This window comes from Ambystoma mexicanum, chromosome 8 (genome assembly GCF_040938575.1).
Source record: "Ambystoma mexicanum isolate Mex_15411 chromosome 8, UKY_AmexF1_1, whole genome shotgun sequence".
Classification (NCBI taxonomy): Eukaryota; Metazoa; Chordata; class Amphibia; order Caudata; family Ambystomatidae; genus Ambystoma; species Ambystoma mexicanum.
The window spans coordinates 391,875,529-392,019,707 of NC_090929.1; the positions used below are offsets into that span (position 1 = coordinate 391,875,529).

Sequence of the window (144,179 nt, forward strand, 5' to 3'; positions counted from 1 at the left end):
CTTTTAAAAAATACAGCACAAGATCAGAGGACCAAAAGTAAACAGAGCACTTACCACAGTAGGCATGTGGCAAGTGGATACAAAGGTGGCCTACTCAAGGCAGCTAAGCCGGTTTCAGAGGGGGTCCCCTGTGTGTATGGGAGTTGAAGGTACTACCACGATTTCTTTGGCTTTGTCTCAAACAGGTTAGCATTGAACCCTCAGATTTAGGAGGAAAGTAATCAAGGCTCAAGGCCACCATCACCATGTTATGAAGACTAAAGGGAAAGGCAATGTTTCCCATACTAAGTGTGTTTTAAGTACATCCCAAGTTAGCCTACCCAAGAATGTTAAGCAAGTCAGTGGCACCCAGCTTTTAGCAGCAGCCGGGCAGTATAAGCAAGGAGGGGAACGGTTTGCCCCCTCCCCATAAATTTGACACGAAAGGAACCACCTGCTCTTACAATAGTGGGGGGACGCCTTCCTTGCCCTTCTGTGGCCTCAGTGGACTAGTCCCTGGCACATACAGAAGCAGGGATATTGCAAGATACATTTAGACTCCATTTTGTGTACCCCAGACTCCATCTTTGGACTAGGCCGCATTCTGGTATCTGCGAAACCGTCTCTCCCCTCAGAGCGCCGCGCACAGCGAACACTGACAGCTCCCACCTTTTTCCTCCTGCGTCTGTGCCAACCAAGCCCATTTCTCACGGATGCTCTGGTGCGAATTGTTACAAGTAAACAGTGTATTCTTTTCATCCTTCCTCTGAGATCACTGCCCTGCGTGTGACCGGGCCGAATCATGACTTGTGGCCCATCCATCTCTACAAACCCGCTCCTGCACCTCTCACCCCCACTGTTGGAAAATGACTGCCTGTTCAACCCTTTGATGTAGCCAAAGTGTGACCCTTCCTTGCTGACCACCCTAGAGTGACCCCAATATACCTAATCTCCTGTCGTCATATATTCTGCTATAAACCAGCACATATCAATCCGTCCCATCTCGCTCTGAAGTCCAGACCCGACACTGTTAAATGTTACCCCCAGCAAGTCACCTGGAGGGCAAGACGCACACACCCTTCGCCTCACCAATGATCTAAGGCGGGATCATGTAAATAAGTGTGTCATTGTATAGGCCTCTCTTAACACCAAAGGTATATTTTATGGGTTATTATTTAATGCATGTCCTGTGATAGCATGTAGATTAGTTAGACAGTACCAGCCTCCTCACTCAGACTCAACCTAACCTTCACCTCGCACGGACCAGCCCAGCTGAACCACATGATGCCTACCAACCCGCCAAGCTGCCAGCCAATCTCGTGGAGCCTGCCCCTATAGCACTATACTAGGTCCCATTCCCTCACTAATCAAAATGTAACTTGTAGGCTGTATGGAAAATGTCATCTATGACGCTCTAACCTTTTAAAATGCATTGTACCTGTATTGTTTGCCAGAGCGCTCTCGAGGCAGCAGAGTTCTTTGGATGCTGAATTTTACATAAAGACTTTGTTGTCTCTCACAACCAATCTCCTGGTATAATTCACTACTGGGATGTGTCCTTTATTCTGAGTTCTATTTGCAATGTGGGGATTAACCACCTTCAGCAGTGCTCCACTAGTCTCCACCATGTTGAAAACTCACAATCTCATTGCCACTTTTGTGAGTCCCACAAATACATGCACAATGTATGTGCAGGATCGAGGGGGGGTTGGAGCAATATTTATGTCTGCTTGTATATTGTTATCCCTTCCCCTAAGAAGACTTTGACAGGCTTTCGTTGAAATGCAGAGGTGCCAGGACCCAGGTACCCAGCACCTTCATATATCAATAGACGCATGAGAAGTGAGCGCAAGGAGATGGAAGTGGAAATGTTTTGTACTGTGCAGGGTGTTCAAACTCAGGAATAGTTTTTTTTATTTTGTAAGAGGAGGTATTGAGATTGAATCTCTCCAAATTAGGCTGTGTATATGAAGGTACCACTCCCATAGTGCAGTGATACATTGGCATGTGAAGGTTTCACTGGCGTAGCCCAGTGAAACATAGGCACACAAAGTGTCCCAGACATAGGATTGTGCTATTGGGACTTATGGAGATGTTTCTGGCATCAGATGTCAGTACATGGGCAAGTGAAGTTATGTCTGGCATAGGAGAGCAGCACCTAGAAATGTGTGTTTTCATGTCATAAGGTGGGGATTAATTAGTATGTGATGGTATTGCTTGCACAAATTAGGAAAACGAGCATATGAATGTCATCCTGACATACAATGGCAGTGCAGGAGTACCAGAAGGTGTTCCTGGCATACAATGCCAGTGCAGGAGTACCGGAAGGTGGTCCTGGCATACAATGGCAGTGCAGGAGTACCAGAAGGTGATCCTGCCATACAATGGCAGTGCAGGGGTACCAGAAGTTGTTCCTGGCATACCATGTCAAACCATGAGTAAATTAAGGTGTTCAAGGGACACAGTTGCAAAACAAGGGCGTAGGATTATTTTCCTGGTAGGAAATGACAGTACATGGGAATATGAAGGAGCTCCTGGCATGATAGCATTGTATGGAAAAATGATAGACTGCCCCCATGAGTAAAGAGGTGGTTCAGCAATAAATAGCAATAGCTGAGCAAATGTAGGGTGTCCTAGCATATGATGGCAGAACATCAAAATATGAATATATTCCTGTAAGAAAATAATGTTGCATGTTTAAGTGAATGTGTCCCTGGCATAAAAGCGCGAAATATTAACATATTAAGGTATTTCTGGCATAAGACAGCTGTGCATTGCAAAGGAATTGAGCTGGTTCTCGTGGCACAACAGGGAAATGCACGTGCATGTGAGGATTTCCTGCCAAATGGTGGTATTACACAGGCATGTGAATTTGTTTATGGCAACAGATAGGGGTCTTGGGGCATGTGAAACTGTTCTTTGCATAAAAAGGCAAAACAACAGCATATGAAGGTCTTCCTGGCATCTGACATTGGCATAGGAACGTGTTCCTGGCATATGTCTGGATGTGTGTGTTTAAGCATTTACGGCAGAACTCCTCCACATGAAGAAGTTCCTGACATATGGATCAGGAAAGCGGCCTGGCTGTGAGTAGTTCTCAGTAAACTTTAAAAAAGTGATATTTGTGGGTTATTCCATCCAATAATCTTGTGATTCTCATATATAAGTGGATCACTATTTGGAATTGGGTGAAATGAGGAGCCTGGGATTGTTATCATTAGAGAATCATAAGACCCATTATTAGAGAATCATTAGAATCACCATTACCCAATCCTTACTCTTTGCTATGGACTCATTCCATTAGTGCATTCTGTTTAGTTTCAATTAGTATATTGCTGAAGCAGACACCATCCACATATTAGACTGCCACCTTTGTATGCATTTGCAATATGCTTTTAGAATGATACTGTATGCATTTATGCTTGCCATTTAGGAGGGAAACATGCTGCCACTTTGCACTTTTGCCATTTGAAAATAGAATGACACTTGCACATATTTGAAGTGCCATGGTAGTGCTTTAGAGACACAGTATATTTGCACCATGATTTGCTATGCATCTATGTTTGCATTAGAAATAGCGCTCAGGCTGAGAGAAACGAATTAGGCCTGGAATAACACGCACACTGTCATATTTGAAATGACATGAAAAGCCATACAGATTGTTATGCTTTGTAGAGACACACATAGAGACTGTCATGTATGTATATATGTATGTATGTATGTATGTTGAGTCACTTAGAATGAGTTTGCATTATGTAGTTAGCGCTTGCATTGTGAGAGAAATTGTAAACGCTAGGAAGCATTAACATGAGGTCTGAGCCATTTTCTGATGGAGAAAGACAGGAGTTGGGTTTGCACTGGAACCAGCGCGAAAATGTTATGGTACACTGTTCGTAAACATTGGCAGAGAGACACAGATAGAGAGAAGGGAAACCTATCAGCTTGGCTGGTGTGCTTCGTGGAGAGACTGCGAAGGTGGGGGCTGCTCCCTGAGCACGATGGAGAGATGGGATAAGGTGCCTTTTGCATGAGAGGGACGGGGCCTAAAAGAGCATTTCGTGATGCCAACAGAGCCTGCAGTGGAGAGAATGGGGTATGAATGGGGAAATAGATGATGTTTCGCACACAGAATGGCCATGAAAGAAAGATATGATGTTCTAATGTCACGCTGATAGCACACGACAGGGCATGCCGTGCAAGGAACATGCAAACACAGACAGGCAGGCATTGCTATATGCTGACATAGAGAGAGACATTCTTAGTAGAGTAACCATGGAGAGATATGTGCGTCATTGGGGACTATGACCAAGGAGGAGAGGAGAGCCCATTAGAAGTTGTTTGCTGGAGCTAGTTCGAGGGAGTTCGGGAGAGCCAGAGAGTTGCTGGGAGTTCTAGTTGTTGATTGCTGAAGGAGAGTTGCCAGAGAGTTGGAGAGAGCCACAGAGGGAGTTGCTGAGAGGTTGCTGGCTGTTGGCTGGATATGGTGATGAGGCTTTGATGAAATCGAGAGCTTAGCAGTTGGCAATTACCAGATCTGAGGCCTGCCACTGACTGCATAGAGGAGAGGCCGGGCATGGACAGAGCTGGAAACAGAATGGTAAGTATGGTTTTGGCCTAGGCTGACTGATTGATAAGAACAAGACACACACACACACAAAGAGCTTTGGGTGAAGGGGAAACCAGACAGGCTATTGTCTAGAGTGAGGGTGTGAAGATGGTGTGGATTTGTGTGGATTTGCCCATGAAGGTGATGGATGTTGGCGCTTGCATTAGATTGCATTAGAACCACACTTGCAGCACAGGCTTGCATTAGAAATCTAAAAGGCTTATAGTTATTGCATGATTGCTTTGCACCAGAAGTATAAAAGGTGCAAATTAGACATAGCATTAGAACTGCCTGCATTGTTATGCATTATGCTTAGCTGTGTGTACATAAATAAATGTATCCCATTGTTATAATTGAATTGATTCATGTGTTTTCTTGTGTCTTATGTTATTTGTCATTCTGTTGCCAGTAGTAATCTAGGAGTAAACACAGTGCACATAGGGCCTGATACGAATGCAGCCAAGTGGGGGTATAGTGATCCATAACCCCCTAGGAGGTTGTCAAAGATTGTCTGAGACCGGAGCGTGCTTGCCCATGGGGGGGCAACACGATGGTTAGGGGTTTTGTTTTTTCAGACTGACAACTAAGTGCTCCCGAATCCCCCCATGAGCATGTGGTGGAAGATGGGCGCCCACCTTAATTGCCTTAATTGAAATAGTCAAAATACTATTTATAGCGATGCCTGACACTAGAAATAGTATTTTTCTAATTTCTATTTATGACTGGACACACTATAATAGATACAAGAGAATTGCAATGCCAGCATTCCTTGCAATAGAAATAGTAGAAATACTATTTTTGTGTAAGGCCCACCTGGGCTAGAAATAGAAATCACAAATGGCTGTAAACATGTGCATCACACCAGAAACCTCCACACCATTTGGACCCAAAAGCCTCAATACTCTCTTAGAAAAAAAATCCCTAAAATCCTCCTATTGAAATCCCACCACTCCATCCATTCCCCGAGAGCCCCCTCTGAAGATAAGAAGTTCAGAACAGAATACATTCAAGCAGCGACATGGGTGGGTTTGTGGCCTAGGACAGCAGACATCAGAGGGGGAAAACAAGCAAGCAGCATTCCCAGTCTGCGGCCTAATGGCTAGAGCACATCCTGCTCGGTGTTCAAGGGTAGAGGAGGGCTTGACAGAGAATGGAAACTGCCTGCTCACACAAAGGGCCTCATTACGAGTTTGGTGATCATTTTGTGGTAAATCGGCCAAATCACTGGTAAACTTCAATACCGTTACTGCCTCTTGATTCTATGGTTTTACCACCAGATTACAAGGGGTGGTAATTCCCAATTTTTGGAGTCCATAGGACTCCATGGGATTTTTTGGTAGATGTACCGCTGCACAGTAAATCCGCTGATTTTTGCAGGGTAAAGTGGCCGATTCACCTCCGGCTGGTTGCAGGAAGTAAATACTGCACTTCTCCTCCAGAGTTATAATTCAGTGGTGTCGGAGAAATTAAGGTTATTCCCTTACCGCCCCCGAAAAAAGTGGTGTAACAGAATTCCCAAAACCATTTTCCTGCACCGTCAAACTTGTAACGAGTCCCAAAGTATTTAATCCTTCAAAAATCAACGGTTATATTGCTTCCACGGACAGCAGTCAGTAAGGGTGAAAACATCAATCAGAGTCTTTACACTAGAGCCTTGATACAGGCACAATTACTTACTTAAGGTAAAGTGCTCAAAGACAACATTTATTTAAAAAAGGAGCCTGTGTAGGTGAGGTGGGGAGATGTCGCAGGTGATGGGGCAGGTGATGGGATGGGACTTTGGGGAGCATGGTATAGGTGCAACAGTTGTGAATTTTGGGGTTGAGTGTAACAATATGTTTCTTTTGTATCTCTTCATAATTCTTGCTAGATTTGAGGGCCAGACCACTTTTCTCCTCATCAGAACTTACTGATGACAGAATGAAGTATACCCATCAAGCCTGCAAATTAGTATGACAGATAGGTTTCAAAGTCATTCAAGTAATGTATATACTTGAAAGGAATATTAGTCATCTAGCCAAGATTGCATAACCAGTGAAAATGTAAACATGTCAACCAGTTAAGTATATATGCATAGATTGGAGAAAGAAAAGGTCACTGACTGGGTTGGCAGCGTAAAATTAAGATAGCAGTTTGCACTTTGTAACTTGTCTATGTTATTCTTATCAGCAGTAGGACTCATTTGTAAAGTAAAATATAAGCCTCAAGTGGCTTAGTGGTGCTACATGTGGTGTAACTCAGTAGCCTATTGCACCATGCATGAGCGAGACTTTTGCTATAGCACATGCTGATCTGAAACTCTAACGAGTGATCCCAATAAAGGAAAATAAGGCACATAATGGATCTCATTACAAGGTTGCTGGTCCGGTAACAACAGTACCGGTATGCTTGCTAGTACCGATGTTAACCGGACCGGCAAACACTGAGTTGTGCCACGGGTGTCTTTCATTCCGCCAGGTCTGTCCTGGTGGGATGGAAGGCTCCCGCAAGCACACCTTAGCACCGGCACCGTTATGAACGGTGCCGGTGCTACAGGCATCCCCATTCCCATTGAGCCCTATGGGGCTGTAATGGAAAGGGGGATCTACCGGCACCGGCACCCACAAATGGGAAATTACTGGGGTCAGAATACCCCGGTAATTGCCCATTCGCAGGTGCCGGACTTTCGTGCCGGACTTTCATGCCAGTATTGAGGTAGCCTTGCCGCTCTTACCGGCAAGGCTACCTCCAACCTTGTAATGAGGCCCATTGAGTTACAGTCATTTGCCCAAAATGTGGTTAGGTTTTGGAAGCTGGGAATCGAGCCCAGGTTTCTTGATCCCAAAGTTGGCAACTTGGATAGTAAGCAGCAATCATCTCTCGCCCTTCTCAAAGGTCTTGTAAGCACAACAGATAATGGACATATTGAAAGCGGTTAGAAGGCATTCCATGAATCGAAAGTGCATCTGTGCTGTACTATACAGTACTATGTCAATGTAGGGAAAGGGAAAAAAGAATATGGCCTCATTAAGAGTTTGTTGGTATCTGGCCGGTAAAATCAAACTGAATTACAGAGAAAACGCCACTTGGTTAAGTGGGGGTGGCACTGTAAGTCCCCATTTTATTTGAGTCAATTGGACTCAATGGGGCATTTTCGGCAGAATTACTGCAGCAGTAATTCGGTCAAAAATGGGTGGAAAGTCGGCAGATTTACCTCTAGCTCATAGCTGGAGGTCAATCCTGCAACTTTCCACCCATCTCATAGTTGGGCAGTGCAGTAATGCAGCGGTATATGGAAATACTGCTGCATTTGACCTGCACTGCCCAATTTGTAATAGGTGAGCTCCACGTATACACCAAGAGGAACTATTTGAGAAGGTAACAAACTCATTCAACTAGACCATACTTTCACAGATCAGAAAGGCAAAGAATAGTTAAAATAGCAAAACAATGAGACCTCTTATCTCTGCTCTCGTTTTTCATGCTGAAAGTTCAGCTGCACGGAGTCAGTTCTGACTCCTTTCACGATGCTTAATCTGATCTTTCATGTTTACACCTTGGATTGCCCACGAGGATGTCCCCACGGAAGTACACATTTGTTTGAAAGTGGATTATTGTTTACATTTACAATGCAGACAGAGCAAATATTAAAACAGGACAGCTCCAAATGATGACCAAGGAATTGGTCCACTGTGTGGCAAATAAACTGATCATTATTGTCTTAAAATGCATTTATTTAGTTAGGTTTTGCATGGTACAGTGCCCTTCAGTGACAAGCAAAAACACAACACAAATTCAAACCCAGACACCTTTTAGGTAAAGGAAAGAGAGGGGGTAAATTAAATGGGGCACACATATAAAAAGACACTCATACTACAGCAATAGAAGTACCTCTTAATGTTATGGACCAATATAATCACGCATGCATTTTTATTTAACCCATATTTTACCATATTTATGAATCATTAATGTCTACTTAAAAATGAGTGAGGCCAGATTACTTAGCTCAAGTAACTGGTGGTTCCTTTCAAATATTATAAATATCTTTCTTGTTTACACAGTTTGCCCTTATTCCAATGCTACTGTCTTTGCAGTGTTATCTCAAGCAATAGCAATAGGCCAGGGAACAGATTATCTAACATTTTAATTTTGCTACAATATGGAGCAAATGCATTTAGCACCATTTTTGATGCTTGTATTGTATATAATAAAGCACACGTTTCTGTCTCAGTCCATTTTACAGAAATATTGTTTCAATAGAATTAAAAGCTGGGAACATTTTCTTCCAATGCCAATTTGGCTTTCCCCAAATTTTGCGAATACCCCATTAGATAACATTTCGTGCCAAGGCAAAAAAAGGCAAGCACACTAATTGATTTTTCATTTTACCATATTTATGCAATAAGGAACAAACAAATAAGTGTTGCTTGCACAGCAATCTTTAAGAAATATGGATCGGGCAAAACCGCTTTGCTCATTTCTGCATTACACAAGCAGCAGAATTGAGGCCAGATTACAGATACGTTACACTGGTGCAAGTGCACTTTTGCACAGTATTAGCACAAGAGCAAGCCATGCACAAACACCCCCTTTCAATGCATTTGTGAATAAGGACACATTTTTCCCTACTAATAATGCCTTTCCATATAATTACGTCAGGCCACACTAAAATGGGTGTTAAGGAGTCAGGACAAATTAGTGTCCCCTGCACCTGACGGTGTGACTGACCTGCGGGATGCCAACGAGGGAGTCAGTGGTGAGGCTATCGCCATCAGGGGCTTATGCTTACCTCGTTTAGCTGATGCCCCCCCTTATCTAATTTCCAGTTGTTGGATATGTTAAAGGGACGTGCTCTACCAACTTCATTTGAACTTGTTGGGGGGTCTACAGGGGAGTTGGCTGTGGTAAATTTAAACTTGCCGTTTACAGTACCACCAGGTGTTAGTGAAATTCATGTCTGGGAAGAGTACGCAGAGGACCTCTGCATAAGGCACGCTCTGTCAAATAAATCGATCCTAGAAGCCTTGGAGCACTCTATAGGCCGGCTGTATGAGGAGAGATGTGTGGGTGTATTGACATCTACTCCCACTCCCTACCCCTCCGAGCCTCATATGAGGTTGGCGCGACAGGTGTTGAGATTGTCCTCCAGTGTACCAAGCCGCATGGGCGTCGAGTGACAAGCCAGGTATCTCCTATTTTGGTGAAGGAAGTCACAGGCCAGAAAGTCCACCTAGTGGATGGGGAAATAGAGTCTATTTCACCAGATGCGGTCTGGAGCTCTAGTGAGGTTCTGATAAGCTCATCACCAGTTGCACTTCCAGCCGTTACCCTCTGCCCAATCCCAGAGGTTGTCGGGGTGATCTACGACCTACCAGGGAGTGACCCGAGTGACAAGAGGGACATGGCTTTGGAAAATGCAAGAGGATGGTCCATGGCATCTGACCCTAGGGCGGCAATGGTGCCTAATACCTCCGACAGTGATGCAGACTCGCTGCATGGTGAACCAGGTGTTGAGGAGAATTTTTTCTTGGCAAATATTATCGAAAGGCTGGCGAGTCTGGAAAACATGTGCGGGGCACTTAGGGCTTTGATAACATCAGAAAGGACTGAACAAGCTATTTGCTTGGGTGTTATAGACAAATTGGCTTCTTGGATTCCACTTCCACTGGTCCCAGGCCAACTATTGGAGACCCGAAGGTCGGTTGTGGTAAAGGGTTGGGTTCTGAGATTGACCAGGCCCAGGTCGGGGCAGGTAATGTCAAGGGAAGGCTGCTTGAAACTCAGAATGTTGGTAATACAACTTATCAGGTAGCCCAAGGTGGAGAGCGGAAACGGTTTGGAAAAATGTCTGACCCAGTGGCTGGCTTCGACTCGGTTGCTCTACACCATCGGAAATACCCTGATCAAGAAGGGCAGGGTCATGTAGCAGCAACTGGTCAATCCAATGCTGTAGCTAGTGACCGGCCGAGTAGGGTTGTTTCAAGTTTGAGACATATGAGTAAGGAGGCAGCTTGTTCCCTCCAACCCAAGCGATCCCTAGAGCTGACCCTATGAGTTCACAACTAACTCCCTTACGTCAACCAGCTTTGTGTCTGAAGCCTTCTGCCCATCCTGTAATCCTACATTATGAAAATGTACGGCCGTTCACCTAGAGGGCTGGAGGCAGTTGAATTTAATTTGTACTTTCAGAGGCAGGACCCATGGTAATAAAAACTCATACAAGAGACTATTTGTCGGAGCCCTAGGAACTGTCTTGGGTGTGAAAGGTATTTCCTTTAAAACGTTTTCTCATGTCCGTAATTTGTCAGACTGTATGTCCCGTGGTGGATGTAATTTGCGCATAGGATTTAACAATCCATATATTAGAGCTTGTGTGATCCAGTGCAGAGACCTGCTGGCTAACATGGGCATTGAGATTCTTCTAGACTCTCCGGCTAAAATACACCACCGACACGACACTTGGTATGAGGTTATTGTTCCAGGGGTGGACTGGAGTGGAGACAGTGAGGACATGGAAACTGGGAGGAGTATTGTGCCAAATTTGTTGGCAGCACAAGCACCCCAAGCCCTTCAAGTTGATCATGGGCTCCCAATGAATGTAAGATCTGTCATGATGATCTCTGCAAAAGCTAAGGACAGTGTGTGTGGCTGTTCTCCAGCAAATTTCCACCATACAGGGGGTAGGCAGAATTGCCTCTAGGGTTAACAGCACAGGTCGAGAGCAGCAACTTTAAACTGATTTCTTGGAATGTGGCTGGGTTAAATGGCAAAATTATCGACGAGGAGTGGGTCACTTTTATCACTGGATACAATATCATTTTCCTACAAGAAACATGGATTAAGGATGCTCTGACACTCGGAAATTATGTTAGTGTTGCACTGGAGGCAAAATTGTAGGCAAAGGGAGGAGCAGTGGGGGTGTGCTTACTTATATTAGGACATCTCCACTATGGTCAGCTGAAAGGGTGGTGGTCAGAAATGGGTTTGCAGTGGTTGTTTTGCTGAAAACTGCTGAAAACCAGGACAGATATGATGGACTTGCTGATGGTGAATGTGTACTTCCTGCGTATATGCGCCTACCGCGTATGATGTAGGGCCTTTGGGAGATGATCCTGAAGGTACCTAGTGTTGTAGATAAGTTGTTAGAGTTCAGTGACATCCAAGTGGATGGCGTAGTATGTGCTAATTATTATGAACAACTATTAGAGCTTTTAATTGGTGAATGTAAGAAGCTGCTTTCGAGTAGGAATCAGCCTGAAAGGTCAGAACATGGGGGTGCGGTTTGGTTTGAGCAAGAATGTAGGTCCCTAAAATGGAGGCAGTGAAACGTGGAGATATGAACTCCGGCCAATTACATGCTCTTAAATCTGATTACAGAAAGCTGTTGAAAGCTAAGAGGAGAGAATACACAGTGAAACAGTGGGAAAGGTTAGAGCATGTGGTTTTAAACAATAATTATAAGCTCCTTTGGAGCTTAGTTAGTAGAGGGTTTGACACTCCTAACAAGGCTGACCCTTTTATCTCAGTTGATAAGTGGGTGTCCCACTACACTAACATCTTATGGGAAGTAGGAGGGGAGGGTATTCTCTGCAGTGTAACCCGGGTGATGGGGAGGAGCTTATAGTCTTTACACAGAGGGAGATCTTGGAGTGGATCATCGCTCTCCAAATGGGGAAAGTGGCAGGTTCTGACGGCCTTTAGTCAGACCTCTCCAAATGGAGTCCTGTTTGGTGGGCCTCTATTTTAGGAAAACATTTTATTGCAATCTCGATCTCTAAGGTGGTCCCCAGTTCCTGGAAGAAGACTATAATTGTCCCAATTTTTAAGAACTGCACACCTAAAGACCCCCACTATTACCTCAAAATCTCGCTCTTGGATATCCCTAGTCAGATCTTTAATAAATGCCTAAAGAGAGAGTTGAAGATCAGAGTAATACAGTGTTACCTTCCTCTCAAGCAGGGTTTCATAGTGGGTTCTTAAATATGGATCACTGCTTGGTTCTACATATTCTATTTGAGAAGTATTGTTTAATAAGAGGGGGTAGGCTATATGTTGTCTTTTTAGACCTCGAGAAGGCGTTTAATGCAATTAACAGCGGTCTTTATGGCAGAAACTAAGGTACTTGAGTGTACCCCAGAACCTACTGCAGCTATTCAGATACCACTGCTGCTGTAATGGCAACCAATCAAGGTCGGATAACAGAGGAATTTTTTACAAATTGGGGAGTTAAACAGGGTTGCTCCTACTGTTTCTCCTAGTTTTAGTTGACTTTAATCCTGCAGAAGCAAGTTCAAGGACCAATCTTCCCCCTCTGACGGTCATTGGAGGCACTCTTATATGAAGATGATGCAACTTTGTTTGACTTGACCCCTCTCAGGGCTGCAAGCTAGACTTGACTATGCCTCTGATTATTTTAAAGCTAATAAGCTAACTCTGAATTGGGACAAAACAAAGATTGTAGCGTTTAGCAGTGGCAGGAAAAAGGTTGACTGTTTATGGTATCTTAATGGTAAAAAAATCGAGGTTGTGGATTCATTCTGTTATTTGGGGCTTACCTTTGTTAGTAACGGGAAGTGGGCCAAGCATTTGGATTTGGTATGTTTGAAGGCCAGGACCATGTTAAAAGGGTTAATTAGATTCGACCATAAATTTGGCGGGCGCATGTTGGGCAAAGCTATCGAGGTTTACAAGTGCAAGGTGTGGAGTATGCTACTGTATTGTAGTGAAATATATCGGAGTTTTAATTGTGAGAGGTTGGAGGTTCCCAAAAATGGGATTATGAAAAGGCTGATGGGTCTCCCATTGGGAACCCCAAACAGCACTCTGCGTTTGGAGTTGGAGATCACTAGGGTTGCAACACAGGCTAAACTGAGACAAGGTGCCTTTTTCTCAAAGGTTCTGGAGGTACCCCTGAAAAACGATAATATTCAATACTTGTTATCGGAGATGGCAGGCACAGGTTTTTGTTTAAAGTTCAAGGGGTTTCCAGAGGGTTTTAACATACTGTTGACAGTGGGGATTGAGTCTGTGAAGTCAGCAAGAGACCTGAGCCTAACAGATCTAATTTCAAGGGTTAAAAATGGGATACTTAGCAGGGACCTGGCCCAGGAACAGAATGTGATTCAGGTTTTAGGTTCTTTGAACCGGTATGCGGCTATGATAATTAATGGCGAGCCGGGGGGGGGTTAGTGTGTGTAGTATACGCTTGCCTAATTATTGTTGCTCTATTTTACTAGTGTGTTTAAACAAGTTATCACTAAAATTTCTCAAAAAGGTAGCAGGCGCTCCTCTCCAGATAGCACATGGCATGATAACCTGTTCTGAGATGAGAGTTTGCAGCACACGCTTTTTCTCACTGTACCTTTCACAGATGGGAAATATCCATTTGCATATCAGTCTTTGTCCCGCCCACATAGGCAGTCCAGCACCGAAATGCTATGGCAATTCCTCTCTGAACAAGAGTACCAAAAGCAACCCCATACACGTGTTTCAGCCATGTTGGGCCTCATCAGTGAGGTGAAGCTTTGCCTCTCTGAGCACAGTGAGCAGGGAGTCCACGTCTGGTTGCAAAAAGCGTGTGCTGCAAACTCTCATCTCAGACAGGTTATCATGCCATGTTCTTTCTGGAGAGGAGTGCCTGCTACCTTTTTTTAAATATTTGGAAGGAACTTGGGGTTGGTCACCCTGAGTTACCTGGGGGCAACCAGACATGGACTCCCTGCTCACTGTGCTCAGAGAGACAAAGCTTCACCTCACTGATGAGGCCCAACAAATCTGAAACATGTGTATGGGGTTGCTTTTGGTACTCTTGTTCAGGGAGGAATTGCCATAGCATTTCGGTGCTGGACTGCCCATGTGGGTGGGACAAAGACTCATATGCAAATTGATATTTCCCATCTGTGAAAGGTACAGTGAGCAAAAAGCGTGTGCTGCAAACTCTCATCTCAGAACAGGTTATCATGCCATGTTCTTTCTGGAGAGGAGCGCCTGCTACCTTTTTTAAAATATTTGCAAGGAACTTGGGGTTGGTCACCCTGAGTTACCTGTGGCAACCAGACGTGGACTCCCTGCTCACTGTGCTCAGAGAGACAAAGCTTCACCTCACTGATGAGGCCCAACAAGGCTGAAACACGTGTATGGGGTTGCTTTGGGTACTCTTGTTCAGAGAGGAATTGCCATAGCATTTCGGTGCTGGACTGCCCATGTGGGCGGGACAGAGACTGATATACAAAAGGTTATTTCCCATCTGTGAAAGATACAGTGAGCAAAAAGTGTGTGCTGCAGACTCTCATATCAGAACAGGTTATCATGCCATGTTCTTTCTGGAGAGGAGCGCCTGCTACCTTTTTTTAAATGTTATCACTAAAAGCCTGCACCAATCGAGGACTGGGAGACCCGTTGAAAAACTGTATGTGTGGGCTAACAGTTAGGAGGATCTTACGCATTTTCTGTTAATATGTAGGTGGTACCTGGATTTGCGAACAGATCTGCTAAGGCCCTTCTTTGTGGAAGGCAATATAAGGAAGTGCAAAGCGGCATTGTATTTTATTTGGAATTGTCCGGATCTTGATTTTATTTTTAATTTGGATACTTTTTTTAGCAAGGCTCTGATAAGACAATCGAAGAAAGTTTTAGCTTAAAATTGTAGTGGGGTGAATTTTTTAACATTGTATTTTTAATTGATGTTTAAATCTTGTATAATGTTTTTCTATTATGATGTACTTAATGATGTATGTTAGTAGAGAAATGCGATCAATCAATGTATTCATTCATATAACTACTAAGTATAGCGCTGAATCAAAAATGCTTTGAAAGAACATGATAGTTGCACTAATGCAATTTTTGCCATAGTGCTAATACCATGCAAAATTGCATTTGTACTGGTGGAAAGTTTCTGTTATATGGCCCTGCTGTTAAGTGCATTGCTACATTTTTAGCATCGATGCAAATGTTAGATACTTGGCCATTGGTTATTTAGGAAACTGAGATAGCCGGTCAGTTATTTAACTAGTAGGTCATGTATAGCATCAAATCTTGCAATATCAAAATCGAAGAGCAGCACTCATTTTGCACACACCAAATTCCTGTCTCTGACACCCTTGACTTGGCTTTACTACACCCCCCTTTGGCCATCAGCAGGTGGGGATCCAATATGATTCTCTGGCTAATAGCCCCCACAACTTACAGGAACTCCTGAGCACTCCTCAAGGACATCATGAATGCAGCACATAAGTTAAGTAATACCACCACCTCGGTAGTAATTGACTCTGTGAATGTTTTGCCAGTCAATAAGTGAAACCATTTTCCCTTCTTTTTGTTTACGTTTTCTTCTGGTCCAAACACTGAAAACTATACACTCATCCTAACGATCACTATCACTCACACATATGTTTTCATTTCTCTATATGTTATGAGTTAAATCTGTACATTGCCGTCTCCCTGACCTTTTCGTTCTTTTCCCCTTTTCAACCCTCCTTGGCCCCGTTTTCTTTTGATCTCACAAAACACAGTCTGGCTGCAATTTGCTTCTGCACGAATATTGCTTAGTGCTTTTACACCACTACGGTTGTGATGTGTGCAGTATAAAAGAAAAATAGCATAACATAACAGAACACTCTGAGGATTTACATACTGACCGGAGATATATATGTTTGCCATGAAAAGGAAAATAAAGGCAGGAGAAAACGGTAAAAGTTAAGGAAAGGGGTGGATGGCAAAGGGGTTCATGTGATTTGTGTGTTCTTGGGGTGAGAACATACCACACAAAAGAATAAGGAAAAAAAGAGAAAACAGCTGCAGACATCGCAAATTACATTCCTGACATACAACCAATGTGTTTAAAAGGGTCTCTAGGGAACTGAATGGCAGAATAAAATAAAATGTATATTAAAAAATATAAAATAACATAAAGAACATGTCTGACATGAACATTTTTGGTTCAATGTTTTGCAGCAGCATAAGTGCCTTTAGTTGATATGCAATTATGGAAAATAACTTTATGTCCTTTCTTTACCTGTATATTTGAATACCATCCTGCTCCTGCCCTCAGCATGTTGAACTTTCTGGCCTGAGGCTAATTTGACAATTTCATTTAAAGACAATAGAATACACCTTGAAATGAAAAGGTTAGTCTCTGCTGCTCTTTGGAGGCAAATTCTGCATTCAGCTGGGTGGTGGGTATGTGTGTGGAGGAGGAAAGGTTATTATTATTATTTTTATTTTTTTATTTTATTGTTTTTGGTTTGTTTAAACCTTTACAAAATTTAAAAACATCAGAAAAAATACTTAATAAGATGAAACCATATTGGTTTCAACTTACCAACAGAGTTACATTATGACTGTATACATTGGAAATAGCAATTTAAGAATTTGTATTATTATTAAAAATGCATTCACTCATATTTCCAGTGATACAGAGTTACCATGGAGCATTTTGTTCCATAATTGTTCTCTATTGGCAAATGAAATATTGTTTACAAATTGTGAGAATTATTAAATTCTATATGAGGTCAAGTTAAGACATAATAACGGATGTAATAATGACTAAGGGGGTAATTCATAGAATTCGGTGCACAAATGGCGCAAGCGGCTGGCGCACAGAGTGTGCGTGCAGCAGTATGCGCCAGCAGCGTGCGCCAAAACCCATTTCGGCACACAGCGTAATTCATGGATTTATACATCCATAAGCAGCCGTGGAGCAGAGTGGCGCAGCAACCCTGCAGCAGCACCAGTTACGCCCCCAACCCCGCCCTGTGTGCCAAAAACATCGCACAAATCCAGTACATGGCGCAAAGGCCAGTGGACCAGCATACAGCCCCCCCAACCACGAAAACGCATGTAAAACTCCCCGTGCACCCCTAGGAATACACGTACCCGCTCGCGCCAGGCCAATTGCGTGTAAAAATCCCTGCGCACAACACGTACCCCGTTCGTGCCAGGCCAATCGCATGTAAAACTCCCCGCGCACCCCTAGGAATACACGCACCCCGCTCGCGCCAGGCCAATCGTGTGTAAAACTCCACACGCACCCCTCTGAATACGTGTACCCCGCTCGCTTCAGGTAAAATGTGTGAAAAAAGTCCCCCTGTGGTGTGGGCTGCCTGGGGGTCATGGTCATGGTGGATGGGCTGCCTGCGGGCATGGTCATGGTGGATGGGCTGCCTGCGGGGCATGGGGAGGGTGGATGGGCTGCCTGTGGGGCATGGGGAGGGTGAAAGGGCTTCCTGTGCGTATTCCAGGGGTGCGCGTGCAATTCCACACGCGATTGGCCTGGTCCGAGGGGGGTACGTGTATTCCTAGGGGTGCGCGGGGAGGTTTACACGCGATTGGCCTGGCACGAGCGGGATACGTGTATTCCTAGGGGTGCGCAGGGAGTTTTACACAAGATTGGACTGGCGCGAGCGGGGTACGTGTATTCCTGGGGGTGCACGGGTTGTGGGTAATCTGCATGGTTGCGACAGTTTTACAGCACATCTCTGGCATCGCTGTTAATACGAGCATAATTCAGTTTAAATGTCTAGTATTTTTTTTAGTTCGTCGAGAATCTCTTTGTTATCAATAACATTAGGCGAAGAATCTACACAAGGCTCGTTCAATTTGTGATTATTGAGTCTATATACGTCAGAGTGCATGGACGTTGTATCCAGGTGTTGTGAAAGACCCAATAGTGTAATCTCGCCGGTAGCAAAAATCAGCGGTGTGTTTGTAAAGAGATTACTGGAGTTCATATCTTTTATCAGATTAGCTCTTTCAGAATCTGCATTTAAGCTTTTCAGCGGTTCGATATAGCGCTCCTCACCAAACAAAGATTGCGAAGATTGAAAATTCACATCCTGTTTCGATTCAGCATTCGGATTCTCTGTGCTGACGCGAACATTTGAACACTGCTGAGCGCATTCGACCAAGTCAACATCCATATCTGATGATCCTGGAAGCAGTAAGGCAGCAGCTCGCGTTACACTCATACAGCGAGTCCTGGGTGCCAAGAATGCAACTGCGGCATCCTTTTTTACGTTAGGATTTTTGCACTTCATACTTTCTACAGAGCAGAGATAAACTTTAATTAGCACTAAAAATTGCACCGGCAAATGTTTAAAAAAATATTAATAATTAAAAATACAAGTAAATCAAAAGGAAACAATCAAGGGACGTGACATCACTATGTGATTTTCAGAATTACAGGCAAACAGACACTCTCATGCCCAAGTATTAATCAATCTGCTACAGTGTTTATCCGTACCTTTTTTAAAAAAGAATTTTTAAGTGTACCCTCGTCCCATGCTTAACAGGCGTAGCAGGCCTCTTCGAAGGCCACTTCACAAGGGCGCGCACGCGTGCCTCTTTGAAGACATGCTACTGCAGGGCAGGGCTTCTAAACAAAATTGAAAATAACATGTGTAAGTAGTCACTTAAGGAAGTTGCTGAAGTTGCTGTGATGTTAAAAGGACTAAAATACAAACATACAGGTACGCGCCTCTTTGAAGACGTGCTACTGCGGGGGTTGGGGCTTAGGTTGGAATGTAAATCCAATAGCAGGAGACAAGAGACCATCCAGGCGTAACAGGCCACGCTGAAGGCCACTTCACAAGGGCGCATTCACAAGGTTATTTAAAGCTCTCTTCGATTTCCTTCTCCACCAAATGTACACAAGTTTTCATGCTCGCCTTAGCTGCCTCTGGAAATCCCTTGAAGAAAAAAGGTATGTGCAAATGTTTTGCCTGAATAAACCTAAATGTACTTCATTAGATGAGAACATTATGACAGATTGTGCTATGTCATGCCATATTTACACCCACTGAAGGGCACTTAGCCAATCAGGTGGCTGTGAACTTGGGCAAGAACTGTCAGTGTCCCACAAGTGTTCCTCCAGCCATTTGAGTGCCTTCCCTGGATGTTGTCATCTTGTTTGGACCATGGGCGCCTATCCCCTTCCTGTCTCCTCTCATTGCCTCGTACCCCTGAGACCCCTAAAACATACCCATGTCTGTTCCCTTCCCTTCCACTTACCTGCTGACCCTGAGATTTCTGCATCATTTGACGCCCTGCTTTGAGCCGTCTTCAGTGCCATCCATAGAAATAGAAAGGGGACTACACCCCTTTTCTATTTGCTATGGCGGCAGACATCTTTTTTTGGTTTCTATAGCAGATTGGGCTTGCACAATATGCAAAACTCTTCACTCGCCCAACCCTGTCCCCCCACCTGGAGGCATGAGAGGGTGATAGCCATATTATGTCATGTTTTGTTATGCTGTATTTGCAATGTCGCTTTGAATGAAGGCCTCAAACGTTTAATATAGCCTGTTCACATGGGCTTATGCTGGACTGTTGCTCACTTAAAGTGTTGTCCTTATAGCCTGCTGTTCTTTATTTTACAGCCACAACTCTAATTTGATTCTCTTATTTTGCATTCCAGTGACTTACTAGTTCACTATTATGGTTATTTGAGGTTATATTATGTGATGTTTCATGTTGTTTTGCATAATTATGCGAAAGCTCTTGGATGCAATCATATGGTGGAAGGTAGCACTTCCCAACACACATAAATATATTTAAAAAATGTAAAAAGCACAGGAGCACTAGTTTATGAGAATAGAGCTATTAATGCTCAAAGTAGACATGGAAATGTAATCAAGTAAGGAGACTCTACATCCCCGTTTTGACCTATAAGTGACTACAGCTTAAGTTAAGAAGGCAATACAAAGGCTGGCATATGCATATTAACACCCATAAAAGGCTAGTCTTACCCTAAGGGGAGTCTTGCCTCACACACTACTATAACCATCCCCATAAATTACCTATCAGGAATCAATGACCATCAGGTAGCTCAGTCTGGGGCTTTGCTAAAAGAGGGGCTATGGTTCAAAACATACCTCGAAATTTCCTTCCAGCATTCCTGCATATATAACCTATTTGTTTGCGGCCACCCAGGGCCCAGGTGAGCATGGCACATTTGCATTTCTGATATGCAACCCCCATCAACTGTTTTCTGATGTATAAACTGCGCAGATCACTGTTTCTCTTCCCATTTTGGTGCACATTCACTTCTGATGCAAGCCCATTCTCCCTCCAGGGGAAGTGAGGGGCTCTGGAAATTGTAGATCCCTGTGCTTTTCCGCAGTGTTCACTATTGCATCCTGCAGCAGGTGAGTAGTTTCAGAAAAAACGAGGCCTGACGTCTTAATTGAAGTTCAAATTGGGTTGTGCAGGGAAACTGAGCTGAACTGAACTGAATCTGGGCTCATTTTAGAAATTAGAGCTAAGTCTTGCGAAGAGGTTAAATTCCAGGTGCTTTTATTAGCCACTTGTGCCGACATGTGTTTCGACCCAACAGGGGTGTTTTTCAAGGCATATATCAATAGGCGGTGATAGTATTAGTGAGCTCATTGGTCAGGTCTTGGCTGTTTAACCTACTTGGCCAGGGTGGCCACTAGAGCACGATGGGCGGTCACGTGATCTAGTGATCTCTGATGGTCTGCTGATGGGTCCGTCACCCCACAATGCTTCGAGGACATAGCAATTCTGCTACACAAATGTCAAGTAACATAATAATAATAATAATACATTCTGGAGGTTCCTTTGTTGTGCTAATAATCATTTGTACATATGAGTGTTTGGAATACCAATCTTACTAAAGCATCTGAGTACGATTCTGGCCCCATGCTATCTCTGATACACAGCCGATACAACCTTGCAAGGTGCTCTCAACCCTTTTGCCACTTGGTGTCTCCTAGTCATTCAACAGGGGTTGTGGCATCTGCACTTGCATGTTCCAGGCATAACACACATAGGGGCTCCATTCTCAGGCGCATAAACGTTCAAGAGTGCATCAGTCCCATCATGCTGGTGGCCCAGAGGAGAATATGCTTGTCTGGGAATGCCCCAAATGACTGAGGCCAGGCACTGTCGCTTTGATTCTCCCCGTCAGCTTTGATATTATTATTTCTTTCGCGTTCCACAAAAACTCACAGCAAACAGTGTTTCACCATGGTCAGTTGAGTGTTCTTTATCTTTAATTTTTGTTTTTTCATGCAGGCTTATTTTATGATGCACTAGATTCCTGGAATTGTATACAGTATAAACACATGTATCCATTACGTACGTTTAACACATTTGACACGCAAACCACTGAAGCAGTTTTTTTATCTGAGCATGCCCAACACACATGGTTATGCTGCTCTTAGGCTCATAAGCATTCAGGCGCGCATTGTTCCTGATGCCCTGGTGGGCTCAGTGATGGAGCACATACCTATTAACCCCTGAATCCACTTGTGTCATTTCCGCACCAGACTTAACACTGTTATTCTTTTGGGGGTCCTGCATAAGGTCATGGCAAACAGTTTTTTATTCTGAATGCTTTTCCATGCAAACATAAACACAGGCCACCATTCCAGTGAAGTAGTTTACTCGAAGTCTTGAAAACCGGAAGCTTTGAGCTGAGCAGAGTATTAATAGTTGTGGTGAACTTGCTGTAGCCTAAGTCAGCACCTGCTTTAAAGACTATGGGCCTCATTACACGGAAGGCGGTGAGCCATGGCGCTCTTAGCGCCATGGCTCATGCCGGTAAAATACCGGCACCGCCTTGGCGGAAAGGGGATTTACCGCCCTATTCCAAGGTTGGAGGGGCGGTAAATCCCCCTTCCGCCATTGCCCTTCCCCATTCCCATTTCTGCCCCATAGGGCTCTATGGGAATGGGGAAGGCGCTAATTACGGCACCGCAATTTTGCGGTGCCGTAATTAGCTCCGAGGTCCCTTAGCAGGTTGGTTTTTAACGCCTGCAAAAAGCTGGCCGTTAACCATTACCGCCTTACTACGAGGTAATGGTTAACGGCCAGCGTTACCATTAACGGTGGCCGTTAACCATTACCGCCTTCCGTGTAATGAGGCCCTATGCAGAGAAATATAAAACTTAACAATTTTGTGGTGCCGAGTCCCAGGCACTTGCATGTTCTCATTGTCACTGGGCCTAGTAAAATCATTGTTTTTGTTCTCCCCTGTTTCCCCTCCCTTGTCTGGTCCCGCTCTGAAACACTTGTGTACGAGCGCGATATAAATAAAATATCATATCATATCATATCAAATATCATTATTCCTGTCACAGTATATAGCCTTTCTATAAAATCCCGATGTATCTATTTATTTTTGTCAATGGACTGATAATCCTGGTTTGAATATCATTTGAAATATGTTCCCATACAGTGTAATCCCGAGTTCCCAAGAATCCAAGGTGAACATTGACATTACCCCTGGCAGGCTGACTTTCTTGGTGAACACCCCCACTGTATGGCTATCACTGGAAAAGCAATCTGTAACATCGATGGTCGCCTTTAGCTCACCTTTCCCACTCATTCACAGTAGACTGACTGCCAAGAACTATGGTATTTGGATCTTCATGGGAACATTGCTCTGAAATGCAGCCGAAGCATGGTGTGTTGCCTCCAATACGTTTTGAAAATAGATGACCTCCAGGTGACCCACACCCACTGCACGATGGTATTTAATATGGACAAATGTAAGGAATTTGCATGATACACATTTCACTGATGTGGCAATAGTTCTTCTAGCAATCAAAACAAAGGGAGAGATTCCAAGAGCCACCATTAATGAGGCAATAAGCCCCGAGACAGCGGGCCTTTACTGTCCAAGGTAATACCCCCGCGGCCCATAGTTAACAAAAGGCATGGGGGCATTACCGTGGGTGGCAATGGCCCATCATCGAGGGGCTTATTGCCATTCGTATCCCGGCCCGTTAGACCGGGGTACCAAGGTTTTTTCCCGGCTGCGAGAAAAAAGTTACAAAAAATGTAGTCTGTTTTCTGTTTCTGTGGTGGCCATAGTAAACACAAAAAATGGCCACCTTGGAAAAGGGAGAAGGGAATACGCGTACTACCTTCTCCCCTTCCATGGCGGCCATGTTCTTTGTTTTTTAACCCTCTCTCACTTTGTCCTTTACACACTCACGCACACACACAAGGTTCTTTTGTTTTATTGACATAATGGGAGTGCAAAGAGCAATGTTATTGAACGTTGAAAATGGCACTGTTATTCCTGCTAACTACTCAACTACCTTGACCCTGTTCCTTATTCTCTTGTTCTTAAATGTTTCCACATATGATGCCTTTTCCTACTGCACTCCAAAATACTACTCTATCTACTTTTATAATTCCTTGTGATTTCAAACCTGCTGTGTTCCGACAAATTTGGAAAGAAACAGCTCTTGATGCAGCCACTCCTTCCAGATAACATCCTAAATCTCGTCTACCCTACTTCCCAAAAATCATACAATGCATTGTTTACACTCAGGTCTCTACCTATCTCGACTAACGCTGTTCTCTTTTGCCACTTTAGTGGGGCTTCCGACCTCTTTATTCCATGGAAACTGCAATTCTCTCTGTCATGGATTGTATTCTTTTCGCTCATCATGCAAAACACTTTTCTATTCTTATTCTTCTCATTTTATCTGCTGCCTTTGATACTGTTGATCACTCTTCTAGCAACTCTTTAATCTCTGGGATTCCCTGATTCGGTTCACTGGTGTACCAATCCTATCTTTCTGATTGTTCTTTTTCAGTGTCTTGGCCAGTTCCTCTTCTGCACGGTTCTACTTGCATTGTCATTTTATATGCCAATGACACGGGTTAAAAAAACAGTCGCAAGGAACCCATACTTTCCATGGGGTGCTGGTTTGCCAGTGATGGCTTTTCTTCTGGCTCACACTGGGCTCTCAGTCTTGAGGAAACTATCCTAGGCATCTGGCTTATACCGGTTCTGTCCTTCTCCTCTTCTCTTCTGTGTGTCGGCAGGGAGTGGGGCACTCGTTGGTCGCCTGATGTACCGCTCTTCATTCCGCATAGCCCGGTAGTCTTCAGTGTGGTGCTTATTCATTTGTTTGAGGGCAATAGCCAACACATTTTGAAGCAGCATCTCCCCACACCCCAAAAGCAACCCACAGAATCGACATGATTGAATCAAGGAATGGCTCATAGCCCTGTTTCGGCACTACTGGTATCCCACCACCCAATCTGCAGAAACAGTAGGAACCTGACAAGGGTATTTCAGTGGCATGCTTGTTGTCATCATTGGAGTTTGAAGGCTCCTTACTGAGGCACTTTGAGAAGTGATGTGCCTCATTGTTGATGTTCCAGTCATTGTGATGGAGCGCATCGTGGTCATTGTGGTTGTTATTCTTGCAGTGGTGGTGGATGCACTGCTTGTGGTAATCATCATCAGTGGTGCTGCTGGTGCTGGGCCCTCGGAACCTCCGGGGATCTTGTGATGCATTTCCAGGTCTAGGTACATTGCCATTGTGTCAAGCGCAAATGTGCAGGAAACTACTCCCTTTCTTACTTCTTGGTCATAGTGGAGGCAGATAACAGTTGTGGCAGTCTCAAATAAGTCAATTCCAGCGGGAGTGCCAAGTACTGCTTTACTGAGGAATGTTGGTTCGGCGGTTTTGGTGGTGGCTGATGGTCCGACAGTGATGGTTGCTGCCCTTTTCCACTTCTGTGCTGGTGGTGGGACTGGATCGTCCTCTTCCTCCTGCTCACTGTCGGTCATGTAAACTCGCCATACAGGTCACTTGACTAGCAAAGGAAGATGAATTCTTGTCTCCTCATCCTCTAAGATGATGATGGGTGTTTCCTCTATGTCCGATTCAGTGATGGTGTCATCTGCTGGTGCCGTGTTGGTGGTGGAGGTAATGGCTGATGATACAGTGGTGGCTTCCCTCTTCTGCTTCTGTACAGGTGGTGGCTGCTGCAAGTACTCCTAAGTCCCCTTGACTCGCTTCGGAAGTTCCAGGGCTGCAAGGTAGGAGGTTAAAGGAGTGGTGCCTTGGTATGTCGCCTCCTCCCTGTCCTCCTCCTCTTCATCTTGCTGGCCTCCTCAAAGCAAAGTCTGATTCCCACAGTGGTGGTGGGGAACACTGCAGGCAGCGACCCTGGGCTACCAAACACAAACCCCACATTGGACAGTAGGAGGCCAAGTCTGTGATCTTCTGCTGACATCGCTCATCTTCAAAGAAGATCCTGCTCCTCCTGTGGTGGTGTGCTGCTGCCACTGCTTTTTGGGAAAAGTGGGAATCACTTCCTGTAACCATTATGATGAGTGGGTGCCTGACTGCTGACAGTCCTGCTTCCTGCTGGTACTGCTGCTTGTGGTCCTGCTGGTAGTCCTCCTGGATGGCTGGTTGCTGGTGCTGCAAGAAGGTGGGGGTGGTGGCTCTGCTACTCCTCTCCTAAACAGAACAGGTGTGTTGGAGACTTGGTGGTAAGACTGAATTTTTATAGCAGAGCCACAAACAATGTAGCCAATCGTGGTACTGCAGTTTTGCACGCAATAGAAATGGATGTCTCGCAGACCTGATCCAAACTTTCCACAAAGTTGACTCCTAAAGTGTTTGCTGTATGCATCTTGTGTGCACGCAGTCTGGAAACTGGGATGCACCAGGTATTGGTAGTTTATCAATCTACCTCCTGTGTGTGCTGTAACCGAATTGGGATCTTGTATCTGTGGGCCCAACACAAAATGCAAACCGGCCCGTCTGAAACAAAAACAGAATACAAAATGCACGGGGGCAAAACAGCTGAAACAAAGCTTGTGCTACAGTGCATGCTGTAAAGCATAAGGGAAGCTGGCACATGCAACAGCAAAAATGTTGCATTGGATGTATTGGATGGACGAGTGTGAATTTCAGGTGCAGTGGAATTATAATTGTTCTTTTACAATGTGCTTAATACCAGAGAGTGGTTTCTAAGTGCAGGACCGGGATTCAAACTTGTGTTGCACTGGGTTGTCTTGCTTCCAAGGCAAACACGTTGCCCCTGAACTATCCTTCCTCCCCTTGGCGAAGACAGGCAAAGTGGATCGAAATCCATGAAATTTCGTTCTGACGGCTCACAGAGCTGAACCTCACAATTTCACCCAGCACTACACATAACATGTAAACCTACAAGTGCTCTCACATGCATCCAGGACACATGGACCTACGACACGTGCACTAATGACACATGCTCCTATGACAAATGCTCCTATGACACATGCTCCTACCACACATGCTCCTACCACACTCAGTCTTAAAACACACTCTAAATACACACATTCCTGTGCAAGTTCTCCTATAACATGTGCTCCTACCACACACACACACTCCTATAGTACACGTTCTAATGACAAGCACACCTACTACACATGTGCCTACTACACATACCATGTAGATATACGTCATGCTCCAATAACACACACTCATATGGTGCACACTTGCCACACACTCTTATGACACACACTCCTATAACATGTGCTCATTAAACACATGCTCCTATGACACACATTCTTACAACACATACTTTTACCACACAGATGCCTAAAATCATGTACGCAGAGCATATAAGTTTTACAAAATTAAAATCTCCGGATAACTCACATCAAAGGTAAGTCATGCAAACTGTACACAGTGGATGCAAGTTGTACTGTTCGTAAACAATTAACATCTAACAACTCACATCATAGGCAAGTGACAGCTGACTTTGATGTAAATTTTAAAGTGATGGAATAAATGTACACTTTTCAAACTGTGAGTTTTACAGTTTATACATTACATAATTAACATCTAAAAACTCACATCAAAGACAAGTGATAGCTGACTTTGATGTCTGTTTCAAAGTGATGGAATAAATGTACACTTTCAAAACAAAAATGTACACTTTTCATACATAGATGTACACTTTAGGAGGCATAAAATGCATAAGCAGAAATGTCTATTTTAAAGTGATGGAACAAATGTACACTTTCAATACCAAAATGTACACTTTTCATGTGAAAATGTACATTTGTCATAGAAGGCATACAATGCATGAGCAGAATGGAGGTACATTTTATATTAAAACCCTACATATAAATTTGTGATGTTAACATTGTATATATAAACACTAATAATGTGCTCCTATAATACGCTCACCTAAGACACACGTGCTTACTGCACATAACATGTAGATGTATGACTAGTGCTCGTACATGCACCCAGGACACATGGACCTATGGTACATGCACCTACAACACATGCATCTACAAAACATGCTCCAACAACAAATGCTCCTACCACACACACCCATACGACACACGGTTACTGCACACTCTAACTACACACACTCTAATCTCAAAAACTCCTATGGCACATTTTCCTATCACATGCACTGCTATTATATAAGCTCTTGCAACACATACTCCTACAATACATTTTCCGATGACAAGCACACCTACTACTCGCACGCCTCCTAGACATAACATGTGGATGTATGACACGTGCTCTTACTACACATGTTCAAACCACACATACATTTACAATGCATACTTGCCACACATTCTTAGGACACACACTATCCTACAACATGCACTCCTATGAAACATGCTCCTACAACATGCGCTCCTACAACACATGATCCTATGACAAACATTGTTTCACTACATAATCCTACCTCACAGGCACCTAAAACTTGTTCTGCAATTGCATACGCAGAGCGTATACTTTTTACAGTTGGTACATTACAAAATTAACATCTCCTGAAAGCTCACATCAAAGGCAAGTCATACGAACTGTGTACAGAGCGTATGAGTTTTACTGGTCACATGTACACTTTCAATACGAAAATGTACACTTTAGGAGGCATACAGTGCATGAATAGAATGGATTTACATTTCATGTCAAAAACGTACATGTGCATTTGTGATATTAACATTGTATATGTGAACAATAATAATGTGCTCCTACAGCAAGGGCACCTAATACAAACATGCTTAATGCACATGCTCCTATAACACACCACCTATAACACACATTCTTACAATACATGCTCCTACGCTCCTACAACACTCACTCCTAGAACACATGCTCCTTCAACACCTGCTCCTTCAACACATGCACCTACAAAACATGCGACACACAATCTTATGACACACAGTCTTACAACACAGAAAGTTACAACACACATACATACATGTCAAGACCCTCGCCCAAAACCCCCTCTGGCAAACCCATTAGCCAGGTGGAGTCAGGACTCGGGCCTCTAGAGCCTGGCATTCTCTTCAAATTGTAAGCCAACATGGTGGCATCCACATAGCTTGGTTCCTAAGAACCAAGCTATACAGTCTAGTGTTTTGGGTGTGGTAGCCTAGGGACTGCTTTACCTGGACTATTTTGTTGGGGCTATTTAAACCACACCCGAGCAAGACAACACGCTTTGCGTTACTTTGCAGCTTGCAACGTGACGCTCACCGTGTCCAGCTATTCCCTCGCACCTCGGAGAAGCGGAACCTGCAAGGAGACAAAAGGAACATCATTAGCAGCAGCATCTTACCTGCAGTCTTCATCTTTAAACACTCGCAGCTACTGAGAACAGCTTTCTCAAATCTGCACGCCTCCCGGACAGAACAACCTGAAAGAGGAAGATAGAGGCAACATTAAAGAAAGCAGTAGAGACATTTACAATTTACGAACTGCTCAAAAGGCTTACCTGGCTGGTCGCCTCTCGGCTGGCACCACTCCGGACATTCCACTCGCGCTGAAGAACACCGCAACCTACAAGGAAGGAAAACACAGGTTAGCAAAGGCAAGACTTCGCAGCGCTGCGCATAGTGCTTACTTACCACTTCATAGCGCTCTTAATGCGCCATCATTTACCAGCGGGGCTCAACCAAGCCAGTTCGCCGCGCTGAAGCTTCGCATACCTAAGGGAGAAAAAAGAGACATTTTAAACAAAGAAAGGCATGCAGGATAGCAACAAAACTAAAGAACAGCAATAAGACCTACCTGAACAATATCAAACGGGCCGGCGTCAGTGAAGTAACTGGACCGCACTCGCCCATGAAAGACAACGCGCCCCTGCAAAGAAGACAGGACGGAGAGCACGCCTAATTCTACCATAAGATGAGGAGAGGGAAACAGAGGGACTGAAATCATATGGGGGTGTAGGGAGGATACTTACCCCAGTTGGTCAGTCTTGAACACAGTCCTCCTGTATGTTCAGGCAGAACTTTCCCCGCAGACCACATCAGGGCAAAGCTGAGAAGCATACCAGCGAGTAACTCGGCTGGGTGGCGTCCCTGTGGATACCAGGTGAGCGTAACAGAACGCAAAGCCAACCATAACAAATCCACCTGGGTGCCATGGAGACATCAGAAATGGACCAATTGGCCCAATTACTAGGAGAGCTTCGTGCTGAGGTTAATTCTGCCCGACAAGAGACTAATGCCCTGTGGAGAGACCTAATAGTGACAAAGAATGCACTGAAGAGATTAGCAGGCAATACTTGCAATCACAGGCAGGATAGACACCTCTACCTGGAAGCAATCCAACGATGCAAAACCCTGCCATACCACCCACTCCGGTACAGATCATGTTACCTGCAACCGTGCCCCTGGCACCACCAGAAAGGTTCTCAGGCGACCCACGGAAGTGTGCGGCATTCATCAATCAGTGCCGCCTTCATTTTCTTTTTAGGCCTGGAGCATTTCCAAACGACCAAGCTCGGGTAGATTTTCTCTTATTATACCTGAGTGGTAGTGCAGCGGATTGGTCCGTGCCCTTGCTAACCCATGACGATCCTCTATTACATGACTTTGGGGGGTTCCAGAGAGAAATGGAAAAACTTTTTGCTCGGCATACCCAGGAACAAGCAGTAGACAATGAACTCTTGTCCCTCTGATAGGGGAATCAGGACTTGTTAACATACATTGCTACCTTCAACAGACTGGTTGCAGAAGCTAGGTGGCCAGAAAACAAAAGAACCACGTTATTCCATCGAGGCTTACAAGGTGAATTAAAGGACGTCTTAGCCCAGGTGGTTGATCCACCCAGAGACTGTGCAGAATTCATAAATCTGGTCGTGCAGCAAGACCACCGGTTGCAGGACCGAAAGGCAGACCGGTCTAAGACGAACCCTCGGACCGTGTTTGTTCAACAAAGGGAAAACACACCCCGTGTACCTGAAAATGCTGTAGAACTCATGCAGATTGGAGGGATACGGCCTCCATTAACAAAACAAGAGTGGGACAAAAGAAGACAACAACAGCTTTGTTTGTATTGTGGGAAACCAGGACATTTCCTGAAGGACTGTCCAGTAAAACCCCCAAGAAGAACAGTCGGGGCCACAGAGAAAGATGAAGCTAAGGAATTGGAAAACTACCAAGCTCGACAAACGTAGAGGTCATTTTGTCGAGTGAGAAGAAAGAGTTGCTGACCTCGCACTTTGCAATACCAGTGATCTTAATTAACCACCAACAGTCGTCAAGAATGCATGCCGTTGAAGCATACATCGATATCGGAGCAGTTGGAAATGATATTGATCAAGAATTGGCAGTAGAGATAGGGCTTCCTTTGTGTTCTAAGCCAACTATGTACAAGGTAACCACCGTGGATGGGACAGAAATTGCTTCCGGACCAGTAACCCAGTGCACAGCCTGGGTAACCTTGCTGTGCCAGGACGGACATCGGGAGTCTATTTCATTCGAGCTCATCAAGGCACCTCTGTTCAGGCTAATACTAGGGATGCCATACTTGGTTGCTCACAACCCTTTGATAGACTGGCGGTAACGAAAATTAACCTTCCCCGGTGACTGCTCCCCTGCCTGCTATTACCAATAGGAGAAACCAGACGTCTGTATCCCCATGACTCCCGGACCGACAGTATCAACCCTGGGAGCAACTAATACCTTGCCAAGTGAATACCATGATTTCCAGGATGTTTTCTGAAAGGACCAAGCCAATACATTGCCGCCGCACAGGCCCTATGACTTTCAGATCAACCTTGTTCCTGGTGCACAAATCCCTTGCGGCATGATTTACGCTCTCACAGAACCAGAAAACATTCATTTGAAATCCTATTTAGACCAGTACCCTGCAAACGGATTTATCCATCCTTCGAAGTCCCCCGCAGCCAGTCCTTTGTTCTTCGTACCGAAAAAGGAAGGAGACTTGAGAACCTGTACTGACTACCGCACATTGAACCAGATCACTGTGAAGAACCGCTACCCCTTGTCACTTATCCCTGAGATGCTAGACCAAGTTAAAGATGCCCAAATTTATACCAAATTGGACCTTTGAGGAGCGTACCACCTGGTCCAAGTCAGAAAAGGAGATGAATGGAAAACCGCCTTCCGTACTAAGTATGGCTTATTTGAATATCAAGTCATGCCCTTCGGGTTATGCAACGCTCCTGCGGCATTCCAGTATTTCATGAATGACGTCTTAAGGGAGTTAATTGATGTGTGCGCCTTAGTGTACATAGACGACATCTTAGTATACTCAGCCTCGAAACAAGATCATGTCAGGCACGTTCGTTCAGTCCTCACCAAGCTCCGTCAACATCACTTGTTTGCAAAGCTTGAAAAATGCTTTTTTCACGTCACCGAAGTAGAATTTCTTGGTTTTATCCTTACTCCAGGAGGCATCAGAATGGACGTGCACAAGGTAGATGCCATTCTGAAATGGTCTTCACCGACATCTCTGAAAGGGGTTCATCCCAGACTTCTCTCAGGTTGTGCACCCAATCACAGTACTATTACGAAAAAACAATAAAAAGTTTGCTTGGACCGAAGAAGCAGAAGAAGCCTTTCAGGAACTTAAACGAAGGTTTACCTCCGCTCCAATCCTACGACATACTCGTCCAGACCTCCCTTATGTCGTTGAAACTGATGCGTCCAGTCTCGCAATGGGGGCTCTCCTTTCACAGAGAGACCCGGAAACCGGCCAGCTACATCTTGTGGCCTTCTGGTGGAAAATGTTCTCACCTCCAGAGAGTAATTATGCCATGACGGACAAGGAACTCCTGGCTATCAAATCTGCCTTTAAAGCCTGGAGACACTACCTTCTGGGGGCCAGACACACCATTACAGTCATCACAGACCACCGAAACCTGCAATATCTCAAAACAGCCAAGGCCCAGTCCTCGCGCCAATTATGGTGGGCCCTTTTCTTCGCCGAATATGATTATGTAATCACATTTCGACCAAGAGTCAGAAACGGAAAGGCGGATGCCTTATCTCGCATGGGCATAGATGAAATAGTATATACAACTCCAGACCCAGTACCTATTATACCTGAAGACAAACTCTTGGGTATCACAACAGCCTTAACACAAGCAGAACTACGAAAAGAAATCCAATGGACAATGAATCCTGATGCCTACCTCGCATGGCAAACTCAAGGAGAACAATATACCATCAAGGACCATCTACCCTTTTTTAGGGATCGCCTATATTTACCCAAGAAGGAATTACAACAGCATATTATTTCAAACTATCACGATTCACTGATCGAAGGGCATCCTGGGATTGCCAAAACCCTAGCTAAGGTGAAAGAGAACTTTTGGTGGCCTACCTGGCGTAAGGACATCATTCAGTATATTCAGTCCTGCGGCGCCTGCGCACAAAATAAATCACAGAAACAAAAACCATCTGGTCTCCTACAGCCATTGGACATTCATCCAGTTCCATGGCACACTCTTTCCCTTGACTTCATCATGGATGTACCTCCAAGCCAAGGGTTCAACACCATCCTTGTAGTTGTGGACTTATTCTCGAAGATGGCCCATTTTATTCCTCTCAAAGGCCTCCTAGATGCAGCCACTTTAGCAAAAGTGTTCCTGGAGGGTGTGGTTAAGCTACATGGCTTCCCTTCGGTTCTGGTCTCTGATCGAGGCAGCCAGTTTGTTTCAAACTTCTGGAAAAAATGTTGTGCAATGGCGCAGATCGACATTCGGCTATCTACCAGTCATCATCTCCAAACGGACGGCCAAACCGAGAGAACCAATCAGACACTCGAGCAATATGCACGGTGCATGCTGCACCACGAACAAAGGAATTGGAAAGACCTACTATGGATAGCCGAATATGCATACAACAATTATTTGCATTCAAGCACGGGACAAACACCCTTCTATACCCTTTATGGCAGGCATCCACATTCCTCTGAACTAGACCTTCCAGCCAGCTTGGAAATGCCAGCGGTAAAGACTCTACACATAACCATTACTCAGGCTTTCAAAAGGGCAAGGGAACACCTTATTCATGCCAAAGAAAAACAAAAGAGATTCGCCGACCAACACCAGAAAAAGGCCCCTGATTATCAAGTAGGAGACAAAGTTTGCTTAGCGCTAAATTCGTACCCATCAATGGAACCCGGACCTTTCATCCCAGATTCTTAAGACCCTATACCATTAAGGCAATTATCAGCCCAGCAGCCGTGGAACTGTATTTACCACCTAATCTACACATCCACCCGGTATTCCATGTGTCCCTCCTGAAACCAATGCAACCCGGCACACGGATTGGGACACCACCTAAGCCCATACTTGTTGACGGAGAACCAGAATTCGAAGTCAAATATATCTTGGACTCTAAATACTCTAGGACCAAGCTATATTATCTCGTCGATTGGAAAGGATTTGGACCAGAAGATAGATCCTGGGAGACCAGTGAGAATATCCACGCACCACGTCTAAACAGGAAATTCCATCAGAACTTTCCAACCAAACCTGTTGCCAGACAGAAGGAACACCATGGGAGGGGCCTTAGGGGGGAGTGCTATCACAGCCCTCGCCCAAAACCCCCTCTGGCAAACCCATTGGTCAGGTGGAGTCAAGACTTGGGCCTCTAGAGCCTGGCATCCTCTTCAAAAGCCGTGAAGAGGGACACCATGAAAAACAATGTGCTTGGGAACTACTTTATTGTATTGTCAGCCAACATGGAGGCATCCACATAGCTTGGTTCCTAAGAACCAAGCTATGCGGTCTAGTGTTTTGGGTGTGGTAGCCTAGGGACTACTTTACCTGGACTATTTTGTTGGGGCTACTTAAACCACACCCGAGCAAGACGACATGCTTCACGTTACTTTGAAGCTTGCAACGTTACGCTCACCGTGTCAAGCTATTCCCTCGAACCTCAGAGAAGCGGAACCTGCAAGGAGACAAAAGTAACATCATTAGCAGCAGTATCTTACCTGCAGTCTTCATCTTTAAACACTCGCAGCTACTGAGAACAGCTTCCTCAAATCTGCACGCCTCCCGGACAGAACAACCTGAAAGAATAAGATAGAGGCAATATTAAAGAAAGCAGTGGAGACATTTACAAATTACGAACTGCTCAAAAGGCTTAGCTGACTGGTCGCCTCTCGGCTGGCACCACTCCGGACATTCCACTCGCGCTGAAGAACACCACGACCTACAAGGAAGGAAAACACAGGTTAGCAAAGGCAAGACTTTGCAGCGCTGCGCATAACGCTTACTTACTGCTTCATAGCGCTCTTAATGCGCCATCATTTACCAGCGGGGCTCAACCAAGCCAGTTCGCCGCGCTGAAGCTTCGCATACCTAAGGGACTGAAATCATACGGGGGTGGAGGGAGGATACTTACCCCAGTCGGTCAGTCTTGAACACTGTCCTCCTGTATTTTCAGGCAGAAACTTCCCCGCAGACCACATCAGGACAAAGCTGAGAAGCTTACCAGCGAGTAACCCGGCTGGGTGGCGTCCCTGTGGATACCCGGTGAGCGTAACAATACACTTAAACAATGCACTGTTATCCACTAACATACTACATCCTCTTAAAACACACACTAGTATCACCACTAACACCCGAAATTACAAATCTCTTAAACGTAAACAAGTTTGAAATTATTTGACAACAAAATGATACAAATGAGTTAAGGTTAAATCAACAAAAAAATAAAGTCTACACACATCAGAAATAATAATGTTAAGGTAATAACATAATAAACTTTATTAATACAGTTTAAAAAGTATATTAAAGTCAAATATCATGGGATCCTTAACTCACCCTTACACTTAAAAGAATACAATAGTACCATAAAATTAGAACAAATTCACACATAAAAACAAGTAATCATATAAAATGTAAAATCCTTCAAAAGTGCATTAACTGTAGACCTAAATCTTAAAAGAAAGTATAACATGTTTTTGTAATACAAAATTACTACATAGTGCCAAACTTAAAATATAATATATGCAAGTAAAACTCCTCGAACTCAAATTGTAATAAAAAAATACACCGAATATTTTAAACAATAAATCGGCAATAACAAAATATACTTAAGGATTCAAGTATCATACTTTGCATATGCAACAATATCAATTAACAAAGTACATGTAATTGTAAATAAATATAGTTTACTAAACAATAAACTGAATGTTATAAAAAGAAAACATGCATTAAACAACTAAAAAAGTATTACAATTTCATATACAGTAAAAGCTTAGTAACATTTACTTCTACAAATGGCAATGTATATACATGTATAGTCATTACACTAATAAAAAATGCAAACAGGTGAAATATGTTCTAAATTAAATTGAGTAATAATGCAAACTGCAAATATTAACAAAAGCAGCTCAAATGTAATAAACATAAAAAGATCAATAGAAACAGTTTAACATTTTTATTAAAAACAAATATTCACACAACACATTACTTTCACTATGAAGCATTATAGAGCAAAAACTAAATATTGCAATACAAAAACAGGTTTTGTTGAGGTTACCATGATATTTGATTTTAATATATATATATTTAAATATTTTTTAAGAAGGTAGGGTTGTGTCCAAATGTGCCAACTGGTTTGATGTATTTGTATAGCTGTTCCAATAAACGACAGATGTCTTACACTGTTTGTCTGTCAATTTTATTCTTGTCAGGTTAAATCTTGCAAATCAAGTAAATCAGTTATCCAATGTATTCAACTCACTCTATTCAACTCTCTCAACACATGTTTCAGCACTTCTTGCAGTGGCTCATCTGGAGAGATGTCTTTAAAACAAAAATAACAAAATAAAAAAATAAAAAAATAAAGAAAAGTATAAAAGTATTGCATTCACCGTATAATCAAGCATGCTTGAGTTGTGCATTGACATAGTATCATGAGATGTATGTACTACTCACCCTTTAATTCAATTTTCTTTGTATACGTATTGCTTCTAAGTATTTCTCAATATTTTAATTATTTTTCATTTATTATAAGTCTTCAGGCAAGTAGTAAAATGTTCCCAAAAGAAAGTTTGAAAAAAACAGAAAGATAAAATAATATTATAATTATATAGGTATTGTGAGAGGCATTTTGTAATCCTAAGGTTCTTAAATGCTTGGGCGAGTCTTGACAAAGAGAAAAGGGGAAAAGAGGTATTTTGCTTAACATTGTAATTTTGGTAACATGGGCCACGATGTGCCAGTCACGTCCTTATGTCTCTGATACGAGGCATGAGACTGGACTGTCATTGTGCTAATTTCTACTCATATTTGATTTGTATATATATATATATATATATATATATATATATATATATATATATATATATATATTTAAATGTTTTAATAAAGTTTGTTTTTACCTTAACATTTTTATTTCCGATGTTTGTAGACTTTTGGTTTTTGTTGGTTTAATCTTATGCTTTTTGCAAATCTTTTTTTCCAATGATATATCTATATATAAATATATAATTAAATATATACTTAGGTGAATGTTTATAGTTATAGGTATGCATGGTTCATGTTAGTATTTGAAAAGTGGTTTAATTAGTCGAATGAATATAGAGTTAAGTAGATCAGTGGGTAGAAGAGATAAAGAGATTCTGTATTCCCTGGTAGTGGGACAGGTAAATGAAATTACGGTTGGCAAGAGGCTGCCTTTGAGGTGGGATGACCCAACCACTGGCCTCCCTCTACAGTGGGTCTTCCCAGATGTAGATCAGGTGTCTGTTCCATCATTTTCACCCTGTGGATCCCCCTCTGACCCAGATAAGGGCAGATGGGCTGAAGGGGCAGATCCCTTCAGAAGAAGCCCTCACCAGGTGAACTAAGAAGGGGCTTAAGTGATAGGAATGTTTAATAAGAAAGCTTATGTGTTTTTCATAAATGCAGTGGGGTTCCGGTTGGCATCTTGGTGTCTGCGTCTCATAAAGGAGTAGGGTAGGGATTCAGGGCATAACCCATTTCTTGTTGAACAGAGATTATATTTGCAGGTGTAGAGCAACTATCTGTGCAGCTGGCCTAAAGGGGGTGGGGGTGTTTGGTTCCAATGGGGACTGCCCTTGGCCTGGGGACCAGAAATTATCTGTGTACCGGGAATTAGGGGCTACATTTGCATTTCCTCAACCACAGAAGGTGGATCTCTGTCAGCATTATATGCTTTTTGTATGACAGTTCTTTTGGTTTTGATAAGAAGTAGAATGAGGCAAGGTTGTTGAAGAGAATTGTCTTCTGGTTCAGTTTTATATCGGTGTTTAGAGTCGGGTTAGCCTTGTTTTTGATGCCGGCCCAAAGAAAATCTAGATGTTTGCATTTTAGGAACAAATGCAAGAGAGGCGCTTTGTGGGCATTGCATTTTCAACAGCTATCATTTGGTTGGAGAATGAATGCATTCATCTTCACTGGAGATCAGTACATACTGTTGAGTATGCATTGTTGGGAGCTTATTCTGTGGCAATATTACTACTATGCATGTATGTGAGCTGTGACACTGTCTTCTCTGCGACAATGTCTGCGTGTTTGGGTGACGAGTACATCTCGTGCAAGTGTGTGCTTCTCCTGTCTTTCTGCTGTAGGATTTTTTCGACTGACATTATGTTTGGTTTGAGGCGCTACATGCTGTGCATGTGTGTGTGGAGAATGTTACTGTTAAACTCCTAGAACAGGCTATGTAATCCTGCAAAGGCCTGGTTTCTTTAGAGGAATCCATCTTGAAAAATATGAGAGCTTGCTTGGAAGATCGACTTCTGTTCTGGCACGCAGAAACGAGAATATGTTTGTTTGCTTGTTAGCCATTGCGCTAAGCTGTGTTTATGTAACCTTGCTCACACTGCTTAATTTGAAGCCCATCATAGGTTTACTTCACTTCAAGCAGAGTGCTGACAATGGCTGTACTTTCAATTATAATGAATACATACAGCTGCATTAATAACATTTAGATGGGCTAGGCAGTATCCAGTCTAGTGAATTGATCACTTGTATATGGAGACACTATGAAGATAACTGATGAACCGGGGGAACTGCCTTAAATGAAGTCATTCATTCTTTAATTTTTTGCCACCTACATATATGATATGATATGATATTTTATTTATATCGCCCTCATACACAAGTGTTTCAGAGCGCGACCAAGCAAAGGGAGGGGAACAAGGGAGTACAAAATAAACAACGAACTTACTAGGCCCAGTGACATTAAGAACACGCAAGTGCATGGAAAACAGAAAAAGGGGGAATGTGCGTGTAAGGGAAGAAGTGGAGCGTGCGGAACAGAGGAAAGAACAGAATAAATGATAAGTGCAGTAAATAAATAAGACAGTGAAAAGTGGTAGTGCAGCCAGCAAGTGGCAAGTGCAAGATTAGTAAGTTCATGTATATCTGATAAGTGCAGAAGAAGGGTGGGGGACTGTATGGGTGCGGATACAGAAACCCAGTGCAAGGGGTGGCGCTAAGGCAGCGCTGGATGTAGGCAGGGCGAGCAGGTACCTGGGCCCGAAGGACAGAGGCTGTCCAGGTGCACGGTGCCGAGAGAGAAAAACAGGTCAGCAGGGGAAAAGAGGGGCAACGGCGGAAGCGAAGAGGAAGATCTTGAGGTGCTTCCGGACCAGAGATGGTTCTCCTCAAGTTTCAGGGTGGCCGGGAGGCTGTTCCAAAGGGAAGCCCCAGCAGAAGACAGAGATCTGCCCCCAGCTTGTTTCTTCGAAAAACGACTGACCCTGAGGGAGTTAGAAGTAGAGGAGCGAAGGGCTCGAGAAGGGAGGTATTTGCGGAGGGATAGTTGAAGGTATTTTGGACCCAGGACCCAGAAAGCCTTGTGGACAATGCAGAGGGTTTAAAATGTAATCCTTGCATCCACTGGGAGCCAGTGAAAGGATTTCATAGCTGGAGAGATACGATCCCAGGGCTTGAGGTCGATCCCTCAGATGCAAGTCCGGTAGAACACATATAGCAGTAGTGCAGACAGCCTTAGCACATTGAGTCGTTTCAGCACAAACCTCATCAATACAAGCTTCCTGCCATACAATCACAGCTACAACACAACCCATAATGATAATGATGTGTTATTTATATAGCGCCTTAATCTAAAGTGCTTTACAGAGCACATATTTACATACAATATCACCCAACCGAAGTTGGTACTTATTTATCGACCTCGAAGGATGAAAGGCTGAGTTGGCCTTGCCGCGATTGGAACCTGCGACCTCAGATTGCAGCAGCAAGCGCTCAACCCGTTGAGCTATTTTACCGGTCTAGCAACACTATTAGCATCTGCACCATATACAATGCTGGAAGCATCATTATGAGGATCTGCCATAGATGCCCCTACAGGTTGCTCAGATGTGATGTGGTTGAAAATTTGGCTATGGATCCCTGGTAAAAGAAAATCCAAATGGGTGGTGATATGAGAAGGACGTCTTAGGGAGGGACTCCTCTCCTGAGGCAAAGGACATCCAACTGGGGAAAAGCCTTCCTAACACCCAATCCCAAAATACCTTACCCTGGGTGTTTTCTCCCTCCATCCCATTTGACAGGAATATCATAAGTTATGCTAAAACTACTGCTATAAGTGTTGAGAATACTGGGATGAGGAAGAGTGGAAGACATATGTGGGTTAACAATATGCAGACTCAACTAAATACTGAGATGAAGTGGCCTCCGATAGGCATGAAGATTGCCACAGAAACATTGCAACAATGAGTTGATGTTACACAAGGGCGGGGTCAGCTATATGTTAATGTTAAATGATAAAGGTATTTGTACTGCCTACTGTTACCAACGTAGTTGGTCCCCAGACGCTTTGGCGGATCTGAAATCGAGAAGGCGGGATGGGTTAGCAGGGCGAAGGGGGGGTAGGATAGTGAGAGAAGTGGTGTTCTGTTGGCAGCTTCATCTCGGTATACACTGTGCGCTGAGCTTTGGTGCTGGTATCGGAGCAGTGTCAGTCCTGGTGTGCTGTTGGTGCGGCTTATGTGTTGTTGCGGTGTGGTGAAGTGAATGCGACTTGCGCTGGAAGAGTTGGTTGTGTGAGTTTTTGAGTGGGTCAAGTATGCAGTGAGTTTGAGCTTTCTGGTTAGTGGGTTGTATGTTTGTAGCTAATCTTAACAGTGTGGCTGAATGCTTAAATTTGGGAGTCCTGCATAGTGGGGAGTAATACTGGTCCCCACGAAGCCCTGCTTCAGCCTCCAGCAAACAAGTGCGTATGCCACACCTAAGTCTGAGTCCCCCTCAGAGTCGTTAATAGGTCCAGGCCTCCCACTAAACCGCATCTCACCATGCAGCATGCAGAGATTGGGTTAACTCCCAGCTACGAGACTCCTGCGCAGCGGGGGAAGGGTTCAGGTTCCACAGTAGGCGGGCTACTTTGAAGCGAAATTAGAGTGTCTATTCTCCTCCTTACGTGTCGGAGCAGGAGTTGTGGTGTCCTATTTCCCTTCTATTTACTAAGTGAATTTGTCTGCTTGAACTTCGGTGAGGTACAGGCTGGGATGTTATGGATGAGTCGTCTAGGTGCTTCCGTCTTAGTCTGTCTGTGTATTCAGTCTGCAGTGTCCTCCACTTGTTGCTATCTCTCATTATGTCTTATGGTATGTCATGTAGTGCGTTCCTTGGATTCTGTTCGTCTTCAGTTGTTTAGTGGGAAACGGGGTTGGTATCTTTATTCATCGTTGTTTTAGCGGTGTGGGCGTTCTGGTGGATGGTCTTCTAGTTATGCAGTGAGAAAAAGAGGATACTCTGAGTTTTCTTCTGTTGTAGGGTTTTGGTTCCAGGCAGATGTTGTTGTTTGATCTGAGCGTTCTTGTCGGCTGGTGTAGGCGTAATTTATTTCTCAGGAATTCTTCGCCTTGGTTGTGTATTGCTCTGTGCGTGTTGCACATTGATTAGAATTTTATTTCAAATCAATCCATAGTAAAATGGAAAGCAAAGAAGGACTAAGAGAGAGACCACACTAAGCAGCAGAATGCCAGCCAAGCCCTGGAGAGTCAAACCAGAAGTCTTGGAGGCACAGTGAAGCTGCCCATCAGAAGGGAGGACGTGAAGGGCTAGACATTGCTGAAGGATCCGGCGAGACTACAGTAGTCATGGTGGTTGCATGTCCTCAAAAAGATTGTTTGATACAGAAACACTGCACAGATCACCGCCGGAACCTGCAGCAGAGCCGCACAGGAACCGAGAACCACAGAACTGAGTGCCAGTGACCCCGGGAAGAACCAGAGCCATATCCCCAAGCCGAAGCAGGTAATAGGAACCGCAGGAAGACCAGGTGGGGTCCAGAGCAGTTCCCAAGTAGTATCAAGCAAGAGTGCATCAGGAGTAATCTCCTTCATCACAGTGGTGACAAAGAAAGTTATATCAAGCAAGAGTGCATCAGGAGTAATCTTCTTCACAGTGGTGGCAGCGAAAGTTATATCAAGCAAGAGTGCATCAGGAGTAATCTTCTTCACAGTGGTGGCAGCGAAAGTTATATCAAGCAAGAGTGCTTAATATGACTTTCTTTGTCAGGAGTAATCTCCTTCATCACAGTGGTGACAAAGAAAGTCATATCAAGCCAGAGTAAATAAGGAGTAATTTCCTTCCTCACAGTAGTGACAAAGAATGTCAAATCAAGCAACAGTGCACCAGGAGTAATCTCCTTCATCACAGTGCTCACAAAGAAAGTCATATCAAGCAAGAGTGGATCGGGAGTAAACTCCTTCATCACAGTGGTGACAAACAAAGTCATACCTCGCAAGAGTGCATCAAGAGTAATCTTCTTCATCACAGTGATGACATAGAAGGCACCAAGAGTCAAGAAAGACTCAAGAGCCATCGCCCTTGTTACGGTGGTGAAACGCACAGAGAATTGGCTGAAGGTAAATTGCCTAAAGAAGAATTATAGGCTACCATAGAGGGGGATCAAAGCTGGACATGGACATTCAGAGGTTTGTGGAAAGAAATCAAAAGACTTTGTGAGTTTTATGGAATGAACTGTCGAAAGTCAGGTTGAAGTACTTGAAGTTGACCAGGAGAAGGGAATCATTCTCCTGGTCTTAAGACATTGGTAAATCAGACCCTAAATCTAGAGTCCACTCTGGAAACTACTCGAAAGCGCAGTACCTTACCAGGATAAGGGAGTCATTTCCTTGTGCTGTTTGAAGCATTTGACTGAACATTGTTTATGTTGTTTAGTGTCAACGGCAGAGTAGTGCATTTGAGACAGAGGATGGTGTATATTTTAGTTTGGACTGACATCCTGATGTGCACCCACATTTTCCTAGTTTAAGGCAGGGAAACCCCTCCAGAAATAGGGAAAGATAGCTTTGTCTTTTTGTTTAGTAAAGGTCTATTGCCCCAATCATTACACCTCCTAGTCATAGTCCTTACTCCGCCTCGCCACAGTATTCAATATTAGAAACACTGACAGTCATTATTGGTTTTGTGCAGTGCCCTTATGAGCTATGCCAGAAAAGGGAACTCCCCCGGTGGCAGTGAGGTCAGTAAAGCCAAAATGCTTAAGATCCCTCAAGATTTTTACAAAGCTAAGCTAGTGTGGCAGCGGATTCCCAGGTGGCCAGTAGTGATCTGGAGAACCCAACTTAGATACCCATTCCACTGGTTAGGACACTGGTAACAAAGTTGACAAATTTAAGTGACTATTTCATTTGATGTCATGTGAGCATGTCCTGAAAAATTGAGAGGTGGAGTTACAGCAGCGTCTTGTATACAAGGATATCATAGGCACTAGGGAGCTTGCAAAATCTGCTGACAGTTATGTGAGTCATCAAATCCAGAAACAATCTCAGGCAAACACATCCACATCAGAAAATAAGCTTCTGATAAAAAATAAATCAAAGGAGAGAAAGGACTAAGGTTATCAGCCCCCAAAAGCATTATGGGAAATTCCAACCTTATGGCTAATGAGTGTCCACCAAAAAGAGCAGTGAGGGTACCCCTAACACCGGGTCCCCATCCTCAGCACCCAGAGATTGCTTTCAAAGTGGGGATATGACACATATAAAGGGGGATCCGGCCTGCAAGGATAGACACAAACAGGCCATAGTCAGTGCTTGCCTGTGTGGCCAGTGTGGGCATCTTAGCAGATGAATTCCCACTAGGCAAGGAATTGACAAATGTTTTTCTTGTGACTCAGAGTGGGAAAGGTGCTGGGGTCCCATCAGAAGGCCCCTGTCCTGCGAACACACCGAATGAGTGCCTGTGAATGCAATTAACGGCACGTTGTTTCCGGACCACCACAGTTGCAATGTCGGCCAAATGTCTCCTTCGCCCATTTTAACAATAAAGTAGTATGTATTCCATCAGGGGATCAAATACGTTTAGTAGTAAGGTGCTGCTATTCCAGTCTAAAATGTTCTTAGTTTTCACTTTCATACCATTGTTGTAATGTATGCCAGTCATGTACACCACTGTCCCGCATCCTTGTCGAAGGCCTATACATAGTCCAACCTTAGGTCGCCCCTTCAAAGCTCTGGTCACAGGTTGAACAAATATTTGGTAGCCATCCATTGAAAAGGTTGTCGTCAAGCAGGTTTCTTGTAACACAAATATGTCGGTCGTGGCGAGCACAGCATACCCTGTTGCTTGTGTAGTAAATGACCTATAGCTCCTTGTGTTCCAGGATAGGACAAGCCCTAATTCAGAGCAGGCCGACAGTCAGTACCAACGCTCTTCAGCCGTAGAAGCCCATTGCTGTCTGGGCAAAGTGTGCTGTGTCGATTTGATTTGTTGACCTTAGTCCGACCTCTGAGATGCCCACTGCATTAACCTTTGGAATCAGTCTTATTCAGTATCACTATTACACCTCCTTTATCCACATTTCATGTAAGTTTAGAATCATTGTGTGCCAGATGTTTAAGGTTACTCTTATTGATATTGTAAACATGATTAGTCTTTGTGGGACCTACTGATTCAATCTCTTTAAACATGTTCATGTCGTAGGAGAGGGGATCTGGAGTGCAGGCCCGTATAGGGGAGTTACATTTTGAAAGATTGTTTAACCCTTGAGCTTCTCCTACGAGGCCCAGAGAGAGATGTCGCCTGGGTACAGGCTAAAGACTCAGGGAACTGCATGCCAGGCAAAGTCTGGCTGGTGTCCCTTAATCTTGCCTTGCTCTTTCTTTAAGTTGTAACTTAAAATGTTAATTAGTTTAAGTGAGCCTATAATTCTCTGTTATTTAATTTTGTTTAAAAACTTGACTTATCCATGTAATTTATATTCTAGAACTAAAATTGATTTATTTCTATTAAAATTGCAGAAAGAATATCCAAGATATCAATACCTGAAGAAGGGCTTTTAGCCCGAAACGCATAGTATGAGATAGGCGGAGAACCATCAAATGTATGTAAATAGTAATCTCCAGTCTAGATATATAGGACAATATATTTTTATGTAAAACAAAGAGATTGATTACCTGTTCCTTTGTTCAAATAATTATTATTTTGTCAAATTACCTTTTGTTGAAAACCTGTATAATTAATTTGTGATAAATAACTAAAATGCATTTATAGTTTATTTTTTGCCAATTTACAAATTCAATGTACAAAGGTATCATTTAAAATTCTTGTTTATTTGAGAATACCATTATTTTAAATTAACTTTGAGTTACTTTTTGAATAGTCATTTCTCATGAAGGTTTTTGACAACCTTTTGGTTGTGAATGTTGTGCCCCTGTTTGTATCCCGAGGTATCTCGAGGTACCATTCCTTCTCTGTAACTTAAAATGGACCACAGCCCCTCCTAACCACCAGCACAACCTTTCCGCTTTCAGAAAACTGGCAAAGGCAGATTTTGAACTTGCAGAATTCTAGACTTGAGGGAAATGTCAGGAAAATGTATTTCTGTTGACTGTGGACCACACACACTCTTCTCTAACCCACATTAAGTTATGCTTTCATTTCGTTTCTATGAAACATTACACAGTCTTTCACAAAAGCTTACATTTTGGTTACATTTTAATCCAATGTAATACAAATGTTAAAGTTAAACATCGAGTAATAAAGATAATAAAGACACCTCAAAATTACTTCATTTTTTTGGTATTTAAAAGACGGTTCCAAGGCAGAAGTCCATCTAGATTATCCAGCACATCAAAGAAAGCATGTAAGGTTCATTTGGGCCTCCAGCAAAACGATTTCTTCACTGCTTGTGTAATTGTTTCCATTATGCTTTACAAAGCTTCTGGAGTGGCATTGTGTGTCCTACATTTGTTAAACCATATTGTGATATTTCTTGTCAGTGTATCACACTGAACTAGCTTTTTAAAATCACAAAATTGAACAAACTGGCATGTGCGCATGTGTGTAGAAGCAAGATTTCTGTAGAAATGCAGGTTTATACGTGAGCATGTTTGTTCTTAGACCACTGCTAATCCACTCAGCACTTTGTAATCCATCAGATGTGACATGTTTACATGGTTTACAGGAAGAACACAATCATGTCTAATCCAAACAACAAGCATTCCTGGGTGTACAAATGAGACCTGGCTGATTACCATGCACTGCAGAAACTGTGAAGTGAATGCATTGTGAATATCCTTACAGGGCAAGTAAGTCAATAGGTCTGGCTTGGTAAATTTAGTAATGGCTAACATTTGTTTTGTCTAGGCAAGTCTCACTGAAGAAATACCCTGTGTACCATTTTCAAAGCTAGACCTATTAGCTTTGCCAGTGATTGTTTCTCATAGTTCACCAGGAAGTTCATAATTCATTTGTATCAAAATCACAGCTTCTTCTGAGGTGTATCACTGAAATAACACAAAAACAAACAATACATGGAATGCAAAGCTCATTTTAACGAATACATTTATCATAAACAGTTTCATATATGAATATACAATGGAACATAATACCATTTAACATATCATCCTTCCACTTTCAGTACCGCTTACACATTTCCTAAATAGGTGATCACAGTTAGGAAATAAAAGCGGCAAACAAAATCACTTGGTCCAGTATTCAAGAGTTGAGGACCCTTTGATTAGAGCATGTTGTTGCCCAGTTGTACAACATTTCTGTGAGTTTTGAATGCTAACTATAGTGCTGAGAGTGTCGTTCACTCTAATTATTTGCTCTCATTTTTGTGTATTTTGGACACCACACATGACCTGCAGCAGTGAACATTTCGATAAAGTTGCAAAAAAATGGTATTGTAACACAATTCACACTTTCATGCTGGACACATTTTCTGATTCTAAGAAATTGGTAATACCTATGAGGGGCTCTTTGATGGACCTCTTTCTCACTTCTCAACCACTTTTCAAGGAGCTAACTTTGGAATTTTCCCTGTGTTGTGCATGAGAATCTAGCATTCATGCCCTGCCTGGAGGGTGGACACGGCCTTTAACAGCCCGCCAGCCCGAGCTAAGGAAGCTGTGACTGTGGGCCGTTAAAGATGTGTACGCCCAACAGGCAGGGCATGAAAGCCATTTGCACCCCATGTGTGTCGTCCAGGGTGCACAGCCGTTCTCCCAATTTAAAATAAAAATTCTCCAATCCCGCAGGTAAATGGAGGGGTTTGAGAGGGGACACAAGACATTTTGGGGTGGGGGCAACAGGGATAGGCTTCCTGATGCCTCCCTCAATGGGAAAAACAAGAAAAACGCCACTCTGGGAAGGGCCTTGGGTGGCTGGGACAGTGGGCGGTGATTGTGTAATCTCACCCGCTAGTCTAGCCACCTGATTGGCTGAGCGCTCTTTTCCGGGTGCGAATGTGCATACAGGTAGGGGATTACGGCCCTTGTATATAATGCATATCCTGCTGGATAGGGGATTTCAAGCCATGTGCAAAAAGAATAACAGAATAATGAAGCACTATCTTATACGTATGTCCAGAGTATGATACTTAAGGAGAGAATATGAAAGAAGGCCTAAGGAAATTGAAACTAGAGTTTGGCTCTATTTCAGATATATTGAGGTTGATGGGGGTTAAGAACAGAATACAAAGAATCAGACAATACTGGGCTATGTGACCGAGACAGAGGAGTGGAGAAATCTGTAATGGACAGACAAGTAATTGACAGTGGGTGCTAATCGTCAATCTACCTATGGCCGTCGCTCCAAGAAAATTCTAAGAAGGAGAAGCATTGTCTGCAAGATGGAAATTCCACAGATTAGGAAAAGTGACATTTTAGGGATTATTACAAGTGTAGTGTTAAAATGAAAGTAAATTGCGGCATGCAGTTTATATTCTACCAAATCGGTAATCTCAAGAGTCATGGACCGGTCAAGAGATGTGACATCTGGAAATTATCACATGCCTAAATTAATATCTTTCAAGTCATTGCATGTGTTAATTTCTAATATGCATTATTTAATATCCATTTGCAAATACCTCAGATCATGTTAAGTGCCTGCGCGTTAAACTTGGGAACTCTGTGAATGAGAGAGCTGAAGTGCGGAGGGGGCGCTACTACCAAGGAAAATGGGATAACTTTGTCCAAGAACCTTGCTACTTATGTCATAACTAGAGGCTGTGGCCTTTAGCTCATGCATGTCGGCAGGAAAGCTGGGAGGCTGCGGTGGTGTACGATCATGGAGTCAAGGGTGGATCTGGCACAGCAGTGGGTTAGGCAGAGGTTTTCTTCACAGACCACCTGCACGTTCATCGTGGGCTGCATCTTACGATTGTAGAATGCCTGTCTTCTTGCTTATGGTGGCGCCATGGTAAATGTGTCGATATCCAAAGTAACTAAAACCTTAGGGAATGCAGCTATGTTCAAAGGTCTAACAGGGGTAACTGGAGGGACTGCCCTACTCGTGGAAGGACTAAGGCTTAGCAAGATATGAAACAATAGGGCGTCCTGCCACTTATAGGTTTGAACTTACTCAAATTCCTGTACCTTTTTGTTAATGAAAGAATTTTTGGCGTGAAACAATCTGCCCATTTACTCCCTCAACAGAGGTATCATTACATTCGCTGATCCAATCAAAATACAGAAACACCTACAATTTGTGTGAATTCAAACAGCATTTTTAATTATCTGGTATGTTATTCTTCATTCTTTTTTACTTGTTTTTAATATATATACACATAGAGGGGCAGACAAAAATGCAAGTAATCTACATTGCTTTTTCATTGGCAAGTGCATGTGTACAGAGTAATACACATAGGCAATTACATATATACAGATCAGTGTAAGACAATCAAAACAAGGTGCAATGCAAACTCTGCCAATTAAATGCAATGACGGTAGCCACCAAATTGGCATTGGTTCTAGACATATTTGTTAACATATTCTTGACAGTGCTCAGAACTGTGATAAATTAAATGGACTAGATATATGTCCTCTTTTACGACCTAACATAGGTCAAATACCAGACAAACAAGTGACCAATCCATGGGTCTATGTCAGGGTGTTTAGCTCTAGATGTAATGTGGACTGTGGACATAAGTGCTGTGTCTATTAACGTTTTGCATAGTGGGGAGAGCTGACAAAAGCTACTCCGACACCATGTAGGCTGCTATGTGGTGTAATTCTCCTCAAAATAGGAACTAACACCAAGACCCTGACACTACGGGGATTCAATAGAACAGGACTCTTTTTTTTGGACCCGCAAGAGACTTATGGATTACCTTTTTAAAACAGCCCTGAAGATCGCCATGACACATGTGCTGGCTATCTTTATAAATGATGAATTTAAGAATTGATTGTGAGATTCTTTTTAATGTAGAAATTGTTATTGATGTTTGAAATGACTTTTATTATGTATGTGTAAAATGATAATTGAATTTTAATGTTATATGTTTTGATATTGAAAATTTGTAAAGGTTTTTTTAAAACAATATACAATAAAGAAAAAAAAAACTATGATTTATGTTGGACCCACTTTATAACTACTAATTCGCCTCCTGGATGCCTTTTTCACATTAACACAAAACAATGTATTTGTTCCAAGCTGCAACATTGCCATCCATGCCTTTTCCCAGTATGAAGGAGAATGCTTTGCTGTGCCATGAAGTACTGCAACCAAGTGCTGGAATTTGCTAGTGGCACACACATATAGCACAGCTTTCACTTTCCGTCCGGGTAGAATGGCAGCAGCACTAACTATGATTGTAACATCATCGTGATTGAGTATATTTCAAGGCAGTAAATTGAGTCAGACTAGGAGGTGGAGGGTGATGACTTGTACATCAGTAACTGACTATGGAGAAGTCCAAGGTATTTGTGTCCTCAGCCTCCTTCTACTCCCATCCCTAGCTGACACTTGCCTTCTCTGCGTGTTCAGACGAAGCCACTTGGCTCAACGTACTGTGAACTAACTAACAATCCAGCAGATTTTAAACCCTGGTTTTGGTTGTGTTTCTAAATCAGTTTGAATAATTATTATTTTTTAATTACTATATTATTATTATTATTATTATTATTATTATTATTATTATTATTATTATTATTATTATTATTATTATGTTTCTTTGTACTGCACCAGCTCACCACCATACTAGTTTCAAAGTACATGATGAACCTTTTAAAGTGCATAATGTCCTACCCAGGGACAGCTGGACCTCAGTCTGCTTAGGATGAATTGACTGGAAAATTGTCTAATACAAGAAAAGAGTGTGTAGAAGTAAAAAATGGTGCAGAGCATGAGAAGGTGTGTGAGCAGGTGATCGATAGGTGGAGATTGAGGTATAAGAAATGTACATGTAAAGTCTGGGTGTGTGAGTGGCTTGAGATGTGCTCGGCTAACCTGAGTATATTGTGAATGATTGCAGTTATCAGGCATACATAACCACGACCTTCAAGTTGATAGTGAATATAACCTGTTTAAGCACCGGTTCTCTCAGGTTACTTTGGCATTGTCTGTACTTGCAACTGAGTGGTATTTAGTATGAGATTTAAACAACATGCGTTATATTTAGGACATGTTACTTTTCTCAAACAGTATTCAACACCTGTGCTAGATCACTCAAGTGGTAATTTACTCATGCACGTATCTGACGTGCATAGTCAGTGCTTGGAACTGACCATTTCTGCATCGAGTGCAGTAAATGAAATGCTGCATATGTTAAAAAATAACACCTAAGCAATAATGAGGGGCTCGGTGGGAAAAAGAAGTAAAAGTACCTAAGACAGGGATCTTGTACCCTGGGTCATCGATAAACATTAAGGGTACAGGAGAGATAGAGGTACGAAGTGAAAAGATAGTTTTCACTATCCCGAATTCAAAGAAGATAGATTTAGAAATGTTGCTCTGTGACCGCACAGAGCGGTCTTTCTAAATCGAACTGTCAGCCCCTGTGATGCTCACGAGTGTGCACAGGGGCTGGCAGGAACGGGAGAACAGTAAGTGTTGCTGTGTGTGTTTGTGTGTTTTGGGGAATGGGATGTCAGGAGTGAGCAGGAAGTGGCAGCGGGTGAGGAATATGGGTTCCGGGGTGGGGGGGGGTGGACCCCTCAATTTGGAAGTTATCCAGGCAGAGCAGGTGGTGGTGGGGGGCAAGGGCCACCTAAAATCTGCAGGAAAAATCTGTCTTTTTGTTAGGCGACCTGAAAAAACCGAAATTACACAGAGAAAGAGAAGGCTTTCCTAGGCCAGGAAAATAAATCACATTCTTGTGTCCAAGGGTTTACAGCAGTGTCTTTGAAGAGTGGCAGTATAAACCATTGTCAGGAAAATGAAGGGAAGAGCAGTGATCTGTAGAGTAGCTCACGTGATCGGAGGAAGAAAATTGCACAGAAGATAAAAAAGGAATCGTTTAAAGGGACAATTAGGACCAGAAAAACATATGCTTTATGAGTTCCCATTTTACAAAGCATCCACCTGCTAAAAAGCACAAATCACAGTTTGACAAAAGATGGCTGCATATGAACAAGTATGCACCAAAGATGCTGATGTGAGTTCAACATTCTATTTGCCTGTATGGGAGAGGGTGGGGTTTGTGTTGATTCAATGTAATACAGTTATTCCTGACCAAAAGGAAAGAACCAGTGAGCCACGATTGGTAGGTGGACTTCAATTGAGAAAAAAATGTGTCCTCTTCTCTGTGATCGATGTCCTTCAAAGATGATCTCCTCCAGAAGGATTAAGTGGTCTTCTAGCAGGAACTACCATCAGATAACCTGCTGGACCATGAAAGTCACCACATGCTGCAGGAAACCGTACCTAGGGATTAGCTATTAAACATTTGGTTGTTTAGTAAATTGCAGTGAAAGACAGAGCTTTTCTGATTATTTTAAGATGGCCACACACTGCTCACATAAAAACCCATCCAAATACCTACGGTTTGCAGAGATGGTTCCTTCTACAACGCAAGTAGTACTGCTAATTCGGTCATCAGTTTGCTTACAGAATTGTTATACTGTGAAAGTGAAGAACTAGCCTTCTGTCTGAAGACTTCAGAATCCCATATTGGTTTGGCTAACAAATGGTGAGTCAGCCTCTAACATGTCCTGCAAATCAATGGTTTTAAGTTGCCTTAATTATATCAAGGCCGGGCAGACTCATCAACAGGAGAATTCCAGAAGGAGAGGTACACTACTAGGCCGCATAAGCTTTGGAGAGTACTTCATGCATTTGTGGTTGACCTCAAGCAGGTGGAAAGGATCTGAGACAGAGCAAGAAGTGAAGAAATCCTAATGCATCTGTTCAAGTGTTGGCTCGATGGCTTGCTGATGTTGCTGTACATTCACCCTTGGCCATAGCTATAGCTATAGCTGCTGCTCAGTTTCGCTGCGAGAACAATGACGTATATAACATAGCCGATCCATATACAATGCAGAGCGATGCCCAATCCCAGAGATACGTGATTCATTCTCAGAGCTTGCCTGGAGGAGGCTCGAGCCAGAATGGCTTCACCACGTATGTTTGCATCTCTCACCTGCAAAACAGAAAACAGTGAGGATATTAGAGGCCACCGAGGTTTTCATTGTACTTATTGTTCACTGTTGAAAGCCCATTCACTACCAAATGGAAATTCCCCAAACAAAGAATACACGCATCTTTTCTGCTTAAATGTTGAAAGAAAGTCAAGGGGGGTGTAAGTGCATATCTGGCCCAGTGTCAATCACCTTGTTGGCGTACACAAGCCATGAAGTAGAAATTCTTTAAAGTCTAAGGGGGTAATTCATAGAATTCAGCGCACAAGTGGCGCTCGCGGCTGGCGCACAGTGTGCGCGTGCGAATCCCTGCGCCAGCCGCATGTGCCAAAATACATTTCCGCGCACAGCGTATTCATGGATTCCAGCCACCAAAACCAGCCGTGGCGCACAGTGGCGCAGCGACCCTGCAGCAGCGCCAGTTACGCCCCCAAGAACGCCCCTTGTGCAGGGAAAAGCCATCGAAACCCCCAATCCAGCGCAAAGGGCTGCGCTAACCCTGTACCAGCATGGCAAGCGGGGTACATGTATCACTGGGGTGCGCGGGAAGTTCCTCACGTTATTTCAGCTGGGTACATGTATTTCAGGGGTGCGCGGGAAGTTCCACACGCGATTCCATCAGGGTACGTGTACATCAGGGGTGCGTGGGAAGTTTCACACGTGAATTCAGCAGGGTACGTGTACATCAGGGGTGCGCGGGAAGTTTCACACGTGAATTCAGCAAGGTACGTGTATTTCAGGGGTGCGCGGGAAGTTTCACACGCGATTTCAGCTGGGTACGTGTATATCAGGCGTGCGCTGGAAGTTCCACATGCGAATGTCCTGGGTACGTGTATTACGGGGTGCACGGGAAGTTACACAAGTGAATTCAGCAGGGTACGTGTATTTCAGGGGTGCGCGGAAAGTTCTACACGCGATTCCATCAGGGTACGTGTATATCAGGGGTGCGATGGAAGTTCCACACGCGAATGTCCTGGGTACGTGTATTTCGGGGTGCACGGGAAGTTACACACGTGAATTCAGCAGGGTACGTGTATTTCAGGGGTGCGCGGAAAGTTCTACACGCGATTCCATCAGGGTACGTGTATATCAGGGGTGCGCTGGAAGTTCCACACGCGAATGTCCTGGGTACGTGTATTTCGGGGTGCGCGGAAAGTTACACACTTGAATTCAGCAGGGTACATGTATTTCAGGGGTGCGCGGGAAGTTCTACACGCGATTCCATCAGGGTACGTGTATATCAGAGGTGCGCTTGAAGTTCCACACGCGAATGTCCTGGGTACGTGTATTTTGGGGTGCGCGGGAAGTTTCACACGCGATATCAGCAGGGTACGTGTATTTCAGGGGTTCCGTGGAGTAATACACGTGAATTGGCCATGTGGGTCCTCCCAGGTGTTCGCTCCACAACCTCCACGACCCCTGCAGGCAGCCCACACCTCGGGGGACTACCCTGCACCCCCACTCATGTCCCCCTGCACCCCCACCCCTCAGCACTGTGGGGCACCCTCCACCAGGCCCCCACACATGTCCCCCTGCACCCCACCCCCCGGCAGTGCAGGGCACCCTCCACCAGGCCCCCACACATGTTCAACTGATGTCCCCCTGCACCCCCACCCCCCAGCAGTGCAGGGCACTCTCCACCAGGCCCCCAACTCATGTCCCCCTGCACCCCCACCCCCCAGCACTGTGGGGCACCTGCCAGCAGGCCCCCACTCATGTCCAACTCATGTCCCCCTGCACCCCCACCCCCCAGCAGTGCAGGGCACCTTCCACCAGGCCCCCAACTCATGTCCCCCTGCACCCCCACACCCCAGCACTGTGGGGCACCTGCCAGCAGGCCCCCACTCATGTCCAACTCATGTCCCCCTGCACCCCCACCCCCCAGCACTGTGGGGCACCCTCCACCAGGCCCCCACTCATGTCCAACTCATGTCCCCCTGCACCCCCACCCCCCAGCAGTGCAGAGCACCCTCCACCAGACCCCCAACTCATGTCCCCCTGCACCCCCACCCCCCAGCACTGTGGGGAACCCTCCACCAGGCTCCCACACATGTCCCCCTGCGCCCCCACCCCCTAGCAGTGCAGGGCACCCTCCACCAGGCCCCCACACATGTCCCCCTGCACCCCCACCCCCCAGCACTGTGGGGCACCCTCCACCAGGCCCTCACTCATGTCCAACTCATGTCCCCCTGCACTCCCACCCCCCAGTAGTGCAGGGCACCCTCCACCAGGCCCCCAACTCATGTCCCCCTGCACCCCCACCCCCCAGCACAGTGGGGCACCTGCCAGCAGGCCCCCACTCATTTCCAACTCATGTCCCCCTGCACCCCCACCCCCAAGCAGTGCAGGGCACCCTCCACCAGGCCCCCAACTCATGTCCCCCTGCACCCCCACCCCCCAGCACTGTGGGGCACCTGCCAGCAGGCCCCCACTCATGTCCAACTCATGTCCCCCTGCACCCCCACCCCCCAGCAGTGCAGGGCACCCTCCACCAGGCCCCCAACTCATGTCCCCCTGCACCCCCACCCCCAGCACTGTGGGGCACCTGCCAGCAGGCCCCCACTCATGTCCAACTCATGTCCCCCTGCACCCCCACCCCCCAGCACTGTGGGGCACCCTCCACCAGGCCCCCACACATGTCCCCCTGCACCCCCACCCCCCAGCACTGTGGGGCACCCTCCACCAGGCCCCCACACATGTCCCACTGCACCCCCACCCCCCCCGCACTGTGGGGCACCTGCCAGCAGGCCCCCACTCATGTCCAACTCATGTCCCCCTGCACCCCCAGCACTGTGGGGCACCTGCCAGCAGGCCCCCACTCATGTCCAACTCATGTCCCTCTGCACCCCCACCCCCCAGCAGTGCAGGGGACCCTCCACCAGGCCCCCAACTCATGTCCCCCTGTACCCCCACCCCCCAGCACTGTGGGGCACCTGCCAGCAGGCCCCCACTCATGTACAACTCATGTCCCCCTGCACCCCCACCCCCCAGCAGTGCAGGGCACCCTCCACCAGGCCCCCAACTCATGTCCCCCTGCACCCCCACCCCCAGCACTGTGGGGCACCTGCCAGCAGGCCCCCACTCATGTCCAACTCATGTCCCCCTGCACCCCCACCCCCCAGCACTGTGGGGCACCTGCCAGCAGGCCCCCACTCATGTCCAACTCATGTCCCCCTGCGCCCCCACCCCCCAGCACTGTGGGGCACCCTACAACAGGCCCCCACACATGTCCCCCTGCACCTCCACGCCCCAGCACTGTGGGGCACCCTCCACCAGGCCCCCACACATGTCCCCCTGCACCCCCACCCCCCAGCACTGTGGGGCACCTGCCAGCAGGCCCCCACTCATGTCCAACTCATGTCCCCCTGCACCCCCACCCCCCAGCACTGTGGGGCACCTGCCAGCAGGCCCCCACTCATGTCCAACTCATGTCCCCCTGCACCCCCACCCCCCAGCAGTGCAGGGCACCCTTCACCAGGCCCCCAACTCATGTCCCCCTGCACCCCCACCCCCAGCACTGTGGGACACCCTCCACCAGGCCCCCACACATGTCCCCCTGCACCCCCACCCCCCAGCACTGTGGGGCACCTGCCAGCAGGCCCCCACTCATGTCCAACTCATGTCCCCCTGCACCCCCACCCCCCAGCACTGTGGGGCACCCTCCACCAGGCCCCCACTCATGTCCAACTTATGTCCCCCTGCACCCCCACCCCCCAGCAGTGCAGGGCACCCTTCACCAGGCCCCCAACTCATGTCCCCCTGCACCCCACCCCCCAGCACTGTGGGGCACCTGCCAGCAGGCCCCCACTCATGTCCAACTCATGTCCCCCTGCACCCCCACCCCTAGCAGTGCAGGGCACCCTCCACCAGGCCCCCACACATGTCCCCCAGCCAACATGTCATCACAATCTAGATCCCTGGCCCTTATGGTCAGCCTCCAAATGCCAAACACCCACCCGAGTATTGCATCCACCCACTTAGAAATGGCAATAACATGATAGAACCCCAATTGCAAGTTTGGAAATGAACATATGTCCCTCACATACACCCAATGGGTGTCAGTGAATCTCAAAACCCATATCATGATATGCATGAAACCAATGAGATGATACTACACATTGAAGATTGAACAAAAAATATGTATTAAAAGCAACATACATTGAATCAAAAATAAACAAACAAAAATGGGAATAAAAAAAAATAAAAACCAGCATGTCCGTGAAATAATGCAAAACCACAAATCATAATCCAAAGGAAAGGTGTCCAAAGTCACAGTCCACAAAAGTAAATCCAATGGAAAATTAAAATCGAAAACCATTGCTCCATGGGTAAATCATAAAAAAAAATGAAAATCCAACAGTCAACTATATACAGATAAACAATCCAGGGTCCATGATCCCACCCCCAAGCAGTGAAGAAATGAAATCTATCTAATAACACTACCTAATAAAAAAAAAACTATATACAAAAATGTGGACCAAATGCAAAACCAAAGGAAACCTAACACTAACTACAGAACTATTTACAAGGGCAGCGGGCTAGTCCGACGGCTCACTTTTGGGTGTCCCGGGCCAGGGCATCATCGAACTCCTGCTCAATGTCCCGGAGGCGGTCCTCCTCCATGGCCCCGAGGGTCCGCAGGGCCGTCGACGTGTCCACCTCCAACCCCCTGTGGATTGCATCGAGGCACTCGGCCCGCCTCAGGGCCCTCCGCATGGAGTTCTCCGCCCTGACCATCGTGAGCCGTGCCTCTTCCGCCCGCTGCCGCTCCGCATCTATGGCGTGGACCAACCGCTGCCACACGGAAGACACTTCCCGTCCTGGGTCCTCCTGCCCTCCGGCCGATGCCTGCCCCTCCGATGTCGAAGGCCCCGAGCCATCATAGCTCCCACCACGTTGCTGCTGCTGCTGTGCCTCTGCCCGTGCACTGCCTCCTGCTGCCTGCACATCCTCCGCTGGCTGGGGTGCAGTCGTTGATGTGGCCACCCCTGCTGGACGTCCGACTCCCGACTGTGGCAGGGATTCCTCCTCCACCAGCCTGGCCGCACCGTCAGAGGCGGCTCCACAGGGCACCCAGGTGACTGATGGGTGGGAAGATGGCACGGAGGACGACTGGCGCATAGGGGGTTCAGTTGAGGAGGGGGTCGTAGCAAGCCCCATCAAACAGAGGAATCCGGCCTGGGTGACCTGTCCCAGTAGGCCGACGCGGTCAACAAGCTATTCGAGATGACGTGAAGTCTCCTCATGAAAAGACTGCAGGTCACCTCGCATGGCCCGTTGACGCAACGCCACACCAGTCAGGACAGGCTCAACCCGGACCCGGATAGCCACGTCCGCAGGCAGAGGAAGGCCAGTTGTCGTTGTAACGCTCACCTGATTCCCGCATAGGCGCCGGTCTTGACTGGGTGAATGCTGTATCTTCAAAGGTGATGTGTAACACACGGTTGGCTCTTTGGGCTGGACCTCTGTGCACTGTATGTCTGACTCGAAGAGTAAGATGTCTTAGGTAAGTGAACGCCAAGCTCTCCATCTGCCTCGGGGCAGGGTGCCGTAACCAGTTTCTTCACTGGATAAGGGTGCAGGCCTCTTGACCTCAGAGGACTGCTGTCCGTCGTTAACTGCACGAACGGTAAGTTCTGGGCACTTCAAATGTCTTAAAAGTCTTTTGTAATGATATCTCTTGTTTTGCAGGGTTCCGGCGATGGCGGATGGCGGGCTGATGAGAGTTGAGGATCGAACCCGCGTGAGGAATAGAAGCACCTGGAAGCACGTAAGTAAGCGCTTGTAGCCTGCTTCACGATGCGCACTAACTGTCCCTTTTATCTTGCAGGTACAAGTTCGGAGCTTTAGAGAAGCTGAAGGGTGCTGGAATACCCACTGGATTCGGCGTGGGAAGGAGTAATGGCACGTGAGTAATAAAGTTGCCCAATGTCTTTAAACGCACCTTCTTTTGTCTTTCAGATGCGGGATGCAGCGCCGAAGGCCTCCGGAGCGTGCGAAGAGCTGGTAAGCTTTTGTCTTTCAGATGCCGGAATGCAGTGCGAAGACCTCCGGAGCATGCGAAGAGTAGGTAAGCCTTTGTCTTTCAGATGCCAGAATGCAGCGCGAGGCGTTGGTGACAGCCGATGGACCAGGTAAGAGATGCGCTGCCACTGAAGACCGTAGTGCTAACCTGTTCTTTCTTTGTCTTTACAGGTGCTGCTGAAGACTGGATTCCAGGATGGTAAGCCTTTGTTCCCTTAGGCCCAGGATCAGAAGCAGTAGACACGATGAGCGTTCTGCTGCAGAGAATGCAGAATAACGCAAAGCAAGATTCATCCATCGGGTGTGGTTTAAATAGCCTCCTGTAGTGCTTAGGTGTCTCCTTCCACAGCCACGCCTAGGTAAGAAAAGAGTTCCTGCTTTCCAGAACAGTTCCAGTGTTCTGAACCTAGGGAGTGGCTCCTGCCCCACCCAACAGGAAAAGTAGTCCCAAACAGAAGAGGATCAGGGGTTCAACTGGCAGGTAAGTAAGCAGCATGTTCTGCTGCAGGTAAGTCCACCCAAGCATTATGAGCCCGGCGCTTCCAGCGCTGGGACTGGGCATCTTTATGAGCCTGGTGCCACTGGCGCCAGGACAGGGTCCGAAAGGTCCCAATTGGGACTGGCTGGCACTCAGAACCGGGGTTATGGGTTTGCTTCCAAGGGAGTCGGGCAAGTCCTGATCTTTTGGCAGCAGAGATCATGACAGCACCCCCCCTCAAGGCCCCTCCCAAACCGGGCTTCTCCGGGGGTTTGGGCTTGTTAGGAAATGTTCGATGAAATCTTTTGATTAGACGAGGCGCGTGGACATATTCTGCAGGTTCCCAGGATCTTTCTTGGGGACCGTAGCCTTTCCAGTCAATCAGGTAAAATAGTTTAGATTTGGAGATCTTGGAATCCAGGATGCTTTTGACTTCAAACTCGAGTTCTCCATCAACTAGAATAGGTTTTGGAGATGTAGTTAGTCGGGTTTGAGGTTGCACAGGTTTTAATAGAGAGACGTGGAAGACCGGATGTATCTTCATGTGAGGGGGCAAGTCCAACTTGACCGCTACTGGATTTACTATGGTAGTGATGGAATAGGGACCAAGGTATCTTGGGTTGAATGTGCGTGGTCCTTTTAGAGGTAGATATTTGGTGGATAACCAGACTTGATCTCCTACTTGATATTGGGGGGCTTCCTTCCGATGTTGGTCTGCTCCTTTCTTGTATTGTTCTTTAGCCCTTTGAAGGTGAGAAACGGCTTCCTTAAAGGCTTGGGTGATTGTAGAATGCAGGTGGTCTACTGCTGGTGTTCCAAGATCTTGGAGTGGATCCAACTCCGAGGTTCGAGGGTGACTACCATATAAAAGAAAAAACGGGGTCTTCCCAGTTCCCGAGTGGACAGAGTTATTGTAGGCATATTCGGCTATCCAAAGGATATCTTTCCAAGTTTTTTCAGTTTGTTGTAGCATGCAGCGCAAATACTGTTCCAGAGTTTGATTGGTCCTCTCGGTTTGTCTGTCGGTTTGAGGGTGGTGGCTGGTCGAAAGTCTCACATCAATTTGAGCCGACCGACAGCAACTTCGCCAAAAATGAGAAATAAATTGACTACCTCGATCCGAAATTAGAACTGAAGGAAAACCGTGCAGTCGGACGATGTTTTCGAGAAATTCTCGGGCCAGAGTTGCTGCTGTTGGTAAGCCTTTGAGTGGAATGAAATGCGCCATCTTGGAGAATAGGTCCACGATTACTAGGATCGTATTGTATCCGGAGCATGGAGGTAGATCGGTGATGAAGTCCATAGAAAGCGTATGCCAAGGGCGAGGCGGGATGTCAATAGGGCGTAAGAGGCCGGCTGGTTTTTCCTTTTGACTCTTGTTTTGGGCGCATACTCCACAGGACATTATAAAGTCTCTGATATATTTTTTCCAAGACGGCCACCAGAAGTAGCGCTTGATCTTTTCCGAGGTCTTGGTCATACCGGGATGTCCTTCCATTAAAGAATCGTGATAACAAGAGATTACCTTTTTCTGTAAATCTGTGCTGGGCAGGTATAACCGTTCTTGGAAATATAATAGGTTGTCCTTCACCGTAAAGTCCTTTCCCTGCAGATGCCAATTCTGTATGTCTGCTGGAGTTACCAGTAGCCTGGCTTTATCCTTAACTTCCTCTATGGATTGTGTGGCGATTACACCTAGAATTCTTTGTTCGGGAATGATAGGTACAGGTTTAGGATTGATCAAATGTTCTTCCACTCCCATCCGAGAAAGGGCATCAGCTTTACCGTTTTTTGTACCAGGTCGATAGGTAATTATGAAGTCAAACTCAGCAAAGAATAGTGCCCAACGGAGTTGCCTAGAGGATTGAGCTTTTGCGGTTTTCAAATATTGCAGGTTTCGGTGATCTGTAATCACAGTAACGGTGTGTCGGGCCCCCAGAAGATAATGCCGCCAAGCCTTAAAGGCAGACTTGATAGCTAGAAGTTCCTTATCAGTAATAGTGTAATTGATTTCAGGAGGCAAGAATTTGCGGGACCAAAATGCCACGGGATGCAACTGATTGGTTACTGGGTCCTTTTGTGATACAAACTGCCCCCATGGCAAGGCTCGAAGCATCAGTTTCAACGATGTAGGGGAGTTCTGGGCGAGGATGTTTTAAGATCGGTGCAGAGATAAATCTAGTCTTCAAATTCTGGAAAGCTTGTTCCGCCTCGGTAGACCATTCAAAACGTTTGTTTTTCTTTAACAAGGCGGTGATGGGCTGGACTATTCGAGAGAATTCGGGGATAAACCTGCGGTAAAAGTTAGCGAAGCCTAACATGCTTTGAACACCTTTTACGGAGGATGGCGATGGCCATTTGAGAATTGCAGATCCAGCTTTGTATATATGCATGCTTTTCTGACTTGGTCCAGGAGTTCAGGGATCAAAGGTAACGGATATCTATTCTTAACGGTGATCTGGTTCAGGGCGCGATAATCTATACAAGTTCTAAGGTCCCCTTCTTTTTTTGGAACGAAGAACAAAGCTGAGGAAGCAGGGGACTTGGAAGGACGAATAAACCCATTCGCTAGGTATTGATCCAGGTATTGTCGGAGGTGAAGATTCTCAGGCTCGGTGAGGGCATAAATTCTACTACAAGGAGGAGTAGATCCAGGTATCAGGTCTATCTGGCAGTCATAGGACCTATGAGGAGGTAGAGAGTTAGCCTGATCCTTCCGGAAAACATCTTGGAATTCTAGGTATTCAGGAGGTAACTGAGGAGCCTCCGAGGAAATTGCTGCCAGTGCAACACCAGGTCGAGGGTGACAAGTAGAGACACATTCTGGAAACTGAACCGTTCTTGCTCGCCAATCGATCTGAGGATTGTGCTTCTCTAACCAAGGAATTCCTAGAATAATCTGGAACTGAGGGGCCTTGATCACATCGAACACGATCTTCTCATGGTGTCCATCTTGACTTACTAGCGTCACTTCTTGGGTGGTATGCTTTACTGGTCCGGAGGCTATCTCCGTACCATCCACCGTAGTAATGACGTCCTTTACAGCCTTTGGACAAAGAGTCAGATACATCCTCAAAACCATTTCATGATCCACATAATTGCCGATGGCACCGCTGTCGACGTAAGCTTCAATCGCATGTAATCGATCGGATGTTCAGGGCTAATGAGGACCATAGGTATCATGAAATGCGAGGTCACGGAACTGGTTTTAACGCTCGGCAAGAGGACCTCTATTCTTGTCCGGCGAGGTCGTTTCCCTGCTCAGAGTTTGTGACCCTGGTAACTGCAGCTCCTACTGCCTTCTTGGCTGGTTTCACCGGACAGTCTCGAAGAAAGTGCCCCGAGTTTCTGCAATAGAGGCATAATTGCAGCTGTTTTCTCCTTTCCCGCTCCTTTTGTGTTAGTGGTCCTTTCAGGCCCCCTATTTGCATGGGTTCCCCGGAGTCTACTCCTTTGGTAGGAGTTGGTGGTTTGGAAAATACTCGAGCATCAAACTTGGAACGATCAGCCTTCCTGTTCTGCAGTCTGTGGTCAATTTGAACGACTAAGTCAATATAGTCCGAACAGTCTTGCGGGGGATTCACTACTTGGGCTAACACATCTTTGAGCTCTCCACGTAGACCTCTATAAAACAGCGTAATCCTTTTGTCCTCAGGCCATCGAGTTTCCACTATCAGTCTGTTGAAAGACGCAATATAAGCCAAAAGGTCTTGATTACCCTGTCGCAATGAAAGGAGCTCATTGTCCAAGGCCTGCCCCTGTGAATGTCTTGCAAACAGTTTTTCCATACTGAGCTGAAAAGCTTGAAAATCATGGAGAACCGGATCATCTTGATTAACTAGAGGGATCAACCAGTCTGCCGCATTGCCACTAAGGTACGAAAGCACGAAAGCTACCTTAGCTTGATCAGTTGGAAAGGCTGCTGGCCGGCATAAGAAGTGCAACCGGCACTGATTAATAAATACTGCAAACCTCTTTGGGTCACCAGAAAATCGTTTGGGCGGAGCCAGAGGTACATTCCCAGGTAGGTTGATCTGCACTGGGTTCGTAGAGGATGTTGAAGGAAGATTTGCCCCTGATGCGGGTAACGGAGTTTGTCCGGCTTGTGACTGTAGCAATTGTCTAGCGAGATCGTCTGTTCGCTCCTTGGAAATGATCAGTTCCCTTCTTAGAGCATTCGTTTCCTGACGGGCTGCATGTACTTCTGCTCTTAGTTCCCCAAGTAACTGGGCTAGCTGGTCGGTATCCGAGGTTTCCATAGCGCCTGGGTGGGAGTTTTGCGATAGGCTTTGCGTTCTGTAACGCTCACCTGATTCCCGCAGAGGCGCCGGTCTTGACTGGGTGAATGCCGTATCTTCAAAGGTGATGTGTAACACACGGTTGGCTCTTTGGGCTGGACCTCTGTGCACTGTATGTCTGACTCGAAGAGTAAGATGTCTTAGGTAAGTGAACGCCGAGCTCTCCATCTGCCTCAGGGCAGGGTGCCGTAACCAGTTTCTTCACTGGATAAGGGTGCAGGCCTCTTGACCTCAGAGGACTGCTGTCCGTCGTTAACTGCACGAACGGTAAGTTCTGGGCACTTCAAATGTCTTAAAAGTCTTTTGTAATGATATCTCTTGTTTTGCAGGGTTCCGGCGATGGCGGATGGCGGGCTGAAGAGAGTTGAGGATCGAACCCGCGTGAGGAATAGAAGCGCCTGGAAGCACGTAAGTAAGCGCTTGTAGCCTGCTTCACGATGCGCACTAACTGTCCCTTTTATCTTGCAGGTACAAGTTCGGAGCTTTAGAGAAGCTGAAGGGTGCTGGAATACCCACTGGATTCGGCGTGGGAAGGAGTAATGGCACATGAGTAATAAAGTTGCCCAATGTCTTTAAACGCACCTTCTTTTGTCTTTCAGATGCGGGATGCAGCGCCGAAGGCCTCCGGAGCGTGCGAAGAGCTGGTAAGCTTTTGTCTTTCAGATGCCGGAATGCAGTGCGAAGACCTCCGGAGCATGCGAAGAGTAGGTAAGCCTTTGTCTTTCAGATGCCGGAATGCAGCGCGAGGCGTTGGTGACAGCCGATGGACCAGGTAAGAGATGCGCTGCCACTGAAGACCGTAGTGCTAACCTGTTCTTTCTTTGTCTTTACAGGTGCTGCTGAAGACTGGATTCCAGGATGGTAAGCCTTTGTTCCCTTAGGCCCAGGATCAGAAGCAGAAGACACGATGAGCGTTCTGCTGCAGAGAATGCAGAATAACGCAAAGCAAGATTCATCCATCGGGTGTGGTTTAAATAGCCTCCTGTAGTGCTTAGGTGTCTCCTTCCACAGCCACGCCTAGGTAAGAAAAGAGTTCCTGCTTTCCAGAAGAGTTCCAGTGTTCTGAACCTAGGGAGTGGCTCCTGCCCCACCCAACAGGAAAAGTAGTCCCAAACAGAAGAGGATCAGGGGTTCAACTGGCAGGTAAGTAAGCAGCATGGTCTGCTGCAGGTAAGTCCACCCAAGCATTATGAGCCCGGCGCTTCCAGCGCTGGGACTGGGCATCTTTATGAGCCTGGTGCCACTGGCGCCAGGACAGGGTCCAAAAGGTCCCAATTGGGACTGGCTGGCACTCGGAACCGGGGTTATGGGTCTGCTTCCAAGGGAGTCGGGCAAGTCCTGATCTTTTGGAAGCAGAGATCATGACAGTCGTGAGCTCATCCCCTGCCTGAAAACGGGTCTGGACGTAGGCATCCCTGCTGGTGCAAGATGATGCAGTGACAGGATCAGGGACAGGATTGCACAGATGGCACCTCCGCGGCAGCCTGTGCTGCCTCCTGTCCCTGGTCCTGCACTGTACCACTAGCACCAGTGGAATCCCTACCTCCAGACCCTGTCTCTGTTGCTTGCACGGCCTCCTCCTCCACCAAACCCCCCACCAACCTGGATGACTCCGTGCCATCTTCCCCCGTTGGGCCCTGTGCGGTCCCAGCTGCCCCTTCTGCTGCCGAGGAGTCCAACTCCAACCTCCGCCTCTTGGACCTCCCCCCGGCAGCTGCGGCCTGGGATGCGGCACCAGACTCCTCACTCCCCGACGAGATCACAACCTGGGAGGGGAGCCAAGCCTTGTGTCTCCGGCTGGCGGTGCGATCCCCGCCGCTGTGCTCCACAGCACCTTCTCCGCCCTCTTCATCAGTTGACGCTGCAGACAGGGAGAAATAAAACACAGGCATCAGGGCACTGTACAATGGACACATACACACATGACAGTTGTACATGAGTGGCATTGGCAAACCTCAGACATGCCATCACAATCCCCAACACACATGTCATTTCAACTTGCACACATGAGCCATACCACGGCCATATCGCAACTGCCAGCACCATCCATACACATACAACAGCATGAGCAGGCAAAGGTGAGCCAGACATCACATGCAACACAGGGAGTGCACTACACATGTACACACACCACCACACTTGCATGCATGTGTACACCTCTGCCAACTGTTGCAGTGTTCAGATGGGCATCCATGTCACATCTGCCAATCAGGCTTCCACATCCCGCTGTCACATACATCCATGTTGCATCACTGTTGCACCCTTGTCAAATACACACACATGCACATGTACACAGTGCTGATACATGCAGCTGAAAACAACATACATGCGTGACATCACGAACATGCCTTCTTACATACACATTCATTCAAACATGTGTGCCCACACAACTGCATTTGGCATGCAAGCCTACACACACAAGCACCATCCATGTCTCACACATGACAGCCCTCGCATGTGTTAGCCTCACGGCCCTGTACACCCCCACCCATACTCGGCCCCATACAAACAGATGTGCAACCTGCACACTACTGGCACATCACCACACGCATAGCTTACAATCAGGATGCATGTACACTTACCGCTCGACTCCAGACGGGTCTGCCTCTCAAGGACCTGGACGTGGAGCACTGGGGATATGCGTTCCAGGACCCTCATCTGATCTTCCGACAAGTGGCCCAGGCGCCCCTTAGCATCCGCTGCCTTCAAGAGGCGCCGGGCCTTGTTCAGGGTCCTGGACCTGAAGTCCTCCCTATGCTTCTTGACATGTTGGAAGTCACGGACTGCCATCCCCTCCGCGTTGATGGCAGTCACGATGTCCGTCCAGATCCGAGTCCATCCTTCCTTGTTGGCGCGGGAACATCCGAAGAGGGCATCATACTGCCCCAGGACTTGCTCCACCAGGACACCAACTTCCCTGGCACTGAAGCTGGTGCCCCTCTGCCTCTCTGGCCGGGGGTTGTCAGTGGTGCCAGATGTTGCAGTGCCCGACATGACAACCCCAGAGGCAGGAGTGGGTGGGCAACTGGGTCCTGGGGCTGGGCTGTGGAGCGATGCAATCCCAGTCGGGAGTCTTCGGTTCCAGCAGGGGTGGTCACAGCAACAGCACCCCTGGCTGATGTGCAGGCAGCAAATGGCAGGGCACGTGGGCAGCAGGCAGTCAGGCAGCAGCAGATGGCAGGTGGGAGCGTGCTCGGGGCTCTGAGGGGCAGTAATTCAGCCTTCTGGGCAGGAGCGTGGTCTTCCGTGTGCTTACGCGTGGCCAGCTTGATACGGAGTGATTTGGCACGTGAAAATTCTGCACGTCAGCGTGTAATTCGAGGAAAGGCCCTTAGCGCGTAAGCGTGTCTGCACGCATACGCAATTTCATTGGACAGAAGGCCCTTCAAGCGCAAGCGCCTCTGTGACGTGACGCGCGCAGGCGTGCATGGGCGTTTCAGCACGCGTGAAAAACTGCACGTCCGCGTGTAATCCGAGGAAAGGGAGCATGCGCGTAAGTGAAGTGACGCGCGCGGGTGTTTCCCTCAGCACGGGTTAAAGGTGAGCGGGGCCAGCAGTTCGCTGTACGTGCCTTTCGTGGAGACCGACGTGTGTTGCTGCTTCCTGTTGTTTCGCGCGCCATCACAACTTCACAGCTATCAAGGACGTATCTCTTCTTTTGGCGGGGGTATTGGCTACACGTGTTTTTCTGCATCACGCTAGTCAGACGGTGAGTCGCACACGCTATTTTTCCCACTGCGGGTGCCCCTGTGTATCGCACCCATTTTCGATGTCATAGTAGCCTGCGTGTCCCACGCGTACGCGTTATTTGTGTTACTGGGTGCCACCGCGTACTGCGGGAGGTTGAATCCACGCACGTAGGCTGCAGGGTTGCGTGCACGGTTTTACTGCAGTTTTGGGGTGCCTGAGCGTTGCGTGACCCGTCACTACATCACTGGGGTCACATACAGCCTTGCAGGTGCAGGGGGGCTGTTAACATCTTGCTTCCCACCCCCTTGACCCCAATTGCCCAGGTCAATTGTGGTGTACACCTCCCATTGGCACTACTCCATCTGTGCCGGCACTACTACATCTGTGCCATGGTTGGGAGGACTTCAAAGGTGAGGGGCGCCTCAGCTGGGCATACTCCTCGTGGCGGGCTTGGTCGGGGACGTGGCCGTGGTGACCAGGGAGTAGGGGGACTCCAGGGTGTCCAGGGCGGCCACAGAGGGGGAAGAGGCCAGGGTGCGCCACTTGAGCACAATGTTGTGCCATGTGTCGGTGCAGTCATGCCACCACCCCCTGTGGTTCCGGGGGATGCAGCTTCTGCATCTGGCACTGGCGCCCGTGTGACCCGTAGTCCGTTCCATGGACTGCCACGGGCCCAAGGGTAGTGGTAGCTGCAGGTGCAGCTGTGGACACCGCCACCCAGGCTCAGGGTCTGCCAGCGCAGGCTGCGTTGGCACTTGAGGAGCCCTTGGTAGATTTCCAACAGGCCAGGAGGGAAACCATAGGGGCAGGCTGGGCTGCTCAGACCAAGACACGTGTCCCTGGGCAGTTATGTCATCTGCTGCCCCGAACAGCCGGGTGTTGGCAACTGCAGGGGCAGATGCACCCAACAACACCCTGCTTGTGAGTCTGCCAACCAGGACCGTTGCGGTCAATGACCCTGCCACAGCTGATGTTGCTGCGCAGGGTCCATTAGAGGGCACCCAGATGCCACTGACACAAGTAAGGCCTTTGGTTGTCCCTCCACCTGCCACTCCCTTGGCTCAATTCACCGAACCCACTGGCCATACTGGTCAGGGCGGCATTAGCCAGCCAGGGTCTGCGCCACAGTCCAAGAGGAGGAAGGTTGCACCTGCAGCACAGGCTGGGACCCCACACACAGCCACGACCTCCTGCACGTCGAGGAAAAAGCCTTTCTGCAAGCAGGAACTGGACTTCCTCGTGGGCTACGTGCGGGGCCACAGCCGTGACATGCTAGTGGGTGCCAATAGTCAGACTACGGCTGCCCAACGTGACACCCACTGGAAGCATGTTGCTGAACATGTCAGTTCATTCGGCCATGAGGTGCGCGCGGCACAAGAGTGCAAAAAGCGTTGGAATGACATCAAACGCAGCACTAAGGCTAAGCGTGCCTCTAATTACAACTTGACTCTGGTGACTGGCGGTGGGCCTGCACCAGAGGAGGAAGAGCTCACTCCACATGAGGCACTCGTTGCGGAGTTCATACCACCTGAATTGGTCGAAGGAGTGGGAGAGATGCTGGACTTTGATGCCCAGTCCAGTGAGTGTTGATGCGTGTTTGTTGAGGACGTGTGTGTTTCACTTGTGGGATGTGTTGTGAATGATTGCCACTACATGTGACGTGTATATGGTTCTGATGTGTAAGTAATGCAATTCTTCCATGATGCATGTCTGCTCTGCTGGACGGTGGACATGTGGAGCAGACGGGGACTGTCCGCATCACCACTATTGCACCCTACTGACATGCTGGTTACAAGTAAGCCCCTCCGGTCCATGGTTCAGCTCACTGGCCCCTCTGCATGTGGCGTGGGGTGACCTTCCTCTCAGCCCAGGCACAATGTCATTGCATGACTGACGTGCATGTCTCCTCTGCCTGCTTGCGGGGACTCCATGTAAGCATGCTCCCTTGCCCCTCCTCTGCCACTCTGCACCCCATTTCCACCTTTGCACTGGTCTGCTTCAATCTTGCCAATGTGTACTTTCCTGTTCATGCGTCCTGTGTAGATGCTAACTTCCAGCGTACAATCTGCCAGACATATGCCGTGTGGTACAGCCTTAGTACTTGATGCAGGGTATCTCACTTGTACTGTGCATAGGTCAGATGTCCCGCAGGGACATGAGTGCCCATTCATGCTCCATGTGCATTGCACGCATGCCCCTATGTGTCCTTGACTGGATGATCACTGTAGTACAAGTCCTGGGTGACATACCTTGCTTGGCATCTCATCAGCCTTCCCATGTCAACTGTGGCGCATTACTGCATTGCACACATGTTTAGGATCTGACAATCTGTGTGGCTCACAGGCCTCAGCCTGTTCAATGGCCAATGACTCTGTCCAACTGTTGTTGTGTCTTCTTCACACGTGGGCGGCCTCCAGAGTTTTCATCATGTGTCCTGCTTACTGTCCCATCATCATTTGCAGTGTTGTCACTTGAATCACATTAAGCTGTTGCGCCAGTCAACACTGCCTGTCAATACACAGGTGTATGGTCAGCCTTTTGATACCATGCTAGGCATCCCTGCTTTTGTACTGGGGTGGAGGGGTGCTTGGCTTCTAGATAAGGTACACATTGAATGCACAATGCATGTGATGCCTGAATTTGACCTTGCACTGCCTTCACATTTCCTGGCACACACCATGGAGTCCTTGTACATGTAGGTAGTGAGTGGCATACACATTTTCTGCACTGCATAGACCCACTTCCATGGAAACTGCCACCTTTCAACAGGTCTGATCACAGAAGCAATTCAAAGTTGACCCAGCATGCATGCCAGGTTATATGTTGTGTGTCACATGTCTGCCTGATGTGTTTGTTGTCGGTGTGTGTGTGTGTTGTGTGCTTCTGACATGTGTAGTGACCTTTATTCTCTCTATTTTTCAGGTGATGATGCAATGGAGGCGGAGGATGGTGTTGTCATGCCAGACACAGGGTTGTTACCACTACATCAACCCGGCACAAGTGGGGGTCGTGGGGTGGTAGGCCACGAAAACCCCCAAGTGCTACAGTCCATCTTGTCTCTGGCTGCCTATGAGTCCAGCCTTGATGACGACTCTGACATCCATGTTGAGTTGGATGAGCATCCAGTCTATGTGTCAGGGGTGAGTGATTCTGTTGTGGACACTCCTCTGTCTGCGACACCTGGACTGAGGGATCAGACAGTCTTGGTTCCTCCGCCCGTGGTGGATTGGGACGCAGGGTCACCCTCCACACCAGTCACTGATGTGCCTAGGACATCACGTCGACGGGGGCATGTAGTCGTGCAGCCGCGGGCGGTGCCAACACAGCGAGGACCCCCGGTCCTTGGGTCCCGCAGGGGTCAAGCCCGGCAACGCGGTCGCCGCGCGCAACCACAGTATACTGAGTATGAGCAAGACATGACTGCCAATTCAGAACGGCAGGGGGCAGCAATGGAGAACATAGCTGAGAGCATGGAGCGTGTGGCCCGATCTGTGCTTCCCCCTGCTAGGCAGGTGCTTCTCCAGCAGCAGGCGGCACGGTATACGGCCCGCTCGCTCAGGCTGGGCATGGCGGCCTCCGACAGGGCACGCCAGGCTGAAATGTCGTTTCTGCGTCAAGCAATTGCTGCTCATGCAGAGGCGCACATGGATGCCCTGAGGGAGGTGTATGCTTCCCTCAAATCCACTCTGGGTGTCCTTATGATATCCCAGAGGCAGCGGGCAGAGGAGGGGTTTGCACAGCTTGAGCGTACCATCTCAGCTGAGCTACAGGCTTGCCAGGAGGTGCAGCGGTTGTCCAGCCAGGCCTTGCAGGAGGAACTCTGTGTTACACGTGCTACCTTGCAAGAGGAAGCACGTGTATCACGTGAGGTTCTGCATGCAGACCTACGTCACATCGCCACACAGAACCAGGCTCACCCGTCCGGCAGACTTGCTGCCGACGAGGGGCAAGCTGCGGCTAGGCGTGGCCAGGCTACTGTGCCACGTCCTCCTTTCCAGGATGAGCCAGACTCGGGCGACCATCTATCTCCCACATAGGTAGGGCTGTGCAGGCGTTGAGCCCATGGAGGTTTTGTTTTTGGCTCAGCATCATCGCATGTGGGTGTTGAGCAGCACCCTGTACCTCCCCCCTCCTGGGTGCCTCCCCTCCCCCCCGGGTCGCATGTGGCCATTTTGGATTTTTCTTTTACTTTAGTAAGTTAAGTTTCTGTTTGATAGTTAGTTTAATTAGGTAATGTAGGTTTTTCATAGTTAGTGTAATTAGTTAATATAGTTTAAAATTGTTTGTCTATTGTGCTTTCATGTGATGGTGCGGTGCTTTGTGGCTTTTGAAGGCATCCACTGTCTGTTCCAGCTGGGCCCTTCAGGCTTGTCTTGTGTATGTGTTTGCTGCTTAGGGTCCTTGACTCACATATGCCACTCCTGCCTCCCTTATCCATGGGCTCGCAAGGATGGTTCGGTGTGACAACCTATTACACAAGGGCTTTGGACTGTCATATCTGTGGCATGTCTGGTGCTGTGTGACTTGTGTTTACACCCCTAGTGGGGATGATTGCGGTGTTATTGTCCACTGTTCAGCTTTTGCTAGATGGGGTGTTTCATGATTAATGTGTACATTCACTGCTATGCATTGTGTAGTATGTTTCTTATCTTTACTGTACACGTGCTTGTTGCAATTCATGCCGTAGATAGTGTTTTCCACACTTTGGATGTGAAAGACGGACTGATGGTGTGATTTCTGATGTAAATCTCTGACATGGTCCAGTAATGAGGTGCCTGAAGAGACACACACAGATGACTTTAAAGCATTAATCATGTGTTTCATGCCCTTTCTGCAGGGGGATGAGCCTCCAGAGCACCTTTGCCAGCAGACATGGCCCATTGGACGTCTGTATTCTGGGCACGTTTGTTGGTGCCCACATGCACATGTGTGCACAAGCAGAGGCACAGGGATTGCAGACCTACATCCTAGAACTGCTGACGTGTTCCAAGGAACTCCAGGCAAGGTGAGCAGCACAGGGGGGCCACAACACAGCAAAGCTTGCACCAGGCGAGTTGCACATGCAGGCTTAGTCACAGCACTGAGGGTGAGCTTGGACGAATATTGGTGTTGAAGCACACAATGCAGCTCAGATGTGTTGGTGGACTGATGGCTGTTGATTGTAAGGTTGTCTGGGACACCTGCAGGGGCAGTGGCACATACCCTCCAGTACACCAAGGTCCATTGAGGCACTTGTATCAACCATGTAGCCTTCCGAGACATGGAAAGGGGCAGCTCACAGGGACATACAGCAAGGGACATACTCGGGTGCAGTGCATTTCATTTCCATGTACATTTTGATACATGCACTGCCAACTTTGTTTCGGTCATGGTGGAACACGACTTGTTCTGAAGTCATGCCTTGCTATATGGGTCTGTCTGCTTACCCAGAGAACATTGCATGTTGTGTGAATTGTGACACATTGGTGTTCCATTTGCCACGCACCCACCGGTGGCTGACTTACTGCATTGACTGTGTATGACAGATTGTCTGTTTGTAGAGTAGTTTGTTGCTATGGGGCATGTTTGGTGGTGTGTTTTTGTGTAATGGGCACGTACAGATTATTGACTGTGGCTCTCTTTGCAGCATTGCAGTGCTCCTGTAACCAGACCTGAGAGTGCGCAGGCAGGAGGCCAGCACTCAAAACCAGAGCTAAGTGTCTTGTTGTTTTTCTTTCAAACTGCTCTGCATAGGCTTGCTGGGGGGTGCACTAATGCATGGATGAATGTGTAATTCAATTTGGTATGTTTTTTTTCCCCTAATCACCCGGAGTCCTATCCAATTTTAAACCCTGTACCCTCTACCCGGTGTTCCTGCTTCCTGTACCTATCCAAGCAAGGTTCCCTAACCCTCTTTCCCCGCTGGGGTTGCGGATGCCTGTGTAAGCCCCAAACTTGCAGGCGCCAAAACCCTAGAGGGGGTGGTTGGTCCGTGCCACTCCTAAGCCTGGACTACAGAAGGCCATGACAATGATGTCCAAGTTTGTTCGGATTGTGTATGTGTTCATGCAGGTAGTACATTTTCGTGCATTCCCTACTTTCATGTGTCATTCCTCCTCCCCTCTCCTGCCACTCATTCCAGTTATCCAGTGTGCCAACACCTGCCCCGACTGCATATCCCTGCCCCTCCTTCCCCACCAGGGTCTCAGAGGCCTGTGTGAGTTTGACCTTGCAGGCACCCGGGACACGGTGGGGGTGGTTGTTTCGTGACACTCCCGCGCCTGTACACGGGACCTGTGACAGTACACATCCGTTCATGGTGCATCATTCTATGTTATGTACCACACATGGTTCACATCCTGTTGTGACATTGTTTTACTGTGCTACCTTGGTTGTTACATCATTGTGGTAGTACTTGGCCTTTGTGAGGTACTGCTACGTCAAGTCATCTACTGGAGGGTGTTCTGGTTCGTTTTTCTGGATTGGATTTTGCGATTTTGCAAATGAGGGTGGACTCTGAGGGTGCAGGCACCTTTTTACACACAAGGTGGGAGATGGTGACGAAGGGGAAGGGTGATCCTGTAGCCAGGTGAAATTGAGGGTTGAAGGCTCCATGACCCAGGTGCAGTTGTTCAGTGGGTCATGGTCATTTGTGAGGGAGGGGGGGGGTTGTTGTTGATAGTTGCCTTGCCCTGCAGTGTGATGGGAACCCTGACATTGTAATGGTGGTATCCTATGTACATGTTGTGTTGTGCTGATCAATGCCTGTTCATGTGTTGTGTTTACCTTTCAGGTGTGAGGGGATAGTTGTGGTTTGACATGCTGGGGTGTACACATGGTGAATGTTCACATGTGATGTGTAGAGGACACTGATGGTCACTTGATTGCACATGCATATGTTGAGTGCATGTCCTTACTGACCCACAAACTTGCACTATGATGCACTACATGTACAACCACCCTTGCATATCCATGTGTACACTCTGTTTGCCTTCTGGTGCCCACTGTGTCCCTGCTGCACATGTTCTGTGACCAATTATGGATCCTGTACATGCCTAATTTGCTTTTTGATGTGGTCTGTCGCTTAGATGTGATGCTCAGGGTGTGCATCACACACAATGGCTGTTCACTGTGCTGTGCGCTGAGCAGTGTGTTGCAGGAGTTGGACACAGCACACATAAGCTACAGTGTTGATTTTGCAATGCACAATGTGCATGTAGACAGGCATTCATTGTTATGTTACGTCTACAACTCTTGTAATGCATTTGGAAATGACTTATTTTGGGTGGGAGGTTGTTGGTCAGTCATTTCATCTGATTCCATGTCAGGCATCATTGTCTGATGCCACTGTACATTTCTGACATGGCAATGTGTACCTTATTGTTACTGTGTTGGTGTATGGGTATTGCTTGCCATGTCATGTTGTGGTTTGGGAAGGTGTGAGTGACATAACAGTGATGGCCATGGCCTGTTTTGCAGGTGTGTGTGATTCACACCTTGCATGTCAGGGTCATCTGCTTCTCAAAGCAACTAGCTGGGGGTAGATCTCTCTCCGCGGCAGGGGCCTCCCTCTGGAACAGCCTTCCTGCCTCACTGGAACTTGAGGAGAACCATCTCCGGTTCCGGAAGCACCTCAAGACCTTCCTCTTTGCTTCTGCTTTCTCTCTGCCTCTCCCTTGCAAAATTATTCACTGGATCTGCAACTGGGCCACTCTCACCGACCTCGGTCCCTGGCCCTGTTGGGTGTCTTCACCCACGTGCAAGCTATCATGCTACAACAATTGGTGCTGTGGGCTTAGAAAATTCAAGATGGCGGAAAACCCACATGTGCGCCGAAATCCAGGAAAGCTGCGCAGTTTGTGCGCACACCAAAATGGTTGCCTCACTTGCCACCCACCCGTGCGAGAATGATAGGCCGGGTTGCCATGAGGGAAATGGGTTGCCAAAGGAAAAACAGTAGCACCGGTTAGCTTCAAAGCGCTTTAAAACCACCCTGTGTTTCTCTGAAGGCAGGCTCAAAATGCCTATTTTCAAACATTGCAACATGTGCAAAATATTCACTGGACACCAGCAGACATTTGGTAGAATGGAGTGTTGTGTGCCTACAAAATCTGGGAAATGAAGAGCCCAAAACAATGCTTATTACAAAACTGCTATGGAGTCAGCAGTTTAAGTTGCACTGGATTTAAAGACACTAAAATCGAAAATGTTTAGATTAAATGAGTGACCTATGTTTGGTGTCACATGCCTTTGTAACTGTTGAAATGTCATAGTTTTGCACTTAGAATCAGCATTCTAGCTGCATGTGTAAAATTGCAAGTTAATTTAAAAAGCAACAAAAAACATGACAGTTAGCTGAAAGTCTGGCTTAAGGAACTGAATTTTGCCTGGCAACTACCCCCATCAGGAGTGAAACTTGAGTCACAACTGTGTTCCCAGGCCTATCTGCCTTTTGCTGGCCACACTAAGGATATGCCATCTCTCTGATAATTGAATTAAGGGGAGCCCCACAGAATACAGGAGCTCTGAACAAAGCCCTGTCCTGACTCAGGCAAATGTTTTATTACAGATGTCGTAAAAAGTGGCTTCCTCCTGAAGGACAGGGGAGGGGCACTGCCTGTGAGAGCAAGCTGGCTTGGCAGAACTGGAAAAACCAGTATTTCCACCATGTGACCTGGGAAAACACACCCCTTTGGGGGCCAGAACATAACTTTAAAAAGATGGATCATTCATAGAGCGGACATGTGAAAATTTTATAAATGATACCATAATTCTTGTGATTTTTCTGCCCACAATTTAAGAGGTTTTTAGAACCGGTGGTATGTTCAGGGGGGTGTTAGCGGAAAAGAGGATATTACTCAAAATGTGTGCATGTGAAAAATCTGACACTTCATCAACTAATGTCCATACTCCTTGCGCACATGTGTGTAAAGTTGGGGTAATGTCCAGTATTGCAAACCAGTTAAAAAGTGCAAAATATTGCCATTTCTGAATGCAAGCTCTCAGGAAGAGCAGAGTTTGAACAGGGTATACCTCCTGTAATGCATGATGGGTGCATATGATTTTAAAACAATATGTACCTCTGCAAATATGTATTTGGTTCAAATCTAGATTTGGGTGCAAGTTGACAGGAGGAGTGGACTTTCTGCAGGCTGTAAAATGACATCACTCTGACACAACTTAGCTCCCCCAATCAAGTGAGAAATGGGAATTTGACCAATGACAAGTGAGAGGGGCAAGTTTAGTTATGATCAACACACACACCCACTTGCAGAACATATAAATGGACCACTGAAACTTAGGTAGCGACCTTCATTTCCATCTGCCGCTGGAAGCTCTGCCGGAAAAATCCATACTTACCTCCATCAACCTTCAAAGAGCCAACACTTAGACTCCAAGATAAACAGAGACTTCAGATCCCTCAATCTCCAGAATCCAGAAGCAGTGCTGTACCCAGAGAGAGAGAGCAGAGCTGACCCCGATCACTGTGAAGTGCAGAGTCCAGTCTAAAACCTGACCAGATCCGTGACGAGGCCCATTTCATTCAAGAATATAGTGTGAGTACCTAGCAAAACTGTACCAAACCAAAGCTCTTAGTTTAAATTCATCTAATTCAATCTATTTAACCTAAGTAGAACTGCCTGATAGCTCCAAATCTGTCACCTGTCATTCTAGCTGCAAAATCTGTCACTTGTCATTTTGAGCTTTTAAAATTTCTAATCTGAAAAACGACCTTTACTAAATCGCTCATATCTCCGCGACCGTTTGTCTTAGAGACTTGCAGTAACTTTCATCTGAAAGCTTAGAATCGTGGCTTTCCTACGAACCCCCTATAGTTTTACCGCAATCGCGGAACACGCATTCACAAATTTTACCGCGATTTGCAAATTTCTTCACGTGTAAAATCGGCTGCTGCTTGCCTTCCATTTGCCAGAAATTCGTTTAACCTGCTAATCATTCCTGAATCATTGCAAGAGTGAGCCTGGACTAATATTAGCTAGATACCACTCACCCTGAACCTCTGAAAGGGAATTAAAAGCAATTCCAGCATATTTCTCATCCATTGCTAGCACATATAAAAGCATTTGGGCCTGTTTTTTCAAAACTCCTATCTGTTTTCTTTAAGCGTGCTTGGGGGGGATTGAACTGAATTACATTGATTGCATTTCTGAGAACTGTGTGCCTTCCTCCCATTTCCTTGCATTGCATAAAGAGGGGGGGAGTGAATAGCCAGAGAAAAGTGATTACATTGTTTGGTTGAAATCATATTGAGTATTTTCTGTACTGCATTCATTGAATATTGCATCCACCTGAGCTTACATAAAGCATTCTTTACCACCTTCTTCTTTTGTTCCTATTTACCAGTGTGCTATCTTATCCATTTTATGTCAACTCATTAGTGATTATAAAGAAGTGTGCTGGTGCCAGATTCTCTGTTGTTCATCTTTATCATATCAGATTAAGTGTGATATTCAATTATTAATTTATTATAAAGTGTGATATCTATATCTATTGTTTAAATTATCAAATAAACCTTTTAACTTGCAAAACAGAACTACTTCTTGGCTCAGTGGGGTCAGGAGGATTCCAAGAGAGGGGTGTTATATAGGGGTAGTCATCCAGAACGCATGAACTGGACATAAATATATATCAATAAGGGTTTTCATTCAGTATTCTAGACTAGGCGTCGACTTAGCTGTAGTGTTGAATTGAATCCTCTTACAAATTGGGGGCTCGTCCGGGATGTCTGGGTTAGAATACCACGTGTGCAGCTTAATACAGTGTGCTAACTGACGGGATACATACATCCAGTCGGATCACCACGCTGCATTACGCTGTGAAGCATTCCTCAAAAGGGACACTCCAAGAAAAGTTCTGTTCTGCAAAAATAAAATACTAACTTCTGTAAGTCAGGACAGAGACCAATCTCTAGAATGACGACCTTGGTAGATATGAAAATAGCCAGAGAGCACTTCTTACATAAGTTATTTGTGAGAGGTGAGTGGACTCACCAGGACCAAACAGTCTGGTTGCAGGCCATCACGCAACAGGTCACTGAAACAGGGTCAGATATATATAGAGATCAGGGTCCCCTACATGTGGCCCTGAGTGAACTATATATGGCTCCTAAGGCCAAAGATGAACACGACAAGATTGTTAGGATAGCGGCATATTTATATTTATATATGGGAGCCATACAGAATAAATGTGCTGAAGGCCATGATCTGGCAAAAAGGCAACAGATGGCGTTAGAGAAGGTCCAATCTGACCTGGTCTCTTCTGAGCAGAGGCTGCAGAGGAGCCAGGAGTCAGAAAATGACAGCAGACGGTATATCACTAAAATAAAGGAGGATATGGATGTGCTGCAACAGGAAAAGGCGGACCAGGATACCAGATTTCTGGCCTTGCAGAAGGAGTACCAAGAAGGTTTGGACTCCCTACGGCAGAGCCAGAAAAAGCTGGAGCAACAGCTAGACTTCAATAGGGCATGTGCTGAGCAGGTAGTCACCCTGCAAAGCCACCTAGATAGGGAGAAGGCAGAGAGCAATAAACTGATTCTGAAAGACCTGGATACCCAGGCAGAGTTTGATCAGGAGCGCCAGAAAACTGGTGCCTTCCAAAGGCAAAGGGACGACCTGACGGTACAGATGCAGACTCTTAGTCAGGAAAGGGACACCTTAGGCCAGGAAGTCTGCCACTTAAAAAGAAAAATGGAAGAAAATCACCTGGCCCACCAGGGACTGGGTGATCTCCAAAAAGAACACCAGAACTTGGTAGAGCACACCAGAAGGGTGGAAGAGGCTGTAGCAAGAAAGGAGCAGGCCAATAGGGACACAGCTCAGGAGGTAACCCTCCTGCAGCAAAGACTGGCCCAGTTCTCCAGGACCAACCAGGAAGCACAGAGGGAAAATGAGGCTCTCTGCCAGCACAATGAGAGGCTCCAGCAACAGGTAGCGATGCAGGAGAGACTGATAGAGTCTAGTAAGGCCTTAACTGAGGAACTGAAGGCACAAATGCAGGCTCTTGCATTGCAACAGGGAGCAGGGGCGGATAGAGATGAGGTTCGCTGGGAAATGGAAACTCAGGAGCATAACCTCAGGAGCCCTAGTACCAGAGGCCCTCATACCTCTCAGTCCCTGGACTCTGCCACCCCCATGTCCCCTGCCGCACATGAGCACAGGGCCACAGGGATGGCAGATTACTATCCAGCTAAGAGTATGGGGCTCATAGGCCAGTACCACCCAGGAATGGAGGGGTGGGCATCCGGGTATGGGCACCCAAGTACAGTACAGTTCAGTGGGGAACCCCAGGAGAGTAGGCCCCTTAAGGGCATCCTGAAAACGTCTGCCCAGTTAGGTCAGTGGAGGGGGTACCCATCAAATCCTGGCAGCAAGGAGGAATCTGAAGACTCCTCTGAACTGCGCAGGACACAGGAGACCAGGTACCCACATTCTGCCAGCCATTCCCAGGCTTGCAGAATCCGGGAAAACCTGGAAGATCAGACAGGAACCTCTGGGAGCAGTGCCTCTGAGTCCGAGGACGAATGGACAAGGGTTACCCGAACCAAAAAGGCCAATAAGGCAAAAAGGGCCTTGCTTAAGGACCCCTTAAAGCAGATTAAGGCGATCAGGAGCGTCATCACGCCTTACCATAAGAACGCTAAGTATTCTGTTTGGGAGCACTTAGAGTTGTTTGAGCAAATGATGGAGACTTTCCATTTGAAGGACAGCCAAAGCTGTATTCAATATGTAAAGTGGACCTTCTCCCCGGAATACTCCAGTTTCTTTGCAGGGCTGGAGGACCAAAATCATTTAAGATGGTCCACCTATAAGGCGGCCATCTTGAAACATTTTTCCATTCATAGAAATCCTCAAGAGGCTCGCAAGGCAGCCTACAATTTACAATGTGGGGAGGATCAGGCCCCACAAGAATTTGTGCAGGAGTTAAAGCGTGCTTTTGCACAGACCACAAGAAGGGTGCGCACGGATAGCAGAGAATTTATTAATACGTTTTTCCATGCCTTGCCCAAATATATCATGACCCAGCTCGTGAGGGATTTTCACGAGAAAAGATCTTTAGACTGGGTCATTGAACAGGCTACCCGGATCTATGAGGTGCAGAAACCGATAGATAGCAAAAGTAATGCCCAGAAAAACCCCAAAGCCAACAGCACCCCTGCTGCTGCCAAGGTGGCAGAGGTAAAGGTCACCCCCGTTTTGGATTTGGAGATGGGGGGGCCTAAAAACCTACCTGCACCTAATAATGCTAGGCCCAGGAGGTCCTCGGGCCAGTCACAGGCAGGGAGTGAAAGAGGTAGTCCCCCCAATGGGGTCCCTCGCTCTCCTGACTATGTAAGTCCTCGCTACAAAGGTAACAGTCCAATCCTGGGTTATGTGTGGACTCCCCCAGCCCAAGGGGGGGGATCCAACCGAGCACCGAACCCAGGGAACTTCCCTCCAAACTTCCCACAGGAGGGCAGAAATTTACCAAACCCTGGGCAGAACTTTTTCCCCAGATATCCACCCGACTTTCAGCCCCAAAACCATCCATCCTTCTTTCCCCAATTCCCTGAGCCCAGACCACTAAATCCGGGAGAGGGGAGGCCAAGGGTGGAGGGGTACCCAAATCTTCCCAACCCGGGGTATTACCAGAGGAGGGACAGCTACCCTTCCCGGGATCAGCCCAGGGGAGAAAACAGGGCCCCGTATCAGCCTGAGCGGGTTTCCCAGTTAGAGCGCCAGGTTCAAAACATGGCGCGGGATATGGGTCACATACTGAGGGCTCAGCAGAACCCTCAGATCAGCATGCCGGCGCAGGACGCACCCAACTCTGGACCTGGTGCTCCAGAACAATGACGGGGGCAGCAACCCGATAACTCACCGGTTCCCAGGGAGGAGGCACAAAGGGAAGGGGGGTGTAAAGCCTTGGAGGAAGCTTCCTTCCTCACTTGTAAACAGCCCCTGGAAACCCAGGAACCGGAAACAAAATCTCTTGCCCCTGAAAGTCTGCCTCCTAAGGAGCAGAGGGGGGGTAGGAGAAACAAAAGACCCAAACAGACTCAGTTTGAGGAGGAAGTACAGATCTTCCAATTTGAGGGAGAGGGATCCTCAGAGGATCCTGGGAAAAGGATCTTCTCCTTCAGAGAGGGGGGAACTCCTCCCAAAGAAAAATAGGTCCCTAGGGATGCAAATCCAGACTGGGGAGATGTGGAGACTGAGCTACCGCCGCCCACCATCTCATCCCAGAACCAACAGCATGAAAATCCCCTAGTTCAAACCCATCCTGATGACTGCCTCCAAAAAGGGGGGGGCGGCCCAGAACCGGAACCAGGGGAACCCACAATAGCTCTGATCTCCAGTTGCCAAATTTTTCTTTCAGATTCCCATGGCTCTCCACAGAATTCTGCCCAAATCTCTTCGCTAGCGATGTCCAAAACCAGAAAGTTAGCCCACCAGTTGTCCAAAAATGTACATTATCTGTGCCTCCTTGAGGAGAAGGAGGGAAGATACTATGCCCCGGTACAAGTACAGGGGCAGGGTACAATTTTGGCACTGGTGGACACAGGATCCCAAGCTACCCTTCTGTCCAGAAGGGCCTTTGACGAACTGAATGCAGGAAGGGGAGAGAATTACCAAATTCCTCTCACCTCTCTTCCTGGACAACTGCAGAACTTTGACGGGAAGGAAATTCCCGTCGAGGGGACGGCAGATTTGGACATTAAAATTGGGCGACATAAGTTGAAACACCCGGTCATAGTTGTGACCCCAGAGGGCACCCCTTGTTTACTAGGGAATGACCTCCTGAGAAGGTTGTCACCCCTAATAGATTGCGTAAACAAGGTCCTCTGAACCCAGACTAGCCGACCAATAAAATTAAAACAGAGTGTTAACCATGTTAGTTTAAACGGCACCTGCCACATGGTTGAACAAAAATCTGACCAAGTAGAATTTCACTTCCAGAATAATCAGATTCCAGACGTGACAGTAATAGCAGTAGGACAACAGACTGGTGATGGGGGGTCCTCTCTATTTCTGAAAATCAACCTTCCTTCCAGTTTAAGGTGGTATTCCACACTGGAAGGAAACACCCTGAAATTCTATACTAATCCACAATCAGAAACTACCACTCCTATAGTCCAGAAAGATGTGAAATCAGCTCAAAGCCTGGCTGATATTCAGCAAATTGGAGAGCAGTTGTTCATCCCTGTTCAGTTAAATGATGGGAAGGACTCTGTTCTCGCTCGAGTGTGCGTGAACAATGGTAAGAGCTTCATCAGCGAAGCCATGTTTCGCCAACTCCCAAAAGATCCAGCCATTCCCACCTTCAAACTGATAGACAAGTGGGAAATGGACCTGGAAGCACCTAATTCCAAACATCTCCTGCCAAGCAGGTGTATGCTCAAAATCTCCATTGGCAACAAGAGCATAGTCCACAATTGTTGGGTCGTGCGAGACGTCCCTGCCGCCTTTTACTTAGGCAGTGACATTCTCAATCGCTTTGCCATTAGTTTGGACCTAATAAACTTCAAAGCTTGGTCCCGATTAGTGGATAATCCCATGGGCTTTGATGATCCAGAAAAAGCATTTAGGTCAGCTCAATTGCTACCTTATGCAGTTGAAATTCAGGTTAAAGAGGAAGTCACCATCCCAGAAAGGACCCGACAATTCTCCCTGGAAGTGAAAGTTAAAAGGGGACAAGAGTTGAAAAACCCTGATGCTTACATGCATCTAAATGCTTCTCTCCAACAGCAAGGGTTGGGGGTAAACCCAACACCATTAGTCAACATAGAACATGACACCATTCCAATAGAGGTGGATAACAGCGACTTAAAGAGTATTACTCTAGCCGCAGGCACCATTATTGGAATGGCGGTTGATGACCGACATTTCTCCATTGATCTTGGAAATGAACTGTTAGGGCCAATCCCCAAGGACTGCTTTGACAGTGACAGTGATGACAAGACAACACCAGACAGGATTTTTACCCGGCATGGGGGGAACTTCCTGGTGTACACTTCCTGCCCTTATGGTAAGGAAGATGTGACGTGTGACTTCAGGAGGGATGAGGTGATTTTCCAGGTCCATGAGGGCTGCCTTTCCCACCTGAAGCCTCCAGTCCAAATCAGCACTCTGACCAGGGACTTCTCCACCCAGCTGGAGGAGACCGCTGAAATAGCCAAACCAGAAGTCTTTCCAGGCTTCAGGCAGATGGTGGAAGAGAGAGTCAACCTAGCTGATGCCTGTGTGACTCTGGAACAAAAGCAAAAGTTGAAACAAGTTTTCTTGGATTTCCAAGATCTCTTTGCGGTAGACTCATATGACTGTGGCCGCACTGACATCCACACAACAACAATCCCCACGGACCCTGGCATGACTCCAGTGTTTGTGAAGCAATATCGCTTGCCTCTCGCATCAATGGAGTCCCTCACTGAAATAATCAAGAACCTTGAGTCCCGGGGAATAATCCGTCCAGTCCACAGCACCTTCAATAATCCAGTGCTGGGAATATTGAAGCCAAACGGCCAGTGGAGACTCTGCGCCGACCTCAGGGAGCTCAACAAACGGGTCCATACTTCTCGATGGCCTCTGCCCTACATTGACCAAGGGCTGGCCCAGGGGTCACAGGTATTCACTGCAATAGACCTGACCAATGGATACTGGACCGTGCCTGTCAGTAGGGAGGACCAATACAAACTGGCTTTTACCTTTGGGGCCAGCAGTACACATGGACCCGGACTCCCTTCGGATACCTTAACTCCGGTAATGAGTTCAATATTTTCCTACATAAGGCCATGCCCGACCTGGGTGCGAGGGGTAACCTGGCTTATGTAGATGATGTCCTCATTAAAAGTTCATCTGTAGAGGAACACATAGCGGAGATCCGTTATGTTCTGACACAGTTGAGGGCCGCCGGAGCAAAACTTTCCTTTCAGAAAGCACAGTGGTGTAGAACCCGTGTTAATTTCTTGGGGCATGAGATTACTCCTCAGGGTCTCTGTCCCCAGGAAAAGAAAGTGGAAGCACTTCAGAAACTGAAAGACCCCACAACTCTGCGGGAACTAAGGAGCCTCCTTGGACTGACTAATTACAGCAGAAAGTTCATTGAGGGCTACGCAGAGATTACCAGACCCCTGATTCATCTCCTGAAGGGGGGGTCAAGTGGGAATGGGGTCCAGAACAATCTGAGGCAGTAAGACAACTCAAAAGAAGCCTCTCACAAGCGCCCTGCCTAGCTTACCCCGTCAGAAACAAGGAGTTCTTCCTGGAGACGGGGTTCTCTAATACGTGCTTGACGGCGGTATTATACCAAAAGCATGACAAGGTCAATAAAGTAATCTCCTATGCGAGCAAAACTTTATCCTCTGTGGAGGAAAAATTCAACGATTGTGAGAAGGCACTCCTGGCAACGGTGTGGGCATTGAAGAATTACCGCCCGTTTATCCAGGGGGAACACATCATAGTGGAGACTCCACACCAGCCTCTGCAATATCTCCAAAGTGACAGAATCCGGGCCGGAAATTTGAGTAATTCCCGAATTACTTCCTGGATTCTGTCAATGCAAGGCTTTCCTGTGGAGGTCCGATATGGCCAAAACAAGAAGAGTCCCCTCGCGCAAGGTCTGGCTGACTTGCATGATTGTGCCAGAGAAAACTGTCTCGAGGACGAAAGTCTAAAAATAAAGGACAACATGGAGGCATACCTTAATTCCCCCCACAAAGTCTTTGAAGAAGACAAGTGTGAGGGAATGCCCACTGTGTATGTGGATGGATGCTCTTACCATGTTGACAACAACGGGGAGAAAGAACTGGTGGCCGGCGTAGGGAATGCATGGGTGAATGAGTCCCCAGAACCCTCCGCTGGATACAAAATTGGTCCCCGAAGTAGTCAGGTGGCAGAATTGATGGCTGTGCATCAGGCCATCCTCACTGCTGTCCAGCATCAACTCCACGAACTGGTCATAATCACAGATTCGGATTATGTACGGAACGGGTTCGTGGAGCACCTGGTTAATTGGAAAACCAGAGGCATGTTATGTGCTAACAACAAACCCTTGAAACATGGGAAGTTGATCCAAAACATTGATGATCTGGTCACATCGAATGGGATGACCATCTACTGGAAAAAGATCAAGGGTCATTCCAAAGTAGAGGGACCAGACAAAACTGGAAATGACTTAGCTGATCAGCTGGCCAAAACCGGGGCCATCCAAGGGGATCTAATTGAGATTGAGTCCCTGTTGGGGGAAATCCAGGTCACTGCTATCACTAGGTCCCAGACAAATGCTCACAACGACCTTTCAATTGCACAATGGAGTAAGGAGACCCCTGATGCTGATTTGATTACCGCTCAGAAGGGGGATCCAATAATTGGTAAATTTTACCAGCACCTTGAGGACCCTGAGAACTTTCCCCTGACGGATACCGATTACATTGGGAAAGAGGACCTAAGAGTGTTGATGAAATGTCCAAAAATGTTCCGGATCCAAGACGGTTTGCTGGTAAGGAAATCCAAAGCTGGCCACGATCAGTGGGTGGTTCCTACCTCATTCCGAAGCCTGATGTTAAGTCACGCCCATGATGCGGCCACTGCCGGTCACAGGGGGTTTCACACAACATTGGAAATCTTAAGAGAGGTTGCATACTGGCCACACATGGGGCAGGACCTCGACCAATACTTGAAGGGGTGTCTTGTGTGTGCACAATTTCAGCCATCATCCCTCACGCACCGTGCACCTCTCCAAAAGAGGGGGATGACACTGCCATGGTCAGATTTACAAATCGACTTTGTAGGCCCTGTGATTCGCTCTGCTAGGGGGAATAAGTACATGTTGACTGTGACATGCTTGTTTACCAAGTGGGTGGAATGTCTCCCAGCCCCAAATTGCAAGGCAGAAACTGCAGCTGCCTTGATGATTAACCACATCTTTTCCCGTTTTGGTCTACCTCAAAGGATTGAGTCAGACAGAGGTAGCCACTTCACCAGTGAAGTAATGACAAAGATGTGGGAGATACTGGAGGTCAAGAGAAAGCTGCATATTGCTTATAGACCAGCTTCTTCTGGGGCAGTAGAGAGATATAACCGGACAATTGTGAGCATATTAAAGAAGTTTGTGGCAGATTCTGGGCCTAATGGCCATCAGATCTACCCCTTCATCTGCAACCAAAATGTCACCATTTGAGTTGATGAATGGGCGCAAGATGGTGCTTCCTCAGCATTTGCTCTATAGGACCCAAGAGCAGACACTGTTAAATGCCTCCACTACTCATGAGTATGTGGAGAATTTAAGGAAACACCTTCAACATGCTTTTGCTTATGCTCAGCGGAATCTAGAAAGATCAGCTGATAGCATGAAGACCCATTATGACCTGAAAACTTCCAGGAAGGAATATCAGGTGGGAGACCGGGTCTATCTATACAACTTCCAAAGGAACCAGGCCAAGCAGCGCAAATTTTTGCCTACATGGAAGGGACCCTTTGAGATCATCGACAAGATCTCCCCTGTGGCCTACAAAATCCACATCCCCAAAGGTCCTTTGGCAGCGGGGGAAGACAAGTGGGTCCACATTAACCAGCTAAAGTGTTGCCATCCCAGGCACACTCTGCAACAACTGGAGGAATCCTCTGGAATCCTAGCGGGTACTGTCTCAGACTAATTCAGTTCCAATCATAAAACATACCACATCTAGTCTCTAAAATATTGTGATTTGCATGAAACTGTCTCTTAGTTATACTGTTTTTTTTCAAAATAAGAATGTAATGTTTCGTTATGATGAAATGCATATGCTGCCCCACTATCTCAACAGTGGTGGAAAAACCTCTATGAGTAGGTATTGCCGCTCTTCCTTTGTCGTCCTAGGAGAAAGAAAACCTGGAGACGGGCCAAGGAGGGCGATCCGGAGACCGGGAACGAAGATCCAATGGGCCCGGGGTACCGCCCAATATTCCCATCAGGACCGGCGAGGAGAACCGATCGATCAATACCGGGATGGAGGAAAAGATGCTGAACTGTGCCATCTACAGAATTGGAAGAAGATTATGCGGACAGACGGGTGCGTGGGTCAAAACCCTTGTGCACCCGACTCCCCATCGACTCAAATTCAAAGTGCAGTCGGGCGGGGGGGCTTGTTGGGTGTCTTCACCCACGTGCAAGCTATTATGCTACAACAATTGGTGCTGTGGGCTTAGAAAATTCAAGATGGCGGAAAACCCACATGTGCGCCGAAATCCAGGAAAGCTGCGCAGTTTGTGCGCACACCAAAATGGTTGCCTCACTTGCCACCCATCCGTGCGAGAATGATAGGCCGGGTTGCCATGAGGGAAATGGGTTGCCAAAGGAAAAAACAGTAGCACCGGTTAGCTTCAAAGCGCTTTAAAACCACCCTGTGTTTCTCTGAAGGCAGGCTCAAAATGCCTATTTTCAAACATTGCAACATGTGCAAAATATTCACTGGACACCAGCAGACATTTGGTAGAATGGAGTGTTGTGTGCCTACAAAATCTGGGAAATGAAGAGCCCAAAACAATGCTTATTACAAAACTGCTATGGAGTCAGCAGTTTAAGTTGCACTGGATTTAAAGACACTAAAATCGAAAATGTTTAGATTAAATGAGTGACCTATGTTTGGTGTCACATGCCTTTGTAACTGTTGAAATGTCATAGTTTTGCACTTAGAATCAGCATTCTAGCTGCATGTGTAAAATTGCAAGTTAATTTAAAAAGCAACAAAAAACATGACAGTTAGCTGAAAGTCTGGCTTAAGGAACTGAATTTTGCCTGGCAACTACCCCCATCAGGAGTGAAACTTGAGTCACAACTGTGTTCCCAGGCCTATCTGCCTTTTGCTGGCCACACTAAGGATATGCCATCTCTCTGATAATTGAATTAAGGGGAGCCCCACAGAATACAGGAGCTCTGAACAAAGCCCTGTCCTGACTCAGGCAAATGTTTTATTACAGATGTCGTAAAAAGTGGCTTCCTCCTGAAGGACAGGGGAGGGGCACTGCCTGTGAGAGCAAGCTGGCTTGGCAGAACTGGAAAAACCAGTATTTCCACCATGTGACCTGGGAAAACACACCCCTTTGGGGGCCAGAACATAACTTTAAAAAGATGGATCATTCATAGAGCGGACATGTGAACATTTTATAAATGATACCATAATTCTTGTGATTTTTCTGCCCACAATTTAAGAGGTTTTTAGAACCGGTGGTATGTTCAGGGGGGTGTTAGCGGAAAAGAGGATATTACTCAAAATGTGTGCATGTGAAAAATCTGACACTTCATCAACTAATGTCCATACTCCTTGCGCACATGTGTGTAAAGTTGGGGTAATGTCCGGTATTGCAAACCAGTTAAAAAGTGCAAAATATTGCCATTTCTGAATGCAAGCTCTCAGTAAGAGCAGAGTTTGAACAGGGTATACCTCCTGTAATGCATGATGGGTGCATATGATTTTAAAACAATATGTACCTCTGCAAATATGTATTTGGTTCAAATCTAGATTTGGGTGCAAGTTGACAGGAGGAGTGGACTTTCTGCAGGCTGTAAAATGACATCACTCTGACACAACTTAGCTCCCCCAATCAAGTGAGAAATGGAAATTTGACCAATGACAAGTGAGAGGGGCAAGTTTAGTTATGACCAACACACACACCCACTTGCAGAACATATAAATGGACCACTGAAACTTAGGTAGAGACCTTCATTTCCATCTGCCGCTGGAAGCTCTGCCGGAAAAATCCATACTTACCTCTATCAACCTTCAAAGAGCCAACACTTAGACTCCAAGATAAACAGAGACTTCAGATCCCTCAATCTCCAGAATCCAGAAGCAGTGCTGTACCCAGAGAGAGAGAGCAGAGCTGACCCCGATCACTGTGAAGTGCAGAGTCCAGTCTAAAACCTGACCAGATCCGTGACGAGGCCCATTTCATTCAAGAATATAGTGTGAGTACCTAGCAAAACTGTACCAAACCAAAGCTCTTAGTTTAAATTCATCTAATTCAATCTATTTAACCTAAGTAGAACTGCCTGATAGCTCCAAATCTGTCACCTGTCATTCTAGCTGCAAAATCTGTCACTTGTCATTTTGAGCTTTTAAAATTTCTAATCTGAAAAACGACCTTTACTAAATCGCTCATATCTCCGCGACCGTTTGTCTTAGAGACTTGCAGTAACTTTCATCTGAACGCTTAGAATCGTGGCTTTCCTACGAACCTAGAACCGCATTCCTATCCCCTATAGTTTTACCGCAATCGCAGAACACGCATTCGCGAATTTTACCGCGATTTGCAAATTTCTTCACGTGTAAAATCGGCTGCTGCTTGCCTTCCATTTGCCAGAAATTCGTTTAACCTGCTAATCATTCCTGAATCATTGCAAGAGTGAGCCTGGACTAATATTAACTAGATACCACTCACCCTGAACCTCTGAAAGGGAATTAAAAGCAATTCCAGCATATTTCTCATCCATTGCTAGCACATATAAAAGCATTTGGGCCTGTTTTTTCAAAACTCCTATCTGTTTTCTTTAAGCGTGCTTGGGGGGGATTGAACTGAATTACATTGATTGCATTTCTGAGAACTGTGTGCTTTCCTCCCATTTCCTTGCATTGCATAAAGAGGGGGGGAGTGAATAGCCAGAGAAAAGTGATTACATTGTTTGGTTGAAATCATATTGAGTATTTTCTGTACTGCATTCATTGAATATTGCATCCACCTGAGCTTACATAAAGCATTCTTTACCACCTTCTTCTTTTGTTCCTATTTACCAGTGTGCTATCTTATCCATTTTATGTCAACTCATTAGTGATTATAAAGAAGTGTGCTGGTGCCAGATTCTCTGTTGTTCATCTTTATCATATCAGATTAAGTGTGATATTCAATTATTAATTTATTATAAAGTGTGATATCTATATCTATTGTTTAAATTATCAAATAAACCTTTTAACTTGCAAAACAGAACTACTTCTTGGCTCAGTGGGGTCAGGAGGATTCCAAGAGAGGGGTGTTATATAGGGGTAGTCATCCAGAAAGCATGAACTGGACATAAAGATATATCAATAAGGGTTTTCATTCAGTATTCTAGACTAGGCGTCGACTTAGCTGTAGTGTTGAATTGAATCCTCTTACAGCCCAGCCACTCTCCACTTGCACTGCCTCCCTGGCAACCCCTGCACTGCGGGACTGTCTCTCTATCCCTACAGCCCCCCCTTCCCAGCACTTGTCTGCACTTACCTTTGCAGTTGCCACCAGCTGGCCTATTTATTTGTTTTTTAGTCTACTTACCCTGTACTGCACTCCCCCCCTCCCCTTCCCCTTGCACTTTTCCCTTCCCCCTACCTCTGCACTTGCACAATCTAAATGACACCTGGCCTAGTAGTATCGTTGTCTGTCTTCCCTTGTTCCCCCCTCCCTGCCTCATCGCACCTTGAAATACTTGTGTATAGGCACGTTACAAATGCCATATCATGTCATGTCATATGTGTGCCTTTTGGTCACACAGGATAGCTTGTGTTTAAGTAGCTAGGGATGCAGACAATGTGGCACTTCCATGGCAACTATCTCAGGGTGGTAGGGTTGTGACAGTTGACTGTCTCTTTGTCATCATCGATTGTCACCTGGTATTTGCCAGGCCTGTGTGCACTCCACAGGGGTGGGAGTTTAGGTGAAAAATGTGGCCACAAGCTGGGTCTGGGCTTCCTCGCCACGTGCCCTGTCCCCTCCCATGGGCAGCGTCTGTGCCTGTGGTTGGGGATGTGGGGGCACCACCATGTCCACTGGTACGCCCTGCCGTGTTGCAACATTGTGCAGGACACATGCTGCCACAATGATCCTGCACACTACTGGGGGTGCATAGAGTAGCTGCCCACCAGAGCGGTCAAGGGAGCGGAAACGTGACTTGAGCACTCCGAATGTGCGCTCCACTATGGCCCTGGTTGCAATATGGGCAGCGTTGTATCTTACCTGGGGTGGTGTGGTGGGGTTCCGGATTGGGGTCATCATGTGGTTGCTCACAGGGTAGGCACTGTCCCCTGGGGAGTTGTAAATGGTTGTGATTATTGGTGTTTGTGTATGTGTGTGTGTGTGTGTGAAATGCATGCATGTGCAAGGGCATTTGTACTCACCTAGGAGCCATGTGTCGCCATGCTGCCCAGCTTCCAGGGCCCGGCTCAGGGTGGACATTCTGCATATGAAACTGTCATGGGTGGAGCCAGGGTAGTTTGCATAGACAGAGGTGATGATTCCCTTTGCATCGCATACCACCTGTACATTGATGGAATGCTAGTGCTTGCGGTTTCGGTAGATGTGCTCAGTGGCCCTAGGTGGACGTAGGGCCACATGGGTGCAATCTATAGCACCGAGCACTTTGGGGAAGTGTGCCACCCTGAAAAAATCCAGGACAACGGCCTGCCTTTCTGCGGGTGTTCTGGGCATGTATATGTGCCTGCGGACTGAGGGGCGCGCTGTCATGATTGCCAGTACCTGGTGTAGGCAGCGTGACTGCGTGGCCTGTGAGACCCCCCCACTATGGCAGTAGTCCGCTGAAATGACCCAGTGGCCAAAAAATGCAGGACATTGAGCACCTTCTCCAAGGGGCTCAATGCTTGGGAGCAAAGGGTGGGGGATGTAAGGTCATCTTCCCACTCCCTGACCTGGTCTAGGATGATATGGGGTGGAAACCTATACGTGCCGTAGACCTGGTCATCAGGCATCCCAAAAGGCTTGTCCGTGATGCGAAAATGCGTGCCCTGGCTATTCTCCTCCTCCTGCGGTGTCCCACGATTAGTACTGCGACAAATGGGGCATTCATCGTAGCTGTATATACGTGTTTGTTGTTTGCGTGCACTTTTATAATGTGCGCGGGGACGCTTCTGCCTGCCTTCGTGTGGCGGACGCGTTGACGCCTGTGTGTGTCTTTTGCCATGCGCGGATTTCCCCTATTCGAATCCATGAATACGGGTTGTTCGCGTGCGTGTGGGCGTTCCGTGTATTTCCCTGCAGTACTTGCCCAGTTACGCCTTCTTTTTCACGCGTTATTCCCCATTCCGCGTGTTACGCCCACTGTTCCGCACAATTTGGTTGTGTGCGCCGCGCTATGTGCGCTTTTGCTGTGCGCTTAGCGCACGCCATGTGTGCCCGCGTACACCATGGCAGGATTTGGCGCACAGACAGCGGCAAACACGCGCAGCGTCTTCCTTGAATCGCACGCGTGCGCGTGCACGTGCGCGTGCACTGGGTTTCTCACGCTTGCGCCACCTTGCGCCTGCTTGCGCTGGGATTTTCGGCGCACGTTTGCTCCATGAATCGACCCCTAAGTGTAAATGGTCACGTGATAACTAAAACTCTGCAGAGATCCACTATGTATGAATTAAACAGTGAATGAACTAATGCACATCCCTGTCTTCTGCTGGTCTCCCCTGAGTTGTCAAACTATTTCCCCACGCCAGTGTCAACATACAGAGCTTTGAACAAAAGTGTCAACCATACAGGGACAACCAATTGGCATGGTTTAAACCTTAAAACAGAGTGGTCAAATTGATCAAATTACACTTTCGGGTTGATATAATAAAGCATAGCCAAGCATGTAAGATAGCTCAGCAGGTTGAGTGATCACGGCTGCGATAGGCCGCAGGTTCGCATCCTGGCAACTCAGCCTTTCATCCTTTCCAGGTTGATAAATGAGTACCAACTTCAGTAGGGATGCAAAGATGTAAAGATGTATGTAAATATGTTCTATGTACAGCGCTTAGGCATAAGTGCTATACAAATCATTATCATTTCAATTTTCTAGTTTTCAATTTATAGATCTCGATTTGTATGCTGGCCAGTAGCGCAAGTGTGGCAAATTAATCCAGTTTCATAGATTGGCACACAATGGCCCTCATTCTGACTCAGGCGTTAAGGGGTTTACGGCGCCGTAAACGGCGCCGACCCTTAACGCATGATTACAAGGTTCCCTTTGCGGGATGGCTTTTAGCGGCTGCTTTTTTGCAGCCGTTAAAATCCATGCCGCAAAGGGACCTTGGCGATAATTACGGCACCGTAATTTACGGTGCCGTAATTATCGCCTTTCCCCATTCCCATTATGCCCTATGGGGCGAAAATGGGAATGGGGAAGGGTAAAATGGGAAATGGGGATTTACCGCCCCACTCACCTTGGAATGGGGCGGTAAATCCGCCAACCACCATGGCGTAAATGTAGTTTACGCCATGGTGGTAAGGGTACGACCCAGGCGGTAACTTACCGCCTGGGTCGTAATGAGGGCCAATGTCGAACTCATGACCACTTAGCATTTTTAGTGCCCAGTTGGCAACATCTTGCCTATGATATGTAGCAGGTTTAGGCGTCTGCAGGGGCTCAGATTGTTTGCATGTTATCCCTAGTTAAGTGTTATCACTATTAAGGCTTTACAAAATTGTCCAAAAATAGTGGATGGTGGAATTTGCAGGAATCCTTCTTTTATCCGTCTGCTTTCGTATTTACTTTTTGCCTGGATTCCAGCCATTTGAGCGAAACTGTCAGTATATTTCCGCAAAAATATGCAGAATCAAAAAGCGTACATGTGGTTACGTGATGTTTCAGTTTTGAAAGCAGATATTTTGGTTCACAGAATACAAATGTTACCAAAAAAGCAAAAGTGAAGCATCCTTCAGAATTGTCCTATTTACTTTCCCCTTCTGTGATTTTGCCCAGTTCTATCCACACTGGCATCTACTCAGGAATCAAGAACTCTTTCATGCTAGGGCATCTCATCATTTGGGTCCAAAAATGTTTAAATATGTTTCTCTTAGTCATAGGACCCAGGTGTTCCGTGTACTGCATTTTCAACCTGGATCATTTAATTACACTCAGCCTTCGCATACTCATTCAAAAGATGTTTTATCAATTTACTATACAAAGTTCATATCGATTGCCATAAAAAGGGAAAGGTTTTATGTTGACATTGTTACCAGTCGATGTAATGTCCTGACTGTCTATTGTATGCCATTCCACCATATAACTTACGAAATGTCTTTTATCCCCGGATTTCAAGAACTATTTTCTTGGGCAAATGATCTCTCCCTAAAGGAAATGTTAATTCACAATTAAGACAACAATGCACCTGGACAATAGATAAGAAGGCAACATGAATATAACTTTTAGTATTTCATGATAGGAAAGATGATTCTGCATATGTGTCTTTACCAAATCTACAATAAGCAAATTTAAGTTTGAATTCTAGCATTGAAAAGAAAACTAGCTTTATATCATGCGAAAGCTTCAATTACTTTGCATTGAAATCATTGCATATTAATAAAATGCAGTCTGTAAACCTATCAGCAATAAAGTCAATGAAGTTGAAGGCAGTTCAAGTTTACATTACAGTATTGGCTTCCATATTAATATATATGGTTTCAAATTAAGCATTAAAATATTAAAACGTTTCTTCCATGTATGTAATTCCCTCTCCAGATAATTCTTTTACTCTGTGTTCCTTTTTGCACGATTCTTGTTCTGGTCAGTCTACACCTTAAAAAGGCCTTTAAGGCATCCCACGCCACTGCCTCTGTACTTACTGAGCTGACATTCCCCTCCCAGAAAATAAAGTTCTTCAACCCCCAGGCTGCCCAATGCATGCTCAACTGGCAGCAGAGTGCTGCTTAGCTTTCAGTATTTGGGATTCAACAAACCCCTTCCAAGTAGGCAGATCTCCATCAAGACCATTATGTGATCTGAAAGAAAAACGTTCCCAATCTCTGTCTGATGCACTCCACAGAGTAGGCCTCATGATACCCACAGTTAATACATTCTCAGTATGTGTTGGAAATGTGGGTGCTCAATTGAGGCATCACGTGAGGTCGGAACAGGCCTGATAGCTGAAGACATATATTGCCATTCTGTTTTCCTGCAAGTATGCAGCCGTCACACGGAGGGCTCATTGTCTGTATGGGGATTTGAGCGGGACATAGATGGGCTGTGCAGCTGGTTCTAGGCTCCTGAAAGACTGTGGCCCTCATTACGACCCTGGCGGATTTTTTCCGCCATCGGCGGACTTTTCCGCCATGGCGCAAAGTCCCTTTACGCCATGGCGGATGGCGGACTTACCGCCCCATTCCGAGGTCGGCGGGGCGGTAAGTCCCCATTGACCCATTTACCCTTCCCCATTCCCATTTCGGCCCCATAGGGTATAATGGGAGTGGGGAAGGAGTTAATTACGCCACCGTAAATTACGGTGGCGTAATTAACACCAAGGTCCCAGAGCGCCATGGATTTTTCCGCCCGCAAAAAGCGGGCGGAAAAATGACCATGGCGCTCCGGGAACTCGTAGTTGGCGGTAAGGGGTCGGCGCAGCTAACGCTGGCGCAGACCCCTTAGCGCCAGGGTCGTAATGAGGGCCTGTGTCAGGGACCAGAGCGCCAGGCTCCATTTAAAAAAAAGGAAGGGCTTTTTAAGAGACAAATGGTGTGTATTCTTTGCTAAAGAAGCTATTAAAAAAAGAGAATTATTTAAAATACAGAGGATCATCGGCAAGGTCTGCAGCTTGATTTCACAGCTGAGTAACTAAATCATTGTTAAAGTGATTGTTTATGCTCCTTACAAGTACCAGAACCCAACAACCAACCCCAGCACTGCTACACCACATAGTTCTACTGCTCCTATCTGGCGATTCCTATGTAGGACACGAGTGAAAGAACACCTCTGGGATGGGTGATGCTGTAAAATACTCTTGGAGGGACAGGGCCTCCTCGTCCTTGTCTTACCACATCCATGTAGGTGTTTTCTGTATGTTTTCTTCCCTAAGAGTCCAGTCTGGACCTCTGGCAGTGCAGCTCTTCATTTTACCTTTTGGTGAAAATTACCTATGAAATACCCTTATGGCACCCATGGGTAGGGGTACACCCTTGAACCCTTTGTGTTTTGGGGTACCTGTGTTTTGCCCACAGAGCAGGGTATAGGTTGGTGGGAGCTACATGCTGACTTTGCAGTGGCTGGGTTTCCTCCATTTTCGGGATACCCAGGCCCTGTCATACAAATCAATGGATTCTTGGACAAAGGCAAGATGACCAAAAGTAGCCTCTTGGTTTTCTTTGCCTTTCCCGCATGTTTCCTAAAGTCCTGAGAACCCCTGTCTCTGTTCCCTTCCCCTGACTGAAAGTTGGTTGGAAGGACCGCACATGGAACTGTGGTTGCGCCTGCTAGACCAGTATGAGACTTCTCAGGGATTTCTGTTGTGGGTACACCCCAGAGGTGGGGCCTGCTTGAATGGATAGAGGAGTGAAATGACATTCTGTGGGTGTCTGGTTTTGGTTTTGTGTCACAATGCCTGTGATCCTGCCTGAGCCCACCCTGGCTGAAACTTAGTGAATGCAGTGAATGCTCTGAAAGGCTGGAGGTTGCCTCCAATGAACATCCTGTGTTATGGGTGTCTGGTTTTGGGTGAAAGGTCTGAATGCCTGTGAGCATGATTGTAGCTGCAAGAATGCACATTGTGTGATTGGCTGGCTGAGCCTAGCTGAAACTGAAGCAGAAGCTTAAGACTCAAGAAGCGTGTGTCCTGAATCCAGCTGGAGAAAGGAGTCTGCAGCTGCAACTCTTCATCAAATCCAAAAGCTGCTTTGCTGATTCAAGGACTGAACGAGAGAGGACCTGAAGAGGTAACCTCTTCCTGTAGCTATGAGGGGACATTAAAGTCTGTCATGTGTGCCTCCCGTCCTGAAGAGGTAGCTTTGTGGGTCCAGAAGAGGAGTGCCTAAACATACAAGAGGTCCATCTGTGATGTCCAGAGTCTGGAAAGGTATTTGTGACCACTGGAAGCCAAGTCGCTGTGTATCACCCAAAAGAGGATGTACCCCAGCATAGTGATGCTCAATGCCCGAAGCTACCAAAGTTCCAAGTAACACAAGAAATCTTCAGCTAGCACTGCAGCCATGACACTTGTTCACGTTTCCGTGCCGGAGAAGATCCAGAGTTGCTGCCTGCAGAGGAGTGCCAGCTGGTGGGTTTCTCACCACCACCAAAAACCAAAGAAAGTGTCCCTAAGGCCCAGACATGGGGAGGGTCCACAGTTTAGTCCAGCACTCAAGTCCATGTCACCAGAAGCCATCTTGTTGCCCGTGCTGTTGCTGCACCAACAAAGAACCAAAAGATAGCCAAACGTAAAATACAAAACATGACACCTATTACTGTCACTGCTCCCATCACCACTGAACGTCATCGACGACCTCCAAGGGTCTTATCTTCACCACCTAAGCCTTGTCGAGGTCCACAGCAGGTTTCATCACCGTGGGACATCCACAGCCATCATAACATCACAACAATGGGGACGACCAGAAACAACCTGCATTGCTGCCTTTCTGACACTGCTTTGTTCCCTTCTCCTGCTCGACGCTGATGTCCCAGCAACTCCTTCTAACATAGGGGGTCAATACTCGAGGGGAATCATTGAGTAAAGCAGAGAAACTCCTCCAGTTTGCCTTCCAAGTCACCTAAAGTACAGTTACAAGAAAGAGCTTCTTCCATCCCCAGGATTCATCCAGGGGTCCCAGATTTATCTTGGATCCTGCTCTCCTGTGGATTCCCAGGTACTTTGGGGGTAGTGTGACATCAAGAAACAGAAGCAGACTAAGGAACATAATTGGACTGGGCTGTAATATACAACATAAAGTACACCTTAACTTTTCCTTACAAGTTGCCCAGGTGGTCATATCCTCACACAGCATTGCATTTTTATCCTAAAGAAATCATTCTGCCTATGTTCTATGTATTACCTGACTCTCTACCTTGATGTTTATCAGGTTAACCCTTGCCTAATGATTTAAATGCTTTTTAATAACTGTCAGCAGTTGGTGCATCATAACTGAATTTAAAGGTAACAGTGCTACTACATAAAACTGTATATATTACGTTAAGCTACCTGATTACATTTCTAGTACAAACTGAGTCTTATTTATTTGCATATACCTACCTGACTTTTCATCCTTTAATAAAAGAACTGCGTTATCACCTAACATAGTGTGTGGACATTCTATTGTGAGGAGCTTGTAGATTCACTGTATCTAAGAACCAGCCTGCCTCACCTCCCTTGAGTCCCAGCATTGGTTGCTCGCAGATAGCTACCATTAGAGCACCTTAGCTGGGGTGCTTTGTACCTCTAACCTACCGCTATAGTGGGCAGAAGTACAGATACCCCTCTCCAGTCTTTACACGATGTGTGTACACGTGAAGGGGTCTATAGAACAGACAGTGTGTGCATCTCATTGAAACAGAGGCCTTTAAAATACAACTGAACAGCTTGCAGTCCTGTCAAAAGATAAAAAAGAGTTTCCAATAATTGGCCCTATGGACAAAAACCATACGATTTACTTAAGGTCACATACATTTAAATAGCATTTGTCGCATGGTTCTATCTGGGATCAAGAGGGCCTCCCTCACTGTATGTCAGAGTACACTATATTTATCAGTGGATTGGTTACAAGAATTGACAAATCAAAACAAATTGGATATTCCCAAACAAAAAAGGTCAAAATTGTTGTCTCCTTAATGGGGTTGGGCCCCTTCCTCCTCAAGAAATTCCTCATGCCCAATGTATCTTTCAAATGAATGCAAGTAACAAGGCTTCAACAGTTCCAGAAGCAAGTGTCCAAGTGTGTACAGTTGAAAAGGTGTTACTGTAACCTTTTCTGGTGTTTTCACTTTAGGGTGAACCAAATCCTCCCATGCACTTGCGCATTCTCAATTTCACTGGCCTTAGTAAGATCGTTGTTTTGTTCTCCTCTGTTCCCCTCCCTTGCCTTGTTGCGCTCTGAAACACTTGTGTGCAAGCGCGATAGACATAAAATATCAATATCAATATCAGTATCCTTGTTATGTGAACTAGATGCAGTCTTTCTGAGGACCAATACCCCAAGACTCACTGTAATAAAGTATTATGAGCCAACAGGTGAGTGAATATAGCTGACAGGGAGAGCTTCAGCAGTTTCCAGAGATCTGGCCTGAGCCTGCTCAGCCTGATTTCTCTTTCCCCACCTCTCTAAACTCACAATAATCTCCTGGCCTCAGCTTCTTCCTCCTCCCACTGGCTGTTCTGACCTTGGTCTGACTAGTCCTGGCATAATCTGCCTGTTCTTTTCACCTTCTTGTTCCTTTCTTCACCCCACATAATGTCCCTTTTTTTTCGCTTTCCTCTTCCTTTCTGATTTGGTCCCCCAGTCTCCTTTTTAACACTTTTTGGATCACTTTGCCAGACACCTCTTCCTTGTGGTGTTCTCTCTTCTTCCTCTTTCATATCAGTATCTACTGTGAGGAGCCAGAAATGAGACGCGGAGGCGGAGGACCTATTGTTTTGGTTACAAACTGTTATTAAATAAAAAGAGGGGTGGAAAATGCCTCCCTATTCCTAATATAGGTGGTGTTTCCCTACCACAACCAAAATGAATAGGTCTCTCCTTTGTCAAGATGTCCCAAAGTAAGTCATGTGTCTGAAATCCTATTCTGGCCCTCACACTCTAAAACTAAATCTAAGATCCAAAGGATATTGTCTCTAGTTTTCAAAAGTGTTCAAATGTTCCAATCCAACACAAAAGGTATAAACCCAAACCAAAAAGTTCCAAATGGCCAATGTTCACAATTCGAGGGGATAGCTCCCTTCCCCAGGTTCCTTTTACCACTACCAAAAAGTTACAACTAAGAATAATCAAGTTTAATTGGGTTCTGTCCCAGACTCACAGGTCACCTGTATACTCCCCTGCCAGATTTTTTCCAAATTTACAACAGCTCGAAGTCTCACATGAATAATTCTTCATTAGGCTTTCTTTTTACTGCAATGTATCACACATACTGGACTATGCCTGGTATACTCTCCTGCCAGAACTTGTATGCATTTGTTTTCAACACTTTACTTTGCCTGGTTTACTCTACTGCCAGGACTTGTGGGCATCTCCTTTCAAACCCTTATTTATTTTCAACTCTGTGTATCAGTACTTCGCATCTGCTCATATTATCATTAATGTATGCACAGTACTTTTCATCTGTTTATTCAGCTGATAGACCTGTTCATCATAGTTCAACATACAATGTTTCTGTCTCCGGTTTCCCTCCTTGATCTTCCCCAAGTTTGTATTGTGGGTCCCAGACCCCAGTCCCACTGTTTAGCGTCTTTGTCACACTGCCGACAGTGCTTTTGCATCCCATCCCTTTCCTCATGCTCACCGGCTTTCTTATGGCTTTTTGCTGTTCCCAACTCCAAGTCAGGTATTTCTCTGGCTCCCATGGCCCTACATGCTGCTGTCTGCGTCTTCAGTAAGCGTCTGCATTTTGAACAGAAGTATGACTTGCTTCCTCACACTCTGTGTCCTGTAAGCATCTCCATAGCTCACTGCTCATTCGCCACTTGTAGCTGTCTGAACTCCTGTGCCACAACCGGTACCTTGCTCTGTCATGAGCTGGAGAACTCCATGCTCCTCTTCCCGGCATGGTTTTAAACTATGTCAAGCCAATGGTCTTTTCCCAGGAACTAGACCGCTGCTCATGGTTCTTCTGGAGAGTAATCATCATCACTTTCTCTGCCTAGTTGTTGTATTGTTTCTGATGCGATGTTGAGAAACGTGACATTGAACTTAATTGGCAGTAATCTTCACTGCTCGCCTCTTCTTCCTTGTCTAAGTTATTAATAACCTAGTCTTTAGGGGGTATTGCGGAATACTTGAAGTAGACTTGGTTAGAGGTACAGGGATAGTGCCACAATATGCAATCAAGGTGAGGAAGAGAGGGAACATCCCTAAAATGGAATATTGGGTCTCTGACTGGTTCTGATGATGTCATGTTATCCCCTTGAGGGTCGCCTCCCCCATGTGGTCCTCCCTCATATAGCCGCCCCAGGGCCAGGTTCAGGTAGCAGCTGCCATCCCCTGGCCAAATGAGAAAATGCTACCTCAGGAAAAGGCGTGACGACATCATCAAATTCATCACACTACCCTTAATGTTACCTATTATATTCTATTTCATTTTTATGAAGCACTACATCGTCCACAGGCCTCAAAGCGTTGGCACAAATGCATAGAACAGACAAAACAGAATCATAGTGCATTAGTGCATCAGTTTGCCAGCACAATCGTATATCAGTAGTACATTTGGCGCAACAACAATTTGAGTACTACTACCGTCAAATAGGCAGGTTTTCATAGTCTTTCTAAATTGAATCTAAAATGACCTCCTCCATGTCACTTCCATTATTTGATGTTTCCACCTGCTACTTCTCCTTCGGTCTCACCACATCCTCCTGTACGCATGCTCCTCTGATCTCCTTTCGAGTTCCACTCTCCTGATGTTATCTCATCCTCCTCAACTGATATTGTAACTTCCTCAGTTACTCCCTTAATTATCACCACCTCCCCCGGCTCTCTCTCACGCTCTGGCCACCTCCTTGTTGGTTACCACTTCCTCATGTCCACTTTCAACCTCTTATGTCACCACCACCTCCTTGGTTATGACCACCTCATGTTCACTCTAAACCTGTAATATTACCACCTCTTCCCTGACCCCTTTCACTGCTACTTCCTCTCCACTCTTTGTCATCTCTCCAGCCACTGATTCTTCCAAGGCTCTCCAGTATCCAGTCTTCTCCGAACATAACCCGTATTAAGCAACTGGGATCAGTGGATTTTATAGTGTGTTTCCTCCTAGCCCACATTCTGTCTTGTAGAGAGGGTCTGAACTTGTGGCTTATAATTTGTTGAGGGCTGTGATTGGCTGTTGTGCATGAGTACACCAGAGGCTAATGTCATCGAGTGAGGAGAAATTATTCCTCTTTATTGGAAATTGTTCTTTTGCTGTGCTGAAGTTTTGGATCTGCTCAGGGAGAGAATTAAGCCCCCATTAGTGAATGGGCTGCAGTGGTATCAGCCTACAAGGTTTCTAAAGGGTATCAATGCAGTTAGGGCTGGCTTGCCCTACTGGACTAGTGGCGTGGGGGAATTCTGGACCCCCAAGTGCTCAGAGTTTGTGTGTTACTGTGATTGTCCCTGCCATGTGAAAAGGACCACAATAGGGTGACCAAGGGACCATCCCCATACTGACCCCTTGCCAAATACCTATTGGCTTGCAGTGTGTCCCAGTCCCCTGAGTCACCAATGTGGCTGTACCGAAAACCAGACAGTGGACTTCTTCACTCATCGCATATATCTTCAAACTAACAATCTAAACAAAAAGAAACACATTATCTTATTAACACTGATTTAAATCTGGATCTGCAGTCTAATTGCAGCTCTAATGTTTACTTTCCTAGAATCATTTGAAATTATTGACCATTAATAATTGCACAAGCACATTTCCACACATGCTACAGCTGTAATCACAGCACATTTTTCTCCAAGCAGTGTGCTCCAAAAGTGATCGTTTTCTCTACTCATATCATGAGATATAGAACTTGCATACCCTTTTTCATAGATAATAGTTATAACTGAGCATTGTGTTAAAATGTGATGTGCAGACTCCACTGTTTGATTACAGAGACGGCAAAGTCATTCCTCTCTGAGAAATTTTTTCCATCTACCTGTGTGCTCAAGGGTAGGTTAGATGTTCAGGCGCAGGTAGGTAATACATTTCCTAAATGATGACGAGTAGAATTTACTTAAATATGTGCATAGAACATTTCTGCGGTTACTGCCAAAGCCCTGTTTGTTTTCTACATAAAGTGTCAAAGAGGAAAGATGATCGACGTCATTACAATGAGCAAGTACTTGGGCCTTATTCTTTAGGACTTGGACCCAGTTAGGAAGGGTTAACAGTACATGTAATGAAAGGTTTAGGTCAGAAAGTAGCGAGTCTGTGCGTAGCACCGGCCGCTTACCGCCAAACTTGTAATGAGGCCCAATGTATTTAAAATCATTTCTATTAGTTGCTGGTTTGATTTTTATGTCTGCTCACTGATAGGAGAAGGAAATGTAAAAAAGAGACAAGGGGTATTTATAAACTCTGTCCTTTTACTATTGTTATGAAAACTCACAATATCATGTCTAAACTGCGGAGGCAGTGAAACGTCGATATGGCAAAATGATTTAAATAAAGGTTTTCTTGAAATTAGTTCAAGGTATCGTCTGCTCTCTTTATCCAATGGAATTATACAGTGGACTGTCCTGTTGCAGTGTGCACCCATTTGCTATTTGCTGCTCACTGTTCGGCAAACGTTTGGTTTCATTATTTATATATATATTTATTAATTGGGAACAAATGCAAAATAGTTAAAGGAGAAGTTATCTCAAAAAACGTTCATGTTTTAAAATATTACCCCAATAAACAAATATATATTCACATTTTAAAACACGAATAAAGTTCCTATGTTAAATGAGGAGCAAATCTGCTCCAAAGTCATGCTTTTAAAGGACGTGGAGGCATCCATTTTGTATACAAAAACAGTGTAATTTTGTTCTTTAATTCAATGCCCTTGCAGCAATATTCAAGCACAAGCCTCCTACTGGGAGCTTGCGCTTGTTACTGCCTTAGAGCAGAGACAACAAACATACGTTCAAAGGACAGGCAGTCCTATGAATGCCATGCTAATACAGCAAACAAACCCTTTTCAGCAAAGTAATGTTGCTGAAAAGCATTTGTTTGCTGTATTAGGATGGCATTCTTAGGACTGCTTGTCCTGTGAACGAGCCAAACATTTCCTGTTTATTTAACAAGGCATATTTGCCTTGCTCTTTCAAAGGGACTTCAGTGGTCCAGTGGTGAAGGGTGTATTATAGGAGTGCATGTCATAGCAGTGTGTGCCATAAGAGAGCTTGTTGCGGGGGGTGTGTTGTAACAGTTTGTTGTAGGACCATGTGTCATAGAAGCACATTTCACAGAAGTGTGTGGTAAGAGGGTGTCATAGGAGCGAGTGTCTTAGGAGCACATGTCGTATCACATGTAGTAGGCACGTGGGTCACAGGTGCTTGTGGACCAAGAGCTTGTCGTAAGAGTGGCTGTCATAAGAGTGGGTGTCGCAGGAGCACATGCCAAAGAAGTGTGTGATAAGAGGATGTGTTGTAGGTGTGCGTGACACAAGTGCACTTGTCGTAGGAGCATTTGCTGTAGTTGTACATGGCATAGGTGTACTTGTCGTAGAAGCATGTCTTGTAAGAGAATGTGTCTTAGGAGAGTGTGTCGAAGGACTTCTTGTTGTAGGACCATGTGTTGTAGAGAACGTGATGTAGGCTGGTGTACAGAAAGGCATGTCATAAGAGCACAATTCGTAGGAGCACATATCGCAGGTGTGTGTGTCATAGAAGCTCCTGTCTTAGGAGCTTGTGTCATAGGAGCACATGTCATGGGGTGCCTATCATAAGACTGGATGTCGTATGAGCGTATGTCATAGGTGCACGTGTCCTAGATGAACTTGTCATAGGAGCATGTCTGGTAAAAGGGTGTGTCATAGGAAGGTGTGTCATAGAAGTATGTGTTCTAGGAACGCTTGTTGTAGTATTGCGTGTCATAGGAGCATGCGTCATAGGAATGTGTGGTAAGAGGGTGTGTTGAAGGAGCATGTGTTGTATTTGTTCTGAGTACATTTCATATGAAAGATGCACATTCATAATGGGCATGCACCAAATATATATAGAACATATTTCCTAAGAGTGTGTGTTGTAGGAGTGCATGCCATAGCAGTGTTTGTCATAGGAGCACTTGTTGTGGGAGTGTGTGTTGTAACAGTGTGTTGTAGAACCATTTGTCGTAGCAGGGCATTTCACAAAAGTATGTGGTAAGCGGGTGTCATAGGAGCACGTGTCCTAGGAGCACGTCTCGTACTACATGTATTAGGAGTGTGGGTCACAGGTGCTCATGTACTAAGAGCTTGTCATAAGAGTGGATGTCGTAAGAGCATGTGCGGACGAAGTGTTCGGCAAGAGGGTGTGTTGTAGGAGCGCGTGTTGTAGGGGCGCATGTCACAGGAACACTTGTCGTAGGAGCGTTTGTCATAGGTGCACTTGTCATAGTAAAGTAAATATTTTTTAAACTATGAAGCCGTTAATGTACAATTCTGAAATTTTGCATATTACTGATTAATATTTTCAGATTTGTTTATGCAAGGGTTCGAAAGTTATTCAGAAAAGTTATTTTCTCCATATTTAAAATGCAAAATCATCCTGGGCATGTGCAATATATATATTTTTCTATTGGATATTTGTAAGGCGCCTATACAACAAATGATGTTTCAAGGTGCCACAAGACAAAAAAGGGGGGACAAGGGAGAAAGAACAGTCCTACTAGGCCTTGTGACATTCGGATCGTGCAAGTGCAGTAACAAGTAGTGTGAGGGAGAGGGGTGGGGGGAAGTGCCGGTCTGCGCAAAATGCAAGGTGATAGGGTGGGAAGTGCAGGGTAAAGAGAGAGTGCAAGTGAAAAGGGAGGTCGAGAGGGGCTAGGTGAGTGCTAAGGGGAAGCCAGTAAGGAAAGTGCCAGGGTTTGCATGGGGTGTAGGGTGTGAAGGTCCACATGCTAAGTGCAAAGAGGGTGCTGGACTGGACGAGGGGGCCTGGTGCCTGTAGAACCAAGCAGCCACTCACTGCAGCAGATGTCGGAGTTAGCAGGAGAGGGGCAGAGGGAAGGAAGAAGAGAAGAGGAGTGTCTTGAGGAGCTTCCAGAACTCAGGGAGATCTGGCTCCAGCCTGATGGGCAGGGAGGCCATTCCAGAGGGTGGCTCCTGCAGAGGGGAGAGATCTACCCCCCACTCTCTGCTTAGAGAAGCAACTGTTCTGCAGAGAGCTGGATCTAGAAAACCGAAGGTCTCTAGCAGGGAGGTATTTAGGGGAGAGAGTTGGATGTAGCAGGGTCCCAGGCCCCAGAATGCCTTGCAAATAAATATTTTAAAACGTTGATAACTCAAAATTGGTGAAGTCGATTTTCAAATGTTTTATTTCAGTGCACCAATTCCTGATGAATTCTAGAATCTAGGCACATGCCAAAAATTGCAAAAGCTGAAGCCGACAATTTTAAGATATTTCGGCTGGCATTTCTTTCCTAAGGGAATACCCCATCTTAAAAGCTGTTAAAAATGCAATCACAAAGTAAAACATTTTTAATCTATGAAGCCCTTAATGTTCCATTCTGAAAGTTTGCATGCACAGGCAGCAGTCTCAAAATATTACTAACGAATATTTTCTGATTTTTCCATACAAGGGTTCACACAGTCTTAACCTTAACCACGCCTGGCGCCGGCGCAAAGGCAAAATACATCATATCATATTGGCGGTAACGGCACTATAGTTAAGCTAAAAACCAATTGGTATTGACTTCCCTAGATTCTATTGCTTATAATTTTTGATTTACTGGATGGATTTGGATAAAATGTTTCAAGACAAGTTTCTGGCATAATCCCCTCAAAATGGATATTTTTGCTAAATACGTTAAAGAGTTCTAAGGGTATTAAAGGAAAGAAAGAAAGCTGTTTGCAGCTAACGCCTGTTAATTATCCTATATAGAAAAATGTACATGTACTGAACGCGCTTAGCGAGAAAACGGCTGGATAGGTTTATACCGTAAGGGAAGCACTCCAGTAACCCCCGGGTTAGGCCAATGGATATTTTGGGGAGGGCTGGAGAGCCCATTTAGAGGCTGAACATTTTCATCTTACTGAAGAAATCCTGCGTGATACCTGCAGGTTTCCTGCAGGCACGTTGCAAAATTCAATTTGACAACAAGAGTGTTGCAGGATACTGTGGTGGAAAGTAGATAAGAGGAGAGAATGGGGTTTACACAGTGGGGGAAAGCTGGGGGGACTGCAAAAGTAGGAGGGCTAGACATGAAGAGTGAAAGTTGGAATGGGAAACACTTTTAATTTTTTTAACGTTTGCCACTACCTGCAGTAATCGACAAACGCAGCATTAGCACAGTAATAAATACATGGCAGCGGAAGAGGGAGTCAGAATGAGCACGGGTATGTTTCTGTGAGAAATTGCCAAGGTAACATATTCCAGAAATGAAATGAGGGGGCTGTAGCCACTAGCCATAGCTAAAGGCTTTAGCCAATAACATTGTAAAATTATACATTGGATCGAGAAATTGTCCTCTTTGACCCCCAAGGGCATCAATCTTGACTTGGATTTAAACTGTTTTATTAACAATCTATGGTGTCACTATTCTGTATACTGAGTAGTCATTTTCTTGACACTGGGTAAGGTTACTACATGGCCATTGCATGTAGGGGTATCTTGACTAAGTTGTTGGAGTTTTCTTTTTACTAGTCTAAATTCACCAGGGTGATTTATGCGGCATGATATTCAGGGAATCTTCTGCTAGTTTGTTTTGACTCTTGTATTTATGATTTCTCTCTGTGATTGTTCTTTATGGTGAGTAGGTCCTGATTTTTATTTCAACCAACTTAGGTCGAACAGAGAGGCTCTATCATGGTGCAGCTCATTACTATTAACATTGACAGGTACCTGGGCAGTCTGGGATAATGCTCTGTTTGTATGTTGAGTAATACTGCAACTGGTTGCATCGTTCGTGGCCTATGACTCTGGACACCCTCCTCGTTGTTTTTAGAGGAGGACGCCCAGCGTACTCCCTCGGGGTCGCCTTCCTTTCTGAAACACGGAAGACATTTCTACTCAATGGCACAGCGTGAGTTCATGTAACTTTGGTGGCGAATTACTTATCTTTAAAAGAAGGAGTTAGATTGGCTTACTTGCTTATTTCTACATGGTGCCTGCATTCAATACAAGAGAATGATGTAGCAAATTTTATGATTATGGTAGATGGCATTCACTTCTAAACCCTTGCATGTTCATATATATTCGCACGTGGGGTTGAATGGAGGTGAATTAAAACATGTTACTGTACTTTCTTTCATATACTATTGGCCTCATTACAAGTAACAGTGCTGGTAAAAGTGCCGGCGCTGTTAACCCCGTACCGCCTCATTACGAGGTCCCCTCGCGGGACCGGTTCTGGACGTCTGGTCAAACCAGACATCCTTTGCGGGTCCCACGAAGGGACCAGCATGCTAACAACGGGCCCTTCATTAACGGGCCCGTTGTTAGCATGCTCCCCAATCCCATTGAGCCCTATGGGGGCTCAAATGGGAATGGGGATAGTCCAGGTCCGTGGTCCTTGAATGGGGAAATACCAGGCCCTCCAAAGTCGGAATGGCCCGGTATTTCCCCATTCAGAGACCACGGACCCGGATCCGAGTTTGGATCCAAACTCGTAATGAGGTCCTATGTGTTTTGAGGGCAGTTGACTGGAACTATATTCAACAGGGATTTTGGTTGTTGGTCTGTATTGAGATCCTGATAGGCGATCGCCTATCACTAACAGGTTAGAAACTGCATTTGTTTGTCAGGAGGGGACAATTTACGTATATATATCTTGCATTTAAGAAATATGAATACATTGTTTTTGTTTTATTGTTTCAGGAATATAACAAGGGTTTAGCTCTGAAGAAGGAACTTGAGTCCCGAAACGCGTAGGGTCTTCTTTGAGAACTCGTGTTAGGAAACATTAAGGTTGTGCTATTTTTGTGGCCATTGACTCCACACTAAATTGTGTTAAGGTGTACTCATGTTGTTTTCAATGTACATATGATATACAGTGTGCTCTCTGCAGGCCTACTGTTTTCAGATGATTTACGTTAAAACAAGCAAATGGCCTGATGGATGTACAAGGAATGTGCATCTAGTTATGTTTAATACATTATTTTAATGCAAATAGATCTTCTAAGTAAGTTGTGTACCAATTGATCAGTAAGTCAGACCTTTGTTGGTCTACTTTTGCTGTGTACAGTTAAGTTCTGGACAATGGTATTGCCTGGACCTTATTACTGTGTTTGTTGGAGTATTACGGTGTACCCCTTTTCAACATTGCACCTGTGCATAGAGAATAGCTTTAACTTTATTATAAATTAAGGAAGAGGTTTGAAAATTGGGTTACTTGGAGTGCAGTCCCCATCTATTCATTTTTTGCTTTAGGCACTGGATCATGGTCTTTCTGTCTGTTAGTGGCACTGTAGATAAGTGTATATGAGTCACTTTCTTTATTCTAATTGATGCAATACTGGGCAAAGGCCAATATCTGGCTAATTGGTGGAACATGGACAGTGGACACTGGCCATGGTCTAAGGACATAGCCGGTGGGATCAGGTCATTTATCATGAGGAGTATAGGGGCCATATCCATTTATATGAATTGGAGTACAGTAGACAGTGGCTACAGCTGAGCACAATGGAGAAAATAGAGCATAACAAACTCTTGAAATTCAGTGGAAAACCTTTTGTTAAAAGATATTTAAGATGACCCACATTACTGTAACAAATCCAATCAAATTTTACATATGTGGGAAGTGATGGCAATCTTAACTCAGATTCCCCTCATTGCTCAGCCCATGAGCACCTACGTGAGGTCACAGCAGGGATCAAGAGTGAGATCAAACTTGCCATCAGGGGTGACATCTGTTGGTGGAGGCTCTTAGTTAAGATTGCCTCACTTCCAACACGCCCTGAATTACATGGGTTTTGTTGGGATAAGGCGAGTCCTCTTAGCTCTCTCAACTAAAGATTTTTCAATGTGTGTGTATATATTTTACTGAATATATATACAAGTGTTGTACATTGCACAGCCCATAAACACACTGATGACATCACAAAGGAAATCACTGATGCCATTGCACAAGACATCACTATTGACATCATCAGTGTCATCACTGGTACAGCGGATCTCACCTGAAAGCACGAGAGATCAAAGATTTAAAAAGTTTAATGCTGCATCCAAAATAGAGTGTCTGGACATTAGTGAAAAGCTTGTCTAGAGTCCACAATTCAAAATACTGTCAATGTCCAACGATTGTATTCGTACACACCTCAGCCAGACAATATTGAATACGCATTTACCATGAGGATATACTCATTTTATCACTGTGTCCGTTCTATTGGTAACATTTTCAAAGTGGATGTTCTGAGTAGTACAACTATGACTTTGCATCTGTCCAGAAAAGATTAGTAACCTAAATGAAAAGAAACAATTTCCCAGATCCCTTAACTTTTCATGCCTGGACCAACTACCTTTCAGTGTAACCGACCAAAGGGTAGGCCCTAACAATTTCAAAAGGTTACGATTATGGCAGGCGGCCTGTAAAAGTCAACCATGAGGAAATGCAGTTACATGTTTTGAGGACATAGGGTTTTGAGGACAAGAACAGATGATTTACTGCACTGGCCAAAGTTGCAATCTGTATAAGGCAGGGGCTGCAACCTGCGGATTGCAAGATGTTTTGGACGATGACTGCCATGATCACTTTGCTGGCTACGGCCGATAGTATTCGCGATCAAAAACATCTGGAGAACCAAAGGTTGCAGACCCGTGATTTAGCATATATGAAATTGCAGATTTTCATGAGCATGAACTATTTTCTAAGGTTATTCTACCTTTATTTACAATGCTGGAAACACATATTTAATTCGGCATTCATGAAAAATGAAAGGGTATACTGCATCTGTGCTAGCATGTCCAATATGTCTTGAAATAGATCATGAGAATTTCTTGCAATGACTGGTACTTAGCAGTGATGTCACTGAGGAGGCCATATGTGCTGTCATCAGTGTTCTCTTGTTTCCAATGATGTAATTGAAGATGTTATAAGAGATGTCATGAGTTGCCATTGGTGATGTCATCATTGATGACATTTGTGATGTCATCAGCATGCTTATGGGCTGCGCAATGAGTGGCACATGGTTAAGCTGGTGTACCTTGCAACACCTGACGATTTGCAGGTGTTTTGTTTTGCTGAATCGGCACCTTAACACCACTTCAACTACAGTTTTTCACTGAAATTCAAGAGTTGTGTTGCACTGAACAGGAGAAAAGTGAAAAAACTACATATCCACTTGGAACAAAGGAGAACTCCGATGCCACCACCACCACCTGCTGGCCAGTCCCTAATTTACACGTTAATTTGCCACAACATTTGCAATGCTCCTCATTGAATAGCCAACAGAGAAAAGCAGGGGCGGAGACAGCGTAAGTCCTGAGGGGGAAAGTCCTACCCACAATCTGTAAATGCCCACTGAACAGTGCTATGTGGGCATTTACAGATGTTAATGTCACTGCAGGGGGCTCAACTGCATGAGCTTCAGGCCCCACTTGTTAGACAATCCTGGTTATGCCTAAGAAAGGGGAGTGGGAAACACCCCCAGTTTCTGAAGATGTATGGCATAATTGCCTTGGCCACACCTGCAAATGACCTAACTTTACCGCAGTATGAACAAAAAGGCAAACTTTTAATTGGCGTGCAAAAAAGCGGGACCCGCTGATTCACTAGCCATAGAGAATATCAAACAGTACTACCTGCCTTTTTGCAAGTAACACAATGCTCCCTTTCTAAAGCATCAATGCTTTGAGGTATTCTAACGTAGGGACCCTTATACATCGCTGAAAACAGGCAAGGTAACTATTCAATTACAAAATAAAAACATCTACCTTCATAGACGAGAGAAGCGCAACAATCCCGAGGCACCAACAGCAGCACAGCATGGTGAGTATGGAGTAGCCCAGATAGTCCGGCTCATGCGATTGCATTGGGGCAACGAACATCATTGGCTGGGTGGTCACCACCACATTTTCTCCTTGGGGATAAATAGCATTGTACGGTGGGTAGCTAGGAGCAGTGCAAGAATGGGTCGGTAGGTCGCTAGGAGCAGTGTAATCATGGGTCAGTGGGTAGCTAGGAGCAGTGTAATCATAGGACGGTGGGTTGCTGATAGGCTGCCTGCTCATGGTGCGGCCGGGATTCTGATGAGCTTTTGGTGGGCTGATGCTAGATGTGAACACGGCCTCATGCGTTGTGGGGTAGCCAGGTGCTGGTACGCCTGTGTTCTCCATGGGTGGGCTGACGGGGTGCAATGTGAAAGTCGTGCCTCCTCTCTACCTTTCTAGCCTGATGGCTTGCTGTGGCGGATCCTTCTCTGCTGGCTCTTCCTTGTTGAGAGTGGGGTGGCCTCGGCAGAATGACTGTGCTATGTTCCTGCCGCATAAGAGAGGTTACCTACGCTGCAAACAGGAAACACTGCATTCTTTATATTTCTGGTAAAAGCTGCCTCTTGGGGAAATGCCGCACCTGCTTACAGTTCTTTTTCAATGACAAACGTGCCTTACTGTATACAAAAGAAGTTGTGGACTCGTGCACTGTTTGACGTTTACTTCCTTGACATAATGTAACCTGCATGTGAAAAAAATGATGTCCGAAAGAGATGAATCATGCACTGCTGACTGACAGAATACATTGCCAGTGAAGTACTCTTGATCATAGTAAATGCATGTAAAGGTTCTGCTCTTTTACTATTAAATCATCATTAGTTTTTCTCAGGGTAGTACGTTTTCACCTATTGCTCCACCATCATCATAATATTGGTAATCATAGGAAAACATCTTGTGTGTGGTAGTACAAGTTGAATCTAACTCGGTTTATAAAACACACATATTTCAACAAAAGCGCATGTAGCAGGGCTATTGTTGGGAGACACATGAAATCAAGTACACAATGGATTAGTAGACGGCAGAATGAACATGTATAAAATACATCACAAACTAGTAGATTTGTGAGCAAGTCCTACATGGGAGGTCAGCAAATTAACTTCCGATGGCACAGGCGATGCTGGAATCATACCTGCCTACACGCTGGGATTGTCTCAGAGTCCCCGGGGGTGTGACATGCAGGGCTGGCCCGCGTCAACATGCTGGACTCCAAAACCCAACGAGATTCTGGACACCCCTACTCATCTCTGCACGTTTGATTGGGAAACTCCTTATTATTGAGGAAATGCAGCAGACATGACAGGAAGCGTTCATTGGGGAGGACATTACCGGGAGCTTGTGCCTTTAATTTATCATTCATGTTTCGATGCTAAGAACTGGTTTGGCGATTTTTCCCTTGAAAGCAAATACACAGCTCCCGATAACTACTAAAATATGTGCAATTTCTATAGACAATAGACTGAGTCATACAGTAACCACCACACATTGTTTACACTGTCAAATCTATTCCCATGATGTCTTTTTAACATGCTCAAAAAGGGTTGGCTTTTCAGGAACTTCACATTTTCTTTAAATCATGCATAACTACAAGCTGTGTGTATGTCAAACAATGGCTTCAAGGAGTTGACCTCAGCACAATTTCTTGAACCTTCATTTGCAAAACCCAAAGGTGATTTTTTAGGTTCACATTGCTTTGCATGCCAGTTTGTGAATTCTTACATTCAGGATGGGTAAAATAAAGCTGCAGTCATACTCTTTTTTTCTTAGCACAGCATTATACATTTTTCAGATTATGTGCTTTTCGAGTCATCGTTTAAAGGTTTAAAGGGAAGACATGCTCTGCTGACCAATAGGATGGAGAGGGGACTTAATAGAAACATATTTTGTATTTGTAACTTTTTTTTACTGCTTTTCGATAAAAATACAGTCTTTTGCATACATATAAATCAAATAAAAAGCAGATAATAAAACAAGACATTGATACGATTGTAAAACCTTTAAAACATGGACTTTATTTCCATCTGTGTAATAGAGCACAATACAAAAATACAATTCGAAAAAAGAAAAAACAAAACATCAGTATTTACTATTGCCTTTGCCAATCCTGTTATCAATGGCTACACAGATGTATGTTTGCAGAGAATACGTTTCCATACATGCTTAGCCGCAGCCGCTACAACAAGTGACTCGGCTGAATTGAGCGGACCCTCCCCTGTCTACAGAGCAAAAATGTATATATACCTTTGAGTAAAGCTCATTAAGACATTAACAATCTGTGAATATATGTCAGCACATTCCCAATAACAGTCTACATCACCCTACCCCTTTCTCACCCCGTGCCCCTCCCCCCCAGTCCCATGTAAAAATCTGCTTATTGTTCTATGGTGCACAATAAGTCTGCTAAAGTCTCAGATCTGAGGGACGCCTCCGTTTATCCATCTGACCTTTGTTGGCCCCCACCAGGTCCCGTCCCACCCCCACCACATCTCCGTCCACTCAATCACGTTTAGCTCCCTCTTTGGAAGAATCTACTGAGTTGTTTTCATTCATTCCCCATTTTAGCAGCCAGGCGACCACTCAATGTGATATTCCGCCACTCTATCATTTACCACCGCCGTAAGCCTTTCCATTACCATCATGTTCTGTACCTTCCCTTCCCACACCTCTTTCGTAGGGAGAGTTTCCTTTTTCCACCAATGGGCTTCGACAACCTCCTGCTCTTAATATGGCATCCCACATCTTCAGGAGTCTCTGCTCCTCCCTGTCCTTTGGGAATGTTTGACGTCCTGACTGCCCAAGTCAAACGGTAGCCCCCATATTGAGGACATCTGCAAGGGACATGATGTGTACCCCCTTGTATCTTTTGCATCTTTCTAGACTGACCAAAAGACTCCCAACGTTGGGACCTCAGCAGTTCCGGAATTAATCTTGGAGGAGCCCAGAAATAGACTCAAACCTTCATTGGATGTGCTACCAGGTCCTCTAGAGAGGTCCAGTATGTCCTCAATCCCTCCCTCATATGTTCCACCATCACCCATATTTGTGTCCCTTGGTAGTACCTGTGAATATCCGGGAACCCAAATCCACCCCTCTCCCTTGGAAGGGTGAGTGTTGCCAGTTTTATTTTCCTCATATAAACCTACGGAGCTTCCCTGTGATTTCCTGGTAAAACTGGTCTGGGAGACACTGCGGAATTGCCGTAAATAGATATAGTAGCCTAGCTATACATTCATTTAAATCAACGTCATCCTCCCATAACACGTCAGTATCAGTGGGCCCCATCTCTTTATATCCGCCTTTAGCTGTGTGCGGAAAGGGGCATAGTTAGCCATCCCCAATGCACCCAGATCCCTCATCACCAGTATGCCCAGGTATCGAATGCTTTGTTGGTTGACCCTCATGCCCAGAAAATGTATTTTCCCATCTAAGAGTGGGCTCCTTGGCAGTAGCGGCATGATGGCTGATTTCCCCCCATTATATTGAGCCCCGAGAGGCGACCATATGCCTCTATCTGGACCATCAATGCTGGAAGGGAAACCGGCACATTGGTGAGGTAAGCCGGCACATCGTCTGCGAACAATGAGATTTTGCATTCCAGATCTCCCCTCTCTATACCCCTGATCTGATCATTCATACGTATTGCAATTGCTAATAGTTCCATTGCTAGAGCATACAGCAGCGGGGATGGGGAGCATCCCTGCCCTGTGCCTCTCGTAAGAGCGAGGGAGTCCATAAGCCCCCCATTTATCTGCACCCTCACCCTAGGCCTGTTGTATAGTTTTATGAGCCATTTCCAGAAATTAGCTCCCAACCCCATCTTCGCCAGCACCTTCCTCATAAAGGGCCATTCGACCTTATCAAAGGCCTTTTCTCAGTCCAATGTAACTATGCATGCATCCACCCCTGTCGTTTGCACCCCATGGGTCAGGTTAATGGTCGTCCTTATGTTGTCTGACCCCTGTCTCTCTTTAATTAAGCCCACCTGATACCCGTGTACCAGCAACGGCATAATTCCGTCTAATCTTGTTCCCAGGACCTTTAACAGAATGTTCACATCTCCTTTGAGGAGGGAAATTGGCCTACAGGAGGAGCACTTGGTTTGATCCTTCCCTTCCTTCGGGATTGCGACAATAACTGCCGCCATCATCGTAAGGGGCAGGAGTTGACCCTCAAGGCACGCGTTAAATACCTCCGCTAGGCATGGAGCCAGCAGAGACCTGTATAATTAATAGAATCATATGGTCAATCAATCATCCCCCGGGGCGGACCCAGCTTTCATTCTTCTGCAGTTATGGGGTTGTCTATGCCTTCCAATAACCCCACTGGGAGCCCTGGCATCAGAAGTTTCTTCAGGATATCATCTATTTGGGCCCCCGACGTCCCCATTCTGACGAGTGCAGGGTTCTGTAGTATTCCACAAACTCCTCCCCAATACTCTGCGTGCCACATAGGTCTCTACCATCCTCTGTTCTAATGACCCCGATGGACCTCCTCTTTTTCTCTTCCCTTAGTCTCCATTCCAATATCCTATCTGCCCTGTCTCCCTTCTCATTGTACTTCTGTTTCAAGAACAGGAGTATTTTCTCTGTTTCCTGCATCAGTAAGGCTTTCAATTGGGACTTACATTTGCCTAGCTCTTTGGCCTTGGCGGGGGAGATGTATTGCCCCGGTTATGATATGATATGATATGATCGTTTATTTATATAGCGCCTATACACAATGTGTTTCAAAGCGCTTCAAGGCAAGGGAGGGAACAAGGGAAAATTCAACCACATTCTTACAGGCCATCAACAGTAAGGATGTGAAATTAACTATCATACTCAGCCTAATGCACCAGAATGCGCTGTCCAACAAAATCTCCCTCCTTCAAACCAAAATCTTAGAAAAAATCCTGAATCTTCCTTCAGCAGGCACTGCTCAAAAAATCCTCGATCAAACCCAAAAACCTCTCCTGCGCTTTAAATTTGCACAAGTCACTATCCAAGAGGTGGAAAATATAATTGCTTCCCTCAAACCATCAAGATGTCAGGGAGACATCTGCCCAGCCCAGATTATCAAAGAAGCGGCCAGAGACCTGGCGCCTTTCATCACCAAACTAATGAATGCTTCATTTCGATCATGCAACGTTCCCACAAACCTGAAGGATGCGTGGGTCTTGCCACTCCTAAAAAAACCTTCTATGAACCCAGCCATCCCAACTAATTACAGACCTATCACCACAGTCCCGTTTTTACTTAAGATCATAGGCAAAGCAGCCAACATCCAGACTCAAGCATATTTGGAGACTAACAATCTCTTAGGGCTTCGGCAATCTGGCTTTAGACCGCAGCATGGCACAGAACAGCTCTCATAGATTTAAAGACCCAAATTGAGGAAATCAAAGACAATAGGAAACTTGCCCTCCTTTTGTTATTAGACTTATTAGCCGCCTTCGATCTGGTGGATCATAAAGTACTATGCAAACACCTGTCTACAGCGGCTCATTTCTCCCAGGAAGCTATAGCATGGATCCAATAATTTCTGAACAATAGGTCTATGAGAGTGTTCTCACCCTCAGCAGAACCTACACCTATTACATGTGGGGTACCTCAAGGTTCCTGCGTGTCACCCACTATGTATAATGTCTTCACGAAACCGCTGTTTAATGATCTTGACCATCTGGGTGTCACCTACACAAATTATGCAGATAACACCCAGATCCTCATCCCACTTACTGGAGACTATGATACCGACCTGGCCTTAGTAAACAAGATTTATCTAATCATTCAGACATGGATGGCCACTCACGGCCTCTGCCTGAACAACGATTAGACCGAGCTCCTAATCCTAGGTGCTTCGGCCAACATTAACAAACTCAGCAACAAATACTCAGTCTTTAACATTGACATTAAAGTCGCTAAGGAGGTTTTTATCTAGACTCAACTTTCAGCCTAAGAAAACAAGTTAATGCTACTGCCTCAGCAATAGCTTATACTTGTAAACTGATACAGGCTTGTGAACCATACCTTTCCACAGAAATTTGCTTAACTCCAACGAAAGACTTAATCTTATCCAAAATTGATTATTGTAATGCCCTTTACTTAGGCCCAAGCAAATACATTGTCAAACTCCAAATGCTGCAAACTAACGCACTTAGAACTGCCCTCAGTATACGTAGGAGACAACATATCTCTGAGGCTAGATGGATCAACTGGCTCTCAATCAATGACAGAATTCAGTTAAAAACTGTCTCTCTCACCTACAAATGCCTAAATAATTCTGCCCCACACTATCTAAGGGAGAAAATTGTCAAAAAAACATCAACACACCCAACAAGGACAACCAACTCCTTCTGCCTCATAGTCCCAAAATTGAATCTGAAGAAAGCAGGAGGCAGCAGCTTTCCTGTTAGGGCCGCACAATTATGGAATCCTCTCCCCATCTCTTTGAGAAAGGACCAGTCATTCTGCAGTTTTAGGAAAAACACCATGCCCTAGCATGGAATAATATTGCCTGTTGCTATGTAAATTATTGATGTGAGGAATATCACACATGTACTATATTGCCTGCTCCCTGTTAGATCTCTGTATACAATGTCTGTAATTATTTGTATATAATAACTGTTATATCTCTTTGTGCAAATGGAAACATGATGCCTGTATATAATGACTGTAATATTCTATGCTACTGAAAACCATAATTTTCATCTCGCCCTGATTCCTAAGGGTCTGGAGCGCTATATAATTAAACAAACAAACAAACAAACAAACAAATAAAGTCCTCTCCCACCACCAATTTGATTATTTTATCTCGTACTTTCTCCCAGAATTCATATTGCTGTATATTTGGGGCATATGTCGATTCTATCGTGAACTTAACCCCCTGTAGGAGTCCCTTTGCAAACCCATACCTCCCGTTGGGGTATGCCAGTACTGCCTCCACCGTAAAGCTCTGCCTGGTCGAAACCAATACTGCCACCCCCTGCCTCTTTTTGACATCTGATGCCATGATCACTTCACCCACTCTTGTATGTGTTTCTTGTAGACATATCCAATCGAGCTTGGACCTCTTGCACTGCCTTAGAACCATCAATATTTTGGCAGGGGAGTGGAGGCCCCGGGCATTAAGGGAGCCAATAAGCACTTCACCCTGACTGGCCATCCCCCATTTCCCCATCATACCTTCTATTCCCCTCACACCTGAGACAAGACCACCTCAGGGACCCTTTAAACTGGGTCCCAACTCTGCACCCTCAATTAAGAATTATAATTTCTTGAACCCCATCGCTTCTGCCTCCCACCGCTCTCCTTGCCCCCTCTTCCCTCCCTCCCCCCTCGGCATCCAACCACATCTGGAACCATCACCCCTGACAGGATTGAATCACCAGAGCTTTACCCCCACACATTCACATGGCCCATCTCGCACAATCTCCCCATTCTAGCCCCCACTGAGTTTCTTACCGTCTTGCAGAATAACTACCCCCATCTCCACCTTGCAAGCACTTCACCATACTCCCCACCCCGACCTGGAATCAAGGGGGGCTCGCCTGGGGTGAGCCAAGCTTTCTATATTTTCTGGAGCCTGGGACTTTACGTCTGTTCGGACCCTTTACATGCCACTGCCTGTCCCCGGATGCTTTCTCTTCAATCTGTTTTGGCCGTCTCCTTCTCTTCTGAGACCCTCCTTATGTCTTCCTCAGTATCAAGTTTGTAGTTGTAGCCCTCTACTTCAAAGGACACTGAGAAGGCGAAACCCCAACGACATCTCACTCCTTTCTCCGTTAACCATTTTGTGAGGGGAGCACACAATTGCCTCTTTGCCAGGGTGAGTGCCGACAGGTCCTGGTAATTGCCACTTGAGCATTGCAGAGGGCTACAGCTTTCATTCCCCCTGCCCTCCCCAGAATCTTGTGTTTGTCTGGGAAATTATGGAACCGTGCCAGCACAGAGAGCTACCCTCTCCCCGTTGCGCCCGCTCTATGGACCCTTTCCAATTTGGGCTCGTCCATGTTCTCATTCCCAAAGAGGATTTTCACCAGGTCATGTATGGTTCTCTGCCGGTCCCCTTCCGTTTAACCATCATTATCCGGAATGCCAAAAATTCTCAAATTGTTCCTTTTCTCCCTATTTTCAAAGTCGTTCATCTTCAGCACCACCTCGACCTCCCTCCTCTCCAGTTCTGCAATCCGCATGTTCATCTGGGTTTCCATGGTGTCGAGGGATGTCTGGTTATGTTCCACTGCCTGCAGTCTCTCATAAATGTTATCAAATTTTTCCATTTATTCGGTCCACTTTACCACCAATATCCGCCCTCATTCCCGTAATCTCCTCCAGGAGGTATGCAATGTATCTCTTGGTGGACATAGCGTCACTCTCTGCCTCCGACATGATGGTGCTGGATTTTTTTCTCCCCTCCACTGGTTGCTGATATTCAAAGTGCTCTAATTTCACCCTCCATTCCATGGGCCTACCAGATGTCCTGGGGGATTGTGGGGGTTCTCGCCACTCAATCTACCTCCTCTCGGAATGACAACCCGTTTGCTTTTGGGGCTGTGTTCCTCTGACCCAGAGGGCTCCGGTTCTGCCACTTGCCTTCGATATTATCCTTGCACCTGCTCTAGGCGGGGGCTCCTGCCACTCCTAGGACGAGGGAAAGCTTGTGCGCTGATGCTCCTCCTTCCTTCCTCTTCTGCGGTCGGGGCAGTTGTGGCCCACTCCTCTGATCACCCCTTCCGGGTAGGGTTGCCGATTGTGGGATCCTTGACTGAGTGGGCACATGCCCCACGACAAGTTTTTAGGGCCCTCACCCTAGCTCTGTCTGCTCGGCTTCTCACCAGCCCCTTCAAATGCGTGGGGGAGATGTCCACTCTCCACTCTAAATCTCTTTCCTCGCGGTGGCCACACCCTCCCGACCCCATTGTGTAGCTCATTCCTGATAGATTTGGGTCAAGCTGCATGTCCTCGTGGAGGCAGGCACATGCCCCAACGCACGACTGGGGCCTTCACCTCTGCCGGCACCTCCTGAATGGAGTGGGCTCTGTCTTTACCCTCCTTCTGGTCCTGGCTACAGTGCTTTTCCTGGGCTCGAGTGGGTGCCCTCCATTCCTCTCCCGTCCCTCCTCTGCCCTCTCACTGATAATGTCTGGGGGGGGCAAGCATGTCTCCTCCCCCACTTGGGAGGGGCAACCGCTGGTGGCAACTACTGTCACCCCCTTTGGGCCGCTTCTCCTCTCTGGAGGCTCAAGACAACCCACGTTTCCAGCCCAGGGGCACTAACCTCTTGCGTTGTCCCCCGCACACTGCTCTTCTGAGAGTGCACACCTAGGCCTGCAGGCTCTCTTCTGCCCTTCCTGGCATTGCCTTCCCGTTGGCAGGTCGATGGATTGCTCCCTTGGCCTGTTCACTGCAGGCTCCCCTGATATAGTTAGAGAGGGGGTGGGTGGCCCCCTTATTAAGTCACCTGTCCACTGTGGGTGGCAGGCCTCCTGCTACTCTAGTGAGGCTGTGGGAGGGGATCGTGAGAGCGTTGTGTTCGTCGCTCCTCTTGGAACATTTGTGGCTCCCTCTGCAGATGTCCCGCGAGGTGCCCGCTTTGTGTTGTTTGGAGCAGGCCCCCGCTCCAGCGTTGTCTCCACGTGGGGGCTCCCCCTCCCTCAGGCAGCCCAGCACACTGACAAACGCTGCCTGCCCCGATGGCATTTGGGAGGTGGGGGCCTCCTTACCTCTGCCGCGTCCCGCGGCTGATTCCTCCCTCACTTGGTGGCAGCCTGAACGCCTTCAAGTCTCCTGTATAGGTGGCGGACTGGTGCTTCCCCACCCGGCGGACCTTCCTCCTTCAGTTGGAGGGACCTCCACCAACCAGCAGCAATCCCGCCGGGGCACAGGTGGATCTCGCCCTGGGGACCACTTTGCTGCATGGTCACGCCAGCGTCGGGTCCCTCCTTCCGTTCTAAGCACAACAGCCGGTGCTTGATCATGGCGTGCAAAGTTCTCCTCTTACGACAACGGCAGTCTCCATCATATTTCACCAACCGGGTGACGTTTTCACCTGGGTTTTCGCCCCCAGCTCCCCCTATAGCCCAAATTCCTGGGGTGCGGTTCATTGGAGGCGGAGGGCCTCTACGGGGGGAGGGGAGGCTAATTCCACTTTAGATCGGCCTGAAGTGGGAGGGCTCCGCAGCTGCTAGTATCATCAGCGCGCCCCCTGGTGGCCTCGTCGGCACATTTTACCGAACATTTACAGAAGCGGCACAGTCTCTGCTCACGCAGAATGTTGGACCAGGCTCCTGTAAATTCCAAAACTGAGAGAAAATTCAAGCGCAAATATAGTATAAATCACCTTGGATTGTTGTTAAAGATTTTTGTGAGGTAACTACAGATTTCCATCTATAACTACAGGAAAACCCCGCATTGTATAATGGGTATACCGTGTCTTAGTTGTTACATAATCAATTGAAGATATATGGTCCCATTCTAGTGATTTCTTTCTTAATTTAAGATGGAAATTACTGGCTTCAAGCAAATAACTGAATTGCAAGCCAATAGCTTCTAGATGTTTTGTAACTGTATTTACCAAGTCAGCGTGAGCAGTTTTTTCAATTTTGAGTCTTGAGTGAGCTGCAAACAGAGCTAACATTGTGTCATTAGTGTCATCTGCCAATAATCTCTTCCCCAGCAGCTTACAACAGGCCATCTTCCATTAGGTAGCTAGGGAAATGATGCCTAATTCCCACTGCAAGGCCTCAACCGGTAGCAATGTAGGTAAGCCCAATAGGGCCCTTAAAAGTGTATCTTCAATTATATAAAGCCAACTAACTTGTCGACTTTAAAGCCTTGCCAGTCCATACAATATACATGGGACTTCAGCCTTCTTGCACACCTCCAGATACCCCTCAATTGATCCCCCACCAACATTTGTAATAAAACTTTTGATGACTAGCCACTTGCGTGTGGCTTTGAGGGAGATATGGGTCTGATATTGTTGTGTACTATGGGCAAAATAAAAGGGAAGACCTAAGTACAAATACTAATCAACTATTCGCAGCTTCTTGCTACCCATGTACCAACTATATCTATGGGGCTGCCTTCTTTTCCCATGAATCTGAAGTACTATCCCATGGCTCTCGTATGCTGATGAGACCGTGTTGTTAGATAGGGCTTCAGAGGTCCTTGACAGCTATATATGTTTATTCCAAAAAGAATTGTCTGGCAATGAATCGCTCCAAAACTAAAATTATGATTGTGGGTATATAGATATTTTTGGGGAAAGTTAGATCAGGAGACCATTGAGGTGGTAAATTTGTATGTGTATTTAGGCACTCATTTGAGCTTGTCATTTTCTACGGTCCTCCTAAAGCAGCACATTTCACCCAAGGTCATTAACAAATTTGGATTAGTGAAACATTTTGTTTGTATAAATGTTTTTTTTTTCGATTGAAGGCATGTTGTAGGTTCATAAAGGAGTACAGTCCAGGTATATTGCATGGGTTAGAGATGTACACAGAACGAGAGGCACGGTGGGTGAGAATTCTGGAGGGTAAACTCTGAAGACACACTCTGGCTATACCCTAATGGTTGCCAATTGAGGCTATATGGATGGAGCTGGGGCTGTTTTCTTTAGACACATTAATTAAAACCAAGAGGAGTATCTTATTATTCAAGATTATGACAGTTACAGGAGAAACACAAATCGGGTGGTGTAGGGAAATTTGCCAGAAGCATTTTTATACCAATCCGGTAATGATGGCAATGGTCACCTCCTATAGCGAGGTCCATAATTCCATTGGTTGGAGTATGGATTTTACTGAAAATATTAAGTTAACAAAGAAATCTTTAAAGAAGAAAGCATCTGAATGGAATAGAATCCCAAACATTGATTATCTAGCAGGAGAAAAGTCTCTAAATCAGAATGCCAAGCAATGCTTGCCATACCTTGCACCGTTTAACTGCTTGACAACAATTAGTGACCAGAGACCGAGGTATTTTATTATGAAATTGAGATGTAACTTATTGCCATTATTCATGGTTGCTGCAGACAGAATTCAGAGCCATGCTGAAAAATGCATGTGCAGAATCTGTGGAAAGGATTTAGAAACTATTGGGCACTGTTAGGACAGTTTTTCTGAAGTGCTACCCTCTTCTTCAAAACCATTCAACTGAGGCAGTACAAGACTCCACTCTTAGTATAAGACTGTACCACCTGAGTACATGGCAGCGTAGGCAGAGCAGCCAGGCTTATCTTAGGAGTGAGAGAGGGCAGAAGATACAGTACAAGTTAAATTGTAATACAAATGATCTAAAGAAACATTGAAACACTATGGGCCTCATTAAACGGATGGCGGAGAACCATGGCGCTATTAGGTAAAATACCGGCACCGCCTTGGCGGAAAGGGGAATTACCGCCCCATTCCAAGGTTGGCGGGGCGGTAATTCCCCCTTCCACCATTGCCCTTCCCCATTCCCATTTTTGCCCCATAGGGCATAATGGGAATGGGGAAGGAGCTAATTACGGTACCGCAAATTGCGGTACCGTCATTAGCTCCCTGGGTCCCTTTGCGGGTTGGTTTTTAACGCCTGCAAAAAGCAGGCGTTAAATTCCCCAACCCGCAAAGGGACCTCGTAGTAAGGCGGTAAGGATTTACCGGTACCGGTAAAATACCGGTACCGGTAAACCCTTACCGCCTAGCGTGTAATGAGGCCCTATGTATTGTAAAAATAAATGAATTATTTAAATACAGGTAGGCCCAGATACATCTAGGGGTTAAGTAAGTACTAACACATTATATGAAATCACAATATAAAACACAACACTATACTTGAAAACACACAGGCCCAAGTATAAACTTTATTTGGAACACCTAACAGTAGTTCTAGGGAAGTCAAAACCTTGTTATACACATTTAGTATAGGTCAAGCCTATTCTTTGGGAGTAAATGACCAATGGTTACTTTCAGATTACTTTTGATAATACAAGGGCAGTAGGCCCTTCCAGTTGTACAGTGACTCTTGGAACAAATCCCATAAACAGTCAACTGGACAATATACCTTTTTGGTGACTAGTGAAACACTTATTCTAGGTGCAGTAGAAACCTAAGGAAGTAATATACAATTACAGATGCTTTGAAATCAGGGAACCCCAGATTGAGGTAAGCAACAACTCTGGTAACTTGTTTTGGATGGCATACAGCTAACACAAGGTAAGTAAAACCCACATACTTTAACTTCACAATGAAAGGGAAAGTAAAACCCAATGTCACACTTTACTGAATAGTTATTCTAGGTAGGCAACAACCTAATGTAGACTTATTAAGGACAGGCTAGCAGCAAGTCATGGGAAGCAAGACCCAGCTGGGGCACACTCATACAGTTATCCTAACAGGACTAACCTGGTGATACCAATAGTTGGAGGACGCTCATACAATTACCCTACAGGAATAATCTGGTGAAACCAACACATTACTTTTGGAAAGAGGCACAACCTAATCACAGGAGAGTAAAACACCTTTACATCTACTTTCTTTTAGACTGGCAAAACAGTGGCTAAGGAAGAAAAGATGTTAACCATACTTTTAAGAATAGTGCATCACACCTTCAAGATCAATAAGAACCTTTGTAACTGTTCACTCTTAGAATTACAGTTACCCACCAACTCTTTACAAGTAAGTAAAACACTTGATTTCTTTTCTAGGCAGAAGTCCCAATCCCTTCAAAGTCTTTCCCTTATTCTTGGAGCATGAGTGTTCTCAGTGGCAGAAGGGGGGTCACTAGGACTAGTGACCAACAGGCAGTGTTAGAATAAGTTCTTTAGTAGCAAAAGTCAGAGTTCCTTAGGAAACCTGGGCAAACAGGTGAGTACTTTACTTCTAGGGTTAGAAGAGGGTCCAGGGGCTTTACAGAAGACACCCCAGCCGGATTCTAGCAGTGGGACTGGGTGCACTGGATGAGGGACCTCCCAATCAGAGAAGAAACCCCAAAGCTACACAGAAATCCCAACAGGCTTAAGGTAAGTATATACCCAAGCCAACACAGTACCTCAGCAATGAAGAAGAGATTGCAGCAGGAGAACTTCAGGGACTGCAGCCAAATACCCGGTCAGTGGATTCCTTGCCCTGGAGACTGAACACAAGACCTCAGCAGGGACTTTGCAGCAGGGATCAATGAAGAAGGCTCTAGGCAAGATTTCTCTCATGGCTGAATGCGGTTCTGTGGGTTTGGCGCCTTTTCAAGGAGCACAGAAGAAGACTGAAAATCACGGTTGAATTCTTGTCGTTTAAAAGGTCCGGCACTCTTGTGAGGGGACTTTTCAGACTCGATTCATGTCTCTGGAGATACACCAGGATGCTCACGAAGCTTCAGCGAGATTCGGAATTCGGAAGACCGTGCACCGCACAGTGGCAGGAGGTCCCAGGGTATTGGGGTATTGCAAGAACGCAAGATCGCAGCAACCCGTGGGATGGCTCAAAATGTAGGTCCTCCTGAGTCTAGTGGGTCTCACTAGGCTCTGGGTTCGGGTCATCATTTTCGTAGACCCCAGGTTGATTGGAAGGAAGGCTGCATCAGGCTCCGGTTACACAGCAGGCTCTCCGGTCGCTGGAAATCATTCCCGCCGCTTTTCCTTTGTCATCCTCTTTGGTTTTCTGTTCCAGTGGTCGGCATGACTTCAGCTTCCAGGTTTCCAGTATTTATCAGGAACTACAGCACAACCTCTGCATTCTCTCCCTGCATTTTACAAGAAAGGGGCGTCTGGTTGTCCAATCAGGACAGCCAGCCCCCCACTGGGATTTGTTCCAGTTGAAGGAAGGCGTAAGACAAAGGATGAGGGAATTGTGGACTCCTCCCCCACTTCCTGAGCTTACAGACTGACTGGAGCCTAAGTTGTTAGACATGATAACTTTAAAAATACACTATGGAGAGTCTCAAAAATGTCACCCATAAAAAGAGTTAAAGATTGGGTGAGTGTGGAATAAGGTTCCCACTCACTGAGGTTTTAATGAAAAATGTCCCACTAGAAAAGCAAAAAGTTCTGAAGTTGAACCAGGAAAGGAAGATTTACCAGCTCTGTGGAAATCTTACCTAACAGGTACCTTCTCATACAATGTGAATGATTACACTTGTTGATGTTTGCAGAAATAATTATTGGTACTTTATGCATTTCAGGGAAGATATTTATGGAAATCAATTTTGGTCTAGTGTTTTAAGTCTCTCCTCTAGAGACCTTTACATACAGTATATTTGGTGTGGAGACATGATGAAAGCACACCTCACAAGATCAAGTAATTAATTGGTTCTGCAAAAATGCATTATGTCTAATCGATCATAATCTTTTAAAATTGTGCATGGATATTATTGTAATTATAATACTTTTTTTATTTTTTCCATCTTTCGTATTTTGAAGTAGAAAGGTGTTGGACTAAACCAAAACATTTTAATTTAAAAAAAATACTGATGACCATTATTTGGGAGCAACCCAAATATTTTTTGCCAGAAGAAGCCAGAGTGGAAAGGCTACTGATCAGGCTAACTTTTATTTTAAGTTTTCCTAAAGGTGGTAGGGCGATATAGTGATTACGTTTCAGACTGAGGACTATTTTTGATGTGGACAATTGATGAGCACCCTTGGGTTAGTTTTCAGACAGGGAGCAATCCTCATTGCAATAGGGACAGGAAGACATTTTTGCTTTATTTAAAATAAATACCTTTGAAATGTTACCCTCTAGTTCGACTCCTTCTGATTCACCAAATATGGTGTAAGAAGTGGGATTGAGAGCAGCTGATAAGTGTGAAGGTTAAGGCCCCACACTAGCAACTGGACAGTTTATTAGATTTGTTGTTATATTATATAGTACAGAGGAGATCCCCATAACCCCTAAAGAAAGAAGTTTAATACCAACAGGTCTTAGCCTTTACCCTCCAACTGGGGCTTATACACAATTGACCTCAAAGTCGGGACTGGAATGGCAATATGCCCTAGCGTTTGCTGCCATAATAGATCCCGACTATCGAGGGTAGGTCAAGGTAATTCTTCATAATCATGGGCCAGACACGTATATTGCCAAGGATTGGGAGGCCATAGTCCAGGGGATCATTGAACAGGCCCTCACTCCAGTTCCCCGAGAAGTAGACATCCTAATACAAACAGAAAGGGGATCCTTAGGCTTTGGGGAGGCTGAACTCCCAAGGGCCGGCACAACCCTTGTAGAGGTGGAGGACATCGCCTTGTTACCCGATCTTGCCTTTGGACAAATGAACAATCCGGTCCTTATGGATGGGAATGTGAGGGCCGGCAAGTGCCACACTCAGACAGAACTGTGAATGTTAGCATGGTAAAGGTCAGGTAACCCACTAACCAATATAAACTCAAACTCTGCATACTTATCTCACTCAAGAAACTCACACAACCATCTCTCGCACAACAAGCCGCACACACTTCACAACACCGCAAAAACACATAATCCGGAACAACAGCACACACAGACTGACTCCGATCCGATACCCGCACCAAAGCTCAGCACCCGGTGTATACCGAGTTGAAGCTGCCAACAGAACACCACTCCTCTCACTATCCTACTCCCTTCTTCACCTTACTAACACATCCCACCTTTAACGTTTACAGATCCGCCTGAGCGCCTGGGGACCAATTCCGTTGGTGACGGTGCGCGGTACAAATACCTTTAACATTTAACATTTAACATTTAACATGGAAGCTTTTGGGAGAATAACAATAGAAGAACATGGGCAAAATAAAGCAGGGCCCTTCTTCTTTGTTGAAAAGGGGATACTATATAGAGGGGACACCTGTAGAGATGGCTTTCCCTGAACTCAATTGGTGATACACTGAAGCCACAGGAGGATAGTCCTAGAGCTGGCACATTCCCATCGAACTGCCACCCACCAGGGAATAGGGAAAACCCAAAGCCAGGTCATACTCCAGTTTTATTGGCCAGAGGTATTAGTGGATGTGAAGAGCTATGTCCACAGCCTGTCAAATCTGTCAAAAGACTACTGCCACCACGGTACCCTAAGTCATATTACAGCCCAAAACAATCATTGAGGTACCATTTTCCTGCAAAGCCATGGATATAGTAGGCCCATTAAAAACATCAAAATCGGGAAACAAGTTTATACTTATAATTGTTTACTACACTATTTGGTATCCCGAAGTGATTCCTCTCAGGAACAACAAATCTTGAAATATTTACTTACCTTTCTTTCCCGAATTAGATTTTGAAAGAAACCCTCATGGACCAAGTTACCACCTTTATGTCCAAAATTATGCAAGAGACCAAGGAAATGTTACACATCAAAACCTTTTGCACCATGGTGTACCACCCTCAGACAGATGGCCTTGTGAAAAGGTTCAATCTAACCTTAAAAACCATAGTCCACGAGCTGGTAGAGGTTGATGGCCGTATTTGGGATGTCATGATTCTTTGGGCACTATTTGCTGTTAGGAAAATACCTCAGGCATCTCTGGAATACACTCCCTTTGAGTTGTTACATGGAAGGGAATCCTGAGACGTACTTGGCATGCTTAAAGAGACCTGGAAAGAAAGAGAAGAGGGTACTATACCCACCTCCCAAACAGCCCAGAAACTTAAAACCCATATAACTGCTGTTAGTGAGATCATGAAACAGCATTTAGGTAGAGCCCTAGAACATCAGAAGGCTCTACATGACAGGCAAGCTATAGCTTGATCCTTCTCTACCAATGAATCTGTCTTATTTTATTTATTTTATGTATTTATTGTGCATTTCTAAGACACTTATACAACAAGTAAATTGTGTTTCAAAGTGCCCACAGGGCAGCAGGGAGCGAACATGGGAACGAAAGGCAAATATACTAACAATGAAGAGAAAGAAAGAAAGAAAGAAAGAAAGAAAGAAAGAAAGAAAGAAAGAAAGAAAGAAAGAAAGAAAGAAAGAAAGAAAGAAAGAGGCATACCTACTAGTCCTTCTGAGCACTCAGAACATGCAAGTACAGAGAGGGAGAAGGGAAGGGGTAAGTTCTAGGTGTTCCACTGAGAAAGTGCTAGGAGGTAAGTTGCAAGCAGTTGTTAAGTGCCTGGCAGAGATCACTTGATGAGAGGGGTCAACTGACAATAGTAATTACAGGCCTGTGAGAAAGCACAGGTCAGTGGGTGCCCAAAGGGAAGCACTGGGAGTGGGCAGGGGCTGGAGGCGATTGAGGGGGGCAGGACCCAGAAGAATACATTGGGGCCTTGGTCACCAATCTTAGCGACTGTGGTGTTTATCAGGGGAGTGAGAGGGGGAAGGAGGAGGTGAAAAGGAAAGTGTTGAGGAGCTTCTGGGAATTTGAGGAGATCCGGCTGAAGACAGAGAGGAAGGGGGAGGCTTCCCACGTTCTCCTTCCCACGTCAAAAAATAAGATGGTATTAAAATGGTACAGCCCTATGAAATTCTGAAGAAGAAGGGTCCCTTGAACTGTATAGTTGCGCATCCTGATAGATGCCAAAAGATACAGTTATATCACGTTAATCTGCTAAAGGAGTTCAGGGTTGACCTAGTGGAGAAAACTACAGTGACTATGGCCACCGTCCTTACAGATCAAGACCTGGAAATGCAGCTAATACTTAGCAATCTACCACCCCCCAACAGAAAGGCCTCCATGGCTTGTTGAAAGAATTCCCAGAGGTTTTCTCTGAACAGCCAGGTAGAGTTACACATTTGTCCCATCATATTCTTACACCAGCCGGGCAAACCTTACCAGATCCTAGAAGCAAAAAGGGGAATCATAGAGATGGAGCGCAAATAAATTCACAAGGCCGAAATGATTGTGCCTTCAGAGAGCCCCTGGTCATCTCCAAACATTTTGGTGGCAAAACCAGACAAGACTTGGAGGCTCTAGATAGACTTCCTAACATTAAACTCCATTTCTATGTTTGACAATTACCCTATGTCACGAATCGAGGAACTCATTGAAAGATTAGTGTCATCCAAATACATGGCCACCCTCGATCTGACCAAGGGACATTGGCAGGTTCCCCTAAATTCAGCTGATAAGGAAAAGACTGCCTTCTCTACACCTCAGGACCTTTTACAATTTAAAGTGCTTACCCTTGGCTTGCATGTAGCACCTGCTACTTTCTAGAGGTTAACGGACAGAGTGTTAAGACCTTAATCTAACTTTTCCAGTCTATATTTGGATTACAATGTCTTCCATAGTAAAATCTGGCCCCAGCACATGCACCACCTCTATGTAATCTCACAAGTCCTCAGGAAAGTGGGACTAAGGTCAAACCCAAAGAAATGCCACCTGGCACAGTCCACCGTGAAATATCTGGAGTATTTTATGGGAAATGGACTGATAAAACCCCAGACGGAAAAAGACAAGGCTGTACCACAAACCCCTGTACCTAAGACCAAAAAAGACCTCAGATCATTCTTGGGATTGTCGGGATATTACTGATGCTTCATCCCCAATCATTCCACATTGGCCACCAATCTGATTGACAAACTAAAGTATGCGTTTCCTCAAAAGCTTGTCTGGGAATCAAGTTTTATGCCAAGACCCACACTGAAAATGCCAGACTTTAACCAAGAATTTATCCTCCAGACCGATGCCTTCTACAGTTGGCTTGGGGGTAGTATCAAGAACATGATGGCGTGGAACACCCTATAATGTATACCAGCCAGATGTTGTTCTCCCGAGAACAGGTATATGCTTCAGTGGAACTAGAGGCATTAGCCATCAAATGGGCAATACTGAACTTATGATACTATCAACCCTGACCTGAATGAGTCTTAGGACGGATTCCCTGTGTCATGAGGTGGTTTCTATATCTACAGCAATTCTGTTTCCTTGTGGAACATCAAAAAGGGAAAGAATAAGGATTGTGTACTAAATCCCTTCACTTTTACCATTGAAGGGGGAGCCTCTAGCTTAACAAGAGGGGTAATCCCTGGCAATTCACCCCATCCCCCCAGGGGAATGCCACCCCCTTTGAGGTTAGGGAGGTGAGCCTACCAAGCAAGACGCTCCCTAGGGTCTGGGAAAGTGGGACCTCACTGGGAGTGATTTCCCTCCAGGGGTCAAGGATTCCCATTCCTACCAGGAATTCCCTCTACAGAACACTGCATCTGCCTATATGGGAATACAATAGACTGATATTATTGCTGTAGATTGGCATACCCAACATACTAACATTAATCCCAGACATTTGGTTGACAGCAGTGCTGGGATCCTTTTGAAGTCAACAGCGGAAGGAGGTCAACCCGCCCCATGGAAATACGATGGCGAGAATAAAGAGACGTAGAAGATGGAATGGAGAAAGAAGAACATCCTGGAGGGTTGGAGATACGCAACACTACAGAGCCAGCGGTAGCGTGGAGAGCAAGCCGACAGATGGAGACACACCGAAAGGCTGGAGTCTCGAAGAGCGACAACGCCAAAACCGAGACAGAAACTGGGACCTAGAAAGACTGTCTTGGCTGGTGGGGCATCCATACGGGATCTGGGGCTTGTTAACCGAAACCAAGACCAGACTGCAACGGAGAGACCACATCGCCGATTTCTGAGGCAAAGGAAAGCAAACACTACCGAGAATGTAATGCCGGGAAGAGGGATGAACTGTTACGTCCCTGAGTTAAGCACTTCCGAAAGCAAAAGGGCTTAACTAAAGAGAGTGCGATAAGAAGTTGGAGAAGCCAAGAGGGAGCCTAAAGAACCCAATCACTCAATATGGACAGACGCCCAAGAGAGACCTGGCTGAATTGAGTAAATCAGAATTGCAGAAAGCTTTGGGGAGCCCTAGAAAAATAAGCAACATTTTGTTCAACACTTGGAAAACAGAGAACCTTGAGGGTTCAGTTACTCAACACCAAATGAACAACACTTGGAAAGACAAGGTCCAAGGTGAGACGTAAGTCTTGCTTTAACTATCCCGCCTCGCAGGACATATAAACTTCAGTGGTACGCATAGCGCGCGTGCGTTAGCGAGTGAGGAGAGTGCAGTTGGCAGTCAGCTTTCAGCCTGAGAGGAAGATCACTGCCAGTGGGTAAGGCTTTCTTTGCTTGTATTGATCCTGGTCTCACTGTTGTAAAAATTACCAAAAGAGAGGATTGCAAAATTTACTTTGATAAACTATTGCAAACCTACCTTAGACTGATGAACATTACTTGGTGGCAACCCAAGTAGTTTTGGCCAGAAGAAGCCTGATTGGAAAGGCTACTGCTATAGCTAACTTTTCTGTTAAGTTTTCCTGAAAGTGATCAGGCCAGATAGCGATTAGGTTTCAGACTGAGGCCTATTTTTAATTTGGACAATTGACAATTGATGAACACCTTTAGATTCGTTTTTAGACAGAGAACATCCCTCATAGCAATGGGGTGGGGTGGCAATTTTTCTTTACTTAAAATAAACACCTTTGAAGTGTTAAGCTCTGGTCTGACTCATTGCTCTGGTTCACCACAGTAGCTAGATTTTCAAGCAACACAAAGCATTGAAGCTTCTCTCGGCCTCACAGGAAGAAGCTGGAACAGAAGAGGCTCTGCAGTAGCTTCTCCAGTTGTGCTATTTCAGTGGGAAGCACCCGTCCATAAATGTCTATCAGTTAGGAGAGTGAAGAATACTTGTGGATGCTTGATTAGATTTTTGTGCAGAGAGGATGAAATATTCAGTTTTGTGTATGAGTATCTACCAATAATTTTTCACTGGTTGGTGGAAGAGTGGAATGGATGAGATTGTAAGGTGGGTGCGGGGTGAGAGCGAAAGAAGGGAGTGGACAGGAGGAGAGTTGTTAACAGATTAGAGTGAGAGTGTTGCTAAAAGAAGATGATCAGGGTGGAGGAGTATCCAAAAGGGGGAGTGGGGCACATATATGTACATTATGACCACAATAAAGGTTGTCAAGTCCAATTACTTATTTGCCTATTAACATGAATGCTACAACACTTTAAACTCCACTTAGAACATGCACAGGCAAAGACAATTGTTTGATGATTCATATGCATCTTTATAGGCATTGACTTCATAAACCTAGGTATGCATGCTAGTAACTAGATATTTTTGTCCTAAGCCCAGTTCTCTGGTACTCGCAACATGTCACATATATTGGTACCCAATAAAAGGCAAGGCCATCAAAACCATGTCAACGTTTCATTAACAAAATCACGGGTACTCATACCATTACCAGGTATTGCCATCAATATGCCAGGTTCTTGCACCATTACCATCCAATGGCCAGGAATTCACGCCATTATTGACGCTATGCACAATTAGCACTGGAGTGCCAGTTTCCATGAAGCTCAAATAGGAGGCAGTGTCAGATTCTATTATGACCAATTAGCAAAGATGTGCATTGATATACTATGCCCATTTAGCATAGCAGTGCAAGATTCCATTATGCCCAATTAGGACAGCAATGGCAGGTTTCATAATGAAAAGATATACCAATATGCCAAAGGATCACATGCAATGGTGGATTCAAATATGCACAGTTACACCAGTCAGGCCAAATTTCATTAGTTGCAGTTATCACAGTAAAGCAAGGCATTGGGCCTCATTACGAGTTTGGAGCTAAAAATCAGGCATTACCGGCATGCCGGTATAAACATGTCCGGGTAGCCTTGATGCGCCAAACTGCGGCTGATTATGAGTCCTCGTGCACGCACGTACCAGCATGCCAGTAATGGATGTACCGGCATGCCAGGAAGGAGCCACAAACCCCCTGATAGCGGCATCATGAAATGCGCTGATACCTCCTCCTCCATCTACATCCCCTAAATAAACGGTACCGGTAATAACATTAGCGCTAATACCAGGTCCGTAATGACTGGAACCGGAAGTAACGTCATCGCGCAGGAACAGGAAATGCTCTGGCGGCCATCTTCAAAAACATAATCCATTGCAATCCCCTGCAGACAGGACCTGTACAGCCTAAATTCCAGACACACCTTGAAGAAGATGTCGAAGGCAATTAAGAAAGCCGCAGCTTGCCTGCGCAAACCAAGATTCAGTGACCAGGAGCTAAACATGTTATCCGATACCCTAGTGGAGCAGGCCGATGCCGTATTCTGTGCTGATCTGAGGCATCCAACACAGCTAAGGAAGAAACAGATTTGGGAGGAGGTAGCGCAAAAGGTCAGCATGGTTGGCGACACTGCACGCACCGTCAGGGACTGAAAAAAGCGGTTGGACGACCTGCGCCTGCGAGTATGGAACATTCTTTCGCCCAATCGCAGCCAGGGGTTGGCAACAGGTGGCGGGGCACACTCCCCCATAAAGTTGACAAGGTGGGAAGAGACGTGCAGCTCCACTATTGATATGGAGGACATCGAAGGAGTAGGCGGAGCGGAGCATGGAGTCCCATCATCGGCTGATGAAGGTGAGTGACCCTTTGCACACAACACAAGTCCCCACAAACACCTGACATCCACATTACAATGTAGTCCTACAAATGTTAATCTGATGAGAGCTACTAGATGGCTTATCATACACACATTCTCACATCCCTGTCTAGATGCTGGCCCCACCACTGTCACATCAAATTGCATGCTGCATGCCGCTCCTATGCCTAATACATATCCGAAACACAGAATAACACCACATGTGACACAGCACGCAAGCCACAACACACCTGTAGGCCAAACAGCAGACAAAATGGCCAACATGTTAAAGGCTGAGGGATGCCAATACCACCCCCCCCAATCTAGCACGCACCCTATCCGCCACAACAACAAACATGCATCGAGCCACATGGCACAAACTGCACAAACACTAATGCAAGCATGATGCAAGTACTTCCATCACTGATCGCCTGCCTCTCTCTGTCCCCCACAGGCATGGATGCAGACTGCGACGGGCATGATGCTGGTACACATCCCAAGTGCCACACAAGGCACACACCAATGCCCAACCTGCTGCACCACCCCAACACATGACAAGCAAACACCTGCCCCTGCACCCCAGGAGACACACGTCTCACAGGACGAGGCCACAACTCTGGAGACTGAGCCTGACGGCTCACAGTCCTCAGCCAATAGGTCTGTTGGGGAGGCAGCTGCATGCGCACCACATAGTGGGGATGAGGATGAGAGCCATGAAGAGGCCACCCATTAAGGGAGCCTCTTGTCTGGGGACGGTCTACATTTGCCCAGCCCGCAGGACACCCCACAGGGCACCCCTCAGCACGAGCCTGAAAGCGAGGGCAGAAATGCTGAGTGGCCTACATCAGAGGACAGCCCTGCATTGGCCACATCAACAGCAGCAAATGAACCATCCACTTCCACCGCAATAAGGGACCTCGAGGGACATCTGTCAAGGATGGAGGGCCGGCAACAGGAGATGCACGGACTCGTCAAGCAATACGTTGCAGATGGTGATGCAACACGCCATGCAATGAGAGACAACACTGTGGTCATCATAAGGGCCATTAACAGGAATTCCAGGCTGGTCCATGAGGGCTTTGCCATCGTGACCCAGATCCTATCGAGAATGGCAAACACCATGGAGCAGCGGCATCCAGCGGCATCTGCGCCACAGCCATCTACTTCATCATCTGCCACGCCTGCCAGCTCCATGCAGACCAGCCCTGTGCACAGGTCCCTGTGCAGCATGGGACGCAGTGATATGCAACCCACACCTTCAAAGAGGGGCCGCCAGTAGCAGGGGAACCATGCACGCGTTCACTGGCAGTGCATCTGGACATGTGTTGTGTACTTGATGTGGGGAGGGTTTGGGGGAGAGGGCGAGGGGGTGTATGGGGTTGTTGGGGGGGTGGGGTGTTTGGGGGTGTTGGGGGGAGTGGGGTGTGGTGGTGTTGGGGGGAGGAGGGATGGGGTGTGTGGGGATGTTAGGGGGAGGGGGTGTGTGGGAGGTGGAGGGTACATACATGTTGTGAATTCAATCTGCACAATACACTGTTATGTTAGAAGAATCCCATGACTGGACATTGCTTATTCAGCGTGTGTCAATTTATTGAATGACAGTGAACAGTGCAACTTCATCCCCAAACCCAGTGCCCATATTCACCCAGTCACAGTGCCTAGGGTCCCACATCCATGTCACCCTCTGCATAACAGTGCTTTAGAAAGTATGGTTTATCAATGATTGGCGCAAAGCACATCCCTCATGTGCATCGCGGCCTGGCCGATGTGCAACATCTTCTCCTTCCTCATCTTCATCTTCACCTGGTGGTGGCTGCTCCATGTCAGGTGGTAGAGGGACGTTCCGCCGGATGCACATGTTGTGCAGCATGGCACATACCATGATGATCTTACCCACCTTCTCAGGACCGGAAATGAGTGTGCCACCCAATCTGCTGAGGCAGCGAAACCGTGCCTTCAGCAGGCCAAAGGTCTGCTCTATGTCCACACAAGTGCATGTATGGGCACGATTGTAGTCCTCTTTGTGCCTGTTCTGCGGATTCCTGACAGGGGTGAGGAGCCACGGCTTTTGGGGATAGCCAGTATCACCTGCATGGGAGCACAATAAGGTATGTGTAACATATTCCTTCTGTTCCATTTGTGCTCAGCCTGTACATCATTCATGCTCATATACAGTATATTATGAATGGCAGCTATTGAATTGCCATCTGTGAAACTTTCTGCCCAGTAAACAACTTGGCACTCCATGGTGCTGGTCTTAGGTGACGTACACGACTTAGGGGCCTTGACATTGGAATCACCAACCACCCAGATGGAGTGACACGGTCCATGATGTAGTCACATGTGAGGGTTGTGTGGCAGGGGATGGGACTAAATGCATGTTGGGCAATGTTTGATGCATTTGGCTAATGCACTACGTGACACAGTTTGTATAGTCTATCATGCTTATCGATAATTGTTGATGCCATGCACGTGTCCCTCGACATCTTCACACCAGTCACAATGGCACAATATGAATGTTGGTAGGGTCCCCCAGTGTAGGGATGTGTTCCCAGGATGTTGCAGGATATTGACTTGCATGCTGGTACTCATGTGCTGTGGGTGATTCCCCCACCATTCACAACCATGTAGGTGTTGTTCAATACTTAATGGTTCCAAGTTGAGGCATCCTTGTCACATGTGTTTTCCCATTTGTATTCATCTGCACATGTTGCCATGGTGTTATGCAGTGTTACTGTTGGGGAGGGGCAGTAACAGGGGATTTCCCTCAGGGGATATCATACTGCGCACTCATGGATGCATGACCTGCGAGGTGCTTTGATGTGGTCATGTGTATTCAGCTCTGTGACTGCATGATGGTGCATTGTGGTGCTGTGGGTACGGGCAGGTGATGTCCAGTGGACAGATTCAGGGGTGTGCGCTGATTGTGAATCTAACTTTTCCACATTGGCGTGCGGGCCAAATATTTCCGCCTCCATATTCTGCGTCATGCATCATATTTGTATGATTATGGGCACGTTTTTTGCCAGCATGGACTGTGTCCAGACACCCATGGCCCAGTGGGCAGACAGGTTGCATATGCATGTCCACCCCACAATATACTCCCATGGCCCAGTGGGCAGACAGGTTGCATTTGCATGTCCCCCCCACGATACACTCCCATGGCCCAGAGTGCAGACTCCCCCAGCAGCCAGGTACGTCATGCAGCATCTCGTTCCATATAGCGGGGTAGCGTGGAGTTCTGCAGCACCATTGCATCATGCGTGGATCCTGGGTATCTGACACAGCAATGTGTTATCATCTTGCTGGCATCACACACCATCTGCACATTGATGGAGTGGTATAGCTTCCGATTGCGGTACACCACCTCCATGGCATGCGGGACTACCAACTCCACGTGGGTGCAGTCAAGGGCACCAATGACATTGGGCATGCCTGTCAGTGCATGAAATGCTATTTTGGTGTCATTCACCTCCTGTTCTGTCCGTGGTAGGGATATGTGGGCCCTTGCATGCTTTAGGAGTGCATCCAGCACTTGGAATAGCACACCGGAGAAACATGGATGCGAGATGCCATGCAGCTGACCCACTGTGTGCTGGTAGGTGCCTGTGGCCAGGAAGTGGAGCACAGACACCACCTTTAGCAGAGGGGGGATGGCGATGCGGATGTTGATCAGGCTGACCAAGTCTTCATGTATTAGATCCACTATGGTGGTGATGGTGTCCCTGTCCAGGGGCTACAGGGTGTGGATCTGTGCTGGCGTTAAGTTGAATGGACTGGCCCTTAGGCGAGGGATTGGTGGCTGCCTGTGGGGAACCACTGCCTGCACTGGTGGGATTTGCTGGGGCGATCTCACCCTCCTTCTCCTCCTGCGTCTCCTCTATAATACCTGCTGTACTGCTGTACTGCCTGCTCAAGGAGTAGCAGTGCAGGCATGTCCTCCAGCTCCAGTATCACAATTGCAAGTGGAATCATTTTGGTCTTGGAAGGGGATTTGGTGTGTCGGTGTGCTCCTTTTGTGCAGGGCCAGGCTCCATTGCCTCCACCTTTGTTGATTGTGTGCATCTGTGACAGTTGGGAACACTTCAGTTTGCTGTTTACGGGTGATCCGCGATGCTGATATTGCCGGCATCATGGTGGCCCTTCTTACCGGCATCTGGATGCCGGTATGTGCATGTCCGTGCAACTCGTAATGTCCTCTTCCTTGCAGCATGCCAGTGTTACTGGCACGACACCCGCGCGCTCGTGCGCACGTCGGTATGGTGGTGCATGGCCACAGTGGGTCCCTGTCTATGCAGGTAGTACAGGCATCTAGGGTCCTAATACGACGGCCCGGTAATGAATGCTGGTATTGTCTTACTGGTACTGTTATTACCGGAGCGCCAACCTTGTAATGAGGCCCATAGTTATGACCAACATCACAGCGAACAGTGACCTCAATATGCCCAGTTTGCAATGCATTGACATATTTTGTAGGGGCTCTACTTGTTTGGTGCAGTGGGATGTATGTGTGTGTGGTGCTGTGTGTTGCTGAATGAGTGTGAAGTGCACACTGAGACTGATATGGTGTGTGTGAAGTGCAGTGCTGGAATGGTTGTGGATTGCAGGGTGGTGTCTGTGTGTTGCAGTATCGGGGCAGTGTGTGTGTGTTCTCTTTCCCTCAGTGGCATTGAACATAATTTGGGGGGCCACCCTGCAAGCCATGCTGAGCCCCCCACACCTCCCTAAGCACCTTAACAAAGCACAGGGTACTCCACACTCCGGGCTGGCCCAGGCCACCACGTGTGTGCAATGTCCAGGTTGATTATGCCGCTGTTGTGCCACACACTAGGCAGGTTACAGTTGTAAATATGTTTTTTAATCAAAGCTTAAATGTTTCACCTAGCGTAGAAAGAAAGGGGGGGGGTGCCTGGTCCCCAAATATACCAGCCATTTGCCACGAGTATGTGATTGCTACCTATGAAGAAATAAAAATTGGCTTTGCCCAGAAATACTAGCATACCAGCAAAACATGCCAAGTTAATTAAGGATGTGTCAAAATGCTCTTGTTGATCCCCAGCCTCCCACAGCCTTGCACACACATGCATTCTCCACACAGGTACCCACCCACCCAGAACATTCACACACACGCAATCACATTCATACCCATTAACCTTCCAGTCACTCACCCATATATCTTCTCTCACATCCACTCACACAGCATTCTCCACACAGGTGCGCACCCACCCAGAACATTCACACACACGCAATCACATTCATACCCATTAACCTTCCAGTCACTCACCCATATATCTTCTCTCACATCCACTCACACAGCATTCTCCACACAGGTGCGCACCCACCCAGAACATTCACACACACGCAATCACATTCATACCCATTAACCTTCCAGTCACTCACCCATATATCTTCTCTCACATCCACTCACACAGCATTCCCCACACAGGTACCCACCCACCCAGAACATTCACACACACGCAATCACATTCATACCCATTAACCTTCCAGTCACTCACCCATATATCTTCTCTCACATCCACTCACACAGCATTCTCCACACAGGTGCGCACCCACCCAGAACATTTAAACGCACACTATCACATTCCTATTCATCCACCCACCATTCACTCACACATAAACCTTCTCTCACATCCACTCTCACTGCATTCTTCACACATGAACGCACCCACCCACCCAGAACATGCAAACACACATTATCACATTCCTACTCATTCACCCACCACTTACTGACCCATACCACATACATACATCTGATATTCACCTCAAACATGCAAAATACACATACACATTTTTTTAAAAACCATCTTACCTGTTTTTCCCACTTGAGCTTTGGACCGTCACTCCAGGCCCCCGGATCCTCCATGCTGCTCACACACAGGAACCAGGAAGCTGGGGGAGCTTCCTGGTTACTGTATATGACGGCGCGAAGAAGCTGGAGAAGGGCTAGGAGCTGAACTTGGCATGTGATAACTTTGGTTGTGTGTGCATGTGTCTAATTTCTGATCATAAACACCATGTACAGAAGCAGATTAAATGCCTGAGAATGGGAACTAACATGGAGCGCAAACCTACAATATAGCCAAAGAGTGCAACTTGTAAATAGGTATACATTTGTGTCCACTGTTGCAGAAGGCAGTGGTTTCACAGCACATAACTTTCTCAATTTTGCCCTTCCTCTAAGGTGCTTTGGGCCTCTTATCTTAGTCCCCAAATGCAGCATTACTCCTTGATTTTTGTATCTCTGGTTCCCAACTTCTCTCCCTTCTTTCTCTCTGGTTTTGAGTGCACATAAAAAGGCGGTCCTTCTCACCTCTCCCCAAACTGTAGTCAATGTCTTCCTGTCCTACTATTGCTCTGGTCTCATTCTGGTTCCTTGGGCCAAAGCTTGCCATTTCTGGTAATTTGTGTAGCTGAAACGGTTCTGGTTCCTCTAATTTGCTTCTATCCCACTAACCACCACCCTTTCCTGGATCTCTTCTTGTTTGGCAAGTGTTGTTTCCTCGTTGTCCTCCATGCCTACCTGCTCAGTGTCAGACATCAGATTATCCTGCTGCTGTAGACCACACTCCTCTGGTCTTCCTTATTTTTATTGGTAACAGGACAACGTCTGACGGGTTGCCGTTTGGACTTTGCATTTTTGGCACCTTTGCAACACAACACAAAGCTTCTTCACCGAGAGATGATGACGAACGTGCCCCTCCCTCTCTGCAGGTCCTTTGAAATGGATGTGGTGCCCTGCCCTAGACTACCGGACGCCAGCAAAGGGCAGTAGACTCCAGTGAGAACCATTCTTGGTGGAATTTAAACGGCGACTCATTTTAGGGTATTTACCTGGATGTGCCTGTAGGTCTATTGATTGAGGATGTGGGTTATGCATTTAAGGATTGGGTGGGGCTAAATCTTTGGGGGGGGGGGCAAGGTTTGGGAATTGATGGCTACAGATGGCTACAGAAGCAATGTAATTTCCAAGCTATCTGATTTGTAATGGTTACTAATCCTGCTTGGGATCATAATGGATGATCCAGTCTGATTATATTCACAGATAATACTAACATGGAAAAGCTCAATATTGCTAAATCCCTGCCTGCTCTCATTATGGCTCATCCTTTACCAATTCATTATTTAGCAAAACCCCAATGCCCATCAGTATTGCTAACCCTGCCTGATGAACAATATTTTATGTATGTACTGAGGTCAGTGCTGTCACTCGCTTGCAGTCATTATTGCAAATTCTGCTTGATTAACTGGATTCGTAATCCATCCGACAGGCATTTTTTACTAATCTTGTTTGGCATCGTTACTGCTCTAATGCTGATGGGAGTTGTAGTCCAAAACATTTGGGAATCAATAAGTGGCAGAACCTATAAGGGGAAGTGGTATGGGCCTCACTGTCTGATGTATTTGAGAAAAATGTGGTCGAAATGCAGAGTGTCCCTCCCCCCCCCACCCTCCAATGAATGGGGTATGTGTTGTTATTTACATATACAGCTTTTTGAGGAACAAAGGTGAGTTTTCACCAAAGTGTATACTGGGTGTAAACGTTTGTGGGATTTCTTAGGTTTCCTCTGATTCAGTAAACTATTTTTTTTAGGTGAATTACATTCACTAGTTACATTCTAGCATAAAACATTTTGCCTGGTCCATTGTGCTTACCCCAGTGCTGCAGCCTGTAATCATTAAGTATTTAACATTTGGGGAGAGAAAAAGCAAAAGAGTATGTGCCAGAGCCAGTTTGGCTGGTTGGAGTAGCAGGGTTCGTTGGCAAAAGGCACGACCAGTGCATCATATGTGACACCTGCATTCTGTTTAACGAAATTAAGTTGAATTATGCTTCATTCCAAACTATACATGACAGTCAAATACTTTGCATGTAGATAAATGAACAGCCCCCATCTATATTGGTGTATTTGGGTTTCATCGGTGCCAATAAGCGCTCCCTAAATAAGTGTGCTATTTACTAAGGCCTCAAGTCGAGGCACTACGGGGGTGGACTGTGTCGGCCCACTTTTTTGAGAGGGCGGACGTCGTACCACCTGTGTTTTAAGGAATTAATACAAATATACATTTCCTTCACCCTGATTCATGGAACTGTGCAAAGTGTATTTTTGCAGTGCAAAGTCATTTTGTACTGCAAAAGTGACTATGCACTGACTTTGCACTGCAAAAATACGGTACAATGCCCTTTCATCGCGGGACATTTTTTCGCGGGGATTTTTTAACATTAAAAATCCATACATTTTTTTGGGGGGGGGGGTTAAAAACTAAAAATATATGGGATATGGGTTTATGGTAATAGATAAAAACTGAAAGGGAATTGGGGGTTAGGGGTGGACCTCCCCAAAAATAAATGTAAAATAAATTTGATGGGTTTTTTTATCAAAGAATTCACGGTAGATCGGCCACCATGGGGCGCACGGATGAGCCCGCTCTCCGTGTGAGCTCTGCACCCGAGGTCCTGAAAGTGGTCCTGAGCCCCCACTTAGGGCCCCCCCAGAGCTGGCGACTGAGCATAAGGCGTGGGAAGGTGACCCCCCCAACCAGGAAAAAACCCGACTAAAATCGGAGGTGCTTTCACTTAGAAAAAGGCAAAGGCATCAGGAGCCCCTGGCAGCAACCTGCGCAGCTACGTGGTTGAAGTGAAGCCCTGCTGGCCTACGCTCGAGAGGAAAGCTGACCCGCACGGCCTCCTCGGACGAAGCGAACACCGATCCTGGCGAGAGAGACTGCCCTGGGCCTCTGCTCCATGCTCCCAGGAGAATCCCTCTGGAACTCGCGTATGCCCCAGCCAGTCTGACGGGCTGGGTTCCGCGAGCTGAGACTTGCCTCGGCGCTGACGGCCGCGTGGGCTGGACCCTGACAGGCTCCCTTCAACTAGACAAGGTAGGTGACCGTCTCTCCCCTTCTGTCCACGGGAGCCCATAAAACTGCTCCACGCTACCGCGCGAACCACAGCGGCATTATTTCAAGCCACCGGCACATCCCCGGCGCAACAAGGCCTACTCCTCCCCCTACTCCTGCTGAGGGCCGCGTAGCACGCGAGGCCCTCGAATGACACACTCCGGCAAGGAGACAAAGCCCAGTGCTCGCCCCGGTGAGTTAAGTGGAGTACCCACGCACCCAGGAGGGCCCCTGAGGAACCTGTGCATGATAACCGGACACACCAGCCAGCAACCCCAGCGCAACGGAGAACACCCCTCCTCCTCCCCCTACTACTGCCGAAGGCCCACAGGCGACATTCTCCGGCAAGGTGACAGGGCCTAGCGCCCGCTACAGTGAACGAAGTGAAGTGTCCACGCGCCCGAAGGTGCGGCTGCCCTCCCCCCAGGAGAGCCCTCAAGGAACCTACACAAGACAACTGAATGGAACAGGGGCACACCATATGGCGTAGGGAGGACACTTTACACACAGTTCCCGTGCTCGGGGCCACAGGTACCGATTACTGAGGCCCTCGCGCCCCCGCCGGAAAACTCCAACCAGAGGGTCCCT

The 144,179-nt window shown here is 46.2% G+C and overlaps 1 long non-coding RNA gene across 1 annotated transcript; it reads right to left on the reverse strand.

Annotated features, from left to right (window-relative positions):
- Nucleotides 1-45,514: 45,514 nt before the first annotated feature.
- On the reverse strand, nucleotides 45,515-111,835 carry LOC138471974 (uncharacterized). Its single transcript, XR_011268545.1, has 2 exons — nucleotides 111,297-111,835; nucleotides 45,515-52,400 (listed from the first exon to the last, which is right to left on the reverse strand). It is a non-coding gene; the product is annotated as an uncharacterized lncRNA (long non-coding RNA).
- Nucleotides 111,836-144,179: the final 32,344 nt, after the last annotated feature.